This window comes from Podarcis liolepis (genome assembly GCF_965112155.1).
Source record: "Podarcis liolepis genome assembly, chromosome: 16".
NCBI lineage: Eukaryota > Metazoa > Chordata > Lepidosauria > Squamata > Lacertidae > Podarcis > Podarcis liolepis.
The window spans coordinates 32,071,186-32,211,850 of NC_139567.1; the positions used below are offsets into that span (position 1 = coordinate 32,071,186).

A 140,665-nucleotide genomic window follows, 5' to 3' on the forward strand; every position below is an offset into this window, starting at 1 on the left:
ACTCTGAATCTCCTGACTTCCCCCACCCATCCCTTCCATGGGTCCTAATGATATTTACAACTGCATATCAATACTAATCCAAATTTTTACCCTTCTAAATTATCCATACTTACTGTTAGTTTACAATTGTGATTAAAATCCTGCTAATGTTTTAACTTGCTTACAGTAGTCTCGTAGATAAATTATAAACTTTCCCCATTCTTTCTTAAAGTTCTTGTCTTCTTGATTTCTGAGCTTCCCAGTTAATTTTGCCATCAACTTGGTTTGCCATTCTTTTCTGGTCATGGTTATCTTTTCCTTCCATCCCTGGGCTACTTTTTTTTGGGGGGGGGGTGGTTCCCATCCAACTTTACAATTCTGTTACTCTACATGGGAATTTTTTGAATTAAAAATTACAATGTGCATACTGGAGCTGAATTTTAATTGCAGGAAAAAATATGGAAATCCAAGCCCTTCTGCTTTGCTGGCATCTCGTACTGAGAACAGTTACCGGTAAATTCTACTGCATGCCATCTATGAAAAGACATGCAATATCACAGGCTAAAGACTTCAACATGACTCTCCTAGCGGACTTAGCCATGGTTCCTTGGCCCTTCCACATGTGGCTTACTCCAGCAAACAGATTTTGTCACCTTCGCTCTGTGTTTTGGAGAAGTGATTTCGCCTCCTCAGGTTGTGCTTCCAGATAAAGTCGGTACTGCGAGAGTGACTGGATATATCCTATTACGTCAGCAACGCTCAGGGGAATTTTATCGAAAATATCCGTCATCCTGGAAAGAAGCAGAAAGCTTTAGGAGAAGTTCGGGGCTGAGTTGAGAGTACAGAAATCTTTTGACTACGGAAGTGGTGTCAATCATATGTGTGTTTGCTCAGGAGAGTGTGGCTGTTCAACTTAGTGACTTTGACAGCATTGTTCCGGACTTCCCAATTTGCATTTGTTTAGTTACAAAAATATTTGTACGTTGCTGTGTCATAAAAATATATCAAAGTCGTTTACAGTAACAAAACCATACAGCTTACAAATTCAGTAAGTTGGTAAAAAAGAAGAAGTTAAAAACAGGTATCATTTAACAACTGTGGATGCATTCTTAATAGTTTACATAAGCTTGGTGGAACAGAAATGTTTTTAGCAGGAGAGTGAAGAGATTGGCATGGCTGGGTCCATGCACCGCATTGTACAAAAGGGACTGATCCACTCACCTCTTCTTCTCCTGAAAGGGCAAAGAATCAAAGATTTCTTGGTAATCATTCTCAAGTGATTTGAGCTTTTTATTTCTAAAGGTGAAAAGCTGGTCTACCACCTTGAAGAGAGAGAGAGAGATAAAGGGTGTGGGTGGGAAGCCACAGTCATTTCTTTGCAAAAATCTCACTGTTCAAAGCATGCTGCATAAAAGAGGATGCTGAGCTGTTAAAGGTGCAGAAATCCAGAGTAGAAAAATGGTCAACATGCAGATGCTCCCTATATGAAAAGACTATATGAGGGAAATGTGTGAGGCGTGGCAGCCTATAGAATAATGTACAGTGGTACCTCAGGTTACTTACGCTTTAGGTTACAGACTCCGCTAACCCAGAAATAGTGCTTCAGGTTAAGACCTTTGCTTCAGGATGAGAAGAGAAATCGTGCAACGGCAGCACGGCGGCAGCAGTAGGCCTCATTAGCTAAAGTGGTGCTTCAGGTTAAGAACAGTTTCAGGTTAAGAACGGACCTCCGGAACGAATTAAGTACGGTACTTATCCCAAGGTACCACTGTATTTCACCCAGTATGTGCCCATTTGATGGCTGGGATCTGCGAAACTGGTCCTTTCACAAGTGTCACGTAACATTCATTCAGCATTTACAAGAAATCAATCTTTTATTGTGGCAGCACTTTGGAACTGCCTGCCCATTGACATATCTGGCTAAAAACTTTTTCATTCCCGCATGCCTACCTAGGTTTTAGTAGCTATAAGTGTTTGAAATGGTCAGTTTTATTTATTTTATGCAACATGTTTTTAATGTTTTTTAAATTGGTATTTCAAATTATAGTCAGACCTGGGTTCCAGAATGCCTCCGTTTTGAAACGTTTTGGCACCCAAACACCGAAAACCAGGAAGTAACTGTTCTAGTTTTTGAACGATTTTCAGAAGTCGAACATGCTACCCGGCTTCTGTTTTGAGTTTCCCTATTGTACTGAGGCTTCCGCTTTGTTTTCGGTTGTTGAATGTTCAGAAGTCGAATGGACTTCTGGAACGGATTATGGTCGACAGCCGAGGTTTGACTGTAATATTTTAGACTGCCTTGTAAACCGCTTGGAGGTCTTTTCTTTTATGTTGTGTGCGCGTGTATATATATGGACTATTTTAATTATTGAGCAGGGGTTGGTAAAAGTGTTGAAAGTCATGGTGCTTTGTAGAAACTGGCTTTATAAATATTACTGTAATAAGCGCCTTGGCCCTGAAATGATATTCTTTTCTATAGTGCCAGTGTTTTGCAGGAGGGATTAAAATGCACCCAGGACTTGTAGGTTTGCTCAATTAACATAGATTGAAGGACTCTGCTGTCCTTCTACAGGAAAGACACTTAGAAACAGCAACAACCCCACAGACATTTGGGGCTAGAAAACTGGCAGGGTTGGCCCTGAAATTTTTGGTCTGAAGGTGGACCTCAGGTCTGAGGTCTGGGCAGGCAGGCCTGTGCGATGGACTGACCTCTCTGAAGATCTCTGTTAACTCGTCTGTACAATCTTTGTAACACAACTGCATGTCCCAGTTGTAGGAGCTGAAGACCACACAGCCTGATGGCTTGAGAACTCGGTCCACTTCCCTCAGAAAGCGAGGCCCGTCAAACCAGTGGACGGCCGCAAAAGCCGTGACCAGGTCCACAGAGCCGTCTTCAAAAGGGAGGTCTTCGGCAGGGCACACCCTGTGGGAGGAGATAGCAAGGTGATTGTTCGAAGCCTGCTGGATCAGGCCCAAGGCCCATCTGGCTAAGCATCCTGTTCTCACAGTGGCCAGCCAGATGCCCCAATGGGAAACCCGCAAACAAAACCTGGGGGCAAGACCAGAGGCAGAGGAAGCCGCTCAGGCGCCTGGGGCAGTGCGCCCAGTGGGTGAGCCACCCATAGGGGGAAGGGCGCACCGCGGGGCCTCCAGAGTCTGCCTGCCTTCTCCCACTCAGCTACCCTACAGCTGGGGGGGGGGGAGAGGCAGTGAGGAGCCTGCAGGCGCCCAAGCCACCATGTTACTCTCAGGAGAGATGCGTAGCTCAGGCGCACTGCAGGCCCGGCTGTGGGTGCCGCCCAGCATTTTGTCACCCCCCTCAGTGGTGACACCCGGGGCGGACCGCACCCACAGCACCCCCCTTTCCTGGCCCCTTTGCAAGACTCCTCTCCCCGTCTGTGGTTTCCAGCAACTGGAATTCAGTAGCATTGCTGTTTCCAGCTGTGGAGACAGAGCACAGCCATCGTCATACCGCCCAACATTTCTCCGATGAAAATAGGGGTGTCGTATTCCATAATCATTGTATTCTTTATACCCAAGCCATCTGACTGGGTCGCTCCAGCCACTCTGGGCGGCTTCCAACATATATATAAACATAACAAAACACTACACATTAAAAACCCCCGAAAACCTTCCCTGTGCTTCAGGTGTCTTCTAAGGTTGTATGGTCGCATAACTCCATACCCTCGAATGAAAATTTGGACGTCCTAAGGAAAAGTGAGGCATTCCGGGGCTGCTTTTGTAAATCTGTAACAAATGATGGCTCCCAGAATCCTCTGGGGGAAGCCATGACTATTTAAAGTGGTATGATAGCGCTTTAAATATACTTTCATATTTTAATACTTTTTATCTAATTTGTGGAGTAATTGGAAGTGTCTGTGTGCACAGACATCAGAACATAAGGAAAGCCTGCTGGATCAGGCCTAGGGCCCGTCTAGTCCAGCATCCTGTTCTCACAATGGCCTACCAGATACCAGGGGGAAGCCCACAAGCAGGATTTGAGCAAAATGGCTTCCCTACTGCGGCTTCCGGTAGTCAGAAAAACTGGCCTTCACTCTGCCCACCTTGTAGGTCCAGCAGAGGCATCGTGGCTAGTAGCCACTGATAGGCCTCTTCCTTAATTTCTCTAGTCTTCATTTAAAGCCATCCAAGTTGGGGGCCATCCCTGCCTCATGTGGGAGGGAGTTCCATAGTTTAAACATGTGCTGCATGAAGCTGTGTTTTCTTTTGTCGGTCCTGAATCTTCCAACATTCAGCTTCAAGAGCTCTAGTGTGATGAGAGAGGGAGAAATGCCTCTTCCTGCCTGCCTTCTCTCGGCCATCCACATGCGAGGTCAGCTCCTACTTACAGATAAGAGACATTGGGCGGTTGTGGAGCTCTCCTGGCCTCCTCGATCTGAGCTTCACTGATGTCTGTCCCGACCACCTTCTCAAAATGTTTTGCCAGCATCCGAGTGCTTTGGCCCGAGCCACAACCCACGTCGACTGCCAGCTGCCCGGGGCTCACTCTCTGAGAAAAGATAGCGACACATCTCAGAAAAAACCAAGAATAAGCTCCAAATACCTGCACCTCCCCACCTCAGAAGGAGGATGGGGAATCCCCAACAAGTTAGTTACATACGCTCCAGGTTACAGACTCTGCTAACCCAGAAATAGTGCTTCAGGTTAAGAACTGAAATCGGGCTCCGGCAGCGCAGCAGCAGCAGGAGGCCCCATTACACTTGAACACAGTGAAACCAGCCGTGAATTAACCCAAAATGTCATGGGCTGCTTGGACGCAGAACAATGGCGGGAGGAACTAGCTGGGTAAAAGCCAACTCCATTTTCTTCTTATATCACTGCCACCCTCTTGTTACTACCTAGGCACAGTACCAAGAGGTGTAAGACCTTTTGCTAGAGTTCTAATGTTTGCTTATTATGAATATGTGTTTACCCTTAGCCTTATGCCTGCTAGAAGTTTTCACAGAAAAGGAATAATGAAAGATTGGTTGTTTACAAGAAATGAAAGAGACAGAATATTTACTTCGGGAAGCAAAGTGACACTGTAGAATCATGGAGTTAGAAAGGACCAGAGGCGCAGCAGGGCCTTGTTTTAGGGAGCTCAGGCTCCTTGTCTACCAGCTGATGCAGGAGGTAGCGCCGCCGCCGCTTTTCCTCACAACCTCCATCCAGCCCCCAGAGCTTCAACTCCAGATATTTTGGTCTGGATAGGAGAGAAAGGAAGAGAGCTGGAGGGGAAACAGGCATTCAGAGGTTTTTTTTCGAGGGTGCTCCCCACTTTGCACATTTTCACTTATGTGTGTGGGGGCCTCAGAACACAACCCCCACATAAGGGGGGGCTCGTTTTGCAGTGCCTGTACTGTTATAGACCAATGTTAGGTTATGGAAAGGGTCTTCTAGAGGAGTCATTGACCATGCTAATTTTTTCCTCAAGTATTAAGAAGGCCAGGAAGCCTTCCAGGACATCTTCAGGATAAAGATTAGTATCAGAGTCAAGAAAGTTCATAATGGAGCTCTCCTTTTATATAAAATTATGCCAACTGTACGAATGCAATGATCTACGCGTCTAAGTTCAGACACACACACTATTATGTTCTTACCTTTTCTTCCAGGTACGAGAAGATCGCGCCCTGTAAGTTCTCCTGCGGGGAAAACCTGTATTTTCGATAAATAGCAGCGTGAGCCCTCTCCTCAAACAGACGAGTGGCCATGGTGTCACGGAGCACAGCCTGCAACTACTTGCAAGTTTAGAATGACACACACTACTACGTTCTTACCTTTTCTTCCAGGTACGAGAAGATCCCGCCCTCGAAGTTCTCCTGCGGGGAAAACCTGTATTTTTGATCAATAGCAGCGTGAGCCCTCTCCTCAATAAGAGGAGTGGCCATTTCATGGAGCACATCTTGCAACTTCTTGCAAGTTCAGACTGACACATTCTATTATGTTCTTATCTTTTCTTCCAGGTATGAGAAGATCACACCCTGTAGGTTCTCCTGTGGGGATAACCCGTATTTTTGATAAATAGCATTGTGAGCCCTCTCCTCAAACAGATGAGTGGCCATGGTTTCACGGAGCAAGGCTTGCAACTTCTGCACGTTCCTAGGGACACTGGTCTGCCTTTGTGTGTTTTTAAATGTTTTAACAGTGAAGTAATTTATTGTGGCGCTTTTAAATGTAATCAGGCAATCAGATAAGGCATTATCAGATAACCTGGGTGTTATGTGTTGATGTTCTCACCCTGGCCACCAGGGGGATTGTGTATATAGTTTTCACTCAGGTCCACATACGTTAATTTAGGTGAAAAACCCTGGGGTATTGTTGTTACAATGTGGACAGCCGGATGCCCATAAAAGTAGGCCGGCTAAGCTGTTCAATTCAGTTCAGTTCCAGCTTACTATAAAGAACCAATTGGAGAAATCTCTGTGTCAACTGCTATGTCCACCCACAACTTAATACTGGCAGACAGGAAAAACAACATTCAAATTTCTGTTGTAGACCACGTTTTCTGTGATGTAGGTATGATGTTTGTGGGGGGTGGTATTGGGTTACACCCCTTCTGTGATGTATGTTTCTGGGGGTGGTCTTGGACTCCAGGGCGGGCAATTTAAAATGTCTATACAGTATAAGGGCAGGCACACCTTTGTTCTGGGTCCTCCTCCGTTCTACTGCATGTGAGGGGAGCACCCTGTTGCAACAGATCAATAAAGATCAAGCTTACTAGCTGCTTTGCTTCTCAATATTCTCTGGTTGGCTTCTGTTATTTTCTCCTACCAATAGGAACCCATGTAAGGACTCTATATGGGCTCTTGGATACCCCATTAGGGAAAAAGGGCAGATTTTGTTTACAACAGCCTCTACTCACCCGACCCAAACTAACTCTTACATTCGCCTGACTTAAACTTCCATTTGTCACAGCTGCAAGTCTGCAACTAAACAGGCAGGCCAGTTTGGGGTTTTTATGCCGGCTTAAAAAGGCTTCCTGCTAAAGGATTCTGGGAATTGCAGTTCAGCAAGGCTGCTGAAAATTCTGAAGGTTTTTTTGCCTCCTTCCTTCCCTCCCAGAACTACAGGTCCCAGAATTCCGTGGGGTGTAAATTAAGTCAGTAATATGGGTTACAGGACAAGTTTAAGGTCTTGCTATTGGTAACATTGAGAATGTCCTAACTTGCACACACTGGTCTGGATGCTTTGATCCTTGGGAGGAGATGGACTCTCATTTGTACTGTATGCTCCTAAGGTTCACTGGATGTCTGCTAAGCCTTTAGTGTGAAGGCATTCATTGTGGATTTTTATTTTTTTTAATTGTCTTATGGTCATGGTTTTAAGCTGATTTCATTTGATGTGAGTTATATCAGCCATAAACGAACAACAAATAAAAACAATGAATTCACTATTCAACTCAGTTCTGTTTTAATATGATACCAAAGGAAAAGATTCTTAACAATGGACATGATTCTACATGAGAGGAGCAGGTAAAAGATGACACCGACCTCGTTTCAGAGCTAGCCACCCAGTGACCTTCAATAGATGAATGGGGATTTGAACTCAGCACTGAGTTCTAATGCTGTTCCAACACCCAGCTCTCGTTTTCTGCTTCAACACTTGGGTGAGATGGAAGAGAAAAGGGTGTCTCCCTGACACCCTTTTCTCTTCCATCTCACCCAACAGCTTGCCAGCTCTTATCAGTGGGCTAAACGGATCGTTTGCAGAGAGCTTTTGGAACAAGGTCCAAGGAGACAGACCAATTACTGCTGCAAGGAAGTGGTGGCTTCAGAAGGCTCCTGGCCCTTTGATAGCATCTCGTTCCCCCTCTCCTTGAAATCAATGGAACCCTGGAATCACAACCTGCTGTCTTCACGACTGATAGAGCTGGGGTCCATTAGTGCATTCAGACTGACATTCCTCTCAGGATCTCTTGCAGCCCAAGATGCAAATGTGCTTCGTGCGCAACTCCAGCTGGGTATCCCGAGAAGAAACGCCCATCGTCTCCAGAAACCTAGGGGAAAGAAAGCAAGAGAGCAGGAACCACGGTTCAGTTCTTGGATTAATTGAAATGAAAACAATTACTGGACGAAACACCTCGAAATGTCCAGAGCTAGCCCCGCTCCATCTTTTCACGGTTCAAACAAGTTGTCTTTTGACGGCAGCCAGGCGCATAATGGCGAGATACTTAGAAGAATTTGGGAGGCTGCCTCTTTGACAAACTGGTACAATAAAATGCGGCAAACGGCGGGTGTGGGGAAATGGGACTGAGGACATAAAGCTGGCATAAGGTTTGAAGCATGGCTTATGCACAGATAAAATGAATAGCTGGCATCTGGCAACACTCCTGACTTTGCCACTCACGTGCGTTAGCGGAAATTCCTGCATTGCAGGGGGTTGGACTAGATGGCCCTTAGGGGTATGCTTTGCTGGCATCTCGTACTGAGAACAGTTACCGGTAAATTCTACTGCACACCATCTATGAAAAGACATGCAATATCACAGGCTAAAGACTTCAACATGACTCTCCTAGCGGACTTAACCATGGTTCCCTGGCCTTTCCACATTTGGCTTACTCCAGAGAACAGATTTTGTCACCTTCGCTCTGTGTTTTGGAGAAGTGATTTCGCCTCCTCAGGCTGGGCTTCCAGATAAAGTCGGTATGGTGAGAGTGACTGGATATATCCTATTACGTCAGCAACGCTCAGGGGAATTTTATCGAAAATATCCGTCATCCTGGAAAGAAGCAGAAAGCTTTAGGAGAAGCTTGGGGCTGAGTTGAGAGTACAGAAATCTTTTGACTACAGAAGTGGTGTCAATCATATGTGTGTTTGCTCAGGAGAGTGTGGCTGTTCAACTTAGTGACTTTGACAGCATTGTTCTGGACTTCTCAATTTGCATTTGTTTAGTTTCAAAAATATTTGATGTTGCTGTGTCATAAAAATATATCAAAGCAATTTACAGCAACAAAACCATACAACTTACAAATTCAGTAAGTTGGTAAAAAAAAAAAAGTTAAAAACAGGTATCATTTAACAACTGTGGATGCATTCTTAATAGTTTGCATAAGCTTGGTGGAACAGAAATGTTTTAGCAGGAGATTGAAGAGATTGGCATGGCTGGGTCCATGCACCGCATTGTACAAAAGGGCCTGATCCACTCACCTCTTCTTCTCCTGAAAGGGCAAAGAATCAAAGATTTCTTGGTAATCATTCTCCACTAATTTGATCTTTTCATTTCTAAAGGTGAAAAGCTGGTCTTGGATCTGGAAGAGAGAGAGAGAGAGAGAGAGAGAGAGAGAGAGAGAGAGAGAGAGAGAGAGAGAAGGGGTGGGGGGTGGGAAGCCACAGTCATTTCTTTTATGCTTGCAAAAATCTCGCTGTTCAGAGCATGCTGCATAAAAGAGGATGCTGAGCTGTTAAAGGTGCAGAAATCTGGAGTAGAAAAATGGTCAACATGCCGATGCTCCCTATATGGAAAGACTAACAGCGTTGAGGGAAATGTGTGAGGTGTGGCAGCCTATAGAATAACGTATTTCAAGACTGTCACCCAATATGTGCTGGGATCTGCGAAACTGGTCCTTTCACAAGTGTCACGTAACATTCATTCAGCACTTACAAGAAATCAATCTTTTATTGTGGCAGCACTTTGGAACTGCCTGCCCATTGACATATCTGGCTAAAAACTTTTTCATTCCTGCATGCCTACCTAGGTTTTAGTAGCTATAAGTGTTTGAAATGGTCAATTTTATTTATGTTATGTAACAGGTTTTTAATGTTTTTTAAATTGGTATTTCAAATTCTAGTCAGACCTCGGTTCCCAAATGCCTCCATTTTGGAACGTTTTGGCACCCAAACAGCGAGTAACTGCTCTGGTTTTCGAACGATTTTCAGAAGCCGAACATGATACGCAGCTTCTGTTTTGAGTTTCCCTATTGTATTGAGGCTTCCGCTTTGTTTTCAGTTGTTGAATGTTGAAAGTCGAATGGTCTTCTGGAATGGATTATGGTCGAAAGCCGAGGTTTGACTGTAATATTTTAGACTGCCTTGTAAAACACTTGGAAGTCTTTTGTTTTATGTGGTTTGTGTGTGTGGCTGTATATATGGACTATTTTAATTACTGAGCAGGGGTTGGTAAACGTGTTGAAAGTCATGGTGCTTTGTAGACAGTGGCGTAGCGTGGGGGGTGCAGGGGGGCCGGCCGCACCGGGCACAACATCTGGGGGTTAGGGTTAGGGGGCACAAATCCACGGGTTAGGGGGCACAAATCCACGGGTTAGGGGGCGCAAATTACTTGCCTTGCCCCGGGTGCTGACAACCCACGCTACGCCACTGTTTGTAGAAACTGGCTTTATAAATATTGCTGTACTAAACTAACAGAAAATAGCCACACAGTCACAAATCTTTCTGCATAGGAAGGTCTTAAAACTTCTGCAAAAAACGTAAAGCAAGCTAACCATAAGAGCTTCTCACGGCAAACATTTCAGAGGGTGGGATGAATTTTTCTTATCCCCTTCATGTCCTCGCCTGGGCCCTGAAATGATATTCTTTTCCATAGTGTCAGTGTTTTGCAGGAGGGATTAAAATGCACCCAGGACTTGTAGGTTTGCTCAATTAACATAGATTGAAGGACTCTGCTGTCCTTCTACAGGAAAGAAACTTAAAAACAACAACAACCCCACAGACATTTGGGGCTAGAAAACTGGCAGGGATGGCCCTGAAATATGTGGCCTGAGGGCAGACCTCAGGTCCGAGGCCTGTGCAGGAAGGCCTGTGCGATGGACTGACCTCTCTGAAGATCTCCGTTAACTTGTCTGTACAATCTTTGTAACACAACTGCATGTGCTGGTTGTAGGAGCTGAAGACCACACAGCCTGATGGCTTGAGAACTCGGTCCACTTCCCTCAGAAAGCGAGGCCCGTCAAACCAGTGGACGGCCGCAAAAGCCGTGACCAGGTCCACAGAGCCGTCTTTGAAAGGGAGGTCTTCGGCAGGGCACACCCTGTGGGAGGAGATGGCAAGGTGACTGTTCGAGGCCTGCTGGAATAGTTGTTCCTTTATGGCTGATATAACTCATATAAAATGAAATCAGCTTAAAACCATGACCATAAGACAATTTTAAAAAATAAAAATCCACAATGAATGCCTTCACACTAAAGGCTTAGCAGACATCCAGTGAACCTTAGGAGCATACAGTACAAATGAGAGTCCATCTCCTCCCAAGGATCAAAGCATCCAGACCGGTGTGTACAAGTTAGGACATTCTCAATGTTACCAATAGCAAGACCTTATACTTGCCCTGTAACCCATATTACTGACTTAATTTACACCCCACGGAATTCTGGGACCTGCAGTTCTGGGAGGGAAGGAAGGAGGCAAAAAAACCTTCAGAATTTTCAGCAGCCTTGCTGAACTGCAATTCCCAGAATCCTTTAGCAGGAAGCCTTTTTAAGCCGGCATAAAAACCCCAAACTGGCCTGCCTGTTTAGTTGCAGACTTGCAGCTGTGACAAATGGAAGTTTAAGTCAGGCGAATGTAAGAGTTAGTTTGGGTCGGGTGAGTAGAGGCTGTTGTAAACAAAATCTGCCCTTTTTCCCTAATGGGGTATCCAAGAGCCCATATAGAGTCCTTACATGGGTTCCTATTGGTAGGAGAAAATAACAGAAGCCAACCAGAGAATATTGAGAAGCAAAGCAGCTAGTAAGCTTGATCTTTATTGATCTGTTGCAACAGGGTGCTCCCCTCACATGCAGTAGAACGGAGGAGGACCCAGAACAAAGGTGTGCCTGCCCTTATATGGTATAGACATTTTAAATTGCCCGCCCTGGAGTCCAAGACCACCCCTCCATACATCATACGTACATCACAGAAGGGGTGTAACCCTGGTCCACCCCCCAGAAACATCATACCTATATCACAGAAAACGTGGTCTACAACAGAAATTTGAATGTTGTTTTTCCTGTCTGCCAGTATTAAGTTGTGGGTGGACATAGCAGTTGACACAGAGATTTCTCCAATTGGTTCTTTATAGTAAGCTGGAACTGAACTGAATTGAACAGCTCAGCCGGCCTACTTTTATGGGCAGCCGGCTGTCCACATTGTAACAACAATACCCCAGGGTTTTCCACCTAAATTAACTTATGTGGACCTGAGTGAAAACTATATACACAATACCCCTGGTGGCCAGGTTGAGAACATCAACACATAACACCCAGGTTATCTGTTAATGCCTTATCTGATTGCCTGATTACATTTAAAAGCACTACAATAAATTACCTCACTGTTAAAACATTTAAAAACACACAAAGGCAGACCAGTGTCCCTTGGAACTTGCAAAAGTTGCAAGCCTTGCTCCGTGAAACCATGGCCACTCGTCTGTTTGAGGAGAGGGCTCACGCTGCTATTTATCAAAAATACAGGTTTTCCCCGAAGGAGAACCCACAGGGTGTGATCTTCTCATACCTGGAAGAAAAGCTAAGAACATAATAGAATGTGTCAGTCTGAACTTGCAAGAAGTTGCAAGATGTGCTCCATGAAATGGCCACTCCTCTGATTGAGGAGAGGGCTCACGCTGCTATTGATCAAAAATACAGGTTTTCCCCGAAGGAGAACCTACAGGGTGTGATCTTCTCGTACCTGGAAGAAAAGATAAGAACATAATAGAATGTGTCAGTCTGAACTTGCAAGAAGTTGCAAGATGTGCTCCATGAAAGCATGGCCACTCCTCCGATTGCGGACAGCGCTCACGCTGCTATTTATTGAAAATACAGGTTTTCCCCGCTGGAGAACCTACAGGGCGTAATAGTGTGTGTGTGTGAACTTAGACGCGTAGATCATTGCATTCGTACAGTTGGCATAATTTTATATAAAAGGAGAGCTCCATTATGAACTTTCTTGACTCTGATACTAATCTTTATCCTGAAGATGTCCTGGAAGGCTTCCTGGCCTTCTTAATACTTGAGGAAAAAATTAGCATGGTAAATGACTCCTCTAGAAGACCCTTTCCATAACCTAACATTGGTATATAACAGTACAGGCACTGCAAAACTCCCCCTCCCCTTATGTGGGGGTTGTGTTCTGAGGCCCCCACACACATAAGTGAAAATGTGCAAAGTGGGGAGCACCCTTGAAAAAAACCTCTGAATGCCTGCTTTCCCCTCCAGCTCTCCTCCTCTCTCTCCAATCCAGACCAAAATATCTGGAGTTGAAGCTCTGGGGGCTGGATGGAGGTTGTGAGGAAAAGCAGCGGCAGAGGCAGCGCTACCTCCTGCGTCAGCTGGTAGACGAGGAGGCTGAGCAGCCTAAAATAAGGCCCTGTTGCGCCTCTGATCCTTTCCAAGTCTACGATTCTACAGTGTCACTTTGCTGCCCAAAGTAAATATTCTGTCTCTTTCATTTCTTGTAAACAACCAATCTATCATTATTCCTTTTCTGTGAAAACTTCTAGCAGGCATAAGGCTAAGGGTAAACACATATTCATAACAAACAAACATTAGAACTCTAGCAAAAGGTCTTTAGACCCCTTGGTAGTGTGCCTAGGTAGTAACAAGGGGGTGGCAGTGATATAAGAAGAAAATGCAGTTGGCTTTTACAGGCCAACTCCCCATCAAATGGACCCAGTATCCCAGAAGTCCATTATGGGTCAGAGAAGAACAAGTGAAGGCAGGAACCAACAGAATGAAGCAGTTTTCTGTTGTGACACAGTTACCATCACCCCACCGTGCAAGGAGGCGAGAGGGAACCCAGAACAGAGGTGTGTCACAACTGTACAAATTGCCCAACTCCTTAGCCAAAGACCACCCCAAAAGCATCACAGATAAGTGATGAGTTGGGTTGTAAAAGTAAATATGATCATGTTCAGAGCTCAGGTTTGTGCAACCACCACTCCCCAGGCTCCGAATCTTCTTCCCTTGGGGGCTACCCGGCTGGTTCCTCCACCATTCTTCTGTGTCCAAGCAGCCCATGGCATTTTGTGTTAATTCACGGCTGGTTTCACTGTGTTCGAGTGAAAACTGCTCATGTATCGGACCTAGATGGGTACAGTGGTACCTCGGGTTAAGTACTTAATTCCTTCCGGAGGTCCGTTCTTAACGTGAAACTGTTCTTAACCTGAAGCATCACTTTAGCTAATGGGGCCTCCTGCTGCCGCTGCGCCACCGGAGCTCGATTTCTGTTCTTATCCTGAAGCAAAGTTCTTAACCTGAAGCACTATTTCTGGGTTAGCGGAGTCTGTAACCTGAAGTGTATGTAACCCGAGGTACCACTGTACGGCCTTGGGTTAGTCAGGAGTGGGAAAGCCGTGTCCCTCACGATGTTGTTCCTTTGACTACAACTGCCTTCCATGCTAACTACTGGCCATGCTGGCTGCAGAGGACAGGGGACTGTACTGTCTCAACAACATTGGGGTGGGTGGGTGCAGGATCACAGGTTCCCTAAAAGGTAAAGATAAAGGGACCCCTGACCATTAGGTGCAGTCGTGGCCGACTCTGGGGTTACAGCACTCATCTTGATTTATTGGCCGATGGAACTGGCGTACAGTTTCCGGGTCATGTGGCCAGCATGACTAAGCCACTACTGGTGATCCAGAGCAGCGCACGGAAACACCGTTTACCAACCTGGATGGATTTATTTTAGATTTCTAAACCAGCCTCCATCAAAAGAGATGGTTTATAGATCAGGACGATTAAAGCCACAAATTACATAACAAGCATTAAAATAGAAAACCAAACCACAGAAAACCACCATCAGGTGATGCCATTTAACACAGGCCTCATTTGCACAATACATTTGCAATAGTACCGCATTAAACAGTCATGGCTTCCCCCAAAGAATTCTGGGAGCTGTAGTTCGTTGAGGGTGCTGAGTTGTTAGGAGAGACCCCTATTCCCCTCACAGACCTACAATTCCCAGAGTACCCTGTGAAAAAGGATTGATCTGGGAACGCCATTCCCTTCTGTAAATCCATGAATGTCCCAGTGAAATAGGGACACTTGATGGGTATGGAGTGGTATATCTGGGAGTGAGAGAGGGATCTCTCTTCACAACTCTCAGCCACCCTTAACAAATGATGGCTCCCAGAATCCTCTGGGGGAAGCCTTGACTATTTAAAGTGGTATGATAGCGCTTTAAATGTATGGCGTGAACAAGTTAAATAGATTAATGTAATGGTTTTTTAAATATACTTTCATATTTTAATACTTATTATCTAATTTGTGGAGTAATTGGAAGTGTCTGTGTGCACAAACATCAGAACATAAAGAAAGCCTGCTGGATCCGGCCTAGGGCCCGTCTAGTCCAGCATCCTGTTCTCACAATGGCCTACCAGATACCTGGGGGAAGCCCACAAGCAGGATTTGAGCAAAATGGCTTCCCTCCTGCGGCTTCTGTTATTCAGAAAAACTGGCCTTCACTCTGCCCACCTTGTAGGTCCAGCAGAGGCATCGTGGCTAGTAGCCACTGATAGGCCTTTTCCTTAATTTCTCTAGTCTTCGTTTAAAGCCATCCAAGTTGGTGGCCATCCCTGCCTCATGTGGGAGGGAGTTCCATAGTTTAAATATGGGCTGCATGAAGCAGTGTTTTCTTTCGTCGGTCCTGAATCTTCCAACATTCAGCTTCAAGAGCTCTAGTGTGATGAGAGAGGGAGAAAAACGTCTTCCTGCCCGCTTTCTCTCAGCCATCCACATGCGAGGTCAGCTCCTACTTACAGATAAGAGACATTGGGCGGTTGTGGAGCTCTCCTGGCCTCCTCGATCTGAGCTTCACTGATGTCTGTCCCGACCACCTTCTCAAAATGTTTTGCCAGCATCCGAGTGCTTTGGCCCGAGCCACAACCCACGTCGACTGCCAGCTGCCCGGGGCTCACTCTCTGAGAAAAGATAGCGACACATCTCAGAAATGCATTGCCAGGCCATTGTCAGCAAGGCTGGCACCTCAAAGTGCAAGTAGATAAATAGGTACCACAATGGCGGGAAGGTAAATGGCATTTCCATGCGCTGCTCTGGTTTGCCAGTAGCGGCTTAGTCATGCTGGCCACATGACCCGGAAGTTGTACACCGGCTCCCTCGGCCAATAAAGTGAGATGAGCGCCGCAACCCCAGAGTCGGCCACGACTGGACCTAATGGTCAGGGGTCCCTTTACCTTTACCTTTTAGGGAACCTGTGGATCTTGCACCCACCCACCCCAATGTTGTTGAGACAGTACAGCCCCCTGTCCTCTGCAGCCAGCATGGCCAGTAGTTAGCATGGATGGGAGTTGTAGTCAAAGGAACAACATTGTGAGGGACACGGCTTTCCCACTCCTGACTTACCCAAGGCCGTACAGTGGTAGCTCGGATTACATACGCTTCAGGTTACATACGCTTCAGGTTACAGATTCCACTAACCCAGAAATAGTGCTTCAGGTTAAGAACTTTGCTTCAGGATAAGAACAGAAATCGGGCTCCGGCAGCGCAGCGGCAGCAGGAGGCCCCATTAGCTAAAATGATGCTTCAGGTTAAGAACAGTTTCAGCTTAAGAACTGACCTCCGGAACGAATTAAGTACTTAACCCGAGGTACCACTGTACCCATCTAGGTCTGATACATGAGCAGTTTTCACTCAAACACAGTGAAACCAGCTGTGAATTAACACAAAAATGTCATGGGCTGCTTGGATGCAGAAAAATGGTGGGAGGAACCTGCTGGGTAAAAGCCAACTCCATTTTCTTCTTATATCACTGTCACCCCCTTGTTACTACCTAGGCACACTACCAAGGGGTCTAAGACCTTTTGCTAGAGTTCTAATGGTTCTTTGTTATGAATATGTGTTTACCCTTAGCCTTATGCCTGCTAGAAGTTTTCATGGAAAAGGAATAACGAAAGATTGGTTGTTTACAAGAAATGAAAGAGACAGAATATTTACTTCGGGAAGCAAAGTGACACTGTAGAATCGTGGAGTTAGAAAGGACCAGAGGCGCAGCAGGGCCTTGTTTTAGGCTGCTCAGCCTCCTCGTCTAGCAGCTGACGCAGGAGGTAGCGCCGCCTCTGCCGCCGCTTTTCCTCACAACCTCCATCCAGCCCCCAGAGCTTCAACTCCAGATATTTTGGTCTGGATTGGAGAGAGAGGAGGAGAGCTGGAGGGGAAAGCAGGCATTCAGAGGTTTTTTTCAAGGGTGCTCCCCACTTTGCACAATTTCACTTATGTGGGAGGGGGGCAGAACACAGCCCCCACATAAGGGAGGGGGAGTTTTTCAGTGCCTGTACTGTTATATACCAATGTTAGATTATGGAAAGGGTCTTCTAGAGGAATCATTTACCATGCTAATTTTTTCCTCAAGTATTAAGAAGGCCAGGAAGCCTTCCAGGACATCTTCAGGATAAAGATTAGTATCAGTGTCAAGAAAGTTCATAATGGAGCTCTCCTTTTATATAAAATTATGCCAACTGTATGAATGCAGTGATCTACGGCAGTGTTTCCCAAACTTTTTTGGGCAAAGGCACACTTGTTTGATGAAAAAAATCTTGAGGCACACCACCATTACAGCCCCGTGACGTCAGCGCGCAGCGTCACGCCAGAAGGGACGCACAAAAGTGTAAGTTTCAATTTTTTCCCCTCCCCCTTGCCGGGGAACCTCCAAGCTTTGGGGGTGGGGGGGGGAGGCAGCAAAGCGAGGCAGGAAAGAGAGCGCGGCTTGGCTGGGTGAGCTTTGGCAGGGGCAGGGAATGAGAGCCGCGAGGCGGGCGCTGCGGACGGAGGCGCTGCCCGCCGAGCTCGCAGGCAGCCAGGCAGGCAGACGGCGAGACCCCCGCGCTGGGCGGCCTCTCCTCGCTGCCGCCGCCCCGCCTCTCGCCGCCCGACTCGCCCGCCTCCCTCCAGGCAACATCTCACGGCACACCAGGCAACATCTCGCGGCACACTAGTGTGCCACGGAACAGTGGTTGGGAAACACTGATCTACGGGTATAAGTTCAGACTGATACACACTATTTTTCTTACCTTTTCTTCCAGGTACGAGAAGATCACGCCCTGTAGGTTCTCCTGCGGGGAAAACCTGTATTTTTGATAAATAGCAGCGTGAGCCCTCTCCTCAAACAGACGAGTGGCCATGGTTTCACGGAGCACAGCTTGCAACTTCTGCAAGTTCCTAGGGACACTGGTCTGCCTTTGTGCATTTTAAAATGTTTTAACAGTGAAGCTATTTATTGTAGCGCTTTTAAATGTTTAACAGAGAAGGAATGTCCTCGTTTTCCTGTAGCGTAGTGAACTTTGGCACCAGAAAGAAGCCTACCTCTTTCAGAATGCTGACTGTGCAATGCTAATTATTTCTCAGACTTGCTTTTTTGCAGCCAAGAAGCAAAGGATTCAGCTCTGAAATCCCTCTAGGGCAGCCTTGTAATAAAAAAATTAAGGTCTTATATATATATAAAATGTTAATAAATGTACCAACCAAGCACATACATAGATATGTGGACCACATGTCTGGAGCAGCACAGGAAGACCGTCCTGAAACCATTTTGACTCCCAAACTGACGAAATGTTTTCTCTGGGAGGAGGGAGGGGGTGAGGGAACCTTCCCTTTGTCTCAGGAATTGGGAAATCACCATCTCAAAGGAATGGGCAGACTACCAGGAAAGGCAATCAGATAAGGCATTATCAGATAACCTGGGTGTTATGTATTGATATTCTCACACTGGCCACCAGGGGGATTGTGTATATAGTTTTCACTCAGCTCCCCATAAGTTAATTTAGGCAGAAAACCCTGGGGTATAGTTGTTACAATGTTGACAGACGGCTGCCTATAAAAGTAGGCTGGCTGAGCTGTTCAGTTCAATTAAGTTCCAGCTTACTATAAAGAACCACTTGGAGAAATCCCTGTGTCGACCGCTATGTCCACCCACAACTTAATACTGGCAGACAGGAAAAACAACAACATTCAAATTTCTGTTGTAGACCACGTTTTCTGTGATGTAGGTATGATGTTTCTGGGGGGTGGACCGGGGTTACACCCCTTCTGTGATGTATGTATGAGGTATGGAGGGGTGGTCTTAAGCTCCAGGGCAGGGAATTTAAAATGTCTATACAGTATAAGGGCAGGCACACCTTTGTTCTGGGTCCTCCTCCGTCCTCCTGCGTGTGAGGGGAGCACCCTGTTGCAATAGCTTTAATGGTTTTATTAGATTTTAGATCAAAGCAATAATTTACTGTGGGGACTAATTGCCCTTATAAAATTAACAAATGATAAAGTGATTCAAGTTCACACACACACAATACTGAGTCTCTCTGGCCAGAAACAGCATTCCTCCGTAATCCCATCTCCACTGTCATAATTAAAAATACATGGTTTTAATAAGTTTGTATCCCTGATAAGAAGAAGCAGTAGGGCCAACTTCTGTATTTGGTTACCTAGCAAGATAATGTTTAATAGGTACATTTATGCTTGTGATATAGCCATATATAATGCTTTTAACTAGACAGCATCCTAAAAAGCAGATACACTACCTTGCCAACAAAGGTCCATATAGTTAAAGCTACGGTTTTCCCAGTAGATGTATGGAAGTGAGAGCTGGACCGTAAAGAAGGCTGATCACCGAAGAATTGATGCTTTTGAATTATGGTGCTGGAGGAGACTCTTGAGAGTCTCATGGACTGCAAGAAGATCAAACCTATCTATTCTTAAGGATATCAGCCCTGAGTGCTCACTGGGAGGACAGATTGTGAAGCTGAGGCTCCAATACTTTGGCCACCTCATGAGAAGAGAAGACTCCCTGGAAAAGACCCTGATGTTGGGAAAGATGGAGGGCACAGGGAGAAGGGGACGACGGAGGACGAGATGGTTGGACGGTGTTCTCGAAGCTACCAGCATGAGTTTGACCAAACTGTGGGAGGCAGTGGAAGACAGGAGTGCCTGGCGTGCTCTGGTCCATGGGGTCATGAAGAGTCGGACACGACTAAACGACTAAACAACAACAACAATGCTTTTAAAAACATGAATCGAAACTCTTTATCCTTTAACAATTTAAGTAAAGTCATGTTTATAACCCAGTTAGATTGACCTAGTGGTCAAATTGCTAGTACATTTGCAAAGCTTAAGCAGGGTCTGGCATGGTTTCAAACTGGATGGGGAATTGTGTGCCTAAAGTCCTGCATAGCAGGGGAATGGACTTGATGACTCTTAGGGTCCCTTCTATGACCAATAGCTTTGATCAGCTTTGGCAAACTTGCCCTGTAACACCCACGCCACCGCCTGGGTCAGTCCGTTACCGATGTTAGAAAATGCGAGGAGAAAAATGTTAGAAATGGCCAAATAAAACAAGATTCGGGAACGGCTGAGCAGTGCCCCAAGCGGTGAGGCGCATCATTGCAGCTTCTCAGTAAAGCGTCGGGAGCTGGCGGACCACTGCCCCACGTGGCCAGCAGTGTCACTACAGCTTCTCAGGGAAGAACCTTCCCCGCTGGCTGGCTCTCCCAGGCTGGCCATTGGCTCCTCCTGGGCTGGGAGGGGGATAAAAAGGGTTCTCCTGCCACCTAGGATTCTGCTTGAGCAGCAAAGCCTAAGGGAGCTCTAGTGCTGGAGCAACGGGAGGCACTGTGTGTAGGGGAGGTAGGTTTCTAAATCTTACTGCGTGTACAAAGCAATAGAGGGCTAACTCAGGGCGGGGTTTACAGTCACCGAGTAAGCCTGGGAAAAAGACAAGTACTACTAAGCTGACTTTGAGAGTACAGGAACAGAGATTACTGTACTATGAGTAAAGACATAGCAACGCCATTCATAGTGTCATGTATATTCTTGCATTGGGCGTTTGGTATTTAGGTTTTAAGCTGGCATGGATTTTTAAGGTTTTGTACGAATGTAAGATCAAAATGACAAACACAACAAAACACGATCAAGTTTATGAAACATAACACAAGCAGTAGAGAGGTTGCATTTTTCAAATAGAGAGCAGATAACGTAGACAAATAAATGCAGCAAGAGAAATTCAAGATTCATTGTGGATTTTAATTTTTTAAAATTGTCTTATGGCCATGGTTTTAAGCTGATTTCATTTTCATCTTATCAGCCATAAATGAACAACAAGCAAAAACAATGAATTCACTATTAAACTCAGTTCTGTTTTATTATGATACCAAAGGAAAAGATTCTTAACAATGGACATGATTCTACATGAGAGGAGCAGGTAAAAGATGACACCGACCTCCAGTTTCAGAGGTAGCCACCCAGTGACATTCAATAGATGAATCGGGGTTTGAAGTCAGGACTGAGTTCTAATGCTGTTCCGACACCCAGCTCTCGTTTTCTGCTTCAACAGGTGGCTGGCAGGGGGAGTCTCCCTGACACCCTTTTCTCTTCCATCTCACCCAACAGCTTGCCAGCTCTTATCAGTGGGCTAAACGGATCGTTTGCAGAGAGCTTTTGGAACAAGGTCCAAGGAGACAGACCAATCACTGCTGCAAGGAAGTGGTGGCTTCAGAAGGCTCCTGGCCCTTTGATAGCATCTCGTTCCCCCTCTCCTTGAAATCAATGGAACCCTGGAATCACAACCTGCTGTCTTCATGACTGATAGAGCTGGAGTCCATTAGTGCATTCAGACTGACATTCCTCTCAGGAGCTCTTGCAGCCCAAGATGCAAATGTGCTTCGTGCGCAACTCCAGCTGGGTATCCCGAGAAGAAACGCCCATCGTCTCCAGAAACCTAGGGGAAGGAAAGCAAGAGAGCAGAAACCAGGGTTCAGTTCCGGGATTCATTGAAATGAAAACAATTACTGGACGAAACACCTCGAAATGTCCAGAGCTAGCCCCGCTCCATCTTTTCACGGTTCAAACAAGTTGTCTTTTGACGGCAGCCAGGCGCATAATGGCGAGATACTTAGAAGAATTTGGGAGGCTGCCTCTTTGACAAACTGGTACAATAAAATGTGGCAAACGGCGGGTGTGGGGAAATGGGACTGAGGACATAAAGCTGGCATAAGGTTTGAAGCATGGCTTATGCACAGATTAAATGAATAGCTGGCATCTGGCAACACTCCTGACTTTGCCACTCACGTGCGTTAGCGGAGATTCCTGCACTGCAGGGGTTTGGACTAGATGGCCCTTAGGGGTCCCTTGCTTTTTAAAATAATTTTTAATTTGATTTTTAAAAAGTATAAACACGTAACAAAAAACCCAAATATTGAGATTACTCTGAATCTCCTGACTTCCCCCACCCATCCCTTCTATTGGTCCTACTGATATTTACAACTGCATATCAATACTAATCCAAATTACCGTATTTATCGCTCTATAAGACGCACCAGACCACAAGACGCACCTAGTTTTTGGAGGAGGAAAACAAGAAAAATAATATTCTGAATCTCAGAAGCCAGAACAGCAAGAGTGAAAGCAGCAATCCCTCTTGCTGTTCTGGCTTCTGGGATAGCTGTGCAGCCTGCATTCGCTCCATAAGACGCACACACATTTCCCCTTAATTTTTAGGAGGGAAAAAGTGAGTCTTACAGAGCAAAAAATACGGTATTACCCTTCTAAATTATCCATACTTACTGTTACTTTACAATTGTGATTAAAATCCTGCTAATGTTTTAACTTGCTTTCAGTAGTCTCGTAGATAAATTATAAACTTTCCCCATTCTTTCTTAAAGTTCTTGTCTTCTTGATTTCTGAGCTTCCCAGTTAATTTTGTCACCAACTTGGTTTGCCATTCTTTTCTGGTCATGGTTCTCTCTTCCTTCCATCCCTGGGCTAATTGGGGGAGGGGGGGTCCCTTCCAACTCTACAATTTTGTTATTCTACATGGGAATTTTTTGAATTAAAAATTACAACGTGCATATTGGAGCTGAATTTTCATTGCAGGAAAAAATATGGAAATCCAAGCCCTTCTGCTTTGCTGGCATCTTGTACTGAGAACAGTTACTGGTAAATCCTACTGCACACCATCTATGAAAAGACATGCAATATCACAGGCTAAAGACTTCAACACGACTCTCCTAGCGGACTTAGCAATGGTTCCTTGACCCTTCCACATTTGGCTTACTCCAGCAAACAGATTTTGTCACCTTCGCTCTGTGTTTTGGAGAAGTGATTTTGCCTCCTCAGGCTGGGTTTCCAGATAATGTCGGTACGGCGAGAGTGACTGGATATATCCTATTACGTCAGCAACGCTCAGGGTAATTTTATCGAAAATATCCGTCATCCTGGAAAGAAGCAGAAAGCTTTAGGAGAAGTTCGGGGCTGAGTTGAGAGTACAGAAATCTTTTGACTACAGAAGTGGTGTCAATCATATGTGTGTTTGCTCAGGAGAGTGTGGCTGTTCAACTTAGTGACTTTGACAGCATTGTTCTGGACTTCCCAATTTGCATTTGTTTAGTTACAAAAATATTTGTACGTTGCTGTGTCAAAAATATATCAAAGTCGTTTACAGTAACAAACCCATACAACTTACAAATTCAGTAAGTTGGTAAAAAAAAAGTTAAACACAGGTATCATTTAACAACTGTGGATGCATTCTTAATAGTTTGCATAAGCTTGGTGGAACAGAAATGTTTTTAGCAGGAGATTGAAGAGATTGGCATGGCTGGGTCAATGCACCGCATTGTACAAAAGGGCCTGATCCACTCACCTCTTCTTCTCCTGAAAGGGCAAAGAATCAAATATTTCTTGGTAATCATTCTCAAGTGATTTGGTCTTTGCATTTTTAAAGGTGAGAAGCTGGTCTTGGATCTGGAAAAGAGAGAGAGAGAGAAGTGGCGGGGGGTGGGAAGCCACAGTCATTTCTTTTATGCTTGCAAAAATCTCACTGTTCAAAGCATGCTGCATAAAAGAGGATGCTGAGCTGTTAAAGGTGCAGAAATCCGGAGTAGAAAAATGGTCAACATGCAGATGCTCCCTATATGTGTCAGGGAACTGCCATCGGAGGAACAGGTGGTGGAAGGGCTCACGGAGGCTGGGAGAGACTCAGCAGCTGAAGCAGGAACCAGCAGGGGGAGAGGTGGATCTCTGAGGGAAAGCGAGCAGGAGGGAGGGCTCAGGGACACGTCCAGCGAGAACAGTGGGGAGGTATCTGAAGCTCCCATAGGAGACCCACTCCTCGCCGGAAACTGTCACGCCGCGAGTCTAGAAGACGTGTTTCCGTTAAGGAGCTTTTATGCTGGAAACGATTCCGAAAGCAACCACTGTCGGAATCTGCAAGTGACTAGAGCAGCCATGTCTGAGGGGCTCTGTCACAGACAGAGGTTTGTGGGCTTGAACAAACTCTGAGGGACTACGATTTTACGCACAAGCAGCTCATCATCCCATCACAGCATTCCGACAGTCTTTGAAAGCAGCTTGTGCAGGAGAAGGCATCATGAGCAACCCAGCCGGAACCGGAGAAGCAGGAGCAGGGGCGAGTCCAAGCCTGGAGGAAAGGTACCGGGTGTTGGAGGTGCAGCTAGCGCTGCAGACGGCGAGGCTTGAGGAGAGAAGGGCTCAGGATGCAGACAAAAGGGGAAAAGCCACCCAGTTCCCCAGAAAGGTACCAGGATTGGTGCAGAAGTTTGGGGGGGACCCCAAGGACTACCATGCCTTTAGGACAGAGATGCAATATGCCCTCAATGTGCAGTTTGATGAATTCCCTGACGAGGAATTGCGAGTGGCTTTCGTGACTGGGCATCTTGAAAAGGGGGCGAGAGACTGGGTGAGACCCCTGATGGCAACGAATAATGACGTCCTAAAGGACACAATGAGGTTCTTTTGTGCCATGGATCTGATGTTTTCCAGCGATATTGAGCAGGGAGTGGTGCGCAGGCAGCTAATGGCTTGCAAACAGGGGAGCCGATCTGTCCGTGAGTACTGGACTGAGTTCACCATGCTGGTTCACAGATTGGGGTGGGACTTATCGGCGGAACCCATTCAAATGCTATTTGAAGAAGGTCTGGCTTCGGCTGTTAAAGACGAACTTTCCCGGGGTCCCAGGGCGGATTCTATGGATCAGCTGACCAAATCTGCGCTGACCATAGGAGCGCGCCAGGAGGCGAGAGCTTTGGAGAGGCGGGAAGGGAAGGGGGAACGTTGGAAGGAGTTCCGCATTCCAGACATTCCAGAGACAACTTTCCCGCCGGCAGAGCCGATGGAAATCGGAACAGCGCGCACGCGCGCAGTTTCAAAGCCCAGTGAGGGGGGAAAGAAGGAGGGAAAAGGCGCCCGGAAATGCTATCTCTGCCAACAGCCAGGTCACTTTTCCAGAGTCTGCCCCCAGAGGAAGGAATGGCAAGGGATGGTGGGAGCTGTTGAGGGAAGAGAGGAGGAAAAACTGGAGCAAGTAAAAGCCAACGCCTGGTTGCCACCGTCGGGGCACAGCAGCCAGGCCAAAGAGCAGTGAAAGTGCCCACGCCAGAACCTCCTAAACCTGCCCTAGTGATAGAAGTGTCGCTAGAGCTGCAAAACAGACACCCCCTAAAGATAAAGGCGCTGTTGGACTCAGGCAGCTCCTGCAATTTCATGAGCAAAGAGTTTGCAGCTGAACACCAGATACAGACGATCCCTTTAAGCAACCCCCTGCAGGTGACCACGATCGATGGCAGGGAGTTGTTGGGAGGAGAAGTCAGCTTGCAGACCGTCCCAATGATAATGAAGGTGGCAAGGCACACCGAACTGATAGCGTTTAATGTGGCCACCTTGGGAGGAGCTCCTATTATTTTGGGGATGAGCTGGCTAGCGTTACATGATCCGCTGGTGGGCTGGCATCAGAGAGTGGTTTCCTTTGGTTCAGCACATTGCTTAGAACACTGCAAAGGGGGCAAGGGTTCAGCAGGGGCCCAAGCCACCCTAGCAGGGACGGAAGTAATGGAGAAAGTGAAGGTACCACGACAATACGCAGATCTCAGTGACGTGTTCAGCGAGAGGGAAGCTGACCAACTACCCCCGCATAGACCCTTTGACTGTCCAATCAATTTACTCCCTGGGGCACAGCTTCCTGTAGGCAAGTTGTACGCCATGTCAGACAGAGAAATGCAGGAGCTAAGAGAGTTCATTGACAAGAACCTGAAGAGAGGTTTCATCAGAGAGTCCAGAGCGGTGGGAGGTAGCCCAGTGTTTTTTGTGGATAAAAAAAACACGGACAAGCCGAGACTTGTGTGTGACTTCAGGGGGTTAAACGCAGTGTCAGAACCATTGGCCTTCCCTATGCCCAGGATTGATGACATTTTGACCAGGGTGCAGAAGGGAAAGATTTGTACAAAGCTGGACCTAAGGGGGGCGTACAACCTGATACGTATAAGGAAAGGGGATGAATGGAAAACCACCATGTTCACCCCTTTGGGGGCATTTGAATATTTAGTTATGCCATTTGGCTTACAAGCAGGCTCGGCGTGCTTCCAATTGTTTATGAACCACGTACTGGGGCCTTTGCTTTACAAGAATTGTGTGGCCTTCCTAGATGACGTGTTGGTGTATTCTGAGAATGAGGAGCAGCATGTGAGAGACGTCAGAGAAGTGTTGAGCAGGCTGCAAGCCAACCGGCTGTGGGTGAAACTGGAGAAGTGTCAGTTTCATACCAAGGAGGTGGAGTTCCTGGGGTACCGCCTGTCAGACAAGGGATTGGCCATGGATCCCGGCAAGGTCCAGGCAGTGCTGGAATGGAAAACACCCAAAACAAAGAAGGATGTGCAGAGGTTCCTAGGGTTTGGGAACTTTTATCGTAAGTTCATCCGAAACTTTGCCCACCTGACGGCGCCCATTACGGACTGTCTCAGCAGTAAGAAGAAATTCGTTTGGACCGAGGAGGCGGAGCGAGCTTTTGAGGAACTGAAAAGGGCCTTCGCCTCTGAAGAACAACTTCTGCATGTGGATTTACAAAAAAAGATGAGAGTCGAAACAGACGCATCAGACAGAGCCATAGGGGCGGTGCTTCTTCTGCAGCCAGGGAAGGAGGAGTCAGAGTGGAGACCGTGTGCCTTTTTTTCGCGAAAACTGAACAAATCCGAGAGGAACTACACGGTGTATGACCGAGAACTTATTGCTATTCATGAGGCTTTCCGGAGATGGAGGCACCTGCTAATTGGCGCACAACATAAGGTGCAAGTGTGCACTGACCACAAGAACCTAGAGTACTGGAGAACGGCACGAGTGCTCAACCAACGGCAGTTGAGATGGGCCCAGGAGTTCTCCAAATTTAACTTTGAGATTTGTTACGTGCCAGGCCCAGAGAACGTTAGGGCGGACGCTCTCTCACGCAAACCTGAATATTTGGAGGGGGAGGGAGCATCCGAAGAAAGACATGTCATTCCAGAGGACCGCTGGGTGTGTGGGGCGGCATTGGTGGGGCAAAGAGAACTGGTAGAGGGAACGGAGAATGATGAATACGCCCAGGACAAACTCAGGGGTCTCAGGAGGGAGGGAGATAAACCCGGAGGTTTTGAGGAGAGAAACGGGGCGTTGTATTACAAGGGAGCGTTATATATACCTGAAGGTGATTTGAGGGAGAAGGTACTCAAGCAGCTGCACGATAGCCCCACAGCAGGGCATTTTGGGCAACACAAAACCATGTGGCTGGTTACCAGGGAATTTTGGTGGCCCAAGGTCAGGGAAGATGTGCGGGAGTATGTGAGAGGGTGTGACCAATGCCAGCGAGCCAAAGGGGAGAGGCGGGCACCGGCAGGGTTATTAGAACCGCTACCCACACCTGAAAGACCATGAGAAGCAGTGGCAATAGATTTCATGACTGATCTGCCAAAGTCCAGAGGGAAAACAGCCATCATGGTTGTGGTAGACCTGTTAACCAAAATGGCCCACTTTATAGCCTGCTCACATGCTGTCACGGCAGAAGAAACAGCTAAATTGTTTGTAGAAAATGTGTTTAGGTTGCATGGCGCCCCCTTGAGGGTGGTTTCAGACCGAGGGAAACAATTTACTTCCAGGTTCTGGAGGAAGCTCATGAGCTTACTGCATATAGAGGTCAATTTTTCGACTGCCCGGCATCCTGAAACCAACGGGCAGGCGGAAAGAGCCAATGGCATCCTCCAGCAATATTTGAGGTGTTATGTCAATGACAGAGAGAATGATTGGGTGGAGAAGCTGGCGTTGGCGGAATTTGCCTACAACAATGCGGAGAACGTGTCCACGGGGATGAGCCCCTTTTTGGCTAATTACGGGTGCCATCCCAGGGCTTTCCCAGGGGGGGAAGGGGAGAGATGGAGCGTTCCAGCTGCCGAACAGTTCGTAGAAGAAATGGAAGCGATCCATCGCCAGCTCCAACTTAACTTAGACAGGGCCAAGGAGGAATATAAGAGGCAGGCAGACAAAAACAGAAGAGAAGGTGAAACCATTAGGGTGGGGGACCAGGTGTGGCTGTCAACCCAAGGGTTACCCTTCAAAGGGGGTTGTAAGAAGTTAAGACCCAAAAGATTGGGCCCATTTGAAGTCACGCAACAGGTCAACCCAGTGGCTTTCAGACTCCGGTTACCGAACCACATGAAGCTGCACCCAGTTTTCCACAGGTCGTTGCTGTCACCGTATAAAGGGGACAGAGAAGGGAGGGTCACTCGGGGACCAGCAATGGAGGAAAGGGAACAAAGCTACCATGTAGCGGAGATCCTCGATTCCAGGTGGAAGGGAGATCAAGTAGAGTATTTGGTAATGTGGGAAGGGGAACCGGAGTCGGAAAACACCTGGGTCATGGCAGAGGATGTCAATGATGAGGTTTTAATAGAAACTTTTCATCAGAGGTTCCCACGTAAACCTCAGCCTGTAGCGAGGTTCCGGAGGGAATACTTTGCCACCACCGACGAAGAAGAGGAGTTGGAGGGGTTCACAGATTCCGAGGAGGATTCAGCGAGCCGGAACGGCGACCGATGGAGGGAAATGTTCGAGACATCTGAAGATGAAGAGGATTCTTTTCGGGGTTTTACCTCCTCACCACCCAGAGGAGAGGGAATGGGAGGGGTGAAGGGGGCCCTGGAGGGGAGGTGGATGTCAGGGAACTGCCATCGGAGGAACAGGTGGTGGAAGGGCTCACGGAGGCTGGGAGAGACTCAGCAGCTGAAGCAGGAACCAGCAGGGGGAGAGGTGGATCTCTGAGGGAAAGCGAGCAGGAGGGAGGGCTCAGGGACACGTCCAGCGAGAACAGTGGGGAGGTATCTGAAGCTCCCATAGGGAGACCCACTCCTCGCCGGAAACTGTCACGCCGCGAGTCCAGAAGACGTGTTTCCGTTAAGGAGCTTTTATGCTGGAAACGATTCCGAAAGCAACCACTGTCGGAATCTGCAAGTGACTAGAGCAGCCATGTCTGAGGGGCTCTGTCACAGACAGAGGTTTGTGGGCTTGAACAAACTCTGAGGGACTACGATTTTATGCACAAGCAGCTCATCATCCCATCACAATATGGAAAGACTAAAAGAATTGAGGGAAATGTGTGAGGTGTGGCAGCCTATAGAATAATGTATTTCAAGACTGTCACCCAGTATGTGCCCATTTGATGGCTGGGATCTGCGAAACTGGTCCTTTCACAAGTGTCACGTAACATTCATTCAGCACTTACAAGAAATCAATCTTTTATTGTGGCAGCACTTTGGAACTGCCTGCCCGTTGACATATCTGGCTAAAAACTTTTTCATTCCTGCATGCCTACCTAGGTTTTAGTAGCTATAAGTGTTTGAAATGGTCAATTTTATTTTATGTAACAGGTTTTTAATGTTTTTTAAATTGGTATTTCAAATTCTGGTCAGACCTCGGTTCCCGAATGCCTCCATTTTGGAATGTTTTGGCACCCAAACTGTGAGTAACTGCTCTGGTTTTTGAACGATTTTCAGCAGTGGCGTAGCATGGGGGGTGCAGGGGGGGCCGGCCGCACCGGGCGCAACATCTGGGGGTTAGGGTTAGGGGGCGCAAATCCACGGGTTAGGGGGCGCAAATTACTTGCCTTGCCCCAGGTGCTGACAACCCACGCTACGCCACTGATTTTCAGAAGCCGAACATGCTATGCGGCTTTTGTTTTGAGTTTCCCTATTGTACTGAGGCTTCCGCTTTGTTTTCGGTTGTTGAATGTTCAGAAGTCGAATGGACTTCTGGAACGAATTATGGTCAACAGCTGAGGTTTGACTGTAATATTTTAGACTGCCTTGAAAACCACTTGGAGGTGTTTTGTTTTATGTGGTGTCTGTGTGTGTGTGGACTATTTTAATTACTGAGCAGGGGTTAGTAAAAGTGTTGAAAGTCACGGTGCTTTGTAGAAACTTTCTTTATAAATATTGCTGTAATAAACTAACAGAAAATAGCCACACAGTCACAAATCTTCTGCATAGGAAGGTCTTAACACTTCTGCAAAAAACGTAAAGCAAGCTGACCATAAGAGCTTCTCACGGCAAACATTTCAGAGGGTGGGATGAATTTTTCTTATCCCCTTCATGTCCTCGCCTGGGCCCTGAAATGATATTCTTTTCCATAGTGTCAGTGTTTTGCAGGAGGGATTAAAATGCACCCAGGACTTGTAGGTTTGCTCAATTAACATAGATTGAAGGACTCTGCTGTCCTTCTACAGGAAAGAAACTTAAAAACAACAACAACCCCACAGACATTTGGGGCTAGAAAACTGGCAGGGATGGCCCTGAAATATGTGGCCTGAGGGCAGACCTCAGGTCCGAGGCCTGTGCAGGAAGGCCTGTGCGATGGACTGACCTCTCTGAAGATCTCCGTTAACTTGTCTGTACAATCTTTGTAACACAACTGCATGTGCTGGTTGTAGGAGCTGAAGACCACACAGCCTGATGGCTTGAGAACTCGGTCCACTTCCCTCAGAAAGCGAGGCCCGTCAAACCAGTGGACAGCCGCAAATGCCGTGACCAGGTCCACAGAGCCGTCTTCGAAAGGGAGGTCTTCGGCAGGGCACACCCTGTGGGAGGAGATGGCAAGGTGATTGTTCGAAGCCTGCTGGATCAGGCCCAAGGCCCATCTGGCTAAGCATCCTGTTCTCACAGTGGCCAGCCAGATACCCCAATGGGAAACCCGCAAACAAAACCTGGGGGCAAGATCAGAGGCAGAGGAAGCCGCTCGGGCGCCTGGGGCAGTGCGCCCAGTGGTTGAGCCACCCATAGGGGGAAGGGCGCACCGCGGGGCCTCCAGAGTCTGCCTGCCTTCTCCCACTCAGCTACCCTACAGCTGGGGGGGGGGGAGAGGCAGTGAGGAGCCTGCAGGCGCCCAAGCCACCATGTTACTCTCAGGAGAGATGCGTAGCTCAGGCGCACTGCAGGCCCGGCTGTGGGTGCCGCCCAGCATTTTGTCACCCCCCTCAGTGGTGACACCCGGGGCGGACCGCACCCACAGCACCCCCCTTTCCTGGCCCCTTTGCAAGACTCCTCTCCCCGTCTGTGGTTTCCAGCAACTGGAATTCAGTAGCATTGCTGTTTCCAGCTGTGGAGACAGAGCACAGCCATCGTCATACCGCCCAACATTTCTCCGATGAAAATAGGGGTGTCGTATTCCATAATCATTGTATTCTTTATACCCAAGCCATCTGACTGGGTCGCTCCAGCCACTCTGGGAGGATTCCAAAATATATAAAAACATAACAAAACACTACACATTAAAAAAAACCCCGAAAACCTTCCCTGTGCTTCAGGTGTCTTCTAAGGTTGTATGGTTGCATAACTCCATACCCTCGAATGAAAATTTGGACGTCCTAAGGAAAAGTGAGGCATTCCGGGGCTGCTTTTGTAAATCTGTAACAAATGATGGCTCCCAGAATCCTCTGGGGGAAGCCATGACTATTTAAAGTGGTATGATAGCGCTTTAAATATACTTTCATATTTTAATACTTTTTATCTAATTTGTGGAGTAATTGGAAGTGTCTGTGTGCACAAACATCAGAGCATAAGGAAAGCCTGCTGGATCCGGCCTAGGGCCCGTCTAGTCCAGCATCCTGTTCTCACAATGGCCTACCCAGCGGCGTAGCGTGGGTTATCAGCACCCGGGGCAAGGCAAGTAATTTGCGCCCCCTAACCGGGGGCAAGGCAATTAATTTGCGCCCCCTAACCCGGGGCAAGGCAAGTACAGTAATTTACTCTCCCAAGCAGCAGCAGCGAGGCTTCTCTTTCCCCCGCGCTCTCCTGGAGCTGCCTCTTTTCTTTCCTTTCGCTTTCTCTCCTTAAGTGATTCCTCCTCCGCACCGCAGCGTTTCCTGGCTGCTCCCCCCCCCTTCCCCTCTCTCTCCTCCTCGCTCTGCTTGCCTTGCCCTGCCTGAGGGCGCCCTGAGGAGACTCCGCTCTCCTTTTTGACCAGGCGAGGTGGAAAAGTCTCTTCCCGCCCCCTCGCCAGACTCCCTGCTCGGCTAGGCTCACTAGCCAGGCGGCCAGTGGAGAGAGAGCCGCAATTACCATAAAGCTCCTCTCCCTCCGCTTCGCCAAGCTGTCAAAGCCCTTCAGCAGCGGCAACAGCAGCAGCAGGCACAGCCAGACCCCCGACAGCCGGCCAGCCCGCCCGCCCGCCCGCCCGGCTTCCTCTCCTTTTTTTGCCCGCGGCAGAAGGCTTCGCTCTCCCCCTTCCGCGACCTCCTCGCCAAGCCAAGCGAGCGCGGGCTCCCTAACCCGTGGATTTTAGTAGGGGCAGAGAGCTGCTAGTGCGAGCGCGCCCCCGCCCATGTTGCGCCCGGTGCGGCCGGCACCCCTGGCACCCCCCACGCTACGCCACTGGGCCTACCAGATACCTGGGAGAAGCCCACAAGCAGGATTTGAGCAAAATGGCTTCCCTCCTGCGGCTTCCGGTAGTCAGAAAAACTGGCCTTCACTCTGCTCACCTTGTAGGTCCAGCAGAGGAATCGTGGCTAGTAGCCACTGATAGGCCTCTTCTTTAATTTCTCTAGTTTTCGTTTAAAGCCATCCAAGTTGGTGGTCGTCCCTGCCTCATGTGGGAGGGAGTTCCATAGTTTAAATATGGACTGCATGAAGCTGTGTTTTCTTTCGTTGGTCCTGAATCTTCCAACATTCAGCTTCAAGAGCTCTAGTGTGATGAGAGAGGGAGAAAAACGTCTTCCTGCCTGCTTTCTCTCGGCCATCCACATGCGAGGTCAGCTCCTACTTACAGATAAGAGACATTGGGCGGTTGTGGAGCTCTCCTGGCCTCCTCGATCTGAGCTTCACTGATGTCTGTCCCGACCACCTTCTCAAAATGTTTTGCCAGCATCCGAGTGCTTTGGCCCGAGCCACAACCCACGTCGACTGCCAGCTGCCCGGGGCTCACTCTCTGAGAAAAGATAGCGACACATCTCAGAAATGCATCGCCAGGCCATTGTCAGCAAGGCTAGCACCTCAAAGTGCAAGTAGATAAATAGGTACCACAATGGCGGGAAGGTAAATGGCATTTCCGTGCGCTGCTCTGGTTTGGCAGTAGTGGCTTAGTCATGCTGGGCACATGACCCGGAAGCTGTACGCCGGCTCCCTCGGCCAATAAAGCGAGATGAGCGCCGCAACCCCAGAGTCGACCACGACTGGACCTAATGGTCAGGGGTCCCTTTACCTTTACCTTTTAGGGAACCTGTGGATCCTGCATCCACCCACCCCAATGTTGTTGAGACAGTACAGCCCCTTGTCCTCTGCAGCCAGCATGGCCAGTAGTTAGCATGGATGGGAGTTGTAGTCAAAGGAACAACATTGTGAGGGACACGGCTTTCCCACTCCTGACTTACCCAAGGCTGTACAGTGGTACCTTGGGTTACATACGCTTCAGGTTACATACACTTCAGGTTACAGATTCCACTAACCCAGAAATAGTGCTTCAGGTTAAGAACTTTGCTTGAGGATAAGAACAGAAATCGTGCTCCGGCAGCGCAGCGGCAGCAGGAGGCCCCATTAGCTAAAGTGGTGCTTCAGGTTAAGAACAGTTTCAGCTTAAGAACTGACCTCCGGAACGAATTAAGTACTTAACCCAAGGTACCACTGTACCCATCTAGGTCTGATACATGAGCAGTTTTCACTCGAACACAGTGAAACCAGCTGTGAATTAACACAAAATGTCATGGGCTGCTTGGACGCAGAAAAATGGCGGGAGGAACCAGCCGGGTAAAAGCCAACTCCTTTTCTTCTTATATCACTGTCACCCCCTTGTTACCACCTAGGCACAGTACCAAGAGGTGTAAGACCTTTTGCTAGAGTTCTAATGGTTCTTTGTTATGAATATGTGTTTACCCTTAGCCTTATGCCTGCTAGAAGTTTTCATGGAAAAGGAATAACGAAAGATTGGTTGTTTACAAGAAATGAAAGAGACAGAATATTTACTTCGGGAAGCAAAGTGACACTGTAGAATCGTGGAGTTAGAAAGGACCAGAGGCGCAGCAGGGCCTTATTTTAGGCTGCTCAGCCTCCTCGTCTAGCAGCTGACGCAGGAGGTAGCGCCGCCTCTGCCGCCGCTTTTCCTCACAACCTCCATCCAGCCCCCAGAGCTTCAACTCCAGATATTTTGGTCTGGATTGGAGAGAGAGGAGGGGAAAGCAGGCATTCAGAGGTTTTTTTCAAGGGTGCTCCCCACTTTGCACAATTTCACTTATGTGGGGGGGGGGGCAGAACACAACCCCCACATAAGGGGAGGGGGAGTTTTGCAGTGCCTGTACTGTTATATACCAATGTTACATTATGGAAAGGGTCTTCTAGAGGAATCATTTACCATGCTAATTTTTCCCTCAAGTATTAAGAAGGCCAGGAAGCCTTCCAGGACATCTTCAGGATAAAGATTAGTATCAGAGTCAAGAAAGTTCATAATGGAGCTCTCCTTTTATATAAAATTATGCCAACTGTATGAATGCAGTGATCTACGGGTATAAGTTCAGACTGATAGACACTATTGTTCTTACCTTTTCTTCCAGGTACGAGAAGATCACGCCCTGTAGGTTCTCCTGCGGGGAAAACCTGTATTTTCGATAAATAGCAGCGTGAGCCCTCTCCTCAAACAGACGAGTGGCCATGGTGTCACGGAGCACAGCCTACAACTTCTGCAAGTTCCTAGGGACACTGGTCTGCCTTTTTGCGTTTTAAAATGTTTTAACAGTGAAGCTATTTATTGTGGCGCTTTTAAATGTTTAACAGAGAAGGAATGTCCTCGTTTTCCTGTTGCGTAGTGAACTTTGGCACCAGAAAGAAGCCTGCCTCTTTCAGAATGCTGACTGTGCAATGCTAATTATTTCTCAGACTTGCTTTTTTGCAGCCAAGAAGCAAAGGATTCAGCTCTGAAATCCCTCTAGGGCAGCCTTGTAATAAAAAAATTAAGGTCTTATATATATAATAAATGTTCATAAATGTACAAACCAAGCACATACATAGATATGTGGACCACATTTCTGGAGCAGCACAGGAAGACCGTCCTGAAACCATTTTGACTCCCAAACTGACGAAATGTTTTCTCTGCGAGGAGGGAGTGGGTGAGGGAACCTTCCCTTTGTCTCAGGAATTGGGAAATCACCATCTCAAAGGAATGGGCAGACTACCAGGAAAGGCAATCAGATAAGGCATTATCAGATAACCTGGGTGTTATGTATTGATATTCTCACGCTGGCCACCAGGGGTATTGTGTATATAGTTTTCACTCAGGTCCAGGTAAGTTAATTTAGGTGAAAAACCCTGGGGTTTTGTTGTTACAATGTTGACAGATGGCTGCCTATAAAAGTAGGCCAGCTGAGCTGTGCAATTCAGTTAAGTTCCAGCTTACTATAAAGAACCACTTGGAGAAATCCCTGTGTCGACCGCTATGTCCACCCACAACTTAATACTGGCAGACAGAAAAAACAACAACATTCAAATTTCTGTTGTAGACCACGATATCTGTGATGTAGGTATGATGTTTCTGGGGGGTGGACCGGGGTTACACCCCTTCTGTGATGTTGATATGATGTATGGAGGGGTGGTCTTGAGCTCCAGGGCAGGGAATTTAAAATGTCTATACCGTATAAGGGCAGGCACACCTTTGTTCTGGGTCCTCCTCTGTCCTCCTGCGTGTGAGGGGAGCACCCTGTTGCAATAGTTTTAATGGTTTTATTAGATTTTAGATCAAAGCAATAATTTACTGTGGGAACTAATTGCCCTTATAAAATTAACAAATGATAAAGTGATTCAAGTTCACACACACACAATACTGAGTCTCTCTGGCCAGAAACAGCATTCCTCCGTAATCCCATCTCCACTGTCATAATTAAAAATACATGGTTTTAATAAGTTTGTATCCCTGATAAGAAGAAGCAGTAGGGCCAACTTCTGTATTTGGTTACCTAGCAAGATAATGTTTAATAGATACATTTATGCTTGCCATATATAATGCTTTTAACTAGACAGCATCCTAAAAAGCAGATACACTACCTTGCCAACAAAGGTCCATGTAGTTAAAGCTATGGTTTTCCCAGTAGATGTATGGAAGTGAGAGCTGGACCGTAAAGTAGGCTGATCGCCGAAGAATTGATGCTTTTGAATTATGGTGCTGGAGGAGACTCTTGAGAGTCCCATGGACTGCAAGAAGATCAAACCTATCTATTCTTAAGGAAATCAGCCCTGAGTGCTCACTGGAAGGACAGATCCCAAAGCTGAGGCTCCAATACTTTGGCCACCTCATGAGAAGAGAAGACTCCCTGGAAAAGACCCTGATGTTGGGAAAGATGGAGGGCACAGGGAGAAGGGGACGACGGAGGACGAGATGGTTGGACAGTGTTCTTGAAGCTACCAGCATGAGTTTGACCAAACTGTGGGAGGCAGTGGAAGACAGAAGTGCCTGGCGTGCTCTGGTCCATGGGGTCACGAAGAGTCGGACACGACTAAATGACTAAACAACAACAAACAACAATGCTTTTAAAAACATGGATCAAAACTCTTTATCCTTTAACAATTTAAGTAAAGTCATGTTTATAACCCAGTTAGATTGACCTGGTGGTCAAATTGCTAGTACATTTGCAAAGCTTAAGCAGGGTCTGGCATGGTTTCAAACTGGATGGGGGAATTGTGTGCCTAAAGTCCTGCATTGCAGGGGAATGGACTAGATGACTCTTAGGGCCCCTTCTATGACCAATAGCTTTGATCAGCTTTGGCAAACTTGCCCTGTAACACCCACCCCACCCCCTGGGTCAGTCCGTTACTGAGGTTAGAAAATGCGAGGAGAAAAATGTTAGAAATGGTCAAATAAAACAAATAGGTAGCCGTGTTGGTCTGCCAAAGTCAAAATAAAAAATTTTGCTACTGGAAGGAATTTTTTATTTCAAATAAAACAAGATTCGGGAACGGCTGAGCAGTGCCCCAAGTGGTGAGGCGCATCATTGCAGCTTCTCAGTAAAGCGTCGGGAGCTGCCAGACCAGACCACTGCCCCACGTTTACCAGCAGTGTCGCTACAGCTTCTCAGGGAAGAACCTTCCCCGCTGGCTGGCTCTCCCAGGCTGGCCATTGGCTCCTCCTGGGCTGGGAGGGAGATAAAAAGGGTTCTCTTGCCACCTAGGATTCTGCTTGAGCAGCAAGGCCTAAGGGAGCTCTAGTGCTGGAGCAACGGGAGGCACGGTGTGTGGGGGAGGTAGGTTTCTAAATCTTACTGCGTGTACAAAGCAATAGAGGGCTAACTCAGGGTGGGGTTTACAGTCACCGAGTAAGCCTGGGAAAAAGACAAGTACTACTAAGCTGACTTTGAGAGTACAGGAACAGAGATTACTGTACTATGAGTAAAGACATAGCAACACCATTCATAGTGTCATGTATATTCTTGCATTGGGCGTTTGGTATTTAGGTTTTAAGCTGGAATGGATTTTTAAGGTTTTGTACGAATGTAAGATCAAAATGACAAACACAACAAAACACGGTCAAGTTTATGAAACATAACACAAGCAGTAGAGAGGCTGCATTTTTCAAATAGAGAGCTGATAACGTAGACAAATAAATGCAGCAAGAGAAATTCAAGATTCATTGTGGATTTTAATTTTTTTTTAATTGTCTTATGGCCATGGTTTTAAGCTGATTTCATTTTCATCTTATCAGCCATAAACGAACAACAAACAAAAACAATGAATTCACTATTAAACTCAGTTCCGTTTTATTATGATACCAAAGGAAAAGATTCTTAACAATGGACATGATTCTACATGAGAGGAGCAGGTAAAAGATGACACCAACCTCCAGTTTCAGAGGTAGCCACCCAGTGACATTCAATAGATGAATCGGGATTTGAAGTCAGGACTGAGTTCTAATGCTGTTCCAACACCCAGCTCTCGTTTTCTGCTTCAACACGTGGCTGGCAGGGGGAGTCTCCCTGACACCCTTTTCTCTTCCTCCTCACCCAACAACTTGCCAGCTCTTATCAGTGGGCTAAACGGATCGTTTGCAGAGAGCTTTTGGAACAAGGTCCAAGGAGACAGACCAATCACTGCTGCAAGGAAGTGGTGGCTTCAGAAGGCTCCTGGCCCTTTGATAGCATCTCGTTCCCACTCTCCTTGAAATCAATGGAACCCTGGAATCACAACCTGCTGTCTTCATGACTGATAGAGCTGGAGTCCATTAGTGCATTTAGAATGACATTCCTCTCAGGAGCTCTTGCAGCCCAAGATGCAAACGTGCTTCGTGCGCAACTCCAGCTGGGTATCCCGAGAAGAAACGCCCATCGTCTCCAGAAACCTAGGGGAAGGAAAGCAAGAGAGCAGAAACCAGGGTTCAGTTCTGGGATTCATTGAAATGAAAACAATTACTGGATGAAACACCTCGAAATGTCCAGAGCTAGCCCCGCTCCATCTTTTCACGGTTCAAACAAGTTGTCTTTTGACGGCAGCCAGGCGCATAATGGCGAGATACTTAGAAGAATTTGGGAGGCTGCCTCTTTGACAAACTGGTACAATAAAATGTGGCAAACGGCGGGTGTGGGGAAATGGGACTGAGGATATAATGCTGGCATAAGGTTTGAAGCATGGCTTATGCACAGATTAAATGAATAGCTGGCATCTGGCAACACTTCTGACTTTGCCACTCACGTGCGTTAGCGGAAATTGCTGCATTGCGGGGGGTTGGATAGATGGCCCTTAGGGGTCCCTTGCTTTTTAAAATAATTTTTAAATGTGATTTTTAAAAAGTATAAACACGTAACAAAAAAATCCAAATATTGAGATTACTCTGAATCTCCTGACTTCCCCCACCCATCCCTTCCATGGGTCCTAATGATATTTACAACTGCATATCAATACTAATCCAATTTTTTCTCCTTCTAAATTATCCGTACTTACTGTTACTTTACAATTGTGATTAAAATCCTGCTAATGTTTTAACTTGCTTACAGTAGTCTCGTAGATAAATTATAAACTTTCCCCATTCTTTCTTAAAGTTCTTGTCTTCTTGATTTCTGAGCTTCCCAGTTAATTTTGCCACCAACTTGGTTTGCCATTCTTTTCTAGTCGTGGTTATCTCTTCCTTCCATTCCTGAGCTAATTGGGGGAGGGGGGGTCCCTTCCAACTCTACAATTCTGTTATTCTACATGGGAATTTTTTTACTTAAAAATTACAACGTGCATATTGGACCTGAATTTTCATTGCAGGAATAAATATGGAAATCCAAGACCTTCTGCTTTGCTGGCATCTTGTACTGAGAACAGTTACCGGTAAATTCTACTGCATGCCATCTATGAAAAGACATGCAATATCACAGGCTAAAGACTTCAACACGACTCTACTAGTGGACTTGGCCCTTCTACTAGTGGTTCCTTGGCCCTTCCACATGTGGCTTACTCCAGCAGACAGATTTTGTCACCTTCGCTCTGTGTTTTGGAGAAGTGATTTTGCCTCCTCAGGCTGGGCTTTCAGATAATGTTGGTACGGCGAGAGTGACTGGATATATCCTATTACGTCAGCAACGCTCAGGGGAATTTTATCGAAAATATCCGTCATCCTGGAAAGAAGCAGAAAGCTTTAGGAGAAATGTGGGGCTGAGTTGAGAGTACAGAAATCTTTTGACTACGGAAGGGGTGTCAATCATATGTATGTTTGCTCAGGAGAGTGTGGCTGTGTGGATGAGTTGAGAGTACAAAAATATTTTGACTACGGAAGTGGAGTACAAAAATATTTTGACTACGGAAGTGGTGTCAATCATATGTATATTTGCTCAGGAGAGTGTGGCTGTGTGGATGAGTTGAGAGTACAGAAATCTTTTGACTACGGAAGTGGTGTCAATCATATGTATGTTTGCTCAGGAGAGTGTGGCTGTTCAACTTAGTGACTTTGACAGCATTGTTCTGGACTTCCCAATTTGTATTTGTTTAGTTACAAAAATATTTGTACATTGCTGTGTCATAAAAATATATCAAAGTCGTTTACAGTAACAAACCCATACAGCTTACAAATTCAGTAAGTTGGTAAAAAAAAAGTTAAAAACAGGTATCATTTAACAACTGTGGATGCATTCTTAATAGTTTGCATAAGCTTGGTGGAACAGAAATGTTTTTAGCAGGAGATTGAAGAGATTGGCATGGCTGGGTCCATGCACCGCATTGTACAAAAGGGACTGATCCACTCACCTCTTCTTCTCCTGAAAGGGCAAAGAATCAAAGATTTCTTGGTAATCATTCTCAAGTGATTTGATCCTTGCATTTTTTAAGGTGAGAAGCTGGTCTTGGATCTGGAAAAGAGAGAGAGAGAGAGAAGGGGCAGGGGGTGGGAAGCCACAGTCATTTTTTTATGCTTGCAAAATCTCGCTGTTCAGAGCATGCTGCATAAAAGAGGATGCTGAGCTGTTAAAGGTGCAGAAATCCGGAGTAGAAAAATGGTCAACATGCAGATACTCTCTATATGGAAAGACTAAAAGCATTGAGGGAAATGTGTGAGGTGTGGCAGCCTATAGAATAATGTATTTCAAGACTGTCACCCAGTATGTGCCCATTTGATGGCTGGGATCTGCGAAACTGGTCCTTTCACAAGTGTCACGTAACATTCATTCAGCACTTACAGGAAATCAATCTTTTATTGTGGCAGCACTTTGGAACTGCCTGCCCATTGACATATCTGGCTAAAAACGTTTTCAGTCCCGCATGCCTACCTATTTTTTAGTAGCTATAAGTGTTTGAAATGGTCAGTTTTATTTATTTATTTAATGTTTTTTAAATTGGTATTTCAAATCATGTTTTTAAAAGTGGTATTTCAAATTATAGTCAGACCTCGGTTCCCGAATGCCTCCGTTTTGGAACGTTTTGGCACCCAAACACCGAAAACCAGGAAGTAACTGTTCTAGTTTTCGAACGATTTTCAGAAGCCGAACATGCTACGTGGCTTCTGTTTTGAGTTTCCCTATTGTACTGAGGATTCCGCTTTGTTTTCTGTTGTTGAATGTTCAGAAGTCGAATGGTCTTCTGGAACGGATTATGGTCGACAGCCGAGGTTTGACTGTCATATTTTAGACTGCCTTGTAAACCACTTGGAGCTCTTTTGTTTTATGTGGTGTGTGTGTGTGTGTGTGTGTGTGTGTGTATATATATATATATATATATATATATATATATATATATATATATGGACTATTTTAATTACTGAGCGGGGGTTCTTAAAAGTGTTGAAAGTCATGGTGCTTTGTAGAAACTGGCTTTATAAATATTACTGAAATAAGCTAACAGAAAATAGCCACACAGTCACAAATCTTTCTGCATAGGAGGGTCTTAAAACTTCTCCAAAAAACGTAAAGCAAGCTGATCATAAGAGCTTCTCATGGCAAAGATTTCAGAGGGTGGGGTGAATTCTTCTTATCCCCTTCATGTCCTCGCCTGGGCCCTGAAATAATATTCTTTTCTATAGTGCCAGTGTTTTGAAGGAGGGATTAAAATGCACCCAGGACTTGTAGGTTTGCTCAATTAACATAGATTGAAGGACTCTGCTGTCCTTCTACAGGAAAGACACTTAAAAACAACAACAACCCCACAGACATTTGGGGCTAGAAAACTGGCAGGGATGGCCCTGAAATATGTGGTCTGAGGGCAGACCTCAAGTCCGAGGTCTGGGCAGGCAAGCCTGTGCGATGGACTGACCTCTCTGAAGATCTCTGTTAACTTGTCTGTACAATCTTTGTAACACAACTGCATGTGCCGGTTGTAGGAGCTGAAGACCACACAGCCTGATGGCTTGAGAACTCGGTCCACTTCCCTCAGAAAGCGAGGCCCGTCAAACCAGTGGACAGCCGCAAAAGCCGTGACCAGGTCTACAGAGCCGTCTTCGAAAGGGAGGTCTTCGGCAGGGCACACCCTGTGGGAGGAGATGGCAAGGTGATTGTTCGAAGCCTGCTGGATCAGGCCCAAGGCCCATCTGGCTAATCATCCTGTTCTCACAGTGGCCAGCCAGATGCCCCAATGGGAAACCCGCAAACAAAACCTGGATGTGTTGTAAACAAAAATTGCCCTTTTCCCTTATGGGGTATCCAAGAGCCCATATAGAGTCCTTACATAGGTTCCCTATTGGTAGGAGAAGATAACAGAGGCCAACCAGAGAATATTGAGAAGCAAAGCAGCTAGTAAGCTTGATCTTTATTGATCTGTTGCAACAGGGTGCTCCCCTCACATGCAGTAGAACGGAGGAGGACCCAGAAAAATGGCGTGCAAGGCCTTATAATGACTTTTGAAATTGCCACCCTGTAGATCAAGACCACCCCCAGAAACATCATACATACATCACAGAAGGGGTGCAACCTAAGACCACCCCCCAGATACATCATACCTACATCACAAAAAAGGCGGTCTAAAACAGAAATTTTGAATGTTGTTTTTCTCCTGTCGTTGTTTATCTCCTGTCTGATTGGATTTCCTGGGGAGCCTGGCTAGTCTTTTGTAATGATAAATACTTAGTTCCTGGGCCATCTCACAGGCTCACACCATATTCATATCTTAAATGTGCCCGTAAGGCATGATTTGTGAGGAAAGAGACAATGGGAGGTTTCCCACTTTGACCTTGCAGAGAAAACATTTGCTCAGTTTAGGAATCAAAATGGTTCCAGGTCGGACTTCCTGTGCTGATCTATGTACGTGCTTGGTTGGTATGCTTATGAACATTACCATATACAGTATCTAAGACCCCTGATAAAACCATTGATAGGAAAGGATTGATAGGATTGATAGGAAAGGAAATTTTAAAAAAGATAAAAATATCTTTCTATATGCCACGATGGCAGCAAGAACTATGCTAGCCCAGAATTGGAAAACGGGTGTAATACCTACTATAATGGAATGGCAGGTTAAAATGGTTAATTACGCAGAACTGGCCAGAATATCAGGAAAATTAAGAGACCAGAGTGAACAGAAGTTTCAAGAAAACTGGAGGAAATACTTGATGTATATAAAAGACAATGGTAAAACTTTAAAGACACTGGCAGGGTTAAAATAACTCTAACAGCGTATGGTAGACAAAGTAAAATACACAAAATATGAGATGCTAGAAATTTTATGATACTTACCGAAGGAATGGAGGGGAGTCCGAGGCTCGGCGGAGCTTAAGATAAATATGTGACTCATTTGTATAATATATGTATGTATGTTGGTGTGTTTAATGGAAAATCAATAAAAATTTATGTAAAAAATAATAATTAAAAAAATACATTTGCGATAATACCGCATTAAACAGTCATGGCTTCCCCCAAAGAATCCTGGGAGCTGTAGTTCGTTGAGGGTGCTGAGTTGTTAGGAGAGACCCCTATTCCCCTCACAATTCCCAGAGTACCCTGAGAAAAAGGATTGATCTAGGAACGCCATTCCCTTCTGTAAATCTGTGAATGTCCCAGTGAAATTGGGACACTTGACGGGTATGGAGTGGTAGCTCTGGGAGTGAGAGAGGGATCTCTCTTCACAACTCTCAGCCACCCTGGCCTTCACTCTGCCCACCTTGTAGGTCCAGCAGAGGCATAGTGGCTAGTAGCCACTGATAGGCCTCTTCTTTAATTTCTCTAGTCTTCGTTTAAAGCCATCCAAGTTGGTGGCCATCCCTGCCTCATGTGGGAGGGAGTTCCATAGTTTAAATATGGGCTGCATGAAGTAGTGTTTTCTTTCGTCGGTCCTGAATCTTCCAACATTCAGCTTCAAGAGCTCTAGTGTGATGAGAGAGGGAGAAAAACGTCTTCCTGGCCGCTTTCTCTCAGCCATACACGTGCAAGGTCAGCTCCTACTTACAGATAAGAGACATTGGGCGGTTGTGGAGCTCTCCTGGCCTCCTCGATCTGAGCTTCACTGATGTCTGTCCCGACCACCTTCTCAAAATGTTTTGCCAGAATCCGAGTGCTTTGGCCCGAGCCACAACCCACGTCGACTGCCAGCTGCCCGGGGCTCACTCTCTGAGAAAAGATAGCGACACATCTCAGAAATGCATCGCCAGGTCATTGTCAGCAAGGCTAGCACCTCAAAGTGCAAGTAGATAAATAGGTACCACAATGGCGGGAAGGTAAATGGCATTTCCGTGCGCTGCTCTGGTTCGCCAGCAGCAGCTTAGTCATGCTGGCCACATGACCCGTAAGCTGTACACCGGCTCCCTTGGCCAATAAAGCGAGATGAGCGCCGCAACCCCAGAGTCGGCCACGACTGGACATAATGGTCTGGGGTCTCTTTACCTTTACCTTTTAGGGAACCTCTGATCCTGCACCCACCCACCCACCCCAATGTTGTTGGGAGTGTACAGCCCCCCGTCCTCCGCAGCCAGCATGGCCAATAGTTAGCATAGATGGGAGTTGTACTCAAAGGAACAGCATCGTGAGGGACATGGCTTTCCCACTCTTGACTTACCCAAGGCCGTACCCATCTAGGTCCGAGACATGAGCAGTTTTCACTTGAATACAGTGAAACCAGCTGTTAATTAACCCAAAATGTCATGGGCTGGTTTGACGCAGAAAAATGGCAGGAGGAACCAGCTGGGTAGCCCCCAAGGGACCTTTGTTCTGGGTCGCCTCTCGCCTCCTTGCACAGTGGGGTGATGGTAACTGGGTCTCAAGAGAAAACTGCTTCTTTCAGTTGGTTCCTGCCTTCACTTGTTCTTCTCTGACCCATAATGTACTTCCGGGATACTGGGTCGCTTTGATGGGGAGTTGGCCTGTAAAAGCCAACTCCATTTTCTTCTTATATCACTGCCACCCCCTTGTTAGAGTTCTAATGTTTGTTTATTATGAATATGTGTTTACCCTTAGCCTTATGCCTGCTAGAAGTTTTCACAGAAAAGGAATAACGAAAGATTGGTTGTTTACAAGAAATGAAAGAGACAGAATATTTACTTCAGGGAGCAAAATGACACTGTAGAATCGTAGACTTGGAAAGGACCAGAGGCGCAGCAGGGCCTTGTTTTAGGCTGCTCAGCCGCCTCGTCTAGCAGCTGACGCAGGAGGAGTCATTTGACCATGCTATTTTCCCCCAAAAGTATTAAGAAGGCCAGGAAGCCTTCCAGGACATCTTCAGGATAAAGACTAGTATCAGAGTCAAGAAAGTTCATAATGGTGCTCTCCTTTTATATAAAATTATGCTAACTGTACAAATGCAATCTACGGGTATAAGTTGATCAACTGGTATAAGTTCAGACTGACACACACTATTATGTTCTTACCTTTTCTTCCAGGTACGAGAAGATCACGCCCTGTAGGTTCTCCTGCGGGGAAAACCTGTATTTTTGATAAATAGCAGCGTGAGCCCTGTCCTCAAACCGACGAGTGGCCATGGTTTCACGGAGCACAGCTTGCAACTTCTGCAAGTTCCTAAGGACACTGGTCTGCCTTTGTGTGTTTTTCAATGTTTTAACAGTGAAGTAATTTATTGTGGCGCTTTTAAATGTTTAACAGAGAAGGAATGTCCCCGTTTTCCTGTAGCGTAGTGAACTTTGGCACCGGAAAGAAGCCTGCCTCTTTCAGAATGCTGATTGTGCAATGCCAATTACCATATTTTTCGCTTTATAAGACGCACCAGACCACAAGACGCACCTAGTTTTTGGAGGAGGAAAACAAGAAAAAAATATTCTGAATCTCAGAAGCCAGAACAGCAAGAGGGATCGCTGCGCAGTGAAAGCAGCAATCCCTCTTGCTGTTCTGGCTTCTGGGATAGCTGCGCAGCCTGCATTCGCTCCATAACACACACACACATTTCCCCTTACTTTTTAGGAGGGAAAAAGTGAGTCTTATAGAGCAAAAAATACGGTATTTCTCAGACTTGCTTTTTTGCAGCCAAGAAGCAAAGGATTCAGCTCTGAAATCCCTCTAGGGCAGCCTTGTAATAAAAAAATTAAGGTCTTATATATATAATAAATGTTCATAACTGTACCTACCAAGCACATACATAGATATGTGGACCACATGTCTGGAGCAGCACAGGAAGACCGTCCTGAAACCATTTTGACTCCCAAACTGTTTTCTCTGCGAGGAGGGAGGGGGTGAGGGAACCTTCCCTTTGTCTCAGGAATTGGGAAATCACCATCTCAAAGGAATGGGCAGACTACCAGGAAAGGCAATCAGATAAGGCATAATCAGATAACCTGGGTGTTATGTATTGATATTCTCACGCTGGCCACCAGGGGGATTGTGTATATAGTTTTCACTCAGGTCCAGGTAAGTTAATTTAGGCGGACAACTCTGGGGTATTGTTGTTATAATGTTGACAGACGGCTGCCTATAAAAGTAGGCCGGCTGAGCAGTTCAGTTCTGTTCAGTTCCAGCTTACTATAAAGAACCACTTGGAGAAATCTCTGTCGACCGCTATGTCCACCCACAACTTAATACTGGCAGACAGGAAAAACAACAACATTCAAATTTCTGTTGTAGACCACGTTTTCTGTGATGTAGGTATGATGTTTCTGGGGCGTGGACCGGGGTTACACCCCTTCTGTGATGTATGTATGATGTATGGAGGGGTGGTCTTAAGCTCCAGGGCAGGGAATTTAAAATGTCTATACAGTATAAGGGCAGGCACACCTTTGTTCTGGGTCTTCCTCCTCCGTCTTTGCAGCTTCTCAGTAAAGCGTCGGGAGCTGCCAGACCAGACCACTGCCCCACGTGGCCAGCAGTGTCACTACAGCTTCTCAGGGAAGAACCTTCCCCGCTGGCTGGCTCTCCCATGCTGGCCATTGGCTCCTCCTGGGCTGGGAGGGAGATAAAAAGGGTTCTCCTGCCACCTAGGATTCTGCTTGAGCAGCAAAGCCTAAGGGAGCTCTAGTGCTGGAGCAACGGGAGGCAGAGGTCATGCCATCAGCTCTGCCACGTCCCCCAGGCACCTCGGAACTGTGTCAACTGGTCATTTAAAGAACTGCTGGCCAAGTTTGATTTCCACCCTATTATTCTGTCCCCGTTTTTCTTGTGGGCTTTTGTTTTATATTGTAAGCCTGTCGGACAGGGGCTGTGTGGTTTTCAACGGACTGTAGTAAGCCACTCTGGGAGTCTTTTTGGATGGGCAGCGGCGTTACCAGATACTCCATACAGTGGTGCCCCGCAAGACGAATGCCTCGCAAGACGAAAAACTCGCTAGACGAAAGGGTTTTGCGGTTTTTGAGCTGCTTCGCAAGACGAATTTCCCTATGGGCTTGCTTCGCAAGACGAAAACGTCTTGCAAGTTTGTTTCCTTTTTCTTAACACCGTTAATACAGTTGCGACTTGACTTCGAGGAGCAACTCATAGAACGTGGTGTGATAGCCTTTTTGAGGTTTTTGGTGATTTTTGAAGCTTTTCCAAAACTTTTCCGACACCGTGCTTCGCAAGACGAAAAATTCGCTAGACGAAAAAACTCACGGAACGAATTAATTTCGTCTTGCGAGGCACCACTGTATAAGTAACACTTGTGGTCTTGCTCTTTGGTCCTGCTTGTTCTCTGACTCTGGCAATCTTTGGGTTGTGCTTTGCACCCTTCTTGAGTCCTTTTGCCTGGCTGGAATGAGTCCTTGAAATGTGACACGGAATCGTTTGCCTGGCTGGATAGAGGATTTCAGAACCCTTGTGTAACAGTTAAGAGGGGCAGCCTAAAACCTGGGAGAGACCAGGGTTCAAATCCATTACTTGGCCATAAGCTGGCTGAGTGACCTTGGGAGCCAGTCACTGCCCCTCAGTCTGACCTACCTCGCAGGGTTGTTGTGGGGACTAAAATGAGGTGGAGAACTATGTCTGTTAACTTGACCTTGGAGAAAAAGGTGGGCTATAAATGCGATTAATAATAATAATCAAAGAGGCATGTGTGTAGAAACTAGCCTATTGTACAAATGCAAAATTTGCATATGCTTCTCCCACTTTTGCTTTTGGTTCCGCCCTGAATGCATAGCTGTCAACGTTTCCCTTTTTTAAAGGGAAATTCCCTTACTCCGAATAGGATTCCTCGCAAGAAAAGGGAAAAGTTGACAGCTATGCCTGAATGGAATGTGGCCTTCAGGCCCAAAATGGCTGGCCACCTGGTGCAGACAATACTGAGCTAGATAGACTAATTCTCTGACTTGGTACGTATAAGGTTGCTTCCTATGTTTTTAATAAATATGCCTATTACAGCATAGAGGCTGGGTTTACGACACTGCCGTAAAGCGACACCAGGGGGCCGTTCCCATTCTGTATTTACTGTAATTCTTGGCGGCCGCGCCACAACATTCCGAACCATAGAGTCTACGGTTCCTTCCCCTCCCTAGAAGGGCTGCGTACGCGACGCTGCCGCAAAGCCGACAACCCATCTCCTTATTGGGCGACGCTGCCGCAAATCGAGCCCTTCTGAACGCGCGCTAGTGTCCTCGGCGCTGCTTTGCGGCCGGGTGACGCAAAACGGCCGCTAGGCGAGCGGGCGTTTGCGACGCCGCCTTGGCGGAAGTTCGGCGTCCTGAGGGAAGCCGCAGGGACGAGCTGAAGGAGGAGCGGCCGGCAGAAGGAAGCCGGGCTCGGGCGCTCCATGGGGAACGTGGGCAGCCACAGCGAGGGCGAGGAGGAGGAGGAGGAAACGGCGCCCTGCGCCGCCGCCGCCGCAGGAGGGGCCCGGAATAGCGGCAGCGCCGCCAGGGAGGCCTCCTCGCCGGGCGCCATGGAGACGGCGGCGGCCTCCTCGTCCTCTTCCTCACCGGCCGCCGCCCGGCCCTCGGCACCTCCGTCGGCGGCCTCCTTGCCGTCCTCGTCCCCGTCTCCGCTGCTGCCGGCGGCGTCGGTGCTGCTCGGCCAGGCCCGCCTGAGGGAGGAGGCCGCGGCCCGCTTGCGCGAGGCTCCCTCGGCGGAACCGCTGCTGTCCCGCCACCACGCCGCCCTGGTGCGCTGGCTGGAGGAGCGCCTGGGCCGCGGGGAGCACGCCGTCAGCCTCGAGCAGCTCTGCGAGGCCCTCGAGGCGCGCGCCGGGCCGACGCCGGGAGGAGGAGGAGGCGGCGGAGGAGGAGGAGCAGCGGGGGCCGCCGCCACCGCCGGGGCAGCCGCCACGGGAGGAGGCGGGAGTGGAGGGGAAGCCGCCGCCGCCGAGGAGCGAGCCAGGAGCGAGGAGGTGAGCGGGAGCCCCCCCCCACCATGGGGAAAGGGGTGGCAGCTCAGTGCGTGCAGCAGGTGCTTCGGAGGCTCCACTTTCGGCCCTTGGCATCTCCAGGCAGGGCTGCTTGGGGGGGGGGAGACCTCCTCCAGTTGGACCCCGGAGGTCTATCTTTGTATAAGAAGCTTCCTAGGTTCCTGTTTGAAGCAGCCTATGTTGAAATCACGAGGACTAGAGTCTTGCTTTATTTTTAGGGCAAAGTGCACAGGGCAGTGGTGGAGCATTATGTTTGCGTGCAGGAGGTCCCAGGTTGGTCTCTGGCATATCCTGGCAGGGCTGGGGAAAGGCTCCCTGCCTGAAACCTTGGAGAGCCGCTACAAATAGTTGTAAAGGCACCCCTGACCGTTAGGTTCAGTCGCAGACGACTCTGGGGTTGTGAGAATACAAAGCTAGATGAACCACTATGGGCTCAGTATAAGGCAGCTTGTTATGTTGTTATTTAAGCTAGATCTTTATTTAGAATAATGAGGACTAGAATCCCTAAACCTGACAGTGCTATACAGATGTCATGTTTATCACCACCACTCACAAGTAAGGCATTTCCTTCTTGACATGTTACACATCCCCTTCAGCTGTTTAAGGAGAAAACTTTTCTGAATCTAGCTATCTCAGATCCTGGTTCAAACTGCACTTAAACCTGAAGCACTGTTAGAGTACCCGCTTTGCATGCAGAAGGTCCAAGATTCAATCCCTGGCATCTCTAGATAACGGCTGGAGAATGACTTTTGCCTAAAACGCTGGAGAGCAGCTGCTAGTCAGTGTCCAGAATACTGAGCTGGATGGACCAACTGTCAATATAGGGCAGCTTTGTACATTCCTCTTTAAGCTCTTTGTTCAGAAAAATGAGGACTAGAATCTTGTTTTCTTTTAAGCAAAGGATCACCTTTCCGTGGCAGAGTACCTGTTCCTAAATTCAGTCCCCAGATAGGGCTGGGAAAGAGACCCCCCCTCCCGCCTGAAATCCAGGAGAGCCATTTCTCATCATTGTGGAAAATACTGAGCCAAATGGGCCAGTGGTTTGGTTCAACATGGCCGCTTCCTCTGTTTGAGGGGATTGCATCTACATATGTGTGTTTGAGCAGCATAGCCTATACACCCAAACGGAAGGGTGGAGGGTTTGCTGCCCTAGGCAAAGATGCCCAAGGGCAGAAGCTTTGCAGTGCAGGCTTATGTAATACTTGCTGTGTTTGGTTCTGGCGCTTCCTCTTATGCAAAGTAGAGAGGGCAGCCTTGCAATGCACTCTTCTGTGGTGTTTACTCCCAAGTAAGTGTTCTTGTGTTTACTCTTAGGAAGCATGCAAAGTAGGATGGCAGGCCTGCAGTGCAGGCCTCTCTGTGCTGTTAGAGTTTATATTTGTGCCATCTTTCTGCCCAAAAAGGTCTCCAAAGCAGCTCAGAGAGGTTCACAAACAAGTTCAAAATTCAAGTTTAAAAAAATGCAGCTTTGAAAAGTTGAAGATACAAACTTTTTTTTTAAAAAAAAACCCGCTATCACTTATCCCCCTCCTCGTGTGTTCTACTTCTTAATATATTGTGACTGGGTTCCATTTGTTTATTTGCATGTATACTTGGAACTTAACTACTCCGTGTTTCTGGGGCCTTAACTCCCCAGGGAAGGGTGCTCAGGGATGACAGCTGCGGCCTTGCAATGCACTCCTGTGTCAAGTATTTACTCACCTGTAAGCTCCAGTGTGCTCAGTTTAGGGTTTCTCCTTTAGGAAATGCACAAGGCAGGACAGCAACCACCTCCTGCAGAGTGGGCTCTACAGCAAACACTATTGCATTCACTTCAGGGCTTGCTTTTAGGAAACGTACAGCATTGTAGGATTGTAGCCTTGCGATTCAGCTCTATGGAAACTTGGGAGTGAGATCCTGTGTGTTTACTGAGTCTTGCCCAGGAATGGATTTGAGATGGAAGTATTTCTATTAACAGTTTTGTATAGTTCTGTGGCTTGGTGAAATGCTATATATTACTTTATCTGTGTTGTCTACTCAACAACCATTTTCTGTGGTGGGCTGCTGCATTTTCAGATATGCATCTTAGGGTAAGAGTATGACTTGTAAGCCCTGAGCTGAGGGTGGACAGGTGTGAACCTGGGTCTCCTTCCCGCAGCAGTGGCTCTGTGTGGCCTATAGAAGCAGATTTAAAATGCTGTTGTTGGCAGGGACCACAGAGAATTTGGCCCGGAGTTCTGAGGCTCCCCAGCGATGGTTCAGAACAGGCATAGGCAAACTTGGCCCTCCATATTTTTTGAGACTGCAACTCCCATCATCCCTGACCACTGATCCTGTTAGCTAGGGATGATGGGAGTTGTAGTCCCAAAACATCTGGAGGGCCGAGTTTGTCTATACCTGGTTTAGAAGTTACCAAGATGAGAATCAGAATTTACAAATGCTTCAAATTATTGAAGTAGCATAATTGAATCTGTGGTAGGTTAGCATAAATATGGGTTGAGAGGAGGGAATAAAATGATAAGGGTAGTGCACTGGTTGAATGTGTTTTGGAGACTTGCAATACTGACGTTACACATTTTGGTCCAGTACTAAGTTGTGTTTCCAAGCAACCTTTTCCCCATATGACCCATGGCCATAAATAACCTGCAGTTCTGTTGAAAGCATGACCCAGAGGATATATTTTCCCATGCTGTTAAATGTAGTGCCCTCTTCCAATCCAAAGCAGTGTCTGTGGTTTTGAAGCATATATGCTGGAGCTTTTAACTCCTGCAATCTCTCGCAGAAGCTGCTGCTCATGAAAGGAAGTTAGAAGTTACAGTATGTTATACTGGTAATTAGGGGAGTTTCTAAACTGAGATTATTATTGCATAAGAACCCAGATTGAATTTTGTGTGGGGTAATGCCTGTAGAAGGGGACATTGGTTTCACAAACAGTTAATTATGGGAAGTATTAAATAATCCTTCTCCTTTCATTTTAACAGGGTTCTTGACAATGTTTGCCTACAAGGGAGAACAGATGCTGGTTGTTTTTCATAAGTGGTGCTAGGAGTTATTTTAGTTTGGAATATCTGTTTCCTCAGTGTGTTTTATATGAGGCAGAAAATGGAAGAGAATTGATTTAAAATTACTACACATCCAAGCAGTTGTTGTGGAAAATGCAAAAAGCAGTTTAAGTGCTGTTTGAAAAATGCCTGCTTTGAGCCTGCAAACTCCTGCATTGCCTTCAGAGTGGGTGTGGACAGTTTCACCTTTATGTAACATGTAATCGTGATAGTATGAAGAGAAAGAGAACACTTCAGGGCAAAGGTTCAGGGGACAACACCCTGTTAAGAAACATGACCTGATGCTCAGGCAGGGAAGCTGTTTGATTTTGCTGGCCCTTAGGCTTTAGCAATGCACAGAGCTCTCTGCCTTTTTGCAACACTTCCTTGTTCACTTGCAAATATGCTCTTGAGGACCACAAACAGCCTTCCAGGTCTCTCTATTCAACCCTCAGAACTCTCTGCGGGCCAAGCTCATACACAGGCCACACTCCTCACTGCCCCTACTCTGCACCCTCCTGAAGTGCTTTTGCCTGGCTGGGCCCTTGAACTGTGATTCCTCCTGTTTAAGTGAATGGAAAAAGGGGGTGTTGGCTCTGAAGCTCTGCCACTTGTAAGCCTGGGTCAAAGCTCCACTTGTTGTTGTTTTTGTCCCAGATGATTTGCTCGTGCATTTCAGATATTTATTTGAAATTTTGAGCACAAGTAATATATGCAGAGATTTATTTATTTTTTAAAGAAGAAAAAGCTTCACTTCTCAGGAGCCCACGTTACTTTAGCTGAGTCTGTAAACCTTTATGTGGTTGATGAGCACCACTTCAGAGGTTGACCCTCAGGATGCTTCCAGCTCTGAAGAATTCTCCATACAGCATTCTGTATACTTTGAGTCTCTGGTACTTGTTCATTCCCATGAGTTGGAGTGTGTCATTTGACAGTCTGAGTGGGGTGATTGTTGGTGGCTTGACTAGCCAACTCCGAGGATCAGTGGAGAAGTTTGGGGTGTTCACACATGGCATCACAGATCCACCATCCCAGACACTGTGGAGAAAACATCTCTCTTCCTTTTCCCTCAGACCTTTCGTTCTGCACACCTCTCCTGAGCCCATCTTCTTCCTCTTCCAACTCTTGTTTATTTATTGCCTACTAAAAATTATTTGGAACTTTTCTGCCACGTAAGAGCCCCTAATATGGTCCATGCAGTATTGAGATGAATATAGTATTGACAGCGGGCATCAACGTTTTTCAGGCCTCTGAGCACATTTAGAATTTTTTATCAAATGCCATGGCTGCCAGCTCCTCTGCTCACCTCTTGCCTCCCTCCCCCTGGATCAACCCATTCCCCACAGAGACAGTAGAGGAGAGCACATGCACATGGATGTTGCTTTTTCAAGGGATTTGTGTAAACAGACATATACAAGAGTACTCAAAAAGATTTGTACATATAATCAGAAATAATTTGGTGTCAGGTTTATTCAGGGAGCATTTTCCCCCTTGTTATGGTGTTGTCAGGCAGTAGACACACTGAGGAGCTCTGAGGTGAGTGAGGCTGAGCAGCCAGACTTTGCTCAGCCCATAATGCTGCCAAGGTGGCATGATGTAAGCTCCTAACCAACATGAAAGCATAAGGTTTGCACAGCCTTGCTTTCTATCCATTCAAACAACCAGCGGAAGTCTTCCCGACCTCGTACAACACCTTTACCAATCAGCCACTCATGCCCATAACAATTTTGCCTGACTTCTGATTGTGCTATATAGGGGCACAATCCGAGACCGACGGTGAGAATCCAAATACTACAATCTAACCTACTTTTATCATTTATCATTTTATTACATAAAATTCAGAATTAAAAACAGTTAAAACGGACTACATTCACTGGAATAGGGTGGATCCTGCAACTCATATCTCAGGTATCAAAGGTCGGGGGGAAAGCTGCGTATTCAGCATTTACCAAAAGCTGTATACTGAATAAGCTGGACACAGTTCTGTGCGGAAGGAATTGGACAGTTTAGGGCCTTCCAGCAGAGAATGGCCTCTCCTGGGCCACCGCTCCCCTCAAAAAACCTTCTGAGGGTGGTGGAACTTCCAAGGGGACCCTTCTACTGAGCTTGACAGGTCTGTAAGAAGGATGCGGTCTTTCAGAAATTTGGGACCTAAATTGTTTAGGGTTTAGAACAGTTGATGTGAGCACCTTGAATCGGGCATGGAAACGAACTGTCAACCAATGTAGGACTATAATTGGAAGATGCCTTCACCATATTAAAATAAAACACCTGTCACTTCTGAGGTCTTTGGCACCCCAGAAATCAGCCAGCAAATCCACCCACACATGGCTTCAGCTCAGCAAATTTATATCAAGAGAGATTGTGGCTGAACTGAAGGGACAGGTGGACACACTTACTTCCCCTAGCAACTGTTCCCTGCCTTTCACCCAGAGAGTACATGTTCAGATAAGGTTATAGCCCAACTGCAGAGCAGGTAAATATACATGCTTCCAGAGCTAAATGGCACTGACTTCCCTGTCTCTGCAGTTACAGCTAGCTACAAATCACAATAATTTTTCATGCAAACTAGGATTGGATGTACTTGTTGACAGTAGTGCACTGCAAACAAATCACCTGGCCAGCTTTGTTTTGCTACTTGGGAGGTCACTTAGCCAAACACCACTCTGGTTGCCAACACATAGTCTGTCCTCCCATGCTGTGGTTAAGCATGTGACAAGCATCTTCACTGCTGACCTTTGAAATGAGGATAATCCATATCCATTTACAAGCAGCATGTTCAGCAATGATGCGCACGCAACAGTGTGTAGAACAAGTTACAGTCAGTTGTACAAAATGGGCTTGCATGGAAAGAAAGTATTTTGCCCTTTTTTCAAATGGCTGTTTTGGCTCAAACAAGTAGGCCTTGAGCCCTTATGCTGATGCCATGTGTATGTCTAACCTTTGGCCATCACGGATTAGTTAAAGGACCACAAGGGAGACTAGCTTTAGTTGGTGAAAGCAAACAACCTTGTTGCTTACATAAGACACTTTGGGTATGTTTACAGACGGCCCTATCCTGTGTTGCATTACAACAATTTCAGTTGTGTCGATCACACTCCCTAAAAGGGGCTTGCAATCTAGTCTGGGTTACATCTTGAGGGAAACTTAAAGTAGAACAAGCTAAAATTGATGCCTTAAAAAAGTATGTCCTTTCTAAGGACATAAAAATAGCCTGCTGGATCAGTGGCTCATTCAGTCCAGCATCCTATTCTCAGAGCAGCCAACCAGATGCCTGTAGTAAACCCCAGAGCAGGACCTTAGTGCAGTAGCAGCTTGGGAGAAAACTGGTTTATTACTACTTTTAATAGGTTTGCAGGAGTGTACTGACTCAAGAAAACAGAACATCATGTCCAGTCTAAGATTTTGTTAAAGCAATAACTGTGATAAACAACCAGTGAGATTCTTTTACTAGTTTTGGGAATCATTTCAAATCTCTGCTGAAACCATGGTCTCGGAGGGCATCTCTGAACTACTTGCTGTTTCTGTGACTCAGCTACAGCTCCTATAGCCAATGGTCAAAAAGGCAATGCAAGTTAAAACAAGTTGTGTGCGTGTGCGTGCGTTCACCCCCTTCAAAAGCCGATTATATATATAAACAGTTGAATACTGTATTCATAAAATCAATCCCACAGATACCAACAGAGCTAAAGGTCTCTGTTTAGATGCCGAAAAGACAATAACGAAAGTGCCTGAGATATAACGGAAGGGAGTTCAAAGGGTAAAGTGTCACCACACTAAAGGCCAGCTGCATCTAGAGAGTATAAGATGAGTATTCACTACAGGTGATTGATTACCTTCTAAATCAAGTTATACCCAGTGTGCTATAACTTTGTGCCAATGGAGAAAATTGCTTTTTCCATTTGAGATAGTTAAAGACCGTTGACAGTGGGCACGATAAAAGGGGGATCTCCCCTCTCTGCTCATCTAACTGCTGATCTTCTTTTTCTTCCCCTTCAGGCTTTTGCTCAGTTTGATCCTGAGGGTGATGGCACAGTGGATGTGGAGAACATGTTGGAGGCTCTCAAGAACTCCAGCGGAGCCAATCTTCAAGGGGAGCTTAGTCACGTGATCAGGCAGCTGCAGGCTTGTTCGCTTGTCCCAGGTAAGAAATGGGAAGGAAGAAGGGAGATGGCTTCTGTGGATTTATCTTAATGCAATGGGCCACGGACTTAAGATACCATGACAGTAACCCCCTGGGAAGGTGCCTGGTGTTAGAGCAAATGGAGAAGGGCCATAGCTCGTTGGTAGAGCAAGCAGAAGGTCTCAAGTTCAACCTCTGGCCTCTCCAGGTAGGGTTGGGAGAGACTTTGCAGTGGGACTTTCTCCCTAGGATGATTCTTCTGCCACTGTAAGGCAGCTTCACATTCTCCAGTTGATATATAGCTATGTGAGTTGTAGTCCAAAACATCTGGATAAGACCAGGTTGGTGAAAACTAACATATCCAATAGCAGAAGGAATCATTGATTGGGCATCTCACTTAGCTCAAGTGTGCAATTCTATCACCATTGCTAGCTTCACCCTGAACCATTCAAGGGGTTCATTTTTAATCACTTGTTTACTCAGGAGCTGTCATGTTAACTTGCTCTTGTTTTCCTGAGAAGTGCATGGTCATGACTCATGAGGCAGTGCCAAACCTTTGCAAGGTTTCTAGTAGCATTGTTTGGGCACACCCAAAATAAACAGTCAGGGTATAAAAGTACTCATAGCTAATAATAATGCTTGTTTTTCAAATATTCATAGTGCTTTCACAGTCTTGCTAAGGTAAGGCCAGTATTGACCCCATATGGGAGATCAATGTAGGTAGAGGGAGATTGACGTTTACTGAAGGTCCACACTGAGTTTCTATAAGAGGCAAGATTCAGAGTAGCAACTGTCTGCTTCGTAGCTCAAGCTTCTTAGCCACTGCACCACATCAGTGTCTAAAATATGTGAAAACTGTTAAATCTGGGGGGGGGGGGACCTCAGACACCCTGCGAGAGGGCTGTGAGTTCCGTGCTAGGAAAAGGTCTGAGAAGAGAACAGTATCTGCGGGTCTCTCTCTCTCTCTCTCTCTCTCTCTGCATTGTGTTTCACTAGTTTGTTTGCATTATTTGAGCCCCATAGTTGAGTTGAAGCAGGTCTTAGCAGTCTTTCACAGCTAGAAGAGGTTAAGGATATGGTTCAAGGTACCAAGTAAGGAACAGATAGTCATATAGAGTGTGGCTACTCCCAGTTTCTGAACACTGGAGATTTTGGGAGATTCTGCACCCATGTTCATAAACATATCCTCCAAACCTAGGAATGGACTAGGATTTTTAAACAAGGGCCATGTCATATTTCCAGAAACTTCTAGGATCATACAACATGGAAAAATGCTGCTACCAGCTCATACCATTCTGTAGGGATTATATCAAAACAGTTTCAGTAGTTTAGGATACAGTGATTACTTGGTTCACACACAGTTAAGCCATCAGCCTGTTCCTTGGGGCCAAATGTGCTTCCTCACTTGCTCACACTGATTGAATATGCTTCTCCTCACACTCTGGTTTTAATTATCAGTAGCTTCATATGGTTTCTTTCTTAGGGGCACTGCTGCTTCTTTTCCCCCTTCCACTAGCGTAGTTTGGAAGCACCTAAGTGGTGACTTGAGTGGGGTTTATTTAACTAATCTCATGTTTAGCCCAAGGATTGGGAGCCAGTGGCCCTCTAGATGTTGTTGGACTACAATTCCCATCATGATGGGAGTTGTAGACCAACATCTGGAGGGGCGACAGATTCCTCTGTTCCTGTTCTAGCCAGTCGAGTGATAGAATTAAGTGCCACTTAATTAACTGAAGCAGGAAATGTTCTGTCTCTACCTAAATATGTATTCACCTTATTAAGCGCCTTTCCCTTTCTGTCTCAAGGTTTTGTAGACATATTTTCAGAGTTGAACGAGCGCCTTAGTCTCCACGCTTTCATGATCCTAAGGTTCCTGCACCGGCACCGTATCGCCAGCACAGTCATCCCATATCCAGTCTTGGAGTACTTCAACAATATTTGCACCATGCGATCTTCCGTACTGAAGGATTCTTTAGACCGGCTCCTCCTAAAAGAAAAAGGTATTGGAATTTGATTTGCCCTCTTATCACCTAAAATGTTTATAATCAGGGCCAGCCACTGAGGTGCAATTGTAATCTTCATTGTGTTTTCCCTCAATCTTCTGAATATCCATGTCAGGATCATTTCTTGAGCCGTTCAGTATCAAGACATCCTTGGAGGCAAAGCTCCTCTGCAGGTGGAGATGCCAATCTATGCCTCTCTTATTTGAACCATGTTTAAATTCTGATTTTACTAACGTGTGGTATTTTTGTCACTATGGGTGCGGTCACCCCCCTCTTTTTGTTTTCTCTAGATCACCCTTCACTAGGCACCTGTAATTGTTCTGCATAGGTTGTGATGTGGGTCATTCAGTCACTCAGAATACAGAGGCGTAGCAGAATTATCTACCTTCAGAGGAGGCTACCTGTTACATTGCTGTATGAGTGTCTGCTCTGGGCATCCCCCCATACAATCATTCAGGTGTGCCCAGATTAGCAGTTCATGCGGGAACTCAGAGTGGACTTCCCTAAGGGTTGGCAGCTCTGTAAGTCCTTTAATAGTGAACCTGGGCGACTGAGCTCCCGACAAGAGAGGGGAAAGGACCTAAAGAAACCAGAAGCCAGATCCACACAGTCTGCTTAACAGTTAAGTCTGTGGATGATGCTTGTACTATTTGGGTGCCAGTTCAATACCTGCCCTTTAAAAAAAGAGAGAAAAGGAAACACTAGGCGAGAGAGGTTACTTTCCTTTCCTCTAGGCAAATTCTCAATGAATGAGTTACAAGGAAATGAAAGAGAATCACTTCCTCAAAGGTCTCGTAGATTGCCATGGAGGTAGGGGGACGGAGGAAGAGGTAAGCAGAAGTCAGTATGCTGGTATGAATGTTTTTACTTAACCTGTCTTTGCCGCTTCTTCCAATCTCTTTACAGAATGTCCGAGTGATTTAAATGGAAACCAGGAGTTAGACAAGCTCAAATCAGTTTCAAAGTGCTACACTCACATAGAAACTTCCTCCAATTCAGCAGACATTGACAAAATGACAAATGGAGAGACCTCCTCCTTCTGGCAGTCTGATGGGAGTGCTCGGTCACACTGGATACGGTGAGCGACAGGCTGAATTTCATTATTAACAAGGCTTCTGGGATTTCCAGAGCAGAACGTTCCTCTTCTTTGTTTGACTTGGATGGAAACTGGTTAACATAAGACTCCCAAGCTTGTAGAAGAGAGGTCTTGTGGTTCTGTCCAGATGTTGGACTTCAACCACTATCCCTGGCTTGGACTTAATTCTGAGGCCAGGAACTGTGGTTTGTTTCATTTACTCATAAAATTCCTCAGCTGCCCTTCACCCATAAGGTCCCCAGGATGGGTTACAGCTATATAAACATATGGTTACAAAACCAAGTAAAACCATTTCAACCAAAACAGAAGCTTCTCTTGAACAGAAGGGGTGGGTCCCATAAAACAAAATACCTTAACTGTCAAAAGCTAGTATTGCTCCCACTAGGCTCACGGTATGGATAAACAACAGTGATGTGAAAGACTTTGTGCAGGAGGTTTTTCTACCACTATATTTTCCTATGATTCTTCCCCCTGTTTACTTATTTATAACAATATTTCTGTACTGCTAATACATAAAGAAAATATCAAAGTGTTTCACAACAAGTACGTATGACACCATACAATAAAAACCATATTAAAAAGTTAAAATCAGATAACTATTGTGGAAAGATGTATTCTTAATTACCTGCATAAGCTTGAAGGAATAAAAAAGTTTTCAGCAGGCGTTTAAAAGTTGAAGCAGATGGTGTCCGCTATATCTTTAGTGTCAGAGGGTTCCACAGAGCTGGGCAGATTACACAAAAGGCTTGGTTCCTTGTTGTCTCAAATGAACCTTGCCAACTTGGGGAATGACCAGCGACAGTCAAGCAGATGATCTCAGTGGCCAACCTGGGATATTAAGCTTCTGGAAGTTCCTGAAGTACCCTGGGCCGAAGTTGCTCAGGGCTTTATAAATTAAGACGTGATCCTGGCCTGATAATAAATGAACAGCCAGTGTCAACTTGCTTGGGATTTTAACTGTTGGTAAAGTTTTTAATGTGCTGCTTGTTTTATTACTAGGTTTAGGGTGATTTGAGCAAAGTTCTGCCCAGAAGACCTAATAGGCATGACTAATGCTGGATGCAAGCCTTTGCCTTTAATTCTCTCATGATTTCTTTTTTAATTGTAAGCTGCCTTGAGTTTGATCTTTATCATGGACTGGCGCGATATGTATGGCCCAGTAGATACATAAGCCTGGCATCCTTTTATAAATGTGTTCTTTACTGAATAAGTGCAAGTCGGGCAAGCTCAGTTGGGCACCACAAAATCTCCTGTTCTCACCCCCCCCCCCGCATTCCCAATGAAATCTCTTTGCCTTCCAGTTTAAAGATGAAACCGGATGTCATTCTGAGGCACCTCTCGATTGCAGTCGCAGCCAACGACCAGAGTTACATGCCGCAGCAGGTTACGGTAGCTGTTGGAAGGACGGCCAGCAATCTCCAGGAGGTCCGCGATGTTCACATTCCCAGCAATGTTACCGGATATGTGACATTGTTGGAAAACGCTAACATTAGTCAGATGTGTGAGTCCATAACAATACAATTGGTGTTTCTTCTCTCTCTCTCTCTCTCTTTTTAATAAAACAAAATATATTTTAACTGTCTGGCTTGAAAGGTAAAGGGGGGGGGGGGAGAGCAGTTCCTTAGGGATGGGAAGTTTGGGTTACCCAGGTCAGCCCAAAGTCGCTTTATCTCGTCCAGGTTAACCCAAAGTGACTCACAATCAGCCCACCAAACAGACAAGAAACCCCACATAGACACTTTTGCCTGTATCCCTAGATGTTGAGCTCTCAATACTTGTGGATGCCCATGCTCAGAGACAGATTGCATGTGTTCTGGGGCCAAGCCTTTGAATCTGAGTGCAGGTTCTGGGGTTCAGCTAGAAAACCTATTTAAAAGAGGGTTAGAGTTCAGACTGACAGGTTTCAATGCCCCAAGTGTGCATAACTTTATAACTGTGCCACTAGAAATGTGAAGCTTAATACTTGGAAACTACTGAAATCGAATGTCTTGTGAATATCTTCAGGCAAGATTCGGGGTCTGTATTATCCTCATTTCCATGCAAACCCGTGAATGTCATGGTTGGCTTAAAATGCACAATGCACCTCAGCAAGATACCTGTGGTTCACTCGGATATTTGACAGCCCCCTGCCCCCATTATTGTGGTTTGCATGATTGCAGGTTTGTTCATTATCTAGAATTGAATCTGGAATTCTGACTTGCTCAGGGAATTGGAGCGTTGTTGTTTTTAAAGCTCATTAATTTCTGTTGAAGTAATCTTGGGGGCCTATAACCTGTACAAAAATGCCAGCATTAAGAAAAATGTTGTAGTTCTCAGAGAAGTCTTGTCTGCCTGGGACTGTGGCTTACTCTGTTGCCAGAACTACCCTCATATATAATACAGATCACACACTTAAGCTAGTTGAGTGTCATTCAGTTTTAATTATTGATTTATTACATTTATATCCCGCCTCCCCCATTTTATCCTCACAACGACCCTGTGAGGCAGGCTGGGCAAAGAGACAGTGACTGGCCCAAGATCGCCCAGTGAGCTTCATGCCAGGTGGCAATTTGAAGCCTTGTCTCTCCCAGGTCCTAGTCCAGCACTCAAAACCACTACACCACACTGGCTACCATTTTGGAAGAGAGATGGGGCCACCTAAAAATAGGAGTGGCTTCTGGATATTTGTGGGACTCCCTAATACAGAAGTTTGTCTCTTTTTGTGGGGCGAGGGGAGAAATAAACAGAAAAGAAACGTGGCCTGATCCACAGACTTTTGAAGTTCCAGGATAAACAACATGTGGATAATTACATGCCAGCATTGTGCAATAGGGACACGGGTGGCGCTGTGAGTTAAACCACAGAGCCTAGGACTTGCAGATCAGAAGGTTGGCGGTTCGAATCCCCGCGACGGGGTGAGTTCCCGTTGCTCGGTCCCTGCTCCTGCCAACCTAGCAGTTCGAAAGCACATCAAAGTGCAAGTAGATAAATAGGTACCGCTCCAGCGGGAAGGTAAACGGCATTTCCGTGCGCTGCTCTGGTTCGCCAGAAGCGGCTTAGTCATGCTGGCCCCATGACCCGGAAGCTGTACGCTGGCTCCCTCGGCCAATAAAGCGAGATGAGCGCCGCAACCCCAGAGTCTGTCACGACTGGACCTAATGGTCAGGGGTCCCTTTACCTTTACTATTGTGCAATAGGGCAGGGGGCGGGAAGGAAAATAGAGAGAGAAGTGCCCTAGCAACTTTGCAGTTAAGTTTCCTAGGTGAAAGCACCCCCACCAGGCATTATAAAGGGATATTTCAGGAAGAAAGGAAACCTCGGTTCTCGAACGCAATCTGTTCCGGAAGATGGTTGGAGTTCCGAAACGGTTCGAAAACCAAGGCGCAAAGGGTTGGCTGCAAATGCAATTGAGAAAATTGAAAAACATGCAGCAGAGGCTGTTCGACTTTGAAAATGGAAGCATTTACTTTTGGGTTCTGAAACATTTGACAACGGAGACGTTCGAGAACCGAGGTACCACTGTAGTTAAAAGATACACTGGTTTGATGCATCAGATGAAGACTAAGGTAAAATAAAAAATGTGACCTCTGTGGGGGGATTTAGACATAAGGATTCCCCACATGTCTGTCTTTTTTTTGGTAAATAATTTTTATTTCATTTTATAATGTATATAAAACCAAGACAACAACAGATGGGGGGAAAAATCCAGATAGGCACATAGAGTAAGTACAGATACATATGGGTTAAGTAACAAAGTCATGAAAGAAAAAAATGAGAATAAAAATTGCCTTCACATAGAAGAAAGAATATTTGTGTTAACTGATCTTCACATATAGTTCCAGATTTGCCAAGCACGTGATGCGGGTTGTTTTGAAAATAATGCTTCTGCTGTATATGTAATAAAGGGATGCCAAATCATATTTAAAATATCTGGAAGTGCTAGACCTTGTTGAAATCTCAAATTATGCATAACTACATGTCTGTTTTGACTCTGAGTCTGGCATATGATTCCCAGCCAATAATTTAAACCTGCCTGCCACTAGGTCCACCTTCATTTTTGTGGCTTGGCAGTTGGCTATGCTTGGTTTACAGCTGCCCTGCTGTGGAGAACCCAAGAGAAGGTGCAGGAATTTTCAGGCCTGGCATACGAAGCTCGTTTGTGTCGTTCTCCACTCCCCAGTAAATAAACTTGGTTTGGCAGCAACATCCTCCATGATGAGCCTTCTTCCCCATACTTGATATTTTCCTTCAATAGCTTGTAGAATCTACCAATTACCTAGACCTAGGAGTTTATTGATTCATGGTATTGTACTCTGAATAAGCAGTCATGTTCTAGGCTGCAGGAGAGACTGCTTTTGGAATATAACTCAAAGGGGTTGAGGTGGTAATGTACAGCGAAGGATGTTCCGCTACACCAGGCATAGGCAAACTCAGCCCTCCAGATGTTTTGGGACTACAATTCCCATCATCTCTGACCACTGGTCCTGTTAGCTAGGGATCGTGGGAGTTGTAGTCCAAAAACATCTGGAGGGCCAAGTTTGCCTATGCCTGCTATACACGTATATCATGTTTTGTGATGTTAGCTGTTCTTAAACGTTATTGGACAATCAGCAGCTTCCCTTTGAGCTGTAGAACTTCATTAAAAACAAAAAACAAAATTGGCCCATGGCTGGAAGAAATTATTTGTTTGATGCTTTTGACAGATGTACAGATAAATATCAAGCGCTGCCTTAGTGATGGGTGCGACACCAGAATCCATGGGCTCAGGGCTATCGGCTACCAAAGAGTGAAGAAGGGAGGTGTCTCGGTCTGCGATGCTTCGGCGATCTGGTACTGGTCCCTTTTGACCTCTCTGATCACAGCGTCCATGGACACCAACCCTGCGATTGTTCATGCCATCCTGCAAAATACTCAGTGAGTAGTTCTCCTTTTTCTACTTAGCTACATTACCATCTGCATTTTTCCTTATTGAGTGTACACCAGTGTTTATATCTGGCCAGGGTGGGTTACTAAAAATTTAAAATTCAGAATTAAAAACAGCTAAACTACCCCTCCATTTTGTTGTATTTTTGTGTGTAAGAGTCTCTTATGCACGGTTTTAGAAACAGCAGTTTAAAAGTTGTTGTAAAACTAGGTACATATCCTCCCTGCCCCCACTCCCATCTAGAGGGAGCCTTCTAGATTTTCCACAGGCAGAGCTCTGACAAGGGCAGGACTATTAAGGCACAGTCATTGATTTTATTTATATGTTTAGAATTCTGCATTGCTTTTCCTCTATCCAAGAGCCCATAACAACAGTGGGCCATTGCTTTAAAAATGTAACATGTAACTGAACCATGTAGAGGTGTAGCTGGGCTGTTCACATTGGCCTCTTGTTCTCCGTGATGTGCTGTGTTGCAACCTTGTCCACACTGGACTTCCAGCAGCACTTCCTGCTTGCCATTGTTTCTGATGGGACGCTCTCTTTCTTTTTCTTCCTTCAGGAAGGCCCTGCAGCACATGCCGCCGCTTTCTTTGTCACCAGGCTCCATAGACTTCTCAAGCTTCCTATCTCCCAACGTTTTGGAAGAAGTGGACAGTTTTCTTCTGGGAATTACCAGGTACAGTCATAATAGAGCTTTGCAGTGGTACCTCGGGTTAAGAACTTAATTCGTTCTGGAGGTCCGTTCTTAACCTGAAACCGTTCTTAACCCAAGGTACCACTTTAGCTAATGGGGCCTTCTGCTGCTGCCGCACAATTTTTTTCCTCATCCTGAAGCAAAGTTCTTAACCCGAAGTACTATTTCTGGGTTAGCGGAGTCTGTAATCTGAAGTGTCTGTAACCCGAGGTACCACTGTAATACAGCAAATAAGTGTTACACCAGGAGCAAATACCCATTCTTCAGCCTCATTCCTTCTGGAAGCTTGCATGCTAGTGGTGGGTGGGGTTAGAGGCAAAAGTGGCCGGAGCAACCCATGCAAATTTCACTTGTCACGTATGGCTGCCAAGCTCATGCCTCAACAAAAATCAAGTCCATGTTAAATCCGTAGACTAGAGCATGGATGAGGAACTTTGGCCAGCCTGAGGGCCGCATTGCCTTCTGGGGGCCACATCCCCCTGGTGGGCAGAACTAGAGGCAAAAGAGTGCAAAGCAACAAATGTAAATTTTACTTCTGTAGGCTGGTTTCTACACACACTGGCACACCCCTCTCCGTCCTTCATCCTTACAAGCAAGAGGCACCGTCACAATTCAAACACACTTTCTAGCCAGGCAGAATCACTGGGCGGGTGGGAGGTGCGGTGGGCATGACCTGGAGAGAGTCCCAAGGACCAGATGGAGAGGCTTGAAGGGCCACATTAACCTCCATGGCCTAGTTTCCCCCACCGTGTTGTGACGCAATGGAAACTGCAGAGAGCACAGGACTAAGGGGAAATGTTTTAGAAGCTGATACAATTCTGAGTAGTCTGGGAATTTTTCCTCCAGTCTCCTTATGTAGCTTGTGCTTCCTCCATATCCTACATTACAGCATGTCGTGGTGGTTAGAAAACAATAGTCCAAGGCTACTTGTCTAATCCCTGTTTTCCTTCCATTTCTTCCCAGTCGTTGTGCCTCCCCAGAAGTAGAGCTTACCCTGCTGGCATTTTCCCTGGCCAGGGGCAGCATTGGCAAAGTGCTGAGTTCACTTTGCACGATCGCCGACCACCTGGAAACGCCTTACAAGGCTGCCTCACTCATCGTCTCCATGGCCACGGTCAGGCAAAACTTGCTGTACAAATATGGTAAATAATGGCTGGGGAACGTTCATATAGTTGTTTCCAAACCTATGCATGGCATTGAAAAAGTGGTTACAGAAAGGCTATAAACGCAAGACAGGTAAAAGACCTCCCACAAGAGGCGGGGATGGCCACCAACTTGGATGACTTTCAAATTGGACAAATTCATGAAGAATAAGGCTGTCTATAACCACTAGCTATGTCAGCTATGTTCCGCTTAATATGTTGGAGGCATTAATGCTTCTGAATATTGACTGCTGGAAGCCCAAGTAGGGGAGAGGGCTCTTGTCTTCTGGTCCAGCTTGTAGGTTTCCTATAGATAGCTGGTTGGTCACTGTGAGAACAGGATGCTGGACCATTGACCTGACCCAGCAGACTCTTAGGTTCTTAGGCTTGGGTAGATACAGGTCTGGTAACAGCTTCAAACTTCTAGCAGTTGTCCTCTGCTTTTCTTTGAAGCTAAGAAAATCAGAAACTGGGAATGTTTGCATCCTTGAACTGAAACACGGTGAAGATTTTGTGTTTTAAAATAATCACCTTTGTGAGGTTATTGGTGTGTTCCTCCTTTAGACTGTTTATTCACAGAGGAGCACTATGTTTCCTAATCCCATCCTCCAATTGAAAAGTATAGGGGATGCCATGAGTGGTCTGTGTTGTTGACAGACTTGTCTGTTGCCATCTCCAGGAACTCCCCTGAGGCTGACGCTGCAGGCCTGTGATGTCAAAGGAAAGGAAGACAAATCGGGTCCTGAAAATCTCCTTATAGAGCCATGGACAGGGGATGGTAAGGGCTCGCGTTGATTCCAATCATGTATTTCTTACATTTTATCTTGCCTTTTGTATCTTCCCTTTCTTCCTCAAATAGAGGTATGGAAGGTAGCTTACATAAGACACCAGACAGTAACAATTTAAAACAAACTAACTTACGCATAGCAGGAGATAACAGATAGTATAAAGCAGCCCGGCAGCAGGAAATTGGGCAGAAAAGCAGGTGCACAGCAGCTGAAGGGGGAGCAGGGCAAAACGTTTTACACTCTAGATGCAAGAATATAGAAATCTCTTATAGCAAGTCATTTGCCAGTTGAATTCCTGATGGCGACGGGATTTACAACAGGGTGTCTTGTGAGAACAGACAGGCTTGTGGCATTAATTGAGCCTGGAAATAAGCCAGAGGTCTTTGCAGCAAGTAGAAAAGAGAAATCACCTGCTGCAAATCCCTGGGCCCAGTAAGCAACCTCACCACGGAGTTCTGAATGAGTGGAAGTAATCCAGTCTCAGTGTAATTGGGGCATGTGCCATCATGACCAGATGTGGCCCCTCCCGAAATGTGTCCAACTAACACACTGGGCAAAGGCATGGCTACTACCTGGGCATTGAGGGATAAAACTGGGTCCGGGTGCTCACTTAAAATCCTCAGTTGGATAGTGAAGCAGGTACATGCAGGTTCTGTGAGCCTGTTTGAAAACCTTCATCCAGTGTGTATGATGAATTGGTAGAGACAGGTATCAGCAGGGATAGACCAGCACTACTTCAGGCAGGGGGATGGTTGGGCAGCAAGGTGCTTCCAGACACATGCCTTGTTGTAACCAAACAGTGCATCAGGGTTAGGCCTCCTTCCCTGGTTGGCCCAATCCAGAGCCCATACATCCATTGTCCTGAACATTCTCCATAAATTTCAAGTTTTGCTGTTTTGTTCAAAGGTTTCCTTACTGAGACTGGAAAGAGACAGGCCAGTGTCATTCTTTCGACCGGAACTGAATCAGCCTTTCAGGTCACACAAATCAGAATAAAGGTGAGGGTGCTTCTGTTCAGCTTTCCGGGTATGAATGAAATTGCTTTCTCTATACATGGTTAGAGCTTCATTATTCTCCTAGGTGCGGAGGGGAGCGATTGGGGCCCGGTGTGGGTTGGTGTTTGCTTACAACTCCGCTTCAGAGAAATTTCACGCAGAGGAGCACTTCAAGAGATTCGAGAGCTATGACAGATGGAAGCTAGAAGATTTCCGGCACTTCTTAAAAGCCAGGTAAATACAACCTATCAGTTGCCACCTGATTCTTTTAGCTGAAGTGCAAATGGTTGAACCTGAATTTTTCTGTGTATGCTCCGATATTGGTCTATTACCCTACCATGAAACTCAAACCACAGCAGCTTTCTTTGGCTTGATAATGCTCAGGATCTGAACCCACAACCCCAGTGGCCTGTTTCTTTTTTAATTCTTTTTATAAATTTTCCAAATTATGACAAATTAATTTAATTTAATACAATTTTGTTACACAGAGAGAGGGGGGGGGGGAGAGAGAGAGAGAGACCTCGGTTTCTGAATGTCTCTGTTGATGAACATTTCAGAACTCAATTTCCGAAAACCAGGAAGTAAATGCTTCTGTTTTCGAATGCGCCTTGGAAGTTGAACTTCTGAGCTGGCTTCCTGATTGAGTTTTCTGTGTGTTTTGAGGCTTTCGTATTGAGTTTTCGGTTTTTGAACATGTCGGAAGTCGAACTGTCTTCTGGAACGGATGACGTTTGCAAACCAAGGTACCAGTGTATATATGTATGTAAAAAAATCAAATTAAACACTTGTAGGAGCAGCACTCCACGAGATGAACTGGGAGAGGAGGATCCCGTTGGCTGGTTTGAAATGGAAGAGGAATGGGATGAAATGGAAGTCAAAATGCAGCAGTGCAGAATTTCCAAGGTAAAACTTCAGCCCAGTTCCTCCAGTCATGACCATATAGCCGGGGGGGGGGGGCGGACCTTTTTCTGCCCTCGCAGGCCGCACTCCCTCATGGCTAGTCTTCTGCTGGGCTGGGGTTGGAGTGAGCGCATGCCAGTATGTCTGACTGCATAATGGCAGCTGTCTACATTCATCTTGCAGTCCCAACTTTTGTATCTTCTAACTTCGGACACAAGATGCATAGTCGCCAGGGCTGGCACTTTTAATTAAAAAGAAAGAAAGAATGATTTGGTCATGATGTCCCTTCCCCGTTTTCAGTATCTGATGGTGAAGTTCTTGTGCACAAGGCAAGACAAAGCCGAGAGGCTCGGGGTGCAAGGCTTGAGCGTCTTCGGCTACCTTCGGTCCATGTCTTCAGAGCCCAACAGAAGCAAGTGCTGCCTGGAGTGCGGCAAGCCCAGCGGTGACGTCGTTTGTGGGATGACACTCCTGCTGAAGACTCTGTGCTTCATCCAGCAGCTTGCACAGGATTTGGTAGGTTTTACGCTGCCTGCTGCTGCCTCTTCTCTCCATAGTCTGGACCGTATTCTAAAGGCTAAATTAGGTTATTCTCTAGGGCAAGCGTGGCCAGCGGTGCTCATATAGATGTCTGCCATGATGCCTGCAAGCAGTCTCCTTCCCCCACCAGATATGTGAAAAGCTAAGAAAACACGGAGAACTCTTGGGAATCTCCTCTCAAAGCATTTCCAATTTCCCCCCAGGCCTTCACATTTCTATTCCCTCACTCTGAAATTAGGCTTGAGAGAAGCGTTCACTCATAGCCAATAGAATAGGTGTGTGTCCACACATGCTGGCCACAGCAGTCTCTCCAAGTTGCACTTGTGCTTGTTTGCCTCCCAAAATTGGGGATCTTTAGGGCATCAGAAAGATACCTGATGCAAACTGAAAATTATCCTGCTTCCCCCCCCCCCCCCGAGAAAGCTTTCCAGTGCAGATTTTTTTGGGAGGAAGTTCACATCGTCATTCCTTATCCTCCATGAATTTATTTCTTTTTCCAACTTAAAAAATATGTAATTATTTTATTTCTAGGTTCAGAAGAAGGCAAGCGGTCTACGCTACAGGTCATACCTCGACTTTGCGGGCCTGGATTTAAAGCTTTTCTGGAATTTCTATAGTAAACTTCACCAAAAGTAAGTCCCTCTCCCATCATTTACAACTAGTTGAAAGTAAATGAAGCTGGCTGAATACTGAGTCTTTGGTGCTGTGGCGTGTATTGGTGATGGGCAGAAGCTTCGGTCATTGTCTGCCTGTGTGGCTTGTACAAACAAACTCATTATTCCAGGCCCTGTTGCTTAGCATTAGGTCTCACCGGATGCATCCATATAGACACTAGCAGGCACATTGCTAGTTATGGTGAAGGAACAGGGTACTAGAGAGTAACAGGTTATCAACTAACTCAGTGCTTCTGTTAAATAGAAGCCTGATATGTACTGTAGTTTACTTACTGTACACATATACTGATATGAGTCTTATGGAAACTGGCCAGTTCTGGGCTCCGCAGATGGAGTGTGTGCAGAGGAAGGAAGACCAAGATGATAAAGGGTCTGAAAATTGGGCCTTATGTGGGACAGTTGAGGGGGTTGTTCAGCGTGGAGAATTGGGGACTTGAAAGATGATGTGAGAGCCATCTTCAAGTACCTGAGAGGCTTTCACATGGAAGATGGAGCAAGCTTGTTTTCTCCTGCTCCAGAGGGGAAGACCCGAACCAGTGGATTCGAATGACAAGGAAGGGGATTCCAACTAAACATTTGGAGGAACTTTTGTGGAATTGTAGAATTGTGGAGCTGGAAGGAACTTCCTTGACAGTAAGAGCTGCTCAACAGAAGGTGGCGCACTCTCTGTCGTTGGAGGTTTTTAAATAAACAAATATAAATAAATAAACCTCCCCGGCTGAGACTTGGCTCAGGGCGGCTAACATCAAATATATAGCATTGGTATAAAATCAGACAATAATTAAATTACCTCCTAAAAATAAGTCAGGATCAAGCAGAGGTTGGATGGCCACCTGTTAGATGTGGCTCCTGCATAGCAGAGGCTGGCCCTAGATGGCCTTTGGGGTCCCTTCCAACTTTGCAGTTCTAGGATTCTATGTATTGAGTGCAGATGGGGAGCCTTTTGGTAGTCTTCTTCCATCAATGGATTTAGTCATAGCACCTTCTGGAGGCATTTGGCTCTCTTAGCAATGCAATATGGAGGCATTTGTTCAGCTTTAAACATCTTGATGGGCTCTTGGGAGAAGCTGTCCACAGACATCTGGAGGGCTAGTGAGAGTGCAAGCCGTGACTTTGCTGTCCGGGGGCTGATGGGAGTTGTTCAAAACATCTGAGACACGTCCACCCCAACCCGGTTGGTGAAGTTGAGTGTAGAGCTTGCTTCTACCTATCTGGCTCCTGCATTGAAACCCACTTTTAGGATGGGATGAGAATCACATTATTCTGCCTGCCTCCAATTGGTCGTTCATGACAGCGTTGCACACGGGGTTATGAATGGATTTTTACTACATCAGGGTTGTGACCTTTCCTCCCACCCTAGCTCAAGAGAAGAGTGCATTGATGCCCAAGCCATGTTGCTGCGGCTTCTCCAGAGCTGCTTTTCAGTGCTCACATCGGATAACAAAGCTGCAAAGACTCAGGAAGCTGCTCAGAGCAAAACGTCTGACAGCGCAGAAGCAGCAGAGGAACTCTACAAGCATCTGTGTGAAGGTGATCTCCTCACTTCAGCCCGCCACCCCATTGCCTCAAAACCCATCTTTTCCATTAATAAAGGGGGGGAGGGTAGCATAGCCTGGTGGTAGAACCCGGCCACTGTAAAGTGCTGTGTGGCATTGGAATTTCATGCAAAAGCTTAGGAAAGCAGGTAAGGAAATGAGATTCAGGTTGCTCATAGTTAAGCAGAAATCTCTCTTTGCATTTTTTGGGGAGCAGTTGTAGACAGCGACAGCGAGTCCCCATCACTGAAGACCTTGAAGCAGGAAGTGAATAACACATTGCTGAACGGAGCAGCCATCTTTTTCCCCCACAGACACACCCGGCGGGAGCAGCTTTTTGCAATGTTGGTATGTTGTGGACCTAGAAATCTTCGTATCTTAGCACAGACCCTTAGCTTTTGCTTTCTCTCTGCAAAATCCCTGTGGATTACCTTTAGCAAGCCAACTATACTTTTATCCTCCCCACCCTGCAAGGATCTTAGTACATCACCTCCCCCTTACTTTATATCCACACAACAATCTTGTGAGGTAGGTTAGGCCCAGAGTGCAGCATCGCCATTCAGAACTCTGTCATCTGCATAATCTGCTAAGAAGTAAGTCCTACAGGGTTTAGTGGCACTTGTTTGAATGTTGTGGAAAAAGAAATGCAGCCTTGGAGAGCATCGTGGCTGGTTAGCATTTGAACTCAAGTCTTCTCAGTTTACGTCGAACTCTCCGATCACTTTCTGATACGGGCTATCAAAATGTCATGCTGCCACAAACCTTACCCCACCCTTGACATATTTTACATGAGGGGGAAATGTGTGAGCTTTTTTTTTTTTAATCAAGCTTTTTCTTTTTTTCCAGAAAAACATAACAGAGCAGGAACACAAGGCATCTGTCCATCTTACTTTCAAATCCCTCTGTGCATATTTCAGGTAAGCAACTTTGGCTGCAATCTGATACGCGCTTACCTGGGAGTAAGTCCCACTCAGGTCTTTAGAATCAATCAACACTTCAGAGATGATTGTAAAGTAATAGACAAAAAAATGTCTTAGAATTGAGAACAAATGGCATGGGAGAAATTGAGAATTTTGCCAATACAGTGGTACCTTGGTTCCCGAATGCCTTAGTAGTCGAACAAATTGACTCCCGAACACTTCAAACCCGGAAGTAAGTTTGCGAACGCTTTTTGGAAGCCGAACGTCTAACACGGCTTCTGCTTGAGTGCAGGAAGCTCCTGCAGCCAATCAGATGCTGTGCCTTTGTTTTTGAACAGTTTCGGACTCCCGGAATGGATTAAGTTCAAGCACCAAGGTACCACTGTACTCATAATAGACAACAGTTACTTGATTTTAAGAAAACCAGCTTAATAGTTGCAGGATAGGGAAAAAAGAGACTGGGTAATATCCCGTGTCATACTCAGAGGAGGCTCACTGAAATCAGCGGTTAAGTAACTGAAGTGAATTTATTTAGTTTAGTACATCAACTCTGAATAACCCCCCATAGTTGTATTTTATTTTGAAAGTTCAAATTCCACTGGTTAGAGTGTCAGATCATATGACCTGAGAGACCCAGGTTCAAGTCCCCCACCTGGCCATGAAGCTCTCTGGGTGTGACCTTGGAGGACATTCCCTGCCTCTCAGCCTAGCCTACCTCACAGGGTTGTTGTTAGGATTAAATGAGTGGAAGAACCATGTACACCCCCTTGAGCTTCTTTTAAAAAAGGTGGGATGCAAATTTAACAAATGAATAATCGAACAATATAAGCAGTGTCCATTTTAAAGATCTGTTTCCTTGAGTAGTTTCTGGAGAAACAAGTTAGTTTTACTAATAATGCAATGTTCCAGTTTTCTTTCTAAAGAAGGAGAGTGGAAGCAGTTAACTTAAGGGGCGCTAATTGTGATGGATCTGTAGTGAGGAGAAGTTAGCTGGGTACGACCCCGATATCTGCAACCATAAGGAGTGGGGGTTAGGGAGATGATATTTGCTCTGCTTGAAGGTTGGGATATTGAAGCGGATGGATTCTGCAGTCTGGAATGCTTGCGTCTGGGGTGCCTTTAAGAGCCATGCTGTGAAAATGTCTGTTTTTTGACAGTGACCAGGATCCAGGTGGGCTCCTCTTGTTGCCAGACAAAGGACCTTCTGCAGATGTTGATGTGGATAAAGTGCTTGCGGTGACAGAAACGCTCCTGGCAGTGACATCGAGAGAGGTAGTGCTTCCGGTTGGTCTTTGGGGTAGTTCTTGCATGTGAAATGGCTAAACTTTTATTTATCAGCAAAGTCCTCAGGACTGGATAAAGTACAGGCAAGGGTCGTAGCTGAGCAGTAGAGCACCTGCTTTGCATGCAGAACATCCCAAGTTCATTCCCCATCATCTCCAGGCAGAGTTGGGAATCTCCCTTGCTAGTCACTGTTGACAGTACTGAGTGAGATGGATCAATTTAGTATTGAACTGAAATACTTTATTGTCACTTGTACAACTTGTATACGGTGAGATTACACGAGCACCCCCCACTCAGCTCTCCTAGTCTTAATTCCCCTCGTTTACTGACTCACACCCACCAAACCCGAAAGTCAGTTGCCCTGTTGTTACCTTTTCATTCAGCAGCCTAACAGCCCATGGATAGAAGCTGTTCTTTACCCTGTTGGTGCAACTACTCATGATTCTATATCTTCTGCCTGAGGGCAGAAGAAAGTGCTGGCCAGGGTGTGAATCATCCCTGAGAATTTTCCTCACTCTCCTGAGGCAACGTTCTTCCGCTATTTCATCTGTTTACTATTTTATCTATTCATCTATTTCAACTATTTACCCAAGTTATTGGGTAACTTCTTAAGTCTGTAAATAGGTGGCTTTGCATTTGCTGCACCTTGACACTTACAGCCTAAACAGCTGTTAATGTTTTATTAAGGTCATTCCTCACCTGTTAATTTTTTATTTTTCTTATTTGCGCCCCCACCCCGGCCATATCCAGTGTCTTCCTTTTGGTTTCTACCTATTATGGCAATACATCACTGCTGTTCTTTTTCTTTATAGACCGCCTTTCCCCAGCCATAACAGCTACCAGGGCAGTTTGCTGACCACCCCTCGTCCCCAGTTTACAACAGTTTGGGCAAGCCCAAGTCTTAAAAGAAAAGAAATCCAAAAACCAACAGGCAAACACCTAAGCAAATAATAGAAAAGCAGGGTAATTAAAACAGTGTGTTAGAGAAGTGGGAAACCTTGGACCCGGGGACCAAAATGCACCCTTCTCCCTGTCCCTGGCCACCAAGCCTCCCTATCTAGCCTTTGGGACACTTCCCAAGGTCCACCACCTGCCTTGAGTGTTTGTGCCTGGCTGAAATATGTCTTTGAACTCTGAGAATGCCTCTTGTTTGCCTGGTTGGAGGATAGAGAGCATTGAGGACAGAGACTTCTGTGTGTGTGGAAACCAGCCTACTGTGCAAAGGTAAAAATGGTGTGGGTTGCTCTTACCCACCACTGACATATGCCCCCCCCCAAGGCTGCCCAGTCTGCAAAAGCTTAAGCACCCTATTTTAAGTTGCTCAAGGCCAGCATTTCTGACAAGGTGAAACTTTTTGCATTCCACAGTGCGAAATGTTGATGATGGGCGTTGCCCAGCAAGACACGGGTCCTGTGCTCTCGTCCTTATTCTGGTCTGTCCAGGGCAGCCTCCTTTCCTGGTGCTACTTGCAACTTAAGGGCAGTGATGCAGCACCCAAGAGCCTTGCTGTAGAAATCCTTACAAAATGTAAGTATCCGACCAGGAGCGGCCTCTTAATTTACCTTTTCTATAAAAAGTCCCAAACGTACTGATGGGAATTGTACTTCAAAACACCTGGAGAGCAACACGCTGGGGAAGATACTCTGCATCGTTTAGTAAGCCATCTTTTGCTCTTTCCTGTCTAGATGTGCAGCAGTTCCTGCGGAGCGTCAGGACAATTTTAGAGTCGCTCCTGTCCCAACACAGTGGGAGAACAATAGTGGAAAAACTGAGCAACTCTGTCTTTTCCATGGTAGCCCGCCAGCTGGTGAGTGAACTTATGGGATGCTTACGACAGCTGTGGGTGGGTTTTCTTGATATATTTTTAAAAAACAACCTGTAATTCTAACAGGGCACCTTTTGTCCTTCCCCAGATGACCTTCCTGCAGGACTTCTGCACTTTAGACATTCCACATCGTACCCTCCTGCAGGATGTCAGCATTTTGACAAAGCTACTGAATGACCTGTCTGCAGAGCCAGGAGATGGCCCAAATAAGGTAGCCTTGGGAAAGGTGCTGATGCTTTCAGTGCACAATATGAACTCTGCTGTTAACCACGTCAAGTGCATTTTCTGTGTAAAGTAGGATAAGAATGAAATGAAAATTAACTCTTCCTCTGTTAAGTCATGCAAAAGATGGGTGTTGAGAAAGGGGCCCAAGTTTGAGTAATGCAAACACTTCTGTAGAATCTGAGGCCTTCAAGTCCCGGCGCATGCAGATACCATGCTGAGAAATATCTATCTAGGTAGGCCTGCCTAGTGCTACCAAGGGACCCAGACGTTCATTGTTTTTCTTTTCTTAATTGACATTATTTACAGCCCCAAACTGCAGTAGGTAGGGTATTAGATCATGCCATATACAAAGCAAACACGCAATGAACAATGAGAAAGGGAAGTGGTAACACACCAGTACAAACCAAGACATCCATATTTCCCAAGCCGGCGTGGGTAGTGAATCTTGAGAAATAAAACCCCATGAGATGGCATAGTAATATTTTGGATCCTCCTTCCCCCAGGAAACTCTTCAGTTTATGTGCGTAATTTTCCATAGTTTCTTACACCCCACAGGCAAATGCAGATTATTTTCAGTGTTCTTCCTTTCTAGGCTATTGAAATCCTAGCCAACATCAATGTCAAAAATTCTTTAGAGAGACCAGTTTTCATGTTGTCCATTTACCTCTGGATTAAGCTTCCAGGTGTGCACCAGACACCTGGTTATTTCAGGACTTCCTTTTCCTGGATTGGCATCTGGGGAGCTGAATCGCCCTTGGCTCCTTTTATAATGGTTTATTATTATTATTATTATTATTATTATTATTATTATTATTATCATCATCATCATCATCATTATCATTATTCTTATTTGTGCCAGGTGGGCATGGAGAGTTGGCAGCAGGAGCAGCCGGTGGTGCTGCGGACATGGGCTGCAGAATCCCCACATAACTACGAAAACAACTGCCACGACGTCACCGTCTTCCTTTGTCCGGGGGCAACTTACTTCGAGGTGGAGTTTGACGAAAGATGTGAAACAGAGCGGAGGTAACCTTGCAGCAGTTTTCATCTTGGGTGTGACTTCCATGTTAGCACCTCTCTTTTGGCCCCATTGCTGAAGGCTCACTCATACATCTGTTAGCCCAGCCCCTTGCATTCCTGGGAAGGTCTAGCTAGGCAGGGGTGCCCCCTCAATGCCACACCTTCAGGATTGTTCTGCGTGTCTCTTCAATGCCTGTCCCAGTTAGGCCCCCAAAGGTTGCCAGAACTCACCGGTTAGAGAAATTCTGTTCTTTTAATGCTGCACAAACACATCTTCATAGGTACGATTACCTGGAATTTACTGACGCCAAAGGTGGAAAAACTCGCTACGATACCAAAGTTGGCACAGACAAGTGGCCCAAGGTGAGTGGCTTCCAAATACTGAGAGCGAGCAAGACTTCTGTGTCACGCAAAAACCCACTGCGGTGGCACCACATTCAGTTGTTCCTGGCTTTTCTTGCAACTGCACTGGGAGGTTCTTTATGGAGAACCACATACCTTGTTATTTAAGAGAGATGAAGAACATTGCCTTTTGGGGACAGCATTAAATCTTGCTTCACAACATGCTCCTAAAGCAGGGGTGGCCAATGTGTGACCCACTAGATCAGCAATTGCCAAATTCTTTTTTTTTTGGTCAACCCCGACTTGGTTCCATAAACTCATCCCTTGTGCAACCCACCCCCACATCGGTTTGCATGACACACTAAGGAAGATAATAACACAATCAAATTCAACAGAGTAACAAGTACTTGCACATTTATTCAAACTATTTAGTTTAATTAAGTCAACAAAATGGATGAACTTGAGCCAGAGAAACTAGCTTTTCAAAGACTGATAGCTATTTGCACCTGCACCACCATCCTGCCACCTTCTTGCCTCTTAGCGCCCCCCCCCCCCGGCAATCCCAACGCCCCCCTTGGCTAGGATACCACCACTGCTCTAAATGTTGCTGGACTGCAACTCCCATCAGCTCCCACCAGCATTGTCAGTGAACGATAGGAATCGTAGTCCTCCAATGTCAGGAGAGCCACAAGTTGGTCATCCCTGTACTGAAGACTCGTATGAACTCACAATTGCAAGAAAGTATTTCCTATCGCTTGAAGGGGGTTAAAGCCTTCATTCCAGCTGGGCAGTGTCATTTTCCTGACAGGCAGGGCTACACAGGTTTCTGAACTGAAGTTTCACTATCCGATGGCATTTGCTTTATCCATTCCTTAGAATCAAACACACTGCCAGGCTTTTTGCAAAACTCTTGAAATAGGAAGTTTTGCATTGCATCCTTCCGTCAAAACTTCCCAAGGTTTCTTTCACCTAATAAAAAGACGCTGCATTTCATTTGGCTGGGGAGGTGTGTTGTGTGTGGGTGTGTGCAAGAGCTGCGAGCACGATGGAGGAATGTTGGGTTATCATTCATAGCCCTGCTGTGACTTCCTGTCATGTGACACTTGGCGAAAACCTCACCTGTTTTGTTGCTCTGTAGAAAGTGACCTTTAAGGCTGGCCCTCGGCTGCAGTTTCTCTTTCACTCCGACAGCAGTAATAACGAGTGGGGCTACAAATTCTCCGTCACTGCATATGGCTTGCCAGATGTGGAAGTTTCGTGGGGCCTGGACCTGCATCTTCTTGTGGCCAGGCTCATGGGGCGCCTGGCTTCTCAGAGCATGGTGCTGAAATCCCAGCGAGGTGCGTTGAGTTCAAGCATCACTTGAAATGTGTTCAGGGTGTGGAGCTGTGGCGAGGATCCTTTATGAGTTGTAAGGAAGGTGAAGGAGGGGTTGTTTTGCTATAAACTGAGGCAATGTAGTTGTCTTCAGTCTCCAATGCTTTCCTGGTGATTTATTTGTTCATTAGGTTTGCGTACGTACCATTCTTAACTTCAAAAAGCTCAGAGCAATTCACAGTTGTTCTTCCTCTAGCCACCGCACTGAGTAGCATGTGAAACTTTGATATTGGAACCCCAGGTTTAGATGACTTTTGACTGAATCCCTTTAGCCAATTTTACTTTCCTTCGTCTGGCTACCTACACAGTAAAATAAATTGTGTACCCTGTTTCTCCCCTTCCCCCAATAGTTGAAGGTGACTTTTAAAAACGTGTGATCTAAAACAACCAAAGGCAAGAACGTTATATGCATATTTTGAGCCCTAGAAAGAGTGCCTACATCCAGGGTGCCTACATCATATTGTAAAATCCACAAGACTGGCTTCTGTATTTTATTTCCTTTTCACTTTCCATTGATTTAAAGGTTATGAGGCTAGAAATTTAAGATGCTTAATATAACAGATGTATAGCCTTTACTTTTCTAATATCACTGCCTCTCTTTTTTCCTTCCCCAGAGGCAGGAAATGAAATAGAATTGTCTCCTGCAAAAGTGGCGTCTGTTCTTAACTCTCCTCTGTGGAAGCCGGTCTTCAGGCATCAGATGCGTTCTGAGCAAAAGCTGGGAGCTAAAGAGCGTAGCCAAACACCGCAGGAAGACAAAGAGGTATTTCAGCCAACTTCCTAAATCTAATGCATGGAGCACTTCAGCCCTTCTGCTTCTCTTCAGTGCTTCCTTAGCTGATATTGTACAGTAGTCAGATGACCGCCTCCAGGTGTTACCCCAACACAGGTAGCTATGACCAGAGATCACAGTGGAAGAGTGACCAGGGCTAAGGATGGGATGGGGCAGAAACATGATGAGGATATATTTCATTTGATCTCTGGTCACCAAGCAGGTTTATTGCTGGCACAACGGTTGTTGGGCTACTGTGTGGTAACTGCAGGAGATTTTAGTGGAGCTCTAGAGGAGGGCATCTTGAGTAGCCTGCTCCTTTTTTTATCCTATTCTATTTATTTAACAATTTATTTCCTGTTTGCTTATAATAAAACCTCTAAGTGGCATGCACCAAATATTAACATTAACATTAACAGGAAAGACAAATCAAACATACTGAAATAATTATAATTAACAGGGTTGGTGTTTTTTTTTTAAAAGATTAAAACATATCAACAATCTACATGTCTGGGTACACTTGCCTAAACTAAAATGTTTTCAGCAGGTACCAAAAAGAGCACAGTGAAGGCACCTGCCTGATGTCCATAGGCAGAGAGTTCCGAAATGTGGGTGTTGCCACAATAAAAGATTGATTTCTCACCACTGTGGCATGAGTATTATTTGGCACCTTTAACAGTGCCACTTCCACAGATCAAAGTGATTGGTTAAGCATACATGGTATGAGTAAAGTGGTCCTGAACCGTTAAGGGCTTTATGCTCGGAGGGAATCCGCCATTAAATGATGGCGCCGACCCGGAAGTCCGGGCTTTATGCACCAATAGTAACACCTCGAACGTGGCCCAATAAGAAATCAGGAACCAATACAGACCACTGAGCTGAGGAGTTGCATGCTGACGGGGTCTTGCTCCTATAAGCAACTGTGCTGCAGCATTCTACATCAACTACAGTTTCCAGGTCATACAAGGGAAGCTGCACAATAGAGTACTTTGCAGGAATCCAGTCTTGAAGCTACCAGTGCCTGAACTACCATGGTCAAGCCCTCCTGGCTCAGGAATGGTAAAAGCTGTTGTACCGAGTATAGCTAGTAAAAGGTGCTTCAAGCCACTGAGACTCCCTGGGCCTCCAGTGACAAAGCTGGATCCAGAAGCACCTGATTGCACACCTGCTCCTTTAGGGATCTGTTTCTTTCGATTAAAACAGAAAGCTAAACCATAGTTTGGCATTACTGAGAGCAGCCCTAGCTTTTCTCCAGGCTCACATCTTATCTTGCTTCTCCTCTTGTGCAACTGTGAGGACTTTAGTGTGGGGGAAGTCAGGAGGTTCCCTTACTGTGGGTCACTAATTAAAAGATGAAGAATTCAATAACGTTTATTGATTGCACGTCCAAGGTAGAACCCCCTATGTGGAAGTCTCTACCATGGAATTAAACACAGTGTACGCATAGGTATAGAAGTGCAAAATAATCAGACCCTTCCCTTCATTACGTTAGTTTATTCGGTCATAAAGCATCATTAAAGCAACACTATTTGACATGTGCAATTAGACCCCTTTGTTGTCGCCTTCTTTCACACCATCATCTTTGCTGCACAAGTGCTTCATCTGCATTTGTCTTTGAAGCTTCTACAGCATGATTTGTTGCTTTTTCCAAGTTTCTCGATGTCTCCAAATGTTTTCTTACGTGTAACATAGCTTGCTTACTCCCTTCCAGTCACATCAAATATGGCCTTAGCAGTTTCTCTTCAGTACTACTTAACTGAACGATTTAACTACACCTGGAAGCTTCTGATTAACCACACATGTTTTGTCGTCAATCCAAGACAAAATGTGGTTAATCTTAACTATGGTTAGTAGAAGCAAAGCCGCCTTCAAACAGTTTAATCGAAGCTGGCTTGTTCTCACTAATCACCGTTTAGGGTTCAGATGACACACTAAACTATGGTTAATATAAAATGGAAGCGGAAAATTCTTGTCTCTGTGACTATGTCAGAGAGGGAAGGGAGAAAGTGTATGCGCCCAGGTACAGGGCAGACAAGGCTCATTCTTGTCACACTAAACCAGAGTGTACTGTTACCAACTAAATCTCTTCTAATCTTCTTTTCAGGCCACAAACTCTCATGCCAACAACTGTCATAATTTTCTCCTTGACTTCGCAAAGTCAGACTCTGCCCAGGAGTTCTGTGGGCCAAATTCTGAGCTTTTCAAAGGACTCGTACAGGCATGTAAAAAACAGGCCCCAAAGACTGATATAGTTGCTGGTTCCACTATTGATCAAGCTGTCCAGTCTACATTTGCTGCTCTGGTCTATCTCTCTCCAGATTTGTATGGGAAGCTTCAGAAATATGGTAACTCCTACCTTAGTGAACATACATTCACAGTGAAGACGACTGCTCATATTTACATGATTCAGTTGTAAAAGTGTGGCTTGTCCATTCTTTCTAAATAATATTTACAACTTTGCTTGCATCAATTTTATGTACATGTGAAAAACCCGCTTAGTTTGTGTAACACACGTGGGAAAAAAGGGGGCGAGTTGAGTTTCCCTTTGTGTGTTCCAGAGGCCTGACTGGCCTCCGCTGAAAGTTGGGCATTTAGTGTCACTGGACCTGTGATGTGGAGCAGAGTTGGGGCAGGCACCCTTGCTGTTGACTTTCAGGCATCTCTCAGAGACCTCTTTATGCTGCCAGGCCTTTGCAGCTGTTTAAATTGATTAGCCAGTCAATTGAATAACCATTTGTATTGCCCTAAATGGTGTTTTAGTTGTACACTGCCCTGATATTTTATGACATTGTCTCTATGGAAGTATTTTTATACAAAAGTGAGCCTAGGGTGCCATTTTATACAAGCGGCAAGTGGCATACAAGTGGCAAACCACTCCATGTTGTATGCTAGGTGGGGACCAATGTCCCCTGTGTATAGAAAAATGTTTCAGAGAGCTATTCTCTTTGTCAAAGTTTCTGTGAGCTGGGCAGATTGTTTCCCCCTCCACCCCTACCCTCTGCAGCTATGCAGTCATCAAACATTTGATCTTCTACCTGCAGGCTGAAGTTGATCCAGTCCAGGGAGATTTTTGGCCCTCAGTTCCATTGTTCGTATAAACTGGCCCTAAGACAACCACTTTTCTTTTATTGATTTGAAGTAGTGGCAGAGGTCCACTGTGGCTTCCGCAGTTCTTTTGTTACACCTTCAAGGTGGCTTAGAAGTCTCTTCTTTTCTTCCTTTCCCCACAGTCAACAGTGGAGGCAAAACGCCTTTGGGCGAAGAGTTTGCACAAGTATATTCCCTGGCCGACGGGATCAGAATATGGATGGTAAGATTTCCTCTCTTTACCCTGGGGCCCAGAAAATGGCTGCCATACAATTTCCCCCATTTGTTCCTCATTTCCTGAGTCAGTCTCAGCATTTCTGTGCAGAGAAATCCCTCTAAAAGATTATTTTAAGCACCTGAGTTCATTTAAGTAGCATCAAATGTGCTGTCTCCCTACCCCCTCCATCCACCAGGGACACCTTGGCAAATTTTCAAAGTACTTTAAACTCTTTTAAAAATATGTGTATTTCTACAGCTAGAAATGAAACAGAAGTTCCTCGTGAACCAGGGAAATGATGGGGAGGAGAAGCAGACTGCTGAGGTGAGCGAGGTGAACCCAGAGACCCTTGGTAAGTGTCATTGTGCTTCTGCCTCTCTTTGCTCCTCTTGCTTTTCCCATGGGTGGCAGGCAGCCACATTGACCAATATCACCCCCTGGCATCCAAGGCAGGAAGTGCTCACACTACATTGGCTCCCAGAACGTTTCCGAGCACAATTCAAAGTGTTGGTGTTGACCTTTAAAGCCCTAAATGGCCTCGGCCCAGTATACCTGAAGGAGCGTCTCCACCCCCATCGTTCAGCCCAGACACTGAGATCCAGCGCCGAGGGCCTTCTGGCGGTTCCCTCATTGCGAAAAGCAAAGCTACAGGGAACCAGGCAGAGGGCCTTCTCGGTAGTGGCGCCCACCCTGTGGAACACCCATCAGATGTCAAAGAGATAAACAACTACCTGACATTCAGAAGACATTTTAAGGCAGCCTTGTTCAGGGAAGTTTCTAATGTGTGATATCTTAGTGTATTTTTGGTCTTTGTGGAAGCTGCCCAGAGTGGCTGGGGAAACCCAGCCAGATGGGCGGAGTACAAATATTATTATTATTATTATTATTATTATTATTATTATTATTATAGCGAAAGCTGTAAGGTAGGCCGTGCACTTATGAAATACTTAACATTTCAGCTGTTGATCAGTGGCGTAGCGTGGGTTGTCAGCACCCGGGGCAAGGCAAGTAATTTGTGCCCCCTAACCCGTGGATTTGCGCCCCCTAACCCTAACCCCCAGATGTTGCGCCCGGTGCGGCCAGCCCCCCCTGCACCCCCCACGCTACGCCACTGCTGTTGATACGAGATGCACAGAGCAGGAGGATCCCAGTTGCACCGCTCTCATGATGCGCTTGTTGCCTTTCTATTGCAGCGCAACAGTGCATCCAGAAAAGTCACCTCTTGCTCAGTTTTCTGCCTGCACGGACCAAGGCAGAAGGCCACGACTCGGATCACGCAGAGGACTTTGGGCGATGCCACAGAGACCGACGTCGGAGGACGAGCTCTGTCGTCGAAGCGGATTTCCAAGCATCAGATTCTTCCCCCGTCTCTGGAGTGACTGGTTTTGTTTTCCCGGAGGCAGGTCAGGCCACAGCCTCCAGCTCAAAGAGGAAGCAGGTGCCAGACTCGCCGCAGACAGAAGTGTCTCCTGCGTCCCAAAGCAAATCCCTTGACAGTAACTTGTCGGAGCAAGAAGATGCCTTGTCCCCTCCCTCCACTCCCACTCGGAAGCCTCCATTCAGCCGCGGGAGGCTCCGGCTCCTCTCCTTCCGCTCCATGGAGGAGTCCAAGCCTGTGCCCAGCATTAAGGAGAAATACCCCATCCTGAAACACACCTTGGACTTCATTAAGGACCAATCTCTTTCTCATGAAAGGTGAGCCAGATCCAATTTTGTGCCGGTAAGAAAAACCAGACGTCTCATTAAATAGAGGCTCCAGGAAAACCTCAAGGGGCGTTTGAGATTTGCTTGTTCGGCTCCTACCTCTTGGCCTGTGGGGCTTATTGCTGAACAATAGGATGCTGTGGGAGCATAAGAAGAGCCCTGCTAGATCAGTCCAGTGGCCAATCTAGTTGAGCATCCTGTTCTCACAGTGGCCAATCAGATACGAGGAACCGCAGTATGGTACAAGGTGTGTTTTGCCTCAGAATATGTGCTCAACAGTGAATGTTTTGTGAGAAGTATTTGTTTTTGGTTCTAACACTTTACGTAAACTGCCTAGGGGTTACGTATATTATGCAGTACAAAAAAGTATAGAAATGTATTCTTGAGTTAAGAATTCCATCCCGGTGGGCGAGTGTATGTGAGAGCGTTTCTTGCTTTTGTGTATATATCAGAAAACCCTGTTATACGATATATAAGATATACAATATCTTTAATGTCATTGTCGCATGCAGAACAATGAAATTGAAAAACTACATAAAACTACTACAAAACTACATAAAACATTCAAAAAGCCCTAAAAACTCTGAAAGCCCATTTTAAAATACACTATACTATAGAGACCCCTTATGCTGCGTTTGGAACCAGAATTGCATTTGCATAGAAACTGTTTCTCAGGCGGCTAGTCCTGGCCTTTATAACCCTATACCTTCTTCCAGAAGGCAGAAGCTGAAAGAGATCATTTGTTATAACAAACCATAAAGCCATGTAGCGTGTTGTCATCGCTTTGCTGCCACATTTTGTCCTGATCGATAAATACCCACCACTTGCCACTTTGTTAGGCTTCTTGACATCACCAGTTCTCTGTTGACGGAGAAGCTCATCAGTGTGAGTGAATGCACCGTCCCCTTGTGCCAATGCAGGAAAAGGTTTAATAGGAAGGGGTGTGTTTGTGTTTCTCCTAGCGTTCTGAAAGTCCTTGCTTTGAGGAAAGCTCAAGCCAAAAGCATCTTGGAAGTGTTGAAGATGATCCTCCAGTGCCTAGAATCCCTCAGCCAGCCTCACTGCTTCACCCCACCTTGCATCATCTTCCTGCTGGAACTCCTGGCTTGCCAAAAAGACTTCACAAAGTAAGACATGTGGGAAGCTGCACTTCAGGCATAGGCAGTTGTTCATTTGTAGCTCAGGTTAGCAGAGAGCGGAATGCGTCCAATCAAGCCATTGGTCCATCATTCTTAGTATGGCCTACACCTTTGATGGGGGTATCCGAGGCCAGCATATTTAATAAAAAATATTTTTTAATACGGATAGCCTGTCATACACTTAGCACTGTCATATTTTAATGGGTGATCTTGGGAATAGCTCAAGTTATGTATTCCCCCACCCACTTTCAATCCTTCGTTTTGGTTCTTCTCATTGCCGCTGTGCTCTGATGTCAGTGCAATGGTAGATTGAAGTAGCTATGGTTGTTGGGAAGTATTACACAATGGCAGGCTTATAAAATGCAATCCAACAGCCTATATATCTTCTTTTCCAGCTATTTTGCACACTTGGAAGGCTGTGGGGCTGAGCTGCACCGGGAAATACGGGAATCTTACTACCAGCTTCTTCTCTTTTTGGTCAACGCTCTGAAAGGATTTAACGACCTCGATGAGAAGTATGGACCTCTTTCTTTCTTTCTTTCTTTCTTTCTTTCTTTCTTTCTTTCTCTTAAAGCATACAAGATCCTTTTTTTTTGTAAGACTCCTTTACTCCAACCACCATGGTAATTGTCCCTGGTGTTGTGTGAAGAGTACATCCTATTGTCGTCCCATAACTTACTATCAATTAATTTTATTGCATCACTCTGAGCTCTGAGTATCATTTATTACTTATTAAGGTATTTATATCCTGCCTTTCTCCCAAGTTGGGACTCAAGGCAGCTCAAAGCTGTTAAAAACTTTATAAAACACAAAGTTACAAAAGCAAACTAATAAAACACATTTAAAACCAGCAATTTAAATGCAGTTTGCCCTGACAGCAGCCCAGTGGGCAGTCTTTGCACTTTAGTATTCAAAGGCCTGTCTGAAGAGGAAGGTCTTGCTTAGCCTGCTGGCAGAAGGATAACAAGGGGAGGGAGGAGTCAGTCTGATCTCTCTTGGGAAGGAATTCCGCAGTAGGGGAGCAGCCACAGAAAAGGCTCTGTATTATGAACAAGGGAGAAAAATCAGGTTGTTTCCAATGTTGCTTCCCTCCACACTATGTGCAAATTCCATCATGTTGTCTCCTTTGGTCATAGCCCCCTTTACCCCCCCAAATGAAATTAAGGCCGTTTGTCCCTTCTCCTTCGCTTTTGCCACCTGCAGCCTTGCAGCTCCTCCGTGTTTTAATTGCGCTGCCCTGGTTTGTCTTCCCTGTTCGTTTAGATCGTTGCTCCCTGCCTTGTCCTGCGTGCAGACGTCTCTCCTTCACCTCTTGGACATGGGTTGGGAGCCAAGTGACCTTTCCTTCTTTGTTGATATACAGCTGCCACACCTCCTTATCAACATGTCACGAGAGAACATAAGTACACATGACAGCATAGTTTGGTAAGTTGGGACAAGTACCCGGGTTTGTTTTGCTTTGACACTCCTATCGGTGCCGCAACAAAATGACTTGCACATTTGCAAAGCTAAGCAGGGTCTGGTATGGTTTCAAATTGGATGGGAGACTGCCTGTTGAGATTGCTGCAATGCAGGGGGTTGGACTACGTCACCCTTGGGATCCCTTCCAACTCTGATTCTTTGAAAGTCTGTGAAATAATTTTGGCTGGGAAGTCGCTTGTGCATTTGTAGGAATTGCCCAGAACTGCCTCGAGGGGATCTTGGCTGAAAGGTGGGGTAGAAATCTGACAAGTGAATAAATAATGCAAAATAAAGATATTTCCCAAAGCAGTTACTGTTTCCTACAAGAGCTGGCTTTCTCTTAAAAAAATACAGATGCCTTGTTGTTGTTTTTTCCCTTTGTGGGGGAGCCTCGTGTTTGAAGTGTTTTGAGACTGAGATGTTGGTTGTTTGCATTAATATATCAACTGCCTGCATTGCAGGATTCCATATTTGTTCCTATGGCTGGTAGGGGCTGTGAGTTTCTGGAAGGGCTAGGCATTTGATTTTGTTTTTAAAGTTTTTTATTAAATTTTACAAAATATAGAAAAGATACAAAGACAAGGACAAGAAGAAAATAAAAACACAAAATACATACTACAAAATACAACAATACACACATTGAGCATAAAAATACAAAAATACGTACATTAAAAACTGATAGTAAAAAGAAAAAGCACATATAAGAAAAACACAAAAATTCCTTCTTTCTTAATTTTAGATCTTAAATTCACATATTCTCCTGACTTCCTCGCGTCCCCCGTTCTTGTATCCCTTTTCAAAGTTGGTTCAGCAAATTCATAGCCCATTAATTTATCTGTTGTTGGTTTAATCTTAGATTTTATCTTGTTACTAGAACCCCCGCAATTCATTTCAATGTCATCAACATTCAGAAATTTTACAATATTTCTGCAAATAGATTTTAAATCCCCCCCAATCTTCTTCCACTGACTCTTCTCCCAGGTCTCGGATTCTGCCAGTCATCTCCGTGGAAGGGCTAGGCATTTGAGTAGCCCACTTTTTAAAACTTCGTTTATTAATGGCATTTGCATGCTGTTCCAGTACAGCATAAAGTTCTCTTTGTGGTTTAACAGGAAATAATTCTAAACACATTGGAAATGCAAATTAGGTCATGAAGCCATGAAATCAAAACCTGCATCCTTGCTCCTCCAAAGCTAGAACACAGATTTAAAAACATAGAAGGTCATACTGCACCAACTATTTAGAAGACCTGGGTGTTGCTGGAAATAAGCTGGCATTGGGCAAACCTCCCTGGGGAGGCTGTTCCATAACTATGGTGCTAGCACCGAAAACTCTTACTGGCCTCAGATAATTCAATTTAGAGCAGGCACTCCAAGGAGATTCTTTGGAAGAAGACCAAATTATTTTTAAAGCATTAATTTTAATAGGCATCCTAAAGAGGGTTAAATTGATAGGTTTAGTGCTTGTCCTAATTATGAAAACAAACAGGAGTCCACCAAGTTTTTCTGTGCCACCCGTTAACAAATGTGCTCATGTGAAAGTGTGAAAAATAGTTGACTTGAGTTTTAAAAAACAGAACATAGAGATAAAACCTTAAATAGCAAAACAAAAACAGAAAACGGTTTTTAGAAATGCTGGAACGTGGGGAAATGAAGAGGTCTTCCCTTGGTGCTGAAAGGTTGACAGCAGAGGCACTGCTGTAAGCCTGCCTGGTGAGGGCATCCCACAAACCAGGGCATTACCACTGAAAGGACTCCCTCAGTGGTGCGGTGTTCTGTTCTCAGGGCCCTTCCATTCTCCCTAAGTTGCAGGATCTTGTCCCTGACTACGCACTGACCTATGCTTGTTGCGTTTCTGAGATGGAGACCCTCAAAAGAGCAGCGGGACTGTAGAAGAGATGTCCTTACCCCCCTCCTCCAAGCTTCCAGGCTTGCCACATTCTCCAGATTGAAGGGGCAGGGGCAATCCTGTGCATTAATGAAATTAATTTGCATAATTGTGGATGACTTACTGAACAATTCTTCTATTCAGCTCTTAATCTGGAACACCAGGTTCAGGCTACAGTTAAGATATTGGAAGCATATTAACCTGAGGCCTCTTTTTACTGGAATCAAACGGCTTTTAATCCATTAAACATTGCAGCCCCTCTTCCCCCATTATTTTGGTCCTGCCGTTCTAAGTAGAAAGCATTTAATTTTGTGCCTTTGTTCCTAGCCAGTGGAGCGAGGAAGAGGAACTCGCAGACTACAAGCAGAACTCCGAGTGGATGGACGAGTGTCAAGAAGGAGTCTTTGAAAGCTGGTGCGACAAGATAAGCCAGGCTGATCCAGAGAAGCAGAGGAAGGTCAGTAGAATGAAAACTTTTTGTCTGGGTTTGGTGGAAGGGCTCAAGAGGTAGAGCAGGTGGAGGCAGAGCTGGTGTAATAGGCAGGCATGGATGGGCATGTTGTAGCCAGGAGGGGTTGGGGCGGCACGTACGAGAGGCCCAAGGACCCTACTCCAAGAACTGGAGATGACATTGTGGGATGGGGTAAAGGGAGGATGTATCCTGAACACAAGAAGGCAGGTGGCTGACATTGGCTTTGGAAGATGCTCCTTCAAACCTGTTGAGCTATGAAGTCCACCCAGTGGCCCTGGGAGCGTGCAGTCTCCCCCCCCCCCCCCACCATTTGGGATTCGGAAGGCATTTTTATCTTTCATTTTCCTGCGACTTTTTAGCTAGCTGTCAATTTTTGATTTGCCTTCTATTTTATCTATGCATTTAAATATTTATAAGATGCCTTTTGGGGTCAAATCCACCCAAGCCAGCAAATTAAAAACAACCATATAACAACATTAGTATATCATTATCATTGTGAAACTTTCAAAATGGGGGCCGGGGGGCAGGGCGGAGGAGAATCCTGGAAATGCATTAAAATATATGATTCAGCTGGTTTAAAACCCTTTCGCAGAGCTACTTTAATGAACCAGCAGCATGACTAAAAAACACATTTTAGTCATTGGCTGAAAACACTGATAGGCAGATGGAGTTGGGAACTCAGAATGTGCATGCTAGGTACTTCTAAGTTCCAAAATATTGCTCACAGGATAGCTTTGAATCTGGGGGCACAGGGAGTGTGTAACCAGCTTTGTTTGTAGCTGGAAGAGTTGTATATGCTCATGATACTACTTCAGAATATTACTGTAGGCTGCACCTGAATTGGCTCTTAGAATCAGAAGCCTCCTTGGGGCTGAAACCAAGTGCGGTTTGTGCAGAGAGAGAGAGCAAAACTCCAAGAAGCAATTCTGCATCCATCTGCTTTCTTTCCAAAGCCCTCCAGGCTTCACAAAACTCATGTTCTTCCCACCTGATGTTTCCCTGTGATGGGCTTTCTTCCCAGTTCCTGCTCCATTATCTAGAGCAGGCATGTCCAGCTCCCAAGAGACAGCAATCCACTCCCACTATAAAATAACTGGCAGTGATCTAACCATTGGATTTTTGGGGAGGAAGACCCAAAGTTGTTGCGCTTTTTTGGGCGAGGAAGACCCAAAGTTGTTTTAGCTTTTGGGGGGGGAGGGGGGAACGATCGACCAAGGGCGCCCCGCAATCGAGCTGTTGGACATGCCTGATCTAGATAGAGGCATTGTAGCTTGCATGGAATTAATTTTCTTGTATATTCTGATGTGGTCTGACCTGCACCTCCTGAAGTTAATTGTGGCTTGGAACACAGTTACCTCTCAGGTTTTGCACTTTTCTGGATTTTGCAGTACTGTTCAAAGCTCAAAGAACAAAGCAAAATGCCCATTAAAAATACGCATTTAAGAATAACTCTACAATTCAACAATTTCTATCAGAAATATATTGATCTGCCCATGCTACAGATGATGGCTCTTGAGTTGGACCTGCAGTGGGCAGATCCAAGATGGTGGCATTTTATGGTTTAAAGTTTTCTGCAAAGCAAGCCCGTGAAAAGCGTTTCCATGTCTCGTTCCAGATGCACATGTTCATTGCCCGCTACTGCGACCTGTTACACGTGGACATATCCTGTGACGGGTGCGATGAGATCGCTCCTTGGCATCGTTACCGCTGCTTGCAGTGCAACGACATGGATCTTTGCAAAACGTGCTTTTTGGGTAAGCCAGTTAGCCAGAAATGGTATCGTTTCTTCTTCAAAGGGGGGTGCTCAGTTTTCTGTAGTTTAACATCTTTCTTTTCCTTTTTTTAAAAAAGAGTAGACATCCAAGGAGATCCTTTTGCATTAACTTAAAAAAAAAAAAAAATGGCACCAGTTTTCTGAATTTTGAAACAGGCAATATTGTCCACACAAGAAAAAGGAGGAGTAGGGTGTAAAACATGGAAATACTATAATTTGCAGGTAGTGGTATGTATGTGTATAGATGGACTGATGTTATGTGGATTCCCAGCACATTCATCAACTACTACTGGCCTGTTTTCCCAGCAGAGAAGAGGGACTTCAAGTTATCTACTCCCTTCCTTTCCCTTCACTCTCTCCTCTTTCTATTTCTGGGGGCAAGAATGGGGAACCTGCAGCCCTCTAGCTATTCTCTAAACTCCCAACTCGCATCAACCCAAGCTTATTTGTGTTTTTGGGCAGTGATAAGGAAGCTGTGGCCCTCCATGTTGCTGGACTACAACTCCCATCATCCCTGACCCTTGGCCATACAGGCTGGGGCTGATGGGAGCTGCATTCTAGCGATATCTGGAGGGCCACCGGCTCCCCATTTCTCTGCTTCAGGGGGACCCAGAAGTGTCAAATACAGGCTTTGAACTGGAGCCTTGGCCTCTCCAGGTGTTAAGTCGTGATACTTAAATAGAACCTCCATGGCCCAAAGCAGTAAACTTCAGAATACCAGACGCAGTGGGGAAGAAGTGCTGCTTTTTCGTCTCTCACAAGTTTCCCGGAGACTCCCAATGGGCTGCTGATGGAACCTAAATGTGTCTTTGGTCACATCCAACAGGGCATTTTCCATGCAAGCAAAACATCTCATTTTTTTGCCATTCAAAAGTCCTACCAGCAAGGACTCTGAACCTTCTGGCTCTTGGCCCATGCAAAGAGGAGGAGGAGGAGGAGTTTGGATTTGATGTCCCGCCTTTCACTCCCTTTAAGGAGTCTCAAAGCGGCTAACATTCTCCTTTCCCTTCCTCCCCCACAACAAACACTCTGTGAGGTGAGTGGGGCTGAGAGACTTCACAGAAGTGTGACTGGCCCAAGGTCACCCAGCAGCTGCATGTGGAGGAGCGGAGACGCGAACCCGGTTCCCCAGATTACGAGACTACCGCTCTTAACCACTACACCACACTGGCTCTCAAGACACTGAGTGTGCACTCCAAGGGGTTAATTTTAAGCCTGTTTAAGAAAGAGAAATCAGAACATATCAGCTTTGCCAACTTGGTGCCCTCCAGATGTTTGGCACTACAGCTTACGCCCCTCTGCTGGCTGAGGCTGATGGGAGCTGTAGTCCAAAACATCTGGAAGGTACTAGGCAGTAGAGGCTGAGGAAATGGATTTATTCAACAGTTCTGCTGCAAGAGTGGTGTAGATATTGAACGAACGATGGCTGCTTTGAATACCCGTTGCTCTCCCTTTGCATCCCATGTAGGCGGAGTGAGACCCGAAGGCCACGAGGCGAACCACGACATGGTCAACATGGAATATGCCTGCGACCACTGCCAGGGCATTATCGTTGGGCAGCGCATGAACTGCAACGTGTGCGAAGATTTTGACCTTTGCTTTGGGTGTTACTCCGCCAAGAAGTACTCTGAGAGGTACTGTGCATTCACAACCTTCTGAATCTTAACAGGATCACGCTTGGGAATTGGGCACCCCTACTTTGGGACGTGGGTGGCGCTGTGGGTTAAACAACAGAGCCTAGGACTTGCCGATCAGAAGGTCGGCGGTTTGAATCCCCGCGACGGGGTGAGCTCCTGTTGCTCGGTCCCTGCTCCTGCCAACCTAGCAGTTCAAAAGCACGTCAAAGTGCAAGTAGGTAAATAGGTACCGCTCCGGTGGGAAGGTAAACGGCGTTTCCGTGCACTGCTCTGGTTTGCCAGAAGCAGCTTAGTCATGCTGGCCACATGACCCGGAAGCTGTACGCCGGCTCCCTTGGCCAACAAAGTGAGATGAGCACCGCAACCCCAGAGTCGGCCAGAACTGGACCTAATGGTCAGGGGTCCCTTTACCTTTACTTTTACTTTTTGGCATTATCAGGTAGAGGGGTGGGGGCAAATCCTGGCTAATCCGCAGGTGCAATTTGCTCAGCACTTCTCCCAATCTAGCTTGAGTCAGGTGTGGGGAGCCCACACGCTTGCCGGATGTACCTGGTTTCTTTTATGAACACCCCGCCCCTGAACCTACTCATCTGACACATTAGGAATAGGGTACCTCTACATCCTTGCCCTATGAATTTGTTTCCAGTGCCAGGAACTGTGCAGATCCCATATGGATGGAGCAGTACTTTTGAGGGGGTTGGGAGCATACGAGGATTGTATGTTGTAAGCATTTTCAGAAAATAAGCAAGAAAGAAGATGACCAGGTTGCAGAGACTTGTATTGTGCCCGTGTGCCCCGCAGAGCACAACCCTGCTTTGCGCCTAGAGGCAGTCACATGCATCCTGTCGACATTTTTCTAGTAGCAGTGCTAGCCATCGCATCGTAACAAGAAGTTCTGCCTTTCTTCCCCCCTCTCATCCATTTTAGCCACCTGCCCACCCACAGCGTCACAGCGCACCCGATGATGACCATCCGGATCAGTGATCGCCATCGGCTCATCCAGCCTTACCTTCACAACTACTCTTGGCTGCTGTTCTCCGCTCTGGCTCTCTACAGCGCCGACTTGTCGAACGGCAAGCAAGGGGATGGCGAGGAGGCGCTTGACCCCCAGGTCATCTCCCACGCCAGGGCCCTGCAGCAGCAGTGCATCCAGCTGATTGGGGACTGCTTGATGAAAGTGCAGCATGGGAAAGGTGAAGGACGTGAGGATGGCTGCTCAGACCCAGGGCAGAGCATCGGTGGGAGTGGGAGACGACACATCGCTTATCCCAGGCATAGATTCTGCTCACGCGCTAAGGCCTGTTGCTTTGATATAAAGCTGTAAGGTAGGAGTGGGGAGCCTTTGGCTCTCTGGTTGTTACTGAACTACAACTCCCCTCATCCGTGGCCACTGTTCATGCCTGCTGAGGCTGATGGGAAGTGTAGTTCAGCAGCGTATGGAGGACTAGGGGATCCCTGCACCCTGCCATAAGGTCTGCATCTGAATTCCGTTTCAGGATGGAGATTGCAGAGGTTAACTTTTTGCATTGGTGGGATGCTTTATCGTAGGAGTGTTGGTTTTTTGCCGGTGTATATGTTTTTTGATTAAAATATTGTAAGTCACTTTGAGTTGCCATAGAAAAAAAGTGGCTAAGAAATTTAAATAATAAAGGATTGGGGGGTTGTTGGGACACCCTCTTCCAGCATTTAAAACCCCCATGGTCAAAACACGTTGTACCTGCACTGCTCTTTTTGCTAAACTACTCTCTACCCAGTGTGGGCTGTTCAGTCCATAAGGCTGCCTTTCCCCATCCCTGGTGGCTAGGGAATAGGATAATTTGGAAGGGAGGCTTTCAGCAGTGGCAGTAAACCCCATATGAGCTGGTCTGGATTCTTGAACACTGCTGAGGGGTGAGGGAGGCACAGAGTTCATTTTCTTAACCCTCAAGTTCCAGAACTTGCTCTAATTATGATGAGAGTTGGATTTATTTCCTTCTTTTCCTCTACCCTCACCCCAGTACACATTTAGGATCTGGTCCATTCATGTTCCGCTTTTGGATCATCTTATCTTCCTTCCCCCACACCCAGGTTTGAAAAGCCTCGCTCTGCTCTGCATGTTGCCAGAAAGTGAATCTTTACCTGAAAAGGGGATACTATCAGTTGAAAATTCCACAGACGGCACTGGTGAGAGAGCCATGGAAACCGATAAGGCGACGTCTGCATCTTTCACCCACTGCAACGTAAATATATATTTTAAAAAATGCTTCAATGTAAACGAAAGATGCTTCAAATTGGTCCCTCTTTTGGTGTCCCTTTTTATGATTCTCTGCAGCTATAATGACTGCCTATACCAACTTCTGTGTACATGGTACCTTCCAGATGTTTTGGGCTACAACTCTCTTCAGCCCCAGCATCCTGTGGCCAGGCTGGCTTGGTCTGCTGTGAGTTATAAACCAAAACAGCTGTAGGATATACCGGGTAGGCAAAAGCTACCCAGATTCTTGCAGCTTATAAGCAGATAAGGCAGAACAGGAGGATGTTGACTCCTGTTTTCTAGAAGGTGGGAGTGAGCTCCACATTCGCAGCAAACGATTAACTGTGGTATACCTTCACCTGTGAATATTGTCATTGATGAAGAATCCTATTTTTGTTAACAAAGAGACATGAGCGGTGGGTGGAACGAATGATGGCTTCCCAGGGCCTGAATCTGACTTCACCTTGGTTTTGTGTATTTGTGGTAATTTCAGGCTGATAGCTAATAGTTCAAAAGTGTAGGAAACGAAGGTCTCATCTCGCAAGGAACATGGCAAGTGCACCCATTCATTGAGCGCACACGTCCTCTTTCCCACACACCTACACTGCCAATCACCACCACCCACTCCCTTCGCTTTTCAGCAGGGGAGTTTCCTCCATCCCTGGAAGGATGGAGTGCAGACTTAACAAATTCCTTCTGCTCTGGACGTTAGGGACCCATCTGGATCAGGACTCAGCGGAAACAAATCCCTCTGGCTGAGGAGGGAGAACCTTCTTAAGGCAGCCCAATTTGGTGAAGTTGAACCCTGCAGGTGCTCCACCCTGCTGTTTGTTTTAGCTTTTGACAAGTCAGGCTTGCCAACTACATAAGAGCACTGTTGCAATTTTCGCCTCTCCTTTATTTGTAGGGGAATGGAAACGCTGATGAAATCCAGGCCTCTGCAGATACCGAACGAGCGCAGAAAGTGAAAACGGAGGGCAAGCCCTCCAACGGCCTTCCACCGAAGAAAGAGGTGGTAACACAAGAGAGAGAGAAGCTTGCCCTTAATTCAGATTTTCAAGCGAAGGAATCTGTATCTGCAGGTAAAGATTACTCCTTTTTGGTTCCTAGAATTACAAGTCACTACTCTGTTTTTAAATGTCTTTCTCCTTTATCATTTGAACATGTTTCTTCTAAGTTTGTGGCTCTGCCATTGTTTGGCATCAAAATTACTTTGCGCCTGCAGCTGGTAATAACATGTAGTCGATAGTAATCATTTTTAAATTGCCTAAAATGTACCAAGCGCCTTTCAAGACACCCTAACCAGCAGCCTTACAAACTATATTTATCTTAAATGTGGAAAAATGAGTTGGTGGAAGGAGAGGGAATAATTTCTGAGCAGAAGTTTATGCATGTTCAGAGAACTTAATAGAGGAAAGGTAAGTGCTAGTCATAGTTTACCAATATGAGCATTGCAGTAAGCCTTGATTAGCACTAAATGCAAATAGGAAGTGATGCCGTGCTTGGGAGTGCAGATGCGGAAGTGCACAGGGCTCCCAAGGTGGCTTGGAGGACTGGCTAAATTGAGGCTAGATGCTTCAAAGAAGTGCTGCTTCACACCATGCATTGCACCAACTTAGGGGACTTTTAAAGGGGTTATTATTATTATTATTATTATTATTATTATTATTTATTAAATTTGTAGCCCGCCTTGCATCTGAAGATCACAACATAAACATACAAAACGAGAACACAAAATACATAATAAGAACAATAACAAATCAAACACCACCACCACCCTCCTACAAACATGTTTAAAAGGACATATAATGTTAATCAGACAAAGGCTTAGTTATAAGAAACAACCACTTTTGCCTGGTGCCTAAAGCTGTATAATGAAGTTGCCAGGCGAGGTTCCCTGGGGAGAGCAGTCCATAAGTGGGGAGCCACACTCTGGGCTTCTCGCGGGGGAGACACAAGAAGGCTCTCAGGTGATGATCACAGGGTCTGGGTTGGTTCATATGGGGAGAGGTGAAATAATGTGTGGCAGCAATCTAACTTACGAGGTTACCAGAGCATAGACAACAGAAGTTAGGCCAGATAGTGGCACCGCGGGACTACCAGCTGAAGCTGATGCCAACTAAGCTTCCAGCTACAGCAAACGAGTACCCCTAAGCTATGTACCTGCTCCTTCAGATGGAGTGTAAGCCCATGAAGGGCAGGCCACCTCTCATCCATTCGTTCTAGGGAACCACCCACTAACAGTGGCCCAGTCTTACTTGGATTGAGCTTCGGTTTGTTGGCTCCGATCCAGTCCATTACCAAGGCAAGAGAACGGTCCAGCACATCCACTTCCTCACCTGCAGATATAAAGGAGAAGTAGAGCTGTGTGACACCAGCATTTTGCTGACAGCGTACTCAAAGATCAATCCATGGTTGTATCCTCAGGGATCTAAGACATGCCTCTCAATACCACCTGCTGGTGAATAACCATTTCCTGCAAGGGGCTTCCCAGGGGGATCTGGTTGGTTGCTGTAGGAAACAGGACTCTTGGACCGGATGGTCCTCTGGTCTGATCTTGCAGGACATAAGGAAATACCATAAGGAAAGTTAAAGCTAACCACGGTTATCACATTGCAGATGCAATGCTGCACCATGGTCAGCGACAAAAGCGAGAGAAAGTCAAGCACGTGGAGGGAGCGCACTGTGAACCAGCTACCTCAACAGTAATGAGAATTCTGCAATTTGGAGAAATTTATGTTGCTTTCTTTCATTTTACAGACACTGAAGTTGCCGACATTTTGACTCCATGCCGAGCTGAAGAGAAGGCAATGCCCAGCCAAGAGGAGATATTTGCCGAGTGCTCCCAGAAGAGGATTCTTGGGTTGCTGGCTGCCATGTTGCCTCGCTTGAAATCAGTAAGAATCTGCACAAACTGGGGGAAGGGAAGCCAGGGAGTTTCTGGGTGGCAAGAAGAAGGAAGCGGGTAAAGCAGCTGGAGAAGAGGGCAGAGGCTTAACAAAGAACTGGGTGGTGGAGGTGTCCTATTCCCATCCTTGGGACCCCACCAAACCACCTGAACCTGCAACTGGGTGTGGAGAGTGCAGCTGACTGCTGAATGGGACAGCCTGAGGCTGATCCATCCACCTTGGGCCTGCTCGTAAAAAGCAGAGGTGAATAAACAGCTGGATAGACAGCCCACCTTGGATGAAGGCAGGAAACAGACTGAGTGAGGACAGGAAAGAGCTATGTGCTCTTGACTCTGAACATTTCTTGCCTTGAAGGCCAGGTGTTGATTTGACACCCATTACAAACACATTTGTTTTGGGACACGGGTGGCGCTGAGGGTTAAACCACAGAGCCTAGGACTTGCCGATCAGAAGGTCGGTGGTTTGAATCCCCACGACGGAGTGAGCTCCCGTTGCTCGGTCCCAGCTCCTGCCAACCTAGCAGTTTGAAAGCACGTCAAAGTGCAAGTAGATAAATAGGTACCGCTCCAGCAGGAAGATAAACGGCGTTTCCGTGCGCTGCTCTGGTTCACCAGAAGCGGCTTAGTCCTGCTGGCCACATAACGCGGAAGCTGTACGCTGGCTCCCTCGGCCAATAAAGCGAGATGAGCGCCACAACCCCAGAGTCGGCCACGACTGGACCTAATGGTCAGGGGTCCCTTTACCTTTCCCTTACAAACACATTTCAGGTGAGACCAGCAGTCCATTCCCAGCTGGAAGTAGGCAAAAGCTGGAAACGGAGAAAAGGAGTGAAGCACATCCCCAGTCCTCTGATTTCCTGCCCCCTTCTGCCCTCTCTGCAGGACTCGGCCATGTCTCTGATGAACCTGGACCAGATCCTCCCGCTGATGTTTCAAGTTGTGATCTCGAATGCCGGCCATTTGAATGAAACCTACCACTTAACCCTGGGGCTCCTAGGCCAGTTGATTCGGAGGCTGATGCCTGCAGAAGTAGACGCTGCCGTGACCACGGTCCTCTCGGCCAAACACGGCCTCGTTGCTGCCGATGGGTCCTCTGTGCCGGAAGGATGGAAGACGACCCATCTCCTCTTCAGCTTGGGAGCGGTTTGCCTGGACAGGTACATAGAGAAAAGTTTTCCTCTGCCTAATCCTGGAATAGGGAACGGTAGGTGGGCAGAAGTTATTGGAGGCGGTCTCCCCACTTGCAATAGCCAGTGCAAGACACCCCCATGGACTGGGGCACTGGGCAAGCACAGGATCCACTGAGTCCCTAGCAGGCCCTGCTGTTGTCATATCACTACAATGGGCCTGATCCAGGCCTCTTTGCTGCACCAGCCTGGACTCTGGCATAGTGAGGGGGTATTTACCCCTCCCCATTCCATCCTGGCAACATGAGCTGGTTAGTGGAGGCTGTTACAGTTTGTGGTTCAGCTTCGTAAGTCTTCAGAAGCTGGCGGTTTTGCCCTGCAGCAGTGAGCAGTACCCCCTCCCCCGGGGGTGGTGGAATTAGCAAGGGGCAAGGGGGTGGCAGAGGTAGCATTGGAGGGGGGGCTAGAGCCTGAAATGTAACATCTTCTACTGCTCTTGATTGCTTTCAAAGCTATAGTCACGTTTCTTTTTATTTGTGGTTTTGAGTTTTCACAAGATATCTCATTATCTGTAATAGCTGGATCTAGTTCATCAGTTTTGTTGAATTAATTAAATAGTTTTGATTGGATTTTGAATGAATGTGCAGTTTATCATTAGTGTTTTGGAACTTTTGGTGTTATTGTCATCCTTAGTGGGCCGTGTAAACGACTACAGTATTCTGAATAATGCTTTTTATCAGGCAGGGGGCAGTGGGGATGAGTTGGAGGGGGCAGTATCTCAAAAAGGTTTGGGGACTACTGCCCTAGAGTATCCCAAGCATGCTGTTTCTATGGGGGGAGGCCAGCTGTCATTTCCAAGAAAGCTTGTCCACCCTTGCTTAAGGAATCTCTGCTAAGCATCAGAGGGAAGCGTGCCTTTGCTTGATCACTGGAGTCATTTGTCGTTTTGGAAACCTCACTGGTGCATGAATAGCGCACACAGGCTCACAGCTAAATGGGCTGCTCAGCCTAAGAAAACCCCAAACTTTTGTTTTTCAGCCGTGTAGGCCTCGACTGGGCCTGCACTATGGCCGACATCCTCCGAGCCCTGAACGCCTCTGCACAATGGCACAGTGTGATTGCTGCGTTCACAGACCACTGCATCAAGCAGCTGCCTTTCCAGCTGAAACACACCAACATCTTTACCTTGCTGGTACTTGTCGGCTTTCCAGAGGTGAGTGTGTTGAGCTTTAAAGCACTGCTGCCGCGGAACCATTTCCCAGACAGCGCTGCCACAATTGCAACGACAACAACAAAAATGCATTTTACTGGGGCAGGGGAGGATGCATAAAAGTTGTTCGTGGTCAATCCTTGCCTGGAGTTTGACGTCCTCTCTGCTATCTCTCTCTCTCTCCGCTGGCTACAGGTCTTGTGCATGGGGACCCGGTCTGTGTATATGGACAACGCAAATGAGGCCCACAACGTGATCATCCTCAAGCACTTCACAGAGAAGAACAGGGCGGTGGTTGTGGACATGAAAACACGGAAGAGAAAAGCAGGTTCCTTTCAGCTTAATCTCAGCATGATCCCCCTTTCTTGCACCACTTGGTTTTGCATTCTTAGCTGCCTTCACAGTTACAAGGGCTAGAACACTCACTTTTTTTTTCTTTTTCAAAGAAGTGACTTGTATTAGTTGGTTAACAAATGAATGAATTGTTTTACTTCCCTCACACAGAAATTTCTGCCTTGCCCTTCTGGTGCCTTTTTGCCATTCAGGGCAACAGTTTAAAATCACAGCACCACAACAGCATATTAAAACGCAAACAGTAAAAACAGATACAACACCCAGGTTGGTGTTCAACTTAAGCTTTACTCAGAGTAGACTTGTTGAAATTAATGGCTGTAATGAGGTCACGTTCATTAATTTCAATGGGTCTGCTGTGAATGGAACTTAGTTGCATACCACCACCCCGCAAATAAAATGCACATCATTAGAAATCCATATAAAGGCACCGATGCCAGAGGTCACAAGGAAAAATGACCTTGGCAGGCAGAAGGAATAAAAGTGTTTGAATGAATGAATGAATGAGAGTGATGGTCACACAACACGAAGACTGTTGTGGAACCCCATGAATCCTATTTTATTTATTATTTCTAAGGCAGTTCATTTTGCACTGTTGCAGGAAATTAATGGGATGGGATTTGAGAATGGGTTTCAGGTGTTTGGTTCTTTGCACGCATCACCATTTTTATGCATTACTTTGCTAGACAGAAGCTCAGAGGTGGCTGCTTAAACAGTGGCATGTTTGGCAAAATAAATGCTGCGGCACCACAAAATCTCTATATTCTACCTTGCTGCCTGCATTGGGGTTATTTTGATGCACAATCAGCGTCCCACTTTTATGTGTACCTGATTTTGTTTATTTTTTAAGCAAATAGAATTGATGTTTGGGTTGATGCTCTCTGTGGAACACTTGGGGTGTTAGGTCAAGGTTGGCCCCAGTACTGAACCAGGCCATGATCCCCAGCAGAGACCTGCACAGTCACCTCCTTCCTCTGCTTTCTAGTGAAAGACCTCCAGCTGGTTCAGCCATGCGGACAAGGCGATGACGAGTCTCGGTGCCAGTTGCGGCAGTACCTCCAGCACTTTGTGTTCATCACCAGCCATCTCCTCCAGACCAGCATCAACAGCAGCTTTGCAGAGGCTGTGGAAGCAACCTGGGTCTTATCTCTTGCCCTGAAGGGGCTATACAGGACGCTTAAGGTACAGTATAGCGTGGCAGGTACTATGTGCGGTGGATCTAGGCGGCGAAGCCAGTGATCTTCACTACACCTTATTTATTTAGAGCAGGGTTTTGGCAGCTGTTGTTTGGACTTCAACTCCCATCATCCCCGACCACTGGTCCTGCCAGCTAGGGATGGTGGGAGTTGTAGTCCAGCAAAAGTTGGGAGACCCAAGTTTGGGAAGCCCTGGTTTAGAGCATTAGGATCCCCCACTCTTCAGCTGAAAAGGCTCCCAGAGCAGCTTAACAGACAAGCCATTAAAACTAAATGTCCCCTGTTGTCGGGCTTACAGTCTAAAATGGGAGAACATAGCACACAAGGGGAAAGGAATGGGGAGGGAAGAGGGGGAAACAAACGTGAAATCCGTTTGACTTTGGAAGTGGCCTGTAGAAGAAAGCAGGACGGTTCAAAGAAACAAGGGGGCAAACCTCAGAAAAGGTGCTGGAAGAAGGTTTGCATTATTCCTGGTCACTCCCTATTTCTTCATGCGCCCAGTGCCTTTTGAATATGATATTGTTGTTCAGAGGCAGGAAAAAAAAGCGGTTCAGAGAGTATAATTCAAGCAGCCAAGTATAAGGTTTAAGATGTAAAGATTACATGAAAGCCACATCATGCAAGCAGTTTTCCATCTGGGCTGCGATACATCTGGTTTCAACAGGTTTTTCTTTTCTTTCCTCCCCTGTCTTTGGCAGATGCATCCCTTTGAAGAAATTCGCACCGCCTTCCTTCAGACGGGTCTGCTTAAATTGCTGGTGAAGAAGTGCAGCAAAGGAACAGGCTTCAGTAAGACCTGGCTTCTCCGAGACTTGGAGGTAATGCAAGGGCTTCTCCAAGATGGCGGGGCTGCTGATCCCCTGCGTCCGAAACGATTCCTTTTGCTCACCTGCGTAAGCTCTTTCCAGTCCTCCAAAGAGAACACACGAGGGCTCAAGCTACGCAGGGGTGTAAAGGGGATCCTTGCACCAACCTTGTCTTCTTCCTCTTGTGACCTTTCATGCATCAGTTATGGAGGTCTGGAGGGGAGACTCTTAACTGTGTTCATTTTGAGCCTTATTTTGAACACCTAAACAGGACTAATTCCTCTTGAGCCTCCTGCGAGTCATTTCATTATTTATTTTTTAAAAAATACACCCCCCCCATTTTACATTATTCAACAATAAATATAAATCACACACAAATCCAGTAATGTTTTCTGCGACTTCCCTTCCTCCTCTTCTGCAGTTTCTTATTTTTCTATCAGATTCTCTTACTGCATATCTTAATTTATCCTTTTTACCCATTTATCTGTTTTTAATTCCCTTAAAATCCTTACTGCTCGTGTTTCTATCCTGCTAATGTTTTTAATTGTTTACAGTCTGTTTTCATATATTCAATAAATTTTCCCCATTCTGCTACAAAGAGTTTATCATCCTGATCTCTTAACCTTCTGCTAAGTTTTGCCATCTCTGCTTATTCCATCAATTTTAGTTGCCAGTCATCTCTTTTTTGGGGTCAGTTCCTCTTTCAAGTTTTGTGCATATATCATTTGGGCAGCTGTGGCAGCATAGATAGTTCTTTCTGATTTTAGTTATTTTAAGCACACCCCCCCAGTTCATTATAAATCATTTCCCAGAAGGCTTTTGCAACCTTACAGGACCACTACATGTGAAAAAGTACCCTCTTTCTCTTTACGCTTCCAGCATATATTGGATTTAGACTTACACATTGTTGCCAGCTTGCTAGGCGTCAAATACCATCTAGACATCATCTTCATGTGGTTTTCTTTAGACAGTGCTAAGCTGGGTGGGCCCAATGGCCTAACTCTGTACGGGGCAGCCACGTATGTTGCATTGATTCAGATATTGACTGCAATTGCATTTAAGGCATTTATACCCCCATCCTTAGCCAAAAAGGCTCTATTGCACCTGTCACCAGCCTAGTGCCTTCCATATTTTTTGGACCACAACTCCAATCAGATATGGCTATGCTGGCTGGGATGTATCAGGAAGTTTTTAAAGTTTGACATTTTATTATTTTTTCCTATTTGCTGGAAACCACCCAGAGTGGCAGGGTTTAAAAATTGTTGTTGTTGGACCTGAAGTCCCAAACATCTGGAAGGTACCAGGTTGACAAAGGTCAGCCTATAGGTTGTGTGGCCTGGTTGGTCTGCCACCGACATTCAAGTTGCATTTTGTCTCTTGCAGATCTTGTCAATCATGCTTTACTCATCAAAAAAGGAGATAAGCTCCCTGGCGGAGCACAAGAGCCCAGACCTTGGTGAAAGGGACCAGGATCAGGCATTGGATCAGTCTGCTGTCACTCCCACGGATGCTGACCAGAACAGGCTCGATCCACTGGAGGGCTTGGATGAAACCACCAAAATATGCTTCCTGGTACGCTTTTGACATTTATCTAGCAACAGGCAAGAATCTCAGAATTGTAGAGTCGGAAGGGGCCACAAGGGTCATCTAGTCCGATACCCCAGCAATGCAGGAATCTTTAGCCCAATGTGGGGCTCAAATGCACGACCCTGAGATTAAGAGTCACGTGCTCTCCCAACTGAGCTACCCCAGGCCACCAAGCAGCTCAGTATGTTAGCTCACATTGCACAGATCGGGTCTTATTTCAAGGGTGGGGTACCCTTTTCAGTCTGTGGGGTCACATTTCCTTCTAAGGAGCCTTTGGAGGATGGAACACACGCTAGTGGTTAGCAGGGCCAGAGGCAAAAATGAGCGGACCAAGAAGTGTAATATTTACCTTTTTGCAGTTGGCTAGTTTCCAAACATGTCCAGACCTAGGGACTGGAGCCCACTTCATCAGATGTGTGAAGTGTCTTTCTCTGAAATGAACTCTAGTCCATAGGAGGAAACCCCTTAGTCTTTAAGGTACTACTGGACCACGATTGCTGATGCTGTTTTTACATTTTTGTTCAGCAGCTTTGGGTGAAGTTCTGATGGTTCTCAGGATGAACTGATAGATTAGGCAACAGGAACTCCCCTTTCTGTAGCCCCACAAGATACTAACAAAGAAAGCTTAATGAATGCATTGCTTAAATGTGCTCATGAAACCTGATTTCAAATTTGGGACTTCCAAAGGCTGACTCACACATACAACATGTTCAATTCACACACCCATTGTTGAATCATAGTCCCCCACCCCCAAAGCAAAGAGTAAAAGCACCCACCCTTTTCCTTGCTTTTTACCCCTGTTGAACTTAATTCCAGATGACCCACGATGCCCTTGACGCCCCTCTGCATATCCTTCGGGCCATGTACGAATTGCAAATGAAAAGGACCGATTCTTTCTTCCTGGAGGTCCAGAAGAGGTAAAGTAGTTCCCAAGGCTAGCTGGAAATGAGGAGCTGGGTGGGTGCATGCACGGCTTGACCGATCAATGTTGGAACAAAAAGACATGTTTTGAAGGCGTATGAGGCTGCCACCTTGCTGGAGCTGAGCACATCTGGGGTCTTGGCCAGTGCTTTGGGTGGGTGACTGCCTAGGAAGCACATGTCTGCCTTCTTGGGTTCCATGATGGAAGAAAGGTGAGATAACAACATAAAAGGACAAATAAGAGAGCCAGTGTGGTGTAGTGGTTAAGAGCGGTAGTCACGTAATCTGGGAAACTGGGTTCGTGTCTCCGCTCCTCCACATGCAGCTGCTGGGTGACCTTGGGCCAGTCACACTTCTGTGAAGTCTCTCAGCCCCACTCACCTCACAGAGTGTTTGTTGTGGGGGAGGAAGGGAAAGGAGAATGTTAGCACTCCTGAAGGGGAGTGAAAGGCGGGATATCAAATCCAAACTCTTCTTCTTCTTTTTCTTCTAAATAAAAAGAGGAAAAGAGCATTATGGATACCACCTTTCCAGGAGTGGGATGGGGAAGAAGGGGTTGCTTGTGTGTGTGTGTTTTAATGAACTGTTATGAGGAAGAGTTGAGTACCTTTCTAAAGAATAGTATTCACCCAATGTGGGGGTGGTGTTTAGTCGTGTCCAACTCTTCATGGACCCCATTCACCCAATATAGTGCAGGGAATTACATTGTGCAGAGGAGCATTCCTCCTCTGAAGTGAGTCAGCCAATGAGGCAGTCCAGGCACAGGGCTTGGTGTCAGGTTCTTCCGCTATAACAAGAGCAGCCAATGTGATCCACTGTAGATGTGTGTCGGACACCACCTCCCTTCGACCTAGGACCAGGTTGCTTGAGCGACCTCCTCATCCCTTACAGTCTCAGTAGCTCACTGCTTTCTCTCCTGCAAGTTCCAAAGGCCTCAGAAACCCACTTTGTGGCAACTTGGGAGCAGGGCTTTTAGCGTGGCTGCCCTGTTTCTGCGGAATATCATTCCTGCTAAGGAATGCACTTTCTGGAAACAAGTGAATATAATTTTGTTCCAACAGGCTTTTCCAGTGGGATAAAGGGGTCTTTACCATGAGTGCCCATTCGTTAGGGTTTTAGTTTTCGTATAAGTGCATTTGCCGTTTTCGTGCTTTTAAGCTGTTTTTGAATTACCTTGTTTGTAGATGATCTTGAGACAGTGGTTTAGAAGGCGATTAATAAATTAAGTAGAATAATGATAATCCTGACCATTGGTCATGTTGGTAGCTGGGAGTTGGAGTCCATCATCATTTAGCGGGCAGCCTGTAGGCTTTCCCTGTGCTGTATACTCCTTCCCCTTGGAGAGCAGCTAAGTGGTAGGTTGGCTTCTCGCTGTCAGCCAACTCAGCTCTCCACGCCATTTGCATCTTGCAAATTAGAGCTGGGAGGCATTAAATACTTAACTGCTTTGCAATCAGCGTATTCAGGATTTCAGCAAACAAGAGCCTTCCTGGGGAAGTAGCATCGGGAATGTAAATGGAGAAGGCTTTTCATGCAAAGATCCTGTTTTTTATTTACGTTTCTGGAATTTGACTGCAAAATGCTTGGGTGTGCCCTTAAAGGTTTGACGGTGACGTGGTGACAACGGATGAGAGGATCCGGACTTTGGCTCAGAAATGGCAGCCCAGCAAGTGCTTGCGGTCAGAGGAGCAGATTTCCAAAGCGCTTGATACAGACATGATTATTGTGCCATGTCTGGTGAGTCTTCCACGTACTTCAGTGTACTAGGAGCACCTAACGTAATGCACATAAAGTAAAACATTTGGAAGTATTCAGGTGGGCAAATAGCAATGAATCCATCATGTTCAAACTGCAGAATCCCAGGAATTGGGAGTATACAGAAGAAGGAAGAAGCAATACATAAATATTCAGTTTAGAAAGGTTCATAATGTTGACACCAAGAGTCACACAAGTCCCCAGTGGCAAATGAGTGTGGCTGATTCGGTGAAGTGTAGTGGTTAGACTAGGACACGGGAAGCCTCAATTTAAACCCCCCACTCAGCCAGGATGCTCAGTTGGGCTAAGAACTGCTGTCCCTCATCCTCAGCTGCCTCACAGTAATGTAAGTTTCTAGTCCATGGTAGCTATGGAAAACAGCTGCCCCAAAATATGTGGGCTGCATCTGCCTAGAAAAGCCCCAGCGTGGTAAGTGGTGTTGGATTTTGAAGTGAAATATAACCCCGAATCTCTGCAGCCTGCTCCTGTTTTACAGTCCAAGCCTGCCCCCTGCAACAAGGCCACAGAAGAATCCAACCCCATCACCCAGAAGCTCATCACCAACACGGAAAGCGACCTCCAGCTCAGCTACGCCAAGCAACGTCGCACCAAGAGCTCCGTCCTCCTGCACAAGGAGCTGGACTCCAGGAGCAAGAAGGCCGTGCGCGGCTACCTCTACCGGGTCAACGATGCCACCGCCGTCCTTTACGCGAGGCATGCCCTTGCTTTGCTGTTGGCCAAGTGGCCCGACGACGTGGCGATCAGCGAGGAGATGCTGGAGCTCAGCGGTCCGGCTCACATGACATACATCCTGGATATGCTTTTGCAGTTGGAGGAGAAACAGCTGTGCGAGAAGGTAACAGTTTTTTCTGAGAGAAACACACCCACACCCACACACACACCCCTCCCCAGCATATTGAAAGATTGTGACTTTGGAAAGGGCTCTTTAAAACCTGCCAGAGAATACATTCAATCAATTAAAGTCCCTGCCCCACAAGCTTACAGCCATGACACACAATGGAAAAAGGACAGGGAGGGAAATCAAGCTAAGGAACCAGTTCTCAAAGGGCTGTTCTCATATTGACCAGCTGGTGGGAGGTGCCTGATGGAGCTGGTCTTTAAGCAAAGCTGATGGAATGAGCCTTTTGCTCCCCATTTCCCACAGAGGCAGCTTGAGGGAATGGCTGCCCCCAGGTGCCAGTTGAGGGGAGAAGTCTGATGGGGCTGGCCTGTCTCAGCAGAGCTGATGGAGTGATGATGGTACCAACTGTGCTGCATTTGCAAACCCGCCTTCGCCTTCTGAAGCCGGTTTAACTTGTGCTCTCTGCAGATTCTCCTGAAAGTGCTCCGCGGCTGCAACGAAAGCATGTTGGCGACGATGGCGTTGACGGCCTGTCAGTTCATGGAGGAGCCTGGGATGGCCGTCCAAGTGCGGGAGTCCAAGCACCCCTATAACAACAACACAAATTTTGAGGTACTCCCCCCAGCAGTCTGACATCACCTGTGTGAAATTACGGTGACGGCCCACCAAGAGCAGAGACGTGGGCAGGAGAGAGAAAATGGCCTTAATGGCTTTACTTACGAAGGCAGGTTTCCAAGTAGGGCAGGCACAGGGAACCTTTTTTCAGTTCTCTTCTGGGCAAACTTCTGGGCAGGGTGGGGCTACATGCCAGTGGTGGGCGTGGCCAGAGGCAAGAGTGGGCAGGGCAGCAAATGCCAGCTAGTGACTAGATGCCCTCACACAACCCTCTCTGCCTCCACCCTTGCAAGCGAGAGACATCATCCGAGTACGAGGACACATTCCATCCAGGCAAAAACCCTTAAGATGAGCAACACAGTCTTGGCTTTAGTTTCCCCATGTGCAAAACCTACCTTCTGAGGTGGGTTGGATGACTGAGATAATTTATGTGTAGGTGGAAATGAGATATGCCTGGAGGGTGGCATATGCGCTGCAGTTTCTAAGGGAATTTTGCAAGTGGGTGCAACAACCTGTGGCTCCTTTGTGGGAGGTGGGAAGGAGCCACACCGGGGCAGCTCCGGGAGGCAGAAGAGGTTTTTGTTGAATGGAAACTGCCACCCCCTCTTTGGGCAAAGTGTGCTCCTACTAGCTATCAGCTGAGAGGTGGGTCTGAGTGTGCTCCAGCGAAGAAACCAGGAGCCCACCTTAACCTCTCGATTGCTCCTTTGAAGCCTTCCCCTTATCCACACTGCACCTGACATTGTGGAGCAGGAGGTATGACTTCCCCAGAATGGCCCAGCAGGCCAAATGAGGAGGCCCAAGTTTGCCCCACAGGCTACAGGAGCCTCCCACCCCTGGAGCCCACCTTTTTTCTCCCCGTGAGTCACTCTTACCTGTCTCAGCTCTCTTAATAATGCACCATGGAGACCTCCAGAGGAGTGAATCATGCCTGGGCAGAACAAGCAGAGTCCTCTTTAGAACATGGGTCGTTCTGGTGCATCTTAGCCGTGGGATGATTCAGCCACCCTCAGCGCAGAAATCCATATGGAGGAGAAGCTGGAGGAGTGAATTGTTCTGAAGAGCTGCAGAGAGCAGCCACCTCTTAGCGTTCCAGGCTCATCGGAGCCTTTCATTTTTAGCTTGTTTGCTGCGAGAACTAAACTAAGCTGGTTCTCACTTTCCAGCCTGCAGATTCAGGATATGAAACTTGAATCCATAGAATAGCATCTCCCTTTCAGTGTTTACCTTTCAACTAAGGTTCTTCTGTGCCCTCGGGTTTGTCACTCCGAACACCCAGCCTGGCTGCCATTCTAATTTTGAGTCAGCCAGCGTTCCCTCTTGTTGGATTCCTTCCCGTTTTTGTTTACAGCGGTGGTTAGGAACCTTTCCCTCTCACCTGGGGCAGCTTTCTGGGGCCCTCGCCTCCAGTGATGGGCTATGGCCCCAATTCCTCACATGCGCTCAGCTGTCTTTTGTGGTGCTCATTGGTCCTCTGTTAAGCTTGGCACCTGCTCTCTCCCACAGGATAAGGTTCACATCCCTGGTGCTATATACCTCTCCGTCAAGTTTGATTCTCAGTGTAACACGGAAGAGGGCTGTGATGAGCTAGTTGTAGCCAGCAGCTGTGACTTCATCCATGATCGCCACACCTTCAGCGGGCCTCCGCACAAGTGGACAGACTTCGAGCTTCCAGGTAAAGTTTTGCAGCATTGTTGAGGGGAGGGAGACCATTAGATAAGCTAGCAAACATAGCGCTGACACTCTCTGGTGATACTTAGATGCCAGAAACATTGACGCAGCTTAAGAAGCAAAAGTCGTCTAGGTACTAAATGAAACTGGGCATACATGAACTGTGACGCTCAGATGAAGGGGCTGCTTCCACAGAGCGGGAGCAAGTCTCTCTACAGCATAGTTTGAGACACTGGCAGGAGCATCTTTTTCTCCGGTTGACAAATATTGTCAGTGGCCATCATATACAATAAAAAAGAGAGTTGGTTCTTGTCACCTCCCTACACAGTCTGTTCCACTGCATTAACTTCTATGACAGCATCAGACCCCACACTTCCCCCTCCCCAACCGTCCACTGTGAATGCAGAACAGACTCTCCAGTGGCGAGACATCTCCAATTTTGTAGCTGCCAGAAGAAAAAGAACTAGCCTTACTGGTCACCTGTTGGGTGTCTTCAGGGAATGGGGCCAGCAAGTGGGTTCAGCGATGTTATTTGAGAGACTATAGCTGAAACCTCCTCAAGGATGTATATTTTTATATACAATTTTATATTTTTGTTTTGTTTTGTTTTGTTTTGTTTCCTGCTCTTCGCTCCAAGAGTATGTTACGACATCAAAACAACATTAATGACAGTTTGTTTGTTTATTATGTATTTGTTTCTTTATTATTTAATAAAGGTAAAATAACAAACAAACAAACAAATATACACTTGAGGTGTATATTTTTAGGGCCCACCATATTTGGATTGGAGTGCCAAGTCATTCAAATACCTGAAAGGCTGCCTCCTTCCCTACAGACCCTCTCGGGTGCTCTTGGTAGTTCCTCTGGCCTCATTGTTGCCTCCAGCTGTGGAGGTAGAGCATAGCCATCATGGCTAGCCACCATCAATAGCCCTCTTCTCCTCCATGAATGTGTCCCATCCTCTTTTAAAGCCATCCAAATTGGTGGCCATCACTTCCTCCTGCTGGAGCGAGTTCCACAGTTTAACTTTCTCCCTTTCCCCTCTCCTGCTGGAGCGAGTTCCACAGTTTAACTTTCTCCCTTTCCCCTTTCTGAAGTGGGCTCAGTTTTGACCTAATTTCTTCTCCCCACCATCCCTTAGCTCTCATGTGTTTCGTTCTTTTAGCTTGGCAGAGAACAAAAAACACCATATGTCTTCTCCTGCGCTGTGAGTCATCGCTTCCTTAGCATTGTCGGGGAGAGGTTTATTAATGTAGAGAGAGTTCCATAAAATCCTGCCTTTGTTCAGAACATGTTGCCTGTCAAAAATATTTTTAAAAGATGCAGAAAACATGGCAACGTATTAGCAATTTGCTAATAGCAGACGTTTCAGCATCTGGGATCAGAATCCTGTTTTGTCTTGCAAATTACCTTTGAAAAAACAAACCGCTCCTCAGGGCAGAATTTTTTGAGCAATTTCCTTTGCAGCGCTGAATTCTGAAAAGTCGAGATGGTTTTAGGGCTGTGTTTGAGGTGTGTTCAGGAGACAGTACTTGCTCAGTTAAAAAACCCTTTAGGCCATGACATTTTTCTTATTCTAACTTTTTTTGAAAAATGAGATGATACTGCTCTATGTAACACACAGGATACTGCCAGGAATCCGAAAAACAGTGAAACACAGACATGCAGTATGGCCTGATCCTCAACACTGCCCCTGCCCCTTTGCTTATAGCGTGCGTTTTGAGCGAGATTGTCTGTGTCCCTGCTTAAGAGAATGCTTTCCTTCGCTTTTGTAACAGGGGATACCCTCTACTATCGATTCACCACGGACATGAGCAACACAGAATGGGGTTATAAGTTTACAGTGACGGCAGGTCACCTGGGGAGGTTCCAGACAGGTAAGTGCTTTTCAGAGCCACGAGTCAAAGATTGTTGTAGTCTCGCTTTCCTTGGGATCTTGAGGAGCAAAGCCTCTTTTTTCTTAAGATAACACTGAGCAGTGGAAGAGAGGGGGCAATAACCCAAGAAGGTGTTAACACAGCATGGGTGTCTCTTCTGTGCAGAGCGCAAAAGGTGTTTGAAATAAAACATTACGATTCATGCAAACAGGAGCATTCATTGATAAGAACCTGAGAAGAGGATGCTGGATCAGGCTAGTGGCCCACTTTGCCCAGCATCCTCTTCTTGCATCAGCCAGTCAGATGCCTCAATGGGAAACCCAGAAACAGGACCCGAGCACCAGCGCCTTCTCCCCTCCTGCGGTTTCCTGCAACCGGTATTCAGAAGCTGTGGAGGCAGAGCATAGACGTCATAGCTAGTAGGCAGCAGTAGCCTTCTCTGCCATGAATTCCATAAGAGTTCACTGTCCTATGTGCCACCTGGGGCAAAAACGTGAGGGAGGGCAGTTTACAATATCTTAACTCAGGACTGGGAAACCTATGACCCTCCTGATGTTCCTGGGTTCCAGCTGCCATTAGTCCCAAGGTCAGGGAGGATGATGGGTCCAGCATCATCCGGAAGCTACACATTCCCCCTTGTTGCCCTTAATAAATCAACTGTTATTTACTAGCTGCCTTTGCTTATTGGTCTGCTCTTTTGATTTCCGCCTTTTTAATTGTTGATTGGTTTTACATCGTTCTAGGCACGGGCGTGGTTGAAAACATTGAGGCCAGTCTTTGCTTACCTGGCTTGTTCCAGATGTTTTTGGGATACAGCTCCCATCAGCGTCCAGCTTCGTACAGCCAAGCTGGCTAGGACTGATGGGAGTTGTAGCCCAAAACATCTGGAGAGAAGGCTGGTTTAGACAAATAAGTACCTGTGTCAGGGTTAAGAGAAAGAAGTTTCTTCTATTTCGGGACAAGTGATACAACCTGTTCTGAGGCTAGCTTTGCTAAATATATTTATAGAGGACTTTCTGTTTCAGGAACTACTAAAGCTTTTCCATATCTGCAGCTAGAAATCTCTTGACGCAACACTGTATTGGGAAGCAGCTACTAACTCTAGCGACACAGTGGGGTTAGGCTATGGGACATAGCTCTTGCAGAAAAACGTAGGAAGCGCTAAGAAACACAAAGACCTAAAAAAAACACCCCACCTGATTTTTAAACTGTAAGGTCCATGTTTATTCAGTTCACTGGAAATGGTTGTTTGGTCTCCTCGTTCTCCGTGGCTCGCTTCAGGACAGTCTGTTAAGACAAGAGACTAAAAGGCACCTTCTCTAAACAACTGTACGACCTGCTTAGCATTTAACTGTGTCATTTACACTGAGGAGAAAGGAACACATCTTATCGGAGAAGCAGAATGGCACTGCGGAGTATCCAATGTACGTATTTTGAATTCCAGGCTTCGAGATCCTGAAGCAGATGCTGTCGGAGGAAAGGGTCATCCCCCACATCCCATTGGCCAAAATCTGGGAGTGGCAGGTGGGCGTGGCCTGCAGGCAAACTGGCCACCAGCGACTGAAGGCCATCCACCTGCTCCTTAGGATAGTCCAGTGCTGCAGCGAGAGGTATGCCTGCCAGTCTCAGGTTTGCTTTTTCCCACTAAGCTTCCAGTCCTCATGGAAAGCAAAAAATAAAATAAAAACATAATTCCCCCCCCCCATCCCCACCACAAAGATAGCAGTGTTTTCGTGCCTCGTGATTTCTTTTGAAATATTATTTCATGATTCCGAAGGCTGCTCTTTTAATCTGAGATCTGCTTCCTCTGCCCGATGTGCAGAAAGATGGGCTTGGCCAGTGATAAAGGCAAAAGAAATGTCATTCGAAACGGGTTTGAGCCACAAATGGCTGTGTTGGTGCTCCTTCTCTCCCTAAGCTCTGGCCCATTCGCCACAGAACTTGGCTGTTGGAGGCCTGGTCTACCCACTGTGTTCAGGAAATCTAATACTGTGCAAGGAAGTGGTGGGATGTGGTTCATCATGCAAATGCCTCTGCTTTTAAAATCAGTGGCCAGAAGAGTCATTCTGTAAGCCAGATAATACTGGGATATATTCAAGGTCCTCATACAAAGCACCTGCTTTTATTTGCTTATTTAGAGCACTTGTTTCTGCCGCACTTCAGCCAGAAAAGCTCCCAGGGTGGCTTACATACGATCAATGCAGTCCCTGCCCTGCAGACCCACGGTCTAAAAAATACGAATAAACTCCTTCCCAGCTCTCCCACCTGAACTAAGACAGGATGTAACTTACAGATCTAGCTCAGTGCCATCTACCTGTCCCGGCAGATGCTCACCAAGGTTTTTCTCCGTCCTGCTGTATGGAATCCTTTAATTTGCAGCTGGTCAACTTGTGGCCCAGGAACAGTTTAGTGCTTTCCCAACTTCATTTTATGTGACCTCCTGAAGCTGCCCCAGCCTTCCACCTCGTCAGACTTCCTCCCTCCCTGTCTAATTACTCCCCTTTCCCACCTCTGGATTGTGTGTTGTGTGTATTGCACCGAAGTCAGAAAGGAATTGCTCTCATTAGATTTCTAGAACATTACTTCTGACTCAACCTGCTTAGGGAACTCAGATCAGAGGTGCCCATGTTGAAAATTGGAAGTAGAGCAGCCTTTGTTTTGGGTTAATCTCCGGCTCTGCCCACCACCAGCTTACGTTATACCATGGAGAACTGGTTTCAAATCCATACTCAGCCATAAAGCATACTGGGTGACCTTGTGCCAGTTTCTACCTAACCTATCCCACAGGGTTGTTCTGAATGTTACACCTGGGGTGGGGGTGGGAACATGAAACCACGTACCCTCCCCTGAGCTCCTTGGTAGAAAGGCAAAATAAAACAAAGTAAAAATACATGAATATATTCCAATCAGGAGCTTGGGAAATCAGCACAACTAGGGAAGGTGGTAGCTCCTCTTTAAACTATGGAACTCCCTCCCACAGGAGGCAGCGATGGCCACTCACTTGGATGGCTTTAAAGAGGACTGGACAATTTCATGGCTGCCAGTGGCTGTTAGCTATGATGTTTCTGCTCTGCCTCCACAGCTGCAGGCAGCGGTGCTTCTGAATACCAGCTGCTGGAAACCACGGGGCCTCTTGTTTTCAAATTCCACAGGCCACTGTGAGAGCCGGATGCTGGAGTAGATGGGCCGCTGGCCTGATCCAGCAGGCACTTACCTTAGATAGTTAGAAAGTGAAGAGGGCTTTTGCAATCAGACTGGGACTGAGGACAGCTGTTCTTCAGAGTGGCAGCCCTTTTGTGTTAACTCAAACCTCTTTCTTTCAGGGACTGTGACCTCACTCTGCTGAAGCCGCTCTGGCACCTTTTCAGCCGCATGGAGAACAGCATGCGCCACGATGTGACCAAGTCGGGGATCCTCCTCCCGCTGCACCGGGCGCTGACCGAGCTTTTCTTTGTCACCGAGAGCAGAGTTGCCGTAAGCACTTCTGTCTTCTCCCTTGGGCTGGGAACAGCTGCTGAGCCATCGGATTAGACCAATGATGGCCAAACTTGGCCCTCCAGCTGTTGGGACTACAACTCCCATCATCCCTGACCACTGGTCCTGTTAGCTAGGGATGATGGGAGTTGTAGTCCCAAAACAGCTGGAGGGCCAAGTTTGGCCATCACTGGATTAGACTGTTCTTCCTCCTTTCTCTTCCTCCCTCCCCTCCCCTTTTGTTTTACTTAAGAATAACCAGGGCTTTATCAGGTACAGATCGCTATCAGACTGAAATTAGTCATGCTCTTTTCCCACCAGTTGTAATGGAACGATGACTTTGCTTGCAGGGGGCTCCTGTTTTAACACTGTTCTCAAAGCGTGTTTGAAAAGGGCACTCTGGTCCTGTTGAAGCATTTTGCAATTCAGGATCAGTTCGTAGTCCCTCCCCCCCTCCCTCCCCCCCCCCCAAACGTACCTTTGAAATGAAGTTGCAAAACTTGTTCTGTATGTTGGGATCCATGGGTGAGTTCGTTTATTTCCCTCATGCAATGCCATTATGAAAACACACTCACTGCAAAAGCTTGTTCCTGGATTTTGCTCCTAGCTCTCATTCACACTCTCTGCTTTTAGGAACTTGGATCTCTGCAGGATTACTTGCTTGCCTTAAATACGGAAGACCATCTCCACCGCTGTACAGCGCAGGTAAAACCTCCAGGAGCCCCTGCTGATCTCCCCTCCTGTCACCAAACTACTTCTTCAGCAGAGGCTGCTTTTGAGACGGGTTTGCCTTAATTGCTGTGCCCTGGAGACTCTTGAGACAAAAGAGCAGAGCTTTGAGTTTGGGCAAGGGAGAGACATTCCACTGGGAGACAGAAAGTATTAGGAATGGGGAGGGGTGAAGCTCTTGGGAGCCTTTTAATTGGGCATCGTTCTCATAAGACACAGGAGGCTCTTGTCTCCCCTGAGATAATTCACATTATTTTACCAAAAGAAGACAAATTTAGAAACTCAAAAGTCAGGTGCACCATGAGAATAAAGAGTTGGACACGTGATGTGACTTCTAAATCTGAAGCAGATTTAGTTTGAGTCCGACTGGTGTCTGGACAGGGGTCGGGGTGGGGCTGTTCTGCCAGTCCCAGATGACGTTGGGCTCCCAACTCCCATCAGCCCCAGCTGGCATGGCCACAGTGGGCCCTGGAGGTAATGGGAGTTGTAGGCCAGCAACATCTGCAGGGTCCCCCTGTCCCTGATACAAGTGGAAGCCTGTTGGGATGTGCCCATCTGGTCCAGCATCTGGTTTCCTGTGGTTCCCAGAATCCTCTGGGAGGTTCATAAAAAGGGCACAAAGTCAATCTCCTTTTCTTCTTGTTTGCCTCACTCTCCCACCTGCTATTTTGGGGGTATAATCCCCAAACCCTCTGCTTCCATTTAGCTTGAGGTGTGCATTACATCAGTATTTTGTGCCCTGTGCCCAGATGAAACATATGCTGGTCCTCTCTAGGCAACACTGCTGCCCCTTCGTCAACAAAGTTATGACTTCCCAGGCAAAAATCCTTTTGTTTAGAACAGTGCCATGAAATTGGAGAGAGGCGGGGTAGGGAAGCGCTCTCTCTCCCACTGTCCTCGCAAGACTACAGTGGTACCTCGGGTTACAGACGCTTTGGGTTACAGATGCTTCAGGTTACAGATTCTGCTAACCCAGAAATAGTACCTCAGGTTAAGAACTTTACCTCAGGATGAGGACAGAAATTGCATGCCAGTGAGAGGCCCCATTAGCTAAAGTGGTACCTCAGGTTAAGAACAGTTTCAGGTTAAGAACGGACCTCCAGAACGAATTAAGTTCTTAACCCGAGGTACCACTGTATTTTGCTTGCTTGGTGATTCCCTTGAGCTTTGCTCCTGCCATTGCCCTCGAGGCCCTGTGATTGGTGGTGGGCACAGGCAGAGTGCCCCTGTGTTGCTCGCAAAGCAGAAAAGTGCTATTCAAGCAGAATGGCTGTGCTGTGCCTCCATGGCCAGAGGCAGGGACTGCTTCTGAATACCAGTTGCCAGAAGCCACAGGTTAGGAGAGGGCGGCTCTTGTGCTCCGGTCCCGATTGCAAGCTTCCCATTGGGGCATCTGGTTGGCCACTGTGAGAACAGGATGCTGGACTAGATGGCCCATTGGTCTGAACCAGCAGGGCTTTTCTTACGCTCTTAGGATCATAAAGCAGTAGAATTGGATGGGGACTCCAAGGAATCACAGGTAAAGAATCCCTGACAGGTGGCCATCCAACCTCTGCTTAAAACTCTCCAATGAGGGAGAGTCTACTGTCTTCTGGGGGAGCCCACTCCGTTGTCAAACAGCTCATACCATTAGAAAGTTCTTCCTAATGTTTAGTTAGAATCTTCTTTATTGTATTTGAATCCGTTGATTCAGATCCTGCCTTCCGGAGCAGCAAAAGGCAAGCTGGCTCCATCTTCCATGCAAACAGCCCTTCAGGTATCTGAAAACGGCTCTCATATCATATTCCAGTCTCCTCTTCTCTGGAGAAATCTCCTTGAATGGTAATATGCTGAACCTCAGCAAGCCTTGATGCTCAACTCTCCCTTTCTTTCCCAAACAGGCCCTGAAAAACATTGCTGCTCTTAGCCTTGCCATTAACTACCCCAACAAATCGACGAGCCCCTGGAACGTTTAACCACAGGCTCTTTTCCGGCTCGGAGCGGGGATGGTCCTTGCCCGTAGGAACCGTGGGGGCGAGCGTCCTTCGCCCGGTGCGGGTACCAGAGAAAGGAAAAGGGGGGTCCCTTCTGCTTCCGTTTATGTGCACTCCGCGGGCAGCCAGCCAGTCAGTCAACTTTTCGCCCCGATGTAGATTCTGTAAAAGCAAAAAGCGCACTTCCAAGGGAAAAAGGGGCACACTCTCTCTCTGGAGCACCTTTGCGCGTCACCTCGAGTTATGTATGCACTTCTATTGTAGCATGTCTGTGGAACAGTATTTACTTTCTCTGAATTTCGGAAGAATGATATGGGGGGAGCAAGAGGGAATGAAGACCTCCCCCAAAGGAAGAGATGCCAGGCCTTCTTCTGGCTACCACCCCACCCTCTTGCCATCTCCCACCACCACCACTTGCCCCTCCTTATATAAGCTGAACAAGGAACTGAAATGGACTGGTCGAAGCATCATTTCAAACTCAAAAGCGGGTCTGGCCCATGATAACTGGATTGGCCAAGGAAGCAATGGAGGAATCTGGAAGTACAGCAAGGCTGAAAGAATCCTCTAGGCTGCTGCTTTGGGGTTTTTTTCCCCTCCTCTCTGAAAAGCTGGCTGCAACCCCAGCCGAGGGAAGAGGAGGAGGAGGAATCTGGAGGAGACCCTTGGTGAGAGACGGCGACACTCCTGCTTTTCCACTAGATGCTCTCATGCTGCTGGCAGCCACGGCTTCTTGCCTGTGACGTAGAAGTTGTGGGCTGGATGTTGTCCTGGTTGCTCTGCGAGGAGCCATGATTAAAGGGACAGGCGCTTCTTCCAAGATGGCATCTGGAAGGGGGACGGAGGCAGACGGTGGGGATTCTCTTCCCCTCCACTCTGAATGCTGGCAGTGCAGGATGGGTCCAGCTCTTGAGCGATGAGCGAATCAACCCGTCTGGCTTCACACAGCAATAACCACACAGTTCCTCCTGAATGTGGAATGCGCAGGGAAAACCTCTTGGGTGAAATAAATGGGCTTTAATCTCTTGTCCTGGGAGGGGGAGCCGGGGTGAAGGAGTTGCTTCTCCCCTCCAAGGGCAAACTTGCATGAAAGGCAAGGTGCTTGTGTGTGGCAGGAAGAAAAGGGTGTTGCACATTTGCCCCCGAGTCGCTAGCTTTATTTTTTAAATTTCCTTTGCCCTCTGCCATGCTGGCGAGAGACCTCTCTCCTCTGCTTCGATGTCTCTTTCTGGAGTCTCTGAGGAACAGTGCAGCTGAGTGAGCAGGAACAGCAAGGTAGCCGGCCCTGTTTGTCAAGGAGACACTCTGCCCAAAAAGCTTTGCCTCTCCCCAAGGGCAGAGCGCGCACCACGGGGAAAAAAACTCATGCTGTAGTTTTCGTGACAACAAGGCGGCGGCAGGTTTCTCCTTGACTTCATTGAGTGAATGGAAGGTGATTGTGGCAGTGGCTGGAGAGGCAATGAGAAGGAAAGGATTGTTCTGGGCCGAGCCTGTATTGAAAGGCTGGAGGAATGTGGCTTGGAACCTTGCTGGCTTGAGATGCCACAAAAGATGGTGCTTGTGCAGGACACGCTCCCTGAGAATGGGAAGACACAGCTGCAGGAAGTCTTCCCCTCGACAGCGGGAGCTCTGCTTCGGGGTCCTCCAGGTGTTTTTTGACTACAACTCCCATCATCCTGGACCATCCACCTTGCTGGGTTGGGGCTGAGTCCAACAGTATGTGTTGGGCCACAGCTTTCTCCCATTCCAGGGTGGATCTTTGGTCAAAGCGCATTATCTCTCATGTACACAACCCACAATATCAGGGTTGGGGTTTTTGTTTTGTTTTAGGAAAGGTGACTCTTTGGGAAGCTGTTTCCCCCCAACTGTGTGTCGTCTTGCTAAGCATATCAGGGGTGCGACAGGGTCAGCTACCGCAAAATGGCAGGGATCTTGTGGAGCTCACCCTGGCTGCATCCAAAGAGATTCACAGGGATCACTTTTCGTGGAACGATTTTGACCTCTGAGGATGTCAGTTGCAGGAGGAGCAACTTGTTGGAAAGGTACTGGGACTCGTCAGAGACACAACGGCTGGAATCTCCGCTCCTTTTTTCTTTTTAATTCTCTCTCCCCCTGCTCCCTTTCAACAACACCCCCCCCCAAAAAAAGACCCATTCTGCAGAGTCATGGTATGTACAAAAGACTTCTCATTGTCTCTGTCATGGCTGCTGTCCTCACTTCCATTTCTGATTGGCTGATAGGTTTCCATGTGGCCTATAAAAAGCAAATGGATTGGATGGGACTGGCCCCTGTGCAGTCCTTGTTCCCCACATCCAGTGAGGGGGTTTTGAGCCAGTAAAGAGCACCTTGCATTTCAACCCCGCTTCTTTCTGGAACTTCCTAATCCAGTGACGAAGATGACTTCTGCCATTGCCTTACATTGGCTGCTCTTCACATTTTTCTGCCCCACACCTCAAAAATAAAAATAAAATAAAATTAAAGATATTTATGAGCTTCCTTTTTACTAGAACAGCAGTGTGAAGAGGCAGGTTATGAATTGAACTAAAGTATTTTAACACCCCAGTTCCTCAGAAATCCATAGGAAAATGCAAAATCCCAGATTTGAATGAGGGAGGGGGAAGAGAATAAATTGTGCCTATAACAATTATTGTGTGTGTCGAATTGCATCTTGTTACGAAACCACCGACATTCAAACATAGCTCTCTCTCTTTCTCTCTCTCTTTTTTTGACATAAACATTTGAAATGGGTGGTTGTTAATTTTCCTTTGCTTTGTTTTATTTTGGCGTCATGAAATCTAATCACTTTTGGAGGGGGGGGCTCCGTTTTTGGTTTAACATTATTAAAAGCAACCCCTTAGATTTATTCTTGTTTGGTTTAATGTGTATTTTAAGGAAAAGAAGATATAGATGCAGTGGATATATGCAAATGGAGAGATATATTGTAAAAAAAAATCTATTAAAAATGGAAGTACAAGGATATGCCTGTTTTATGTGTGTGGTTATTTTGCTGGGGGTGGAGCCATAGTTAGTGCTGTTCTGCAAAGTTGGCAGTTTGGATTTTGGAGCTTTGATTGCAACTTCTGCAGAGACTGGTGTGTGTGTGTGTTTCTGTGTGTGTGTAGAGCGCAGAAATCACATAGTATTATAGGATGTGATGGGACACCAAGGGTCACCTAGCCCAACCCTCCTGCTGCTGCTAAGGAATCCCTGACAGTTGATCACCCAACCTCTGTTGAAACACCTCCAACGAAGGAGAGAGCTCGGCACCTTCTTAGGTCATCCCTTCCACTGTCAAACAGCTCTTAGCGCCAGAAAGTTATTCCTAACCAATTCTGTCTATCCCACTAGGAGCTCCCCAAGGATCTTCTTCCTCGGGCTCTCCTAACCCTAGCTTAGAAACCTTTCCAACCCACTAGATCCCTGCCTGGGGCCAACCACTCCTCTGGCCAGGCCAGCACCCCCACCTGGTCCATGACTAATTCTTGATCCAGCGCTGCAGCTCAAAAAAATCCCCCCACCCCCAGTCCCTCAAGAGGGTGTTGTGCATCTCCGACAACCTGATCCTTATTAAGTGGAAATGTCACGTATGGAAGAACTGGCCAGGGGATCTTTGCAGTATCATTGATGTTCTTTCATGTGTTTTTAATGTGCACTGCCCCAGGGTCTTCCAATAAAGGGTAGTATATAAATTTAATAATGATAAAATAATATAAATAAATAAGCAAGCATGTGCTTTAGGTTATGGCCTTTCGTGGGCTCCTGTTTGCCAGTGAGCCGCTTTGCTGATTCAACTCTCCTCCGCCAGGTTTCAAAGCTGTAGACTCCCCTCTCTCAGACACTGCACCTGTTCTTGCCATCCCTTAAATCCCCTTTCTCTGCCCACAACCCTCACCTTATGCTGCATTCTATAAAATGACTCCAGACTACAGTTCTTCTGAATATAGAACCTGGGGTGGTATTCAACGCTCGTCCTACAGAGAGTGAGAGAGAGTCGATGGATAGACTGTTAGCTACCTTATACTGAGATCATTGAGCTCAGTGTTGTCTACACTGACTGGCAGCAGCTCTGCAGCATATCAGACCAGGATCTGGCCTCGTCCTGCCTGGAAATGCTGAGAATTGAACCTTGGGAGACCTGCATGCACGGCAGATACTCTGCCACTGAGTTATGGCCCTTCTCTAGATCCATAGGAGTTTATTAACATGACCTTACAGGTTTGGCAATTTCAATGGATTGACTTGAGTAGGAATTGGTTAAATGCAACAGCCTGTGCCTGTCCACCAACCCCAAAGCTTGTACTGCACTTTTCATTCTCTCTATGGAGTCAGTGTTGCGCTTGGTTTTCAAATGCAGTGCGACCGAATCACAGAATCATAGAATTGGAAGTTTCCACAAGAGTCGTCCAGTCCAACCTCCTGCAATTCAGGGATCTTTTGCCCAGCGTGGGGCTCGAACCCACAACCCTGGGGCTCAGAGTCTCACGCTCTACTGGCTTGGTCTCTGTCCAGACTGGCTAAGCCTTTCCCTTCTCTGTGTCTCTCTCCCTCGTAGCTAAGACACCAAGCCTGGTTGCTGAAAGGCTGCTATCGGTGTTAGCATAGCAACCGGCTCTCACGAATCTGACAGCGGCCCACTGCCGCTGGTACGTTTCGGAGCCAGCTTCTCTCCAACCGCCTGCGGTACTTGACCCTCCACGCTGCCCTGCCATCCAGGTGCGGATCTACCCTTCTCTGTCGTCTGCATTTGCCCACAAGTGGGGCTGCCCCAGTTCTGGGTGGGGTTTCAAAGGCATGAATGGAACTTCACTTAACCCTCTAGCTGAGCTATGTGTGATGTGAAACTTTAATATTTGTTTGCATCTATACCCTGCCTTTTCCTCCAAGGAGCTCAAGGCAAACTCTGCCCTCCAGATGTTTTGGAACTACAAGTCCTATCATCCCTGACCACTGGTCCTGTTGGCTAGGGATCATGAGAGTTGTAGTCCCAAAACATCTGGAGGGCCGAGTTTGCCTATGCCCAATTCTCTGTAGTTATTTGCACCTGGCTCCTACCAGGCAGAAACTTGCAAGTTGTATATTCAACAACAACAGACCTTCTCACCCACTTGGTGATTCAAGCCTCCCTTTGCCACCTGGAGGGGCCAAGTAAACCCGAAGACTTCAGGCCAGCCCTGGAGGTCTGGCAACCCCGCACAGGACAGATTTCTCAGATTTCTGTTCTAATCTGATTGACTCCAGCTCCCATAGTCCATTAGCTGGTGAGAGCTGAGAGTCCAACAACATCTGGAGGGCTCCCTGTGTGTGATGCAGATGCAAATAAGGAGAGCCTGTGTGGTGTAGTGGTTACAGTGTTGGACTAGGACCTAGGAAGCGAGGGTTCAAATCCCCACTCAGCCATGAAGATCACTGGGTGACCTTGGAGTCAGTTACTGTCTCTCAGCTTGGTCCAGCATGCTGTTCTCACAGGGGCCAACCAGATGAAGTCCTTGGACATAAAGGAGGGATATGAACGCAATAAATAATCATTAAAAAGGGACATTCGTGTCCCTGGTGCTTCCCACTCCCCTGCCAAAAATGGAAGGATCTCGGTTGACAAAAGCAAAGTCAAGTCACCTCCAACCTTTGCGGCCAGATGATTCCGATGTCTTGAAATAATTGATTTGACCTAAATGCTCCTTGTTTCGTTTTTTGGGCTAGTTGCCAGGTTCCTACAGGAAGTACTACTTGGAAAGGGAAGACAGCCGAGAAGCAGATTCAAATGGGCTCAATGCGGAAGTTCTGCTAAGCCAAGTATTCCGTGTTTGCCGCTGTCACCTCCAGCATTTGCACAAGGGAGGGGAAGGAAAAGGGATAAACCCTCCCCACTTTACGTGGGAGGGGCTGGGCCGACACCAAGACTTGTGTGCTTTCAAAAACAAGAAACATCTTGACCACTGTGGTCCGTGTGTTGGTAACCTTGAGCTATTATGCAGCCATTGCACAGATGAAGCAGGGTTCTTCTTGGGTTCTTAGGCTCACTGCAGAGCTCAGCCAACTATCCACAATCGGTGAGATTGCGGATAGTTGAACCGCTGGCTTTGGATGTGTGTGTGTGTGTGTGTATCAGGCAACCTTTTCAGAACAGCTTTTTTAAATCAAGGACTCAGGACTTCCTGCTCAAAGAGACTTGTCTGGGAAAGCCCTGGTGTCCAAGGCAAGCTCTGCTTGTGCTCCTTTGGGCCCGGCAAGACTTCAAACAATGCCACATTGTTTTTGCGAGGCCACCGAGAAGAAAGCATGAGCCGTCCCGCCGGGCCTGCCTAGTTCCTGTGGAAACTGCGAGGTCAGACTGATTTACGATTTGTTTAGGTGGTCCTTGAGTTGTTTTGTCGGCGGGGGAGGGAATTGTACCAAAGTGGAACATTTTTGACGGGCAACAATATCCTGTAGGGATAATGTCCAGCATTGTGATTTTCAAGCAGTGTCCCATCGGCCACTAGAAACAGTTTAAATTCAATAATTAAAGTCCAAACCACTTGGAGGACGAGGCTTCATGCTGTCTCTCTGTATGATTCCCTGCTCTGAATAAGCCTTTTTTTAATCTGAAGAGACATGCACAGCATTGACTCATTCAGAAACACAGGAAATAGACCCTAGATAGGGTCACCCCAGAATTGTATACTTGGAAGTGATTACCGAGGGTAATTTAGCCGAACGCCCGGCAAAGCAGGAATCTCAACTAAATCATCCCTGACAGATGGCCAACCAACCTCTGTGTTATGTACTGAGTTGTATAGGATCCAAAATGCAGCAGTCTGATTTGTCCTAGAACAATAGGATTCAGAATGCAGCAGTATGATTGGTCCTAGAACAATAAGACCCAGAATGCAGCAGTCTGATTGGTTCACAGAAGCCACCCAATCCAGCTCCAGGTGGAAGTGAATCCACAACCTGATTGGCCCACAAGAGAATCCCGGAATTAGCCAATCATGTGGGGCCCATTGTGTAAATAATATATATAAAGCAGACATTCTGGGGGAACTTCCATTCCTCCTCACCACTATGAGCTGAATAAAAAGCATGAAATACACTCTCGACTCCGAGTATATTTCACTCTGCTTACGTCAACCCGGTCAGCTTCCTCCGAATGTTGCCATTTTAATACAGGGGGAAGGGGTTAGCCAGCTATCAGCAGGTTGTGAAATGCCAGTTGAGGGCAGGGATAGAGAGTCTGTAGCACTGGAGAAAACTCCAGGGCAGTGGGTACTTCGGCACCCACAATAATATATTTGTGGAGGCTGGGCAAAGTTGAAGCCCTTCGTTGTGGGCACATGCAATCTTCGGCACAAGATGGCACCTATGAGTAGCCACCCTCTAGAGATGTTGCTGGGGTCAACCCTCCATCACACCCAGCCAGTGGGGCCATCAAAGAGGGATACCAGGAGCTAGAGTCCACCAGCACCTCCCACATCATTGGTCTAGGACAGGGGTCAGCAAACTTTTTCAGCAGGGGGCTGGTCCACTGTTCCTCAGACCTTGTGGGGGGCCGGACTATATTTTGAAGGGGGGGGGAATGAATGAATTCCTCTGCCCCACAAATAACCCAGAGATGCATTTTAAATAAAAGGACACATTCTACTCATGTAAAAACACACTGATTTTCATATCGTCACGCGGGCCGGATTTAGAAGGTGATTGGGCCGGATCTGGCCCCTGGGCCTTAGTTTGCCTACCCATCACCCAGCTAGGATGATGACGAACCACTTAAGGCCCCTGAATCCCTCCCTTGCACAGTGGAACCTCGGTTGCCAAACACTTTGGGAGTCGAACGTTTCGGCTTTCAGACGCCAGCAACCCAGAAGTGAATGCTTCCGTTTCTCCGTTTTTCCCCAATGGATTTTGCCAACCATCCATTGAGCCTCGGTTGTCGAACGTTTCAGAAGTCGAACCGTCTTCTGGAACGGATTACGTTTGACAACCATGGTTCCACTGTATTTGAGCTTGCTTTGGCTTAGACAGCCCCAGTGGCGTAGCGTGGGGGGTGCAGGGGGGGCTGGCCGCACCGGGCGCAACATCTGGGGGTTAGGGTTAGGGGGCGCAAATCCACGGGTTAGGGGGCGCAAATCCACGGGTTAGGGGGCGCAAATTACTTGCCTTGCCCCGGGTGCTGACAACCCACGCTACGCCACTGGACAGCCCTGCAGACGGAGGACCTCTTCACACAGAGGACAGCCCTCACACAGGTTTTTCTCCCTCCTCTTCCTGCCGCCCGTTCCTTTCACCCCAGTAGTCAACAGAGCCAAGGAAACTGGCACCACTCTCTTGAGTTACATAAGAACATGCGTAGATCCCTGCTGGATCAAACCAGTGGCCCGTCTGTTCCAACATCCTGTTCCCACAGGGGCCAACCAATGGCCTCTGGAATACCTGCAAGCAGCACCAGAACCCCTCCTGAATCTTCATTTTAGATTGTATTATGATTTATGTGGAAATAGTTCAGTTTGGTTGTGTACTTTTTTGATGTTTTACTTACCTTTTATGACTACTTTTGTTACGTTCATAATAGTGTGGGTTTTCAATTTTGTTGGAAGCCGCCCAGTGTGGCTGGGGCAACCAGGTGGGCAGGAGAAAGGAAATAAATAAATTACCAGCCAGTGCTATTTTTCTAGAAAGGGACGCAGGTGGCGCTGTGGGTTAAACCACAGAGCCTAGGACTTGCCGATCAGAAGGTTGGTGGTTCGAATCCCTGCGACGGGGTGAGCTCCCGTTGCTCGGTCCCTGATCCTGCCGACCTAGCTGTTTGAAAGCACATCAAAGTGCAAGTAGATAAATAGGTACCACTCCGGCGGGAAGGTAAACAGCGTTTCCGTGCACTGCTCTGGTTCACCAGAAGTGGCTTAGTCATGCTGGCCACATGACCCGGAAGCTGTACGCTGGCTCCCTCGGCCAGTAAAGCGAGATGAGTGCCACAACCCCAGAGTTGTCCGCGACTGGACCTAATGGTCAGGCGTACCTTTACCTTTACCTATTTTTCTAGAAAAAGAGGTGCCAGAGCTCTCAACAAACTTCTCCCTTGTTCTCTTAGAATGGCAATGGCGTCCACTTGAGAGGTGCCGGAAATGAGTTCTGGCAAGTTCTGGCTGGAAACAAAAGCCCTGCTTTTAGCAGCAGTATAGAAATAAAACGATGTATATGTGTGTAAAGGGAGTCCATCTCAATTAATTTATTTATAGTTTATTAATTAAATTTAATCCCCACCCTTCCTCCCGGAGGAGCCCAGCACACAGCGAGTCTGAGTTCTCCATCTCAAAGATTGTTACACATTGGAAAATTGGCAGCCGCCTTTTCCATTGTGAGGGACCATCTTACATGAAAGGACTTCTGAAGCGGTGGCCTTATCAAGGCCAACATATTCTCCGACAGCCTCCTCCTGCCAACTGTGGCAAGGTCTTATGTAAGCCTGACTGAAGCCTCTTGTGGAGGTAAGGGTGCCAGGAATCGGAGCCCACTTACAGGATGGTCAGGTCACTAGGCAAGGTCAAATTTGGGGCTGGGGGAGTCGCTGAGAGAAGGAAAGCCTAGTTAGAGGCCAAGGCCAGGGACACACAGGAAGGTAAGTTTGCCAAAAGGGGCCCAGTCTGTGGCCCTCTAGTCTCGTGCTATGCCCTGCCCCCCATTTATGCATTTTCACCTGTGGCCCCCTTGGAATATTCTGGGGCCCCGGGTAGGGAAACACTGATGTAGATATCTTTGTTGGAATATGGCATCCTGTTATAAAATACTTTACTGATAACCCTGAAGAATGGCAACGACCTAAATCACAGATCAGACTTTGGCAAACTTAGATTGATCCTTCCTCATCGGGGGGAGGGGCGAGCTGGGATTTTGTTTTTGCATTTTCCCCTCTCTCTTTTTTTGTAATTGTTATATACTGGAAAGTAATAAAACTATATTTAAAAAGGCAGTAGCCCAGCAGGTGTCTGTGGGAAAGCCACGAGCAAGATCTAAACACGAGAGTACTCTTCCCACCTGCAGTTCCCAATATCTGGTGTTCAGAAGCAAACTACTTCTGACCGTGGAGGTATGGATGGTGGGATTTGTAGTCTAGTAGCAGCTAGAGAGGGCCACATGTTTCTCCAGCAATGGACCCTATAGGAAGGTCCACTTCACAGATCCGCCCGATGGTGGGATTTGTAGTCTAGTAGCAGCTAGTAGTAGCTGCTCCAGAGAAGCGGACACGGAGCAATGGATCCAAACTACAAGAAAGAAGATTCCACCTAAACATTAGGAAGAACTTCCTGACAGTAAGAGCTGTTCGACAGTGGAATTTGCTGCCAAGGAGTGTGGTGGAGTCTCCTTCTTTGGAGGTCTTTAAGCAGAGGCTTGACAACCATATGTCAGGAGTGCTCTGATGGTGTTTCCTGCTTGGCAGGGGGTTGGACTCGATGGCCCTTGTGGTCTCTTCCAACTCTATGATTCTATGATTCTATGAGGTGGAGTGGGCAATTGACAAAAATGTAGGCCATCAAAAATTGTGCCAGTCTTCAAAGCTACCACAAGACCCTTTGCTGTTTAAGAATGTAAGATGAGCCTGCTGATATTGAGCCAGGGGTTGGCAAACTTGTTCAGCAGGGGGCCGGTCCACTGTCCCTCACACCTTGCGAGGGGCCAGACTATTATTATTTTTTTGGGGGGGGGGGAATGAACGAATTCCTATGCCCCACAAATATCCCAGAGATGCATCTTAAATAAAAGGATACATTCTACTCATGTAAAAACATGCTGATACCCGGACCGTCCGCAGGCCGGATTGAGAAGGCAATTGGGCCGGATCCGGCCCCCGGGCCTTAGTTTGCCTACCCATGCACTAGCCCATCCAGTCCATTCAACCACCCCCTATCACCTGCCACCCAAGGCAATCCCTGACCCCACTGACTGCGCTGGCACCTTGTTCATCAGCTAACCTCTTCCTTTGTCCACCTGTTCATTTGGCTGCTCCCTCAGCCCCAGCTTTCAGCATCTGTCTCCACCGGCACGTTGCCCTAATGTGACAAAGATGGTTGCCAAGGCAACAATTTCATTAAAGAAAATGGCAGGGTTTTAAGCTTGTCTAATTTCTCCAAGCAAAGTACAATAAAATAAAATAAAATAAAAGAAGATGCTCTGGGGCTGCAGATTCCAGTGTTTCCGCACCCCCTGGTGGAGTCCCATATGTCTCTCTTGAACCCCAAACCCTCTGATCAATCCAGGATTTAATCCCTCCTCCTCCTCCTCCCCTTTCCCAGGCTGATTCCCCAAGGAGCCAATTCCCTTCCTCTCATTTCCTGGGAAACTTTGTGATGGCATAAAAAAACGCAGAAGCCTGAACATCTTCTCATGGAACCACGTGACTGGGTCAAGGCCTTTTATCTGGCAGAGATGCTGGAAATTAGGGTAAGGGCTTCATGGTCAAACATGAGCATGGTACCGTATTTTTCGCTCTATAACACGCACCAGACCATAACACGCACATAGTTTTTAGAGGAGGAAAACAAGAAAAAAAATATTCTAAATGAAACAGTGGATGTATGATTTTTGTGGTTCATGCTGTGGCCACAGACATGTGATCTGACAGTGAGTTTGGAGTAGCCCAATGCAAAAATCCTGTGGATCCATGCTTTGTAACCACGTTTTTGCACCACTGCAACCCTAGGCAACAGTGGGTGCGTGATTTTTTTGGTGCAAGATGTAGCCATGGACATGCTATGTGATCTGATGGTGAATTTGGGGTGACCCAATGCAAAAATCCTGAGGATCCATGTGGATCCGTGCTTTGTCACCACATTTTAAATGGGGAGGGAAGGAAAAACACAGAAGGGACAAGGAGCACAAGAGGGATGTGCGGAGAAGCAGCTGGCTAACAATGCAGGATAGAGGTTTAACAGGGTGGGGGGGAAGGAAAGGAAAGCAAAAGTCCCCCCCCCAGCCAGCCCTCTCTCTCTCTCTCCCACCTGCATGTTTTTTTGGCTGCCTGCGAGTCCCTAGAGCACGGAGAGGAGGAGGTGGTGGGCTGGAGCCTGCACACAGTGTGACTAGGAAAGAATTAGAAGGAAGGACTCGATCCTTTCCTTAACCCTCTGCTTGCCAGGAGGGCAGGGGATTCCCTGCTCTTTGTTGAGTTTGAGCAAACGCAGCAACAGAAGCGGGTGGGCAGTAAGACCCTGAGGCAGAATGCAGGAAAGCAGCAGCTTCCGCCTTCCCTCCGCCCGCCTGCCCGATCTTATTTTTGCCTGATTTTTGCCTATTTTTGCCCCTGCGCCCCGGCGAGTCAGCTCCAGGGACCACACATTCGCTCAATAACACGCACAGACATTTCCCCTTACTTTTTAGGAGAAAAAATCTGTGTGTTATAGAGCGAAATTTACGGTAATTAAAAAAATTAAAAAGGGTAAGAAATGTATATGCTACCAGTGAACCACTCCTACTAAATTCCTACTCCCATGATGGCTGTCGCTAATTATTAAAGGTTCATCCAATATTATTTAGGTGCGGGTTCAGGCCTAGTCTTGGGTCTGAATCTCCCTTGGTCACCCTGATGGATGACGCTTGCATGTGGGGCAAGGGCTTTGCTCCTGTTTCTTAATGTCTCGTTGGCTTTTGACACCTGACCACGTCTTGGGGACACCGTGTTACAGTGGTTCCAGTCCTGCCTACGGGACTGAGCCGAGAGAGTGCTTTTCATCCCTCTGGTGGGCAGGTTATGGGGCGCCACAGGGCACGACCTTATCTCCAATGTTGTTTAATGTTTATATGAAGCCACTGCGAGTGGCCACTAGACGTTTGGGGGCAAGGCTGATAGCTTTGCATCGTATGGTCCAGGTCAACGCGATGCAGCCCAAATCTGGGATGCCATCTTCTGGGTCTGCACTCCTGTGTGAGTCGCATGATTAGCATAAGATCGCTGCCCCCCCCATGCTTTTTCGGAGGCAGCACCCAAAAACATTGCAACCTCGAAGAGTGCTTTCTTCAGGGCAGCGATTTTGCTCGGCACCCGAAAAATGCGTGTTTTCAGGCGCCATGCCTGAAAAAAGTGCAGCCCACATTTGTGCAAGATTGCAGTGGCCGTTTGGCTGCTATCCTCTCGTGAGAAGAACCGGGATGTCCTGGGTTTTTTCTGGGGTAGTTGAGGGGGTATGCAAACCCTAGCATCTCCAGGTAGGACTGGGAATATCCCTCCCTGCCTAAAACCCTGGAGAGCTGCTGCCCATCTGTGTAGGCCAGTGTTTCCCAACCTTTTTTGGGCAAAGGCACACTCGTTTCATGAAAAAAATCTCGAGGCACACCACCGTTACAGCCCCGTGACGTCAGCGCGCAGCGTCACGCCGGGAGGGACATGAATTGCTAGCAAATTACATAATCACCTCCTTGAGGGCTGGCTCATCTTCTCCGAAGGCAGAACCCCATTAATTAACAGCACAGACTCACACCATAGCCAAGACGAGGGGGGAAAACCTCAGTCATGCACAGTCATGCACATGTGGGGGCTAAATGAGGACGAAGACCGGGCAGAGAGCAGAGTTCAAATCACCCCACCTGGCCAGGACAATCCCTGGGTACTCCCTTGGGCCACTCGCCTGACCCACCTCGCAGGGCTGTTGTTGCGAGGATAACACGGGGAAAACCACGCGCGCCCCCGGGAGCTCCTTGGAGGAGAAAGCCGGCGATGAATGCAATGCACGAAATATATGAGAGGCGACCAGGTTTTGCAGGTGAGGGGCCCCCGCCAGCCTCCGCTTCCAACACCCGGCGCAACGACGCCGAAGTTTCCCCCCAGGCTCGGCTCGGGGAGCAGCGCTGCTCCCCCCCCCGGCTCCCCTTTGCCCTCCTGGCTCTCTCTGCCGCCCACTGGGGACCCCCCTCACCTGCCAAGTCCGGAGCGCCGGTGGAAGTTGCATGCATGCATGCAGGGCGCCGCGTTGCCATTGCATTGCACTGCACTCCATGCAACGCCTGCACGCACGCATGCATTGCCTTGCACGCCCGCCAAGGGGTCTCCCCGCGGTCCGATGCGTCCCCTCCGGCGCGGATGCAGCATTGCAAAAATAAAAAAACCCCGACGCAGCCCTACCTGGGGGGCAGCCTCCGCCTCCGCCGCTCCGCCTCCGCGGGGATCCCCGGGCTCCATCCTGCCGCCCGATCTCCGCGGGGGCGCAGGCAGGCTGCGTGGGGTCTGCGCGGAAGAGCCCCTGCCCGCCCGGCCGCCACTGCTGCGCTCATTCCATGGCCGGGAGAAGAGCGCTTCAAACAAAACGCCCGGCCCGCCAGGCCACGCTGGGAAACGTAGTTTGCGCACCCCGCGCGGGCGCGGAGCCCAAGGGCGAGGGGACTACAGAGGGGGAGAGGCCGGGTGCAGGGATGGAGGGACGGGTGGGCAAGCGAGTGAGTGAGTGGCAGCCGCCAAGCCTTGGCCGAGAGCCAGGAAGGGCCTCCCCGGAGGAGGAGGAGGGAGGCGCAGAGTGGGAGGGAGGGAGGGAGGGAGGGAACCCCAGGGGTCATCTAGTGACGGCGCCCCAATCGAAAATTTGACTTTTTAAAAAAAAATCTTTCGAATTTTTTAATTTTTCCCGCGGCACACCAGGCAACATCTCGCGGCACACTAGTGTGCCGCGGAACAGTGGTTGGGAAACACTGGTGTAGGCAATACTGATCTCTATGGACCAAGGTTCTGACTGGGCAGAAGGCAGTTTCCTCTGTTCCCACCCACATCTCAACTCCTTTGCAAATCTGTCTCGGCGCAGCTGCTGTGAGTGGGCTGCACATTTCCGGGAGGCCACCCTGGACTTGGGAGATAAGAGATGAGAGGAGGAAGTTGCCTGAGGTTAGCCGGGGGAATGTCAACAGTCAGCTCTAGGGTCCGTCCTACCAAGCCGTATCAGACGTGGGCATTGCCCTTGTCTAGGGAATAATTAGCTGTTTGGAGGTTTCTGCTATTTATTTCCACTAAGTCAAGGGGCAAAGCAGAAGATAAGCGTGTTCTTAAAAAAGAAATGGTGGGGGGGATGGCCATATATTTTTTTATGAGAGACATGACGTTAAGAAGCTAAGAACAGCCTGGCTGCTCGATGGGCCATCTATCCCAGCATCCTGTTCTCACAGTGACCAAACAGATGCCTGGGGAAAACCCACCATCAGGATTCGAACGCAAGATCCCTCTCCCCTCCTGGGGTTTCCAGTGGTTGGTAAACTTGAGCCAGCAGTGCTGCAGATTGGGACACTTCCCTCGGGAGCCAGGAACAGGGACCTTGTGGCACCAAGACAGCCACAGATTCCATACCCATGAATGATAGTCTTTCTTGGCTGATGGTGCATGCTCTACCTCTTTCTCGTAAGTTGCTACATTATTTCCCTTAAAAAACAAAACAAAACAAAAACCTTTGGGGCATAAGTGGATGAAATTTGCAGGCAAGTTAACTCCGTCTTAAGACATGGTTCCTGCCAAATTTCAGGAGGATAACAGCATTGGTTGTTCCACATGGGCAGTTCGGAGTGAGTAAAACAGGAATTTCTTGATTTCCCCATGTGTATAAAAGCAGTAAGTCAACCAGGTACATGTGGGAAACCCATAAGCAGGACCCAAACACAAGAGTGCTCTCTTTCTGTGGCTTCCAGCAACTTGTATTCAGCAGCATTATTGCTTTGGACCATGGAGGCAACACATAGCCATTATGGCTAGTAGCCATCGATAGCCCTCTCCTCCATGAATGTGTCCAATCCTCTTTTAAAGCCCTTTAAGTTGGTGGTCATCACTGTCTCCTGTGGGAGAGAGTTCCATAGTTCAGCTATGTGCAGTGTGAAGAAGGACTTTATTTTATTCCCAGGATAGCTCAGCCGGTAAAGCATGAGACTCTTGATCTCAGGTTCGTGGGTTCGAGCCCCACGTTGCGCAAAGGATTTCTGCATTGCAGGGGGTTGGACTTAGAATCTTAGATGATCCTTGTGGTCCCTTCTAACTCTACACTTCTATGATTCTAATCTTCCAATACTCAGTTTGATTGGATGTCCTCGAGTTCTGATTTCCTGGCTACAATCTTCCCTGTGCACTAGAGTCCACAGCTGTTAAGCTGCTACTTATGATCTCAGGATTTATTCCACATGCTTCTGTTAAGTTCAGTGTTCTCTGAGCTACGGAAAGTACATCTAAATCTTCCTTCTTTTTTATTATTCCTAGACCTCGGCAGGGGAGGACTTAAACCCCCCCCAGCCAAAAAAGTGGAACAGTCTAGGGCTTTCCCCAAGCTAGGTTGGTCTATGGTGGTAGTCATCAAAGCACTTTTCATGGGGGCGTTTACAAAGGAAGCGGGGGGGGGGGGAGAGATCCACCAGTAGGAAAAAGCTTCCAACTGCACCACACTCAGTTCCACAGGTCATTTCCGAAACAAAAAATGAGGGCAGTTCTTTACCTGGTTACAGGTACCAGTAATCAAGAACAGGTGAGGCTGGTACACACACTCTTGGGCTTACATTGTAAATCACTTTGAGATGCCTCATGGGAAGTGACTCTCAAAATAATAATAATAATAATAATAATAATAATAATAATAATAATAATAATAATAATAATAATACTATCCTACCTCACAGGACTGTTGTAAGAGGGAAAGTGGGGGAATCATGCATGCTGGCTCAAATTTCTTGGGAGAAAAGTTGGAATATATATAATAAGATCATTATGAAAAGCTGGTTATTGGTGTTAATGCTGAGTCATGGAATGTGCAAAGTAAATTTCTTTCCGTTGGCACTGAGGAACGTTCCCTTGGCGCTGTGTGTCAAGTAATGGGTGGCATCTGGCTGGCTCAACATCCCTGATTATGGAAGCCTATTGAATCAACGCCCGGGCACCAAAGTTACATTTTTGTGCAGCCTTTAAACTGAAATGACCCCAATTATTTTGCCTTGTTTTTTTTTAAAAAATGAGTCTACTTGAGCCCAAGTTCTCTGAGGGCTTCCAAAGAGTTTGCAGATGGAAGTCAGGGCAGAAATGCTGACCAGAAGGTAGGCCCAGTTCTGAACGAACTCAGCTTGAACAAGTCCAGTCAAGCCAGAGTTGAATTGGGCCTGGACATTGGTTGCGATTCGGATCAGGTCCTTCCCCCATCACTTGGAACTTTCTACAGTCCACCCCTTCCACTGGCTGTCCACATGCTTTTTAAAAAAACCTAACTACTATTGTGGGACGTGGGTGGCGCTGTGGGTTAAACCACAAAGGCTAGGACTTGCCGATCAGAAGGTTGGCGGTTCGAATCCCTGCGCCGGGGTGAGCTCCCATTGCTCGGTCCCTGCTCCTGCCAACCTAGCAGTTCGAAAGCATGTCAAAGTGCAAGTAGATAAATAGGTCCCGCTCCGGCGGGAAGGTAAACGGCGTTTCCGTGCACTGCTCTGGTTCGCCAGAAGCGGCTTGGTCATGCTGTCCGCATGACACGGAAATTGTACGCTGGCTCCCTCAGTCAATAAAGCGAGACGAGCGCCGCAACCCCAGAGTCGGTCACGACTGGACCTAATGGTCGGGTCCCTTTGCCTTTACCTTTACTATTGTAAATGTAAAAAGCTGCAGCTTTACTGAATACAACCAAAGGAAACATTCCCCAGCTCAAAACATCTACCCAGCCCCAATTTTAACCTCTCGATCCTTCCTGACGGCAAGCAAAGAAATCAGAAAGATTAAAATCAGAATTGTAGAACCCAGAGCTACAGCAGTCAGAGTGGTTTAACAATGCAGCTCACTTCCCAGGGAATTCTGGGAACTATTAGGGCTTCCTAACAACTTCCAGGACCCTTATTGAACTACAACTCCCACAAATCTTTGGGGAAACCGTGACTGATTCAAATGGTATCATAGTGCTTTAAATGCAGGATGTGAACATGGTGACTGAGGCGAATGGTTGGTGTTGTTATCCCTAACGTATATGCACATAATAAAGTTAAACCATACTTTAATAAATTTCTCAGGCTTTGAAGTGCTGCGCAAGACACTAAACTTATGTATCCACTTTCCCATAAATGTACCAAACATACTCCATAAACAGAACAAACCTTTGGGTGACAGTAGGTTAAGGGAGCTCCTTGCAGGTTTCCCCAATATTTGGCTATAGAAAGGTGAGCTTCCATTAAAAGATGCCCTATTATTTATTTTTTTTTGCTGTTTTCCTCTTGTTGCTAAACAGCTGACAGTGAAGGGAGAGCATCGGAAGCAGGATACTACCCTGATAGTGGATCCTAGGGGATAAAATAACCCTTCACTTAATATGTGGTCATGTCCTCTTCTGAATACCGGTTTTTGGAGACCACAGGAGGAGAAAGTACTCTTGAACCCAAATCCTGCTTTCGGATTTCCCCTAGGGGCACCTGGTTGGCTACTGAGAACAGGATGATGCTGGGCTAGATGGACCACTGGCCTGATCCAGCCGGGATCTTCTTAGGTTCTCTTCTGCTCTTATGGAGGAGCCCACAGAGCAAGGCAGCACCATGGAGAGCTCCTCAAGGGCAACATGATCCCATGAGGGCTGGAAGGAAACTCAGGCCTTTTCAGCCCTGTCTTCAGCCCTGACTTCAGCTCACCTCTCCTAGCCTCCACCCCTTTCAGAGGACTATTAAAGGGTCAGCCCTCTGGCCAGAAAATTGACACTTCTCCTGCTCTCCAGTCTTTCACCTGGAGCAAGCGCTGCAGCACTGAGCACTGTGCAAGGTCCACTGTTCCTTGGGCCCAGGAGAGGCACCCATGAGGGCCCAGCTCTCATCCTATGGGTGCTGTGGGATCCAGTTCAAAGGCCGCCAGCCTCAGAGCCAGGACCCCAGCCTGGCTAGTTGGCTGGTGATACCGTAGCCCAGGCACCCCCAAACTTGGTCCTCCAGCTGTTTTGGGACTACAACTCCCATCATCCCTGACCACTGGTCCTGTAAGCAAGGGATGATGGGAGTTGTAGTCCCAAAACAGCTGGAAGGCTGAGTTTTGGGATGCCTGCCGTAGCCTCTGTCTCGGTGTCCTGACCGCTGACCAATTTTGGGGGTCATGACAAGCCTTGAAGTTACTTTTCTTGTTTTTCCTTAAATAGGGTAGGGGGGCCCATGAGTCTTACTGGGAAGGCAATGCCCAGAGAGAGGAGACTCGTTTGCTCACTCTCCCACTGTGTCCCACTAAGAGTCTTCAGGTGGGAAGGAACTCACTCTTAGCAGTAATGCAGGATTTTTCCTAAAGTCTGCTCCAATCACAGCGTAGATAGGAGAAGAGATCAGCTCCCCCTCCCTGGGTACTTCCCAGGAAGAATCACATCACCTTATAGTTATTTAAGGTAAAGGTAAAGGGACCCCTGACCATTAGGTCCAGTCATGACCAACTCTGGGGTTGCAGCACTCATCTCGCATTATTGGCCGAGGGAGCCGGCATACAGCTTCTGGGTCATGTGGCCAGCATGACTAAGCCGCTTCTGGCGAACCAGAGCAGCGCACGGAAACAGCGTTTACTTTCCTGCCGGAGCGGTACCTATTTATCTACTTGCGCTTTGACGTGCTTTCGAACTGCTAGGTTGGCAGGAGCAGGGACCGAGCAACAGGAGCTCACCTCGTCATGGGGATTTGAACCGCTGACCTTCTGATTGGCAAGTCCTAGGCTCTGTGGTTTAACCCACAGCACCACCTGCGTCCCTATAGTTATTTAGGGGAAGACTTCTTCTTCTTCTTCTTCTTCTTCTTCTTCTTCTTCTTCTTCTTCTTCTTCTTCTTCTTCTTGCATTCAAGGAGCTCAAGGTGGAGTCTATGAGTATCTCCCTCCCTAGTTAATCCCCACCACAACCCTGTGAGGTAGGTTAGTGCTGAGAGCAACTAGCCCACAAGGTCGCCCAGTGAGATTCAGCCAAGTGGGGATTTGAACTCTCTTCTCTTCCAGGTCCAACACTCTAACCCAGTGTTTCCCAAACTCGGGTCTCCAGCTGTTTTTGGGACTACAAATTCCATCATCCCTGGCCACTGGTCTTGCTAGCTAGGGACGATGGGAGTGTTTGGGAAACACTGCTCTAACCACTGGCTCTAATGACTGTCCTGTGGCTCCTGGAAGGTTGAGAGTGTAGCTCTTGAGTTACAAAAGGCTTCAGACCCCTCAGGTAGACAATGCTAAGATGGCCAGTGGTCTGACTCTGTATAGGGCAACCTCTTAATATTCCTTCAACCACCTCTTTCGCTCAGGCACAGAACTGTTTCCTTTGGACCTGGGATTTGCCTTGGCCATTCCAAGCCGAGTCTGAGTACAGGCCTAACTGGGAAAATCCAGCTTCCAGCCTCCTCCAGATTTTGCAGCCAGATGGACCATTGCCGGCTGGCTGAGCTCTCGACAATTGTCCCTTCACGTGAGCGTCCATAACCACTTTGGGTGGATGCTGGAACCTGGGCTCCTGGCTGCCTCTAGTGAGTGACTCAGTCCTGTTCAAAAACCTCTTAAATGGATAAATGACTCTGACAGCCAAGGAAATAAGAGAATGATTCTTGGTCCAAACACTCATTTAATCAGGATGGTCTTTGAGAAAGAAGCTCCTGCGCCAGTTGATCCCTCAAACCAATTGCCAGGAATCACTAGTAGGCTGTGAGGAAGGAATTAAAATCAATCAAATTTGAGCAAGTACCACAAGAAGGTTGCCCAAGGCATATTCTTTGTCATCATTTACTGATTGGTTGCATTTCTCTTCCACTTTTCTGCCAATTAGTTCAACTGCTTAGATGGTCCCTCTTCCCCTCTCCATTTTATCCTCACAAAAGCCCTATGAGGTAGATTAGTCTGAGAGCCGGTGACTGGGCCAAGGCTGCACTTGGTCTATTTTTGGACGCCATTTTGAATCAAGATGGCGGACTGGATCTTTCAAAATTCTGCTGCTCTTCATAAAATTTTGCATAATGGTTCCTGAGGTCAATAAGCAGGCTTTTCCTCTATGTTTAGATACAACCAGATGCCATTTTGAATCAAGATGGTGGACTGAAACTTTCAAATTGCACCGATTTTAAGTATTGATTTCAAGACTGCTCTTATTTTTTGGCTTCTATGCATTTCCAAGCAACACTTGGTCCTAGGCTGCTAGCGTTGAATGAAGCTTGGTGCTGGCCACATGACCCAGAAAAACTATCTGCGGACAAACGTTGGCTCCCTCGGCCAGTAAAGCGAGATGAGCGCCGCAACCTCAGAGTCGTTCGCGACTGGACTTAACTGTCAGGGGACCTTACCTTTACCTTTATTCCTCCAAGGATCTCAATGTGGTATATATGATTTTCTTCCTCTCTATTTTATCCTCACAACAACCCTGTGAGGTAGGGCAGGCTCGCCCAAGTGAGCTTCATGGCTCAAGTAGGGATTTGAACCCAGGTCTGAATCCAACATTCTAACCAATACACTACTGGCTCACTGGCTGCATTTTCTAAATAAACAGAGAGTGCATAAAGTAAGGAAAACAAACTGCAGCAAGATGCACAATAAAAGCCAAACTTCACCATTTTTTGGTGGGCGAGAGCTTTGTACGTATATCTGAATTTGACACATAAGAAACGAAATTGCACTCAATGGCCTAGAAATGGTCTTTGCTCTGAGAAACACATGAGTTATTTCCTCTACGATAGCCAGAGACCACAAATTCTGGTACCACAATGTTTAAGTCCTGCAGCATCTTCCGTTCCTGGGCCAAAGAAGGCCTCACCTCAACCAGTGCAATGGATAAACATATTGACGTATACGATAGGTGAATTACGTGTGAAAAGTTGTAAACAGAGCGTGTGAAAGGCGACTCTACTTTCTCAAAAGACTGTCTAAAGAACATGCGAAGGATGTTTGTGCAGGAAAAACTTGGCCTTGAGCGAGCCTGATAGAGAGTTGGTGCCCTGTCCTTCCCACGGTAGCAGGCATCTGATAATACAGACATGCTTTCCCTCTGAGAACGTGTCTTCATTTCTACGCATGCGTAAAGCTAAAGCGAGGGGATGCCTGTGTGATTGACAGGCCTGGGGACTTTTGGTGGGTTCCCCAGCAGCCGCTGTGGTTCTGAGCAATTTCACACCAACCCCTCCTCGTTCCCTTTTGCCTGTGTTTCCCTCCGTTTGCAACGTGTCTTGGAATCATAGAATCATAGAATCAGAGTTGGAAGAGACCACAAGGGCCATTGAGTCCAACCTCTGCTTAAAGACCTCCAAAGCAGGAGACTCCACCACACTCCCTGGCAGCAAATTCCACTGTCGAACAGCTCTTACTGTCAGGAAGTTCTTCCTAATGTTTAGGTGGAATCTTCTTTCTTGTAGTTTGGATCCATTGCTCCGTGTCCGCTTCTCTGGAGCAGCAGAAAAACAACCTCTCTCCCTCCTCTATGTGACATCCTTTTATATATTTGAACATGGCTATCATATCACCCCTTAACCTCCTCTTCTCCAGGCTAAACATGCCCAGCTCCCTTAGCCGTTCCTCATAAGGCATCGTTTCCAGGCCTTTGACCATTTTGGTTGCCCTCCTCTGGA

The 140,665-nt window shown here is 46.8% G+C and overlaps 5 protein-coding genes across 10 annotated transcripts in view; 1 reads left to right on the forward strand and 4 right to left on the reverse strand.

The window, feature by feature from the left end:
- LOC310695277 (putative methyltransferase) overlaps window positions 1–7,229 on the reverse strand; it is a 7,973-nt gene extending 744 nt beyond the window's left edge. The window contains exons 1-5 of one of the 3 annotated variants that reach the window (XM_083479444.1): window positions 5,580–7,229; window positions 4,329–4,489; window positions 2,689–2,902; window positions 1,201–1,301; window positions 633–770 (exon numbers count right to left, since the gene is read on the reverse strand). In XM_083479444.1, the coding sequence (XP_083335570.1) occupies window positions 633–770; window positions 1,201–1,301; window positions 2,689–2,902; window positions 4,329–4,489; window positions 5,580–5,690 (725 nt within the window). In that variant the 5' untranslated portion in view covers window positions 5,691–7,229. The remainder of the gene's footprint in view (window positions 1–632; window positions 771–1,200; window positions 1,302–2,688; window positions 2,903–4,328; window positions 4,490–5,579) is intronic. The other 2 variants (XM_083479445.1, XM_083479446.1) reach the window with 2 other exon arrangements.
- Window positions 7,230–7,372: 143 nt separating this feature from the next.
- On the reverse strand, window positions 7,373–18,066 carry LOC310695278 (putative methyltransferase). 2 transcript variants are annotated; one of them, XM_083479447.1, is made up of 6 exons: window positions 17,932–18,066; window positions 15,665–15,825; window positions 10,749–10,962; window positions 9,126–9,226; window positions 8,560–8,697; window positions 7,373–7,975 (listed from the first exon to the last, which is right to left on the reverse strand). In XM_083479447.1, the coding sequence occupies exons 1-6, from the start codon at window positions 18,040–18,042 to the stop codon at window positions 7,885–7,887; spliced, it is 816 nt and encodes a 271-aa protein (XP_083335573.1). In that variant the 5' UTR covers window positions 18,043–18,066; the 3' UTR covers window positions 7,373–7,884. The 2 variants fall into 2 exon arrangements, with proteins under 2 accessions (XP_083335573.1, XP_083335574.1); XM_083479448.1 differs by lacking the exon at window positions 8,560–8,697 and having other exon boundaries at window positions 7,610–7,975.
- A 2,965-nt stretch (window positions 18,067–21,031) lies between these two features.
- LOC310695276 (putative methyltransferase) lies at window positions 21,032–34,921 on the reverse strand. 2 transcript variants are annotated; one of them, XR_014519996.1, is made up of 6 exons: window positions 34,740–34,921; window positions 32,976–33,136; window positions 30,578–30,791; window positions 23,547–23,647; window positions 22,449–23,121; window positions 21,032–22,211 (listed from the first exon to the last, which is right to left on the reverse strand). XR_014519996.1 is itself a non-coding variant. In XM_083479443.1 (6 exons), exons 1-6 carry the CDS (start codon window positions 34,848–34,850, stop codon window positions 21,536–21,538), a joined length of 816 nt encoding a protein of 271 aa, XP_083335569.1. In that variant the 5' UTR covers window positions 34,851–34,914; the 3' UTR covers window positions 21,032–21,535. The 2 variants fall into 2 exon arrangements, 1 of the variants encoding a protein (XP_083335569.1); XM_083479443.1 differs by having other exon boundaries at window positions 21,032–21,626; window positions 22,984–23,121; window positions 34,740–34,914.
- A 2,885-nt stretch (window positions 34,922–37,806) lies between these two features.
- Window positions 37,807–46,202, reverse strand: LOC310695279 (putative methyltransferase). The gene is made up of 6 exons (XM_083479449.1): window positions 45,437–46,202; window positions 44,023–44,183; window positions 41,899–42,112; window positions 40,402–40,502; window positions 39,639–39,776; window positions 37,807–38,518 (listed from the first exon to the last, which is right to left on the reverse strand). Exons 1-6 carry the CDS (start codon window positions 45,545–45,547, stop codon window positions 38,428–38,430), a joined length of 816 nt encoding a protein of 271 aa, XP_083335575.1. The 5' UTR covers window positions 45,548–46,202; the 3' UTR covers window positions 37,807–38,427.
- Window positions 46,203–48,638: 2,436 nt separating this feature from the next.
- ZZEF1 (zinc finger ZZ-type and EF-hand domain containing 1) lies at window positions 48,639–121,148 on the forward strand. 2 transcript variants are annotated; one of them, XM_083479133.1, is made up of 55 exons: window positions 48,639–49,305; window positions 56,343–56,487; window positions 58,272–58,466; window positions 59,376–59,547; window positions 60,867–61,066; window positions 64,248–64,458; window positions 65,028–65,144; window positions 66,126–66,304; window positions 66,984–67,082; window positions 67,999–68,090; window positions 68,173–68,321; window positions 68,879–68,990; window positions 69,288–69,503; window positions 70,059–70,159; window positions 71,562–71,731; window positions 71,954–72,084; window positions 72,583–72,653; window positions 73,814–73,928; window positions 75,308–75,467; window positions 75,626–75,747; window positions 75,854–75,976; window positions 76,850–77,016; window positions 77,292–77,373; window positions 78,491–78,692; window positions 79,344–79,492; window positions 81,606–81,846; window positions 82,732–82,811; window positions 83,064–83,157; window positions 83,999–84,500; window positions 85,472–85,636; window positions 86,044–86,163; window positions 86,912–87,073; window positions 89,324–89,453; window positions 91,084–91,222; window positions 92,711–92,876; window positions 93,807–94,072; window positions 94,947–95,098; window positions 96,020–96,194; window positions 97,873–98,009; window positions 98,903–99,177; window positions 100,186–100,360; window positions 100,553–100,685; window positions 101,694–101,890; window positions 102,603–102,722; window positions 104,094–104,282; window positions 105,114–105,214; window positions 106,820–106,955; window positions 107,452–107,829; window positions 108,304–108,447; window positions 109,957–110,125; window positions 111,900–111,998; window positions 113,443–113,608; window positions 115,322–115,472; window positions 116,106–116,177; window positions 118,082–121,148. In XM_083479133.1, exons 1-55 carry the CDS (start codon window positions 48,733–48,735, stop codon window positions 118,154–118,156), a joined length of 9,162 nt encoding a protein of 3,053 aa, XP_083335259.1. In that variant the 5' UTR covers window positions 48,639–48,732; the 3' UTR covers window positions 118,157–121,148. The 2 variants fall into 2 exon arrangements, with proteins under 2 accessions (XP_083335259.1, XP_083335260.1); XM_083479134.1 differs by having other exon boundaries at window positions 107,470–107,829.
- Window positions 121,149–140,665: the final 19,517 nt, after the last annotated feature.

Excerpts from the sequence above, each read along its gene's own strand:
- LOC310695278 (XM_083479447.1), bottom strand. The coding sequence starts at position 18,042 with ATGGCCACTCGTCTGTTTGAGGAGAGGGCTCACGCTGCTATTTATCAA. Across the intron at positions 8,698-9,125 it reads CCCTTTCAGGAGAAGAAGAG|GATGACGGATATTTTCGATA; the intron begins GTGAGTGGATCA and ends GCTTCTTTCCAG. Across the intron at positions 7,976-8,559 it reads CTCCAAAACACAGAGCGAAG|GTTTCTGGAGACGATGGGCG; the intron begins GTGACAAAATCT and ends TCTTTCCCCTAG.
- LOC310695276 (XM_083479443.1), bottom strand. The coding sequence starts at position 34,850 with ATGGCCACTCGTCTGTTTGAGGAGAGGGCTCACGCTGCTATTTATCGA. Across the intron at positions 30,792-32,975 it reads CCGCCCAATGTCTCTTATCT|GGTGTGCCCTGCCGAAGACC; the intron begins GTAAGTAGGAGC and ends CTCCTCCCACAG. Across the intron at positions 23,122-23,546 it reads CCCTTTCAGGAGAAGAAGAG|GATGACGGATATTTTCGATA; the intron begins GTGAGTGGATCA and ends GCTTCTTTCCAG.
- LOC310695279 (XM_083479449.1), bottom strand. The coding sequence starts at position 45,547 with ATGGCCACTCGTCGGTTTGAGGACAGGGCTCACGCTGCTATTTATCAA. Across the intron at positions 44,184-45,436 it reads TCTCGTACCTGGAAGAAAAG|AGAGTGAGCCCCGGGCAGCT; the intron begins GTAAGAACATAA and ends ATCTTTTCTCAG. Across the intron at positions 38,519-39,638 it reads CTCCAAAACACAGAGCGAAG|GTTTCTGGAGACGATGGGCG; the intron begins GTGACAAAATCT and ends TCCTTCCCCTAG.
- ZZEF1 (XM_083479133.1), top strand. The coding sequence starts at position 48,733 with ATGGGGAACGTGGGCAGCCACAGCGAGGGCGAGGAGGAGGAGGAGGAA. Across the intron at positions 65,145-66,125 it reads TTTCTTCTGGGAATTACCAG|TCGTTGTGCCTCCCCAGAAG; the intron begins GTACAGTCATAA and ends ATTTCTTCCCAG. Across the intron at positions 68,091-68,172 it reads TCACACAAATCAGAATAAAG|GTGCGGAGGGGAGCGATTGG; the intron begins GTGAGGGTGCTT and ends TTATTCTCCTAG.